We start from the raw sequence: 144,179 nt of genomic DNA on the forward strand, positions 1-144,179 counted from the left end.
TGGCGTATAGTACCTGAGGTGTTATTTCACTCCTGCAATCAAGCATACAATTGGGATCTTTGCTTCTTTGGGAAAAGTGCTTTAAAACACTGTTTTAATTATTTATATTTTAAATATTCATGCATATGTACAGTTTTTATCTGTAATATTATTTGTAATTAATAATTGAATGGGCATGAGACTGGGTTCTGCTTCCACAGCCTCAGGACTTGTGGGAAATAAGAGATGAATGCTGATGAGTTCATTCCTGAGGAAAATAATAAAGAAATAAATTGAACTGAACTGAATTGAAGCTAAATACTAAAACCAAAACTGGAAACAGGGTCTTACAGTATGCTTTACAAAAAAAAAAAAAATACAACTGTGATGATGATTTGTCTCTTTCAGATCAGCTCTTCCAAGAAGAAAGAACGTGTTACCACAGTTCTGCTATTTCGCTTTTAACATGAAGGCAAGTACTATAGAACATGGCTCCGGGTGTTTTGTAATAGGCGTTGATCTCTAATTCAAGTAATAAAATAACTGTTTTGCAACATTGTGGTTGAGAATTTAAGTGTATCACAATCAGATGATTCAAATGGTTCCTTCAGCAACAATATCTTGGCGTTTTTGCACATATGTAGTATTTTTATTGCTGTACAATATGTATCTATCTAATCTGGGTAAGATTTTCAAAAGCTCTCAGCATAAAACTCCGTAGTAACTAGTTTAGGGAATCTATTATCACAGTATCTGTTAACAGTGTATCAAGATTAATTGTTCACATGTACAATATAGGTGGAGTTATAGTTGCAATGAAGTTATAGTATAGGACAGCGGTTCTCAAACTTTAGCAATCCAAGGACCCCCATTTTGATTTTAAAATGTTCAGGGACCCCCGAACTCCCGTGCTCAGCCCCAGGCCCCACCCCCGCTCCACCCCTTCTCCCACAGCCCCACTCCCGCCCCAATTCTTCCCGCCCCACACTCACGCCATACCCCCTCCCTCCGTCACTCGCTCTCCCCCACCCTCACTCATTTTCACCAGGCTGGGGCAGAGGGTTGGGTTGCAGGAGGGGGTGCAGGCTCTTGGAGGGAATTTGGGTGCAAGAGGGTGTGTGGGGTTTGGGTGCAGGAGGAGGTTTGGGTGCACGACAGGGTGAGGGGTGCAGGCTCTGGGAGGGAATTTGGGTGCAGGAAAGGGTTGGGATGTGGGCTCTGGGCTGGAGTGCGGGAGAGGGTGAGGGGTGTGGGCTCCAGCTGGGTGGCGCTTACCTCGGGCGGCTGCTGAAAGCGACCAGCACATCTCTCTGGCAGTGGCTCCTAGGCGGGGGAAGAGGGAGATCACCATCTGCCCCTGCCACAGGCACTGCCCCTGCAGTTCCCATTGGTTGCAGTTCCCAGACAATGGGACCTAGGGAGTAGGCGCGTGGGGCCAGGACAGTGCACAGAGACCCGCTGGCATCCCCCTAGGGGCCGCTGGGACATGCCGGCCACTTCTGGGAGTGGTACGGAGCCTGGGCAGATAAGCCTGCCTTAGCCCCACTAAGCCGACAGACTCTCAGCACCTAAAATCTCCCAGTTTGGCTTCAGTAGCCTCTGAGAGATACAGGGAGGGGAAGGAGTTGATCAGTGGGGCCCGCAGACCCCCTTGAGTACCCTTGGGGACTCCCAGAGGTCCACGGACTCCAGTTTGAGAAACGCTGGCATAGGATGCATAGGGCTTAATTCTGTGCAGAAAGTTCCTTTTTAAAGTTCAAGTTCATTGACCTTTCAACCACCTAGCAAACAAACAGGTTAGTTCACTGGCACACCTGGGAACTGAGCAAGACTGCATACACATCCCTCTGTTCTCTATTGAAGGCTTCTACTTTGCCATTGCCTTCTGTTGTAAAGCTGCAATTTACATAGATGGATCTTACCCTGGGGGTTGAAGAAGTAATAAGGTCCACCAGTGCAAATCACAGCATTCCCAGTCTACCCATGGGGTTTGCACTGGTATGTCTATATCAAGGATCAAACTTTAATTGCTAGTATCAGGGCAAATTCTCAGTGCAGAGAAGGCCTAGATAAAAAGCTTCTCTCTTTTTGATTGTGTGCCTATCACTTAGAAAGGCAAGTCATACTTCTTGCCCATCGTTCTAATCTTTTTACCAAGATATTTCTGTGTCTGTCTTAAATACCTCTCTTAAAGCCTTGATCTGCAGTGGTGAGCAGTGATGTGTGAATGACACTGTAATTATTAGATAACCCAAGGCTATTAATTTAACATGTTGAAATCTCACCTCAGGACCAAAACCTATTGTTTCCTTTCCTGCAATTTCTCAAGGTTACAGCATCCCACTGTGAGGTCTTGACAGAATTAGCATGTGATCTGTGGCTCAGTCTTTAGAAAATATCTAGCACAATCAGATTCCTGCGTGCAGCACAGTGTATTATGCTCTTGCCTCCTTGTAATATCATTCATTATTTCATTTGTCCTTCCTAGGATTCTCAGGGTTATGATGTTAAAGCTTAATGAAGCATTTATTCTCAATCATCAAGAAGCTATTTAAGAATGCCATCATTCAAATATGCTTTGCAGATCACTTAATATTATTCAATCTTCTCCTTGAGGAAGAGTCCCTAGGAAAGATGGTCAAGTGTCTGATGGCTTGAACATTGTATGATCAAGATTCAATATAAAATCAGAATCTGAAAGCAAATATTTAACAATTCTGTGACACTCTGCACCCCATAGTCACCAGGGTGATATAATTCTATGTTTTGTACAAAGTATGCCTTGTGAGATATCATTCTAAAAGTCTTAATCTCTTAAACATTAATATCTTGTTAAGTTGAATGTGCTATCATCGTATATGACATTTTGTTATGTATGTGCCACTGAAACATGGTGTGAGGTAGGGAACACCCACAAGCAGCCTTTCAAGTACAACAATAAAAACAATGCTGATGGCTCACTGAGGAGAATACACAAACTCACAAGGATTACCCCAGGAACCACAAACAATGGAAACTTCTCAGTGAGAGCACAAGGATTTCCCCAAGAACTATGTACAATGGAAACCTCTCGGAGATGGTGCATATCCAAGGGAGATTGTTTGACTCGAATCAAAGCAAAAGATCTTTCCAGCAAGTTGGAAAAAGATATAAAAGGGGGGAGATACATCATGAGTGGGCCTCACGCCCCACACAAGAGACCACCTGGAAACACCTGAGGAACAAGACTGAATTGGGGAAAGTGCTGTTCCCAGACAGGAAAAATGGAAGCCTGTGTGCATATGAATCCTTGGTGGACTGCTTGTACTATCTAAGAGGGTGAGACACTGCTTGATTCAAATCCTATTTAGTATATTAGGCTTAAATTGAGTTTTTGTTTATTTGCTAGGTAATCTACTTTGGTCTGTTTGCTATCACTTATAATAAATTAAAATCTATCTTTCTGTAGTTAATAAATCTATTTTATATTTTTTACCTGAAACAGTGTAGGGTTTGAGTGAAGTACTTGGGGGAAAAATCTCAGCTCAGGAACAAGAGTTGCTACATGTCCACTTTCTTTTGTAGAAGTGGCGGACTGGGTAATAATTCATATATACTGGTCAGGTTTTTGAGCAGGGCAGGACAGTACAGCTCCAGGTCCTAGACTGGGGAGCTGAGGGTATTTTGGCTGGAGCCTCTCCGCGATTGGTTCATGAAGTGGCTGGCAGAGCATTTATGTATACAGCTGGATGTGCCCCCTACCTGTGGATGTTTGTGTGAGGGCAAGCTTGGAGGGCTTTGCAGCTTGTCACAGTGTGAGAGGGAACCGAGATTGGTAAGACAGAAGGCTCAACAGTACCCCAGTTCCAGGTTGTACCCGGGGAAGGGCCTGTCACAAAGTCAGTAGGGCATTCTTGAGGGAATTACTGTACACAAAGCTCTAAATAATAAATCACTATTTAGCTACAGGTATATGAACACATCGATGTGGTTTGCATGGGATTTTCAAAAGCACTCTGCATAGGCCTAACTATCTCCTTTTCCTGGAGACAGGAAAGCTGGGCACAGTTTAAGCTCCTGTGAAAACCTAACCTCTAGAGTGTAAAGTCTTTGGGGAAGGTCACTTCTCTTTGCACATGCCAGTAAATCTCCATGCACAGTATGCAGAAGTTCATCTGAGGATCTCACAGTGCTTTGCTAAGATTAAGCCTTAACCCTTTGTCCTAAACTGACTAACATGTGTTAGTATGTCCAATATACTCAGAAGCAAATAGTACAAATATTGGTATCAACTCAGAGCAGGCTGCCTAAATATTACAGCCACATTTAGTAAGCAAGTGACAGAGCTTCATGTCCATGTGGGAATGTGCTGAACATTATGCAGTACTTGAACTGCAAGAGGAGTTGACAGTATCCATCAAATAATAATGGTACAGGTTTGGGCTGACTTCTTCAGCCTTTTTCCTCCACTTTTTTCTCCCCCCTAACAGCAGTGATGGCTATGGGAACAACAGGCTGACTCCTACAGAAAAGCTTAGAATAATCTATATAACCTATTGGGAAAACAACCAAATAAGCATCACCCCATTCATTCTCATGTGTTGTTATATTCCTTTCATTGCTGTACCCCTTTCACATCTCTCTAGTTGCAGATCTTTAGATTTTGAAATGCCTAGCACAGTGTGGATGCTACTGGAAAGAAACATCAATAAGGACACTGTTCAATTGATCAGAAGGCTGTGCAGGGAGACATAGCAAAACACACAACCAAGTCAAATAAAAAGGGGACCCACTTATGAAAAACCTGGAGAGAGAATGAAGGTTTTTTTCCAACCACTGGATATTGGCATTTGTATACTGTTGTGTATCTAGACTATAGATAAATATGACAGCAGTGTGAATTAGGCAAATTATGTACATTTTACAAATGGATTAACTGAGGAACACAGTTGTTAAGGACACACAAAGGAGTAGAGCTGTGAACAGAAAGCAGGATTTTTTATTTCTAATCCACTAATCTAACTCCTTAACATAGTTGTTTTTAAAAAATGTGAAGAAGTATTGTCATGTTACTTCTATCTTCCTGGAAAGGTCCGTCTTTTATACATACACACATATTTGAGACTTTTTTTGAGTCCATATAATTCATGTAATACATTGATGGAGATCAAATGTTTTAGATGATTCCTCCTATGCTTTTTTATTTACATACCCTTTTGGAACACTTGGAAGTTAATACATTTATCACTTTGTTTGTTCCATAATTGACTAAGTAACAAAACACAGATGTTACTAGTATTGCTGCCATTTTGGATAGTCTGAAGGTTCATGGAAAATCTGCTTAAGGAAAATATAGAGTTTTGTTTGTTTTTAAGGAAACCATTCTCCACGCATGTGCTGTTATCTGTAATTTTAAGTTAACTTATTTCAAAGTTTTTCTGCAGTTACAAAGCTAAGGCATCAGCTGTTGTAAGTCAACATAGCTCCATTAACTTCAGAGGAGCCGTAGCGGTTTATACCAGCTGAGGATCTGGTTCATTAATTATGTAACTGTAGAGGCATTAATATGTACAGTATGTAGAAGAAGTGTTATAAAGATTAATCAAAATTGTGGAAAATGCGCCTCCACTCTTAAATTTTAATTCAGATCCAAATTTTGCAACTTCTCTACTTCTATTCTGGATTGAACCAAAAACCTAGTTCCACTCCTGAATAGATTGCTCTCTGTTATAAATATTTCAGTTTCTGAAATGATATCTTAAACCAAATTCTGTCCTCATTTAGCACATACAAATCCCTCTGAAGTCACTGGGAGCTGTACATGTAAATGTAAGGCCCTATAACATCCAGAATTTATAGAAAATTGCATTTGAGTGTTTTATCTTGAACATTTTACTGGTAAATTCCAACTATTTTTGGCAATATGGAAACATTGTTTATTCCCATGAACCATTCCCCCTACCATCATGAAGTCCTGGTAAATCTTACCTACAAACACTATTTACTTCTTACCTGGAAACAGAAATTTGTTGTGAAGCATTAATGTAATATCGTCTTCTTGTGGGCCCTGCCTTATACACTAGCTTTCCTACACCACCTGATCAAACTATTGAAGATTATCAAAAGGATTGCTGTAAAGCTGACTAACAAGTGTGAAAGAAGAAATTGCAAGTGCGTTAGGGTTGTTATATCCCAATCTGGAGCCTGAGAGTCACCACCCCTCCGCAAAAATAAGAGATTATGTTCTGCTAGTTTTAGACATTTACCTTATTTCAGAAACCAATGGATCACTCTTTTAATAATAGGAGAGAAGTGTAATTTGGGGCCGGATTAACAGCAGTCTCTCCTCATATGTAACAATGGATTTGTTTTCCATCACTGCAGAGATTGAGAATAAAATAAAAACACTACACACTAAATCGAAAGGCAAACTTAAAAAATAATGCTAACCAAATTACACATTTGTCAAATAGATGACTAAAGACCACAGCAGGAAATTGGCAGGAACTGGAAAACTTTTTTTAAAATAAAATAATCCTTTGCTTCAAATAGGAGAGTGCATCCTTTAAAATGAGCCTTTACCCTCAGACACACACTACCAAGAAGTGGCCACGGTTATTGGCTAATGGATAAGTTGAAATAATCAATTCTTGACAGTTGCTACTGTGAACTGTTGCTGAATCTTATTCAAACATTAGAAAAAAAATCATTGTGTCTATTGCGCCCTTTGACTCTGGTAAGTAGAACTCACTGTATGAGATGGTGAATGTGTGGATATTTTCACTTTATTTTAATTGGACTAGCAGTTTCCACAATATATTATACGATGCAGCTAATGTCAGTTTCATTTCACTTCCTCTTAGCGTACATGGCCTAGGGGAGGAGTAGCACTTTATTCTATATGTTTGCTTGCATTATCCCACATTTCAGATGATAGACAAACAAAAGTTTTCTGTTGACCTATGGGTAAGGTTATTTTCCCCCTAAAGATTACAGTGACCTCCCTCTTCCATTTGAAGAATCCAAGAATCTTTGTTGTATAGATATACTTAGACATAACTGTCCAACTGCATTGATTTAATACATGCAATCTGCCAACAAACATGAGCAAAACATCCTTATAACCACTAATAAAACAACCTTTCCATTTAGATTAGTTTATACAACTTCACATTTCAACAAAAGTAAATGAACTGTTACTTGTGTGAAATATATTTAAAAACATTCAGGTTGTCATTTAGTTGCTCTTTTTTTTTTTAATTCCAATTTACAATACAAACTACAAACAATGATGGTAATGTAAGATGACAGCATTTCCTTTGAGGAGTTGCCTCTGAGACTATTATTTTGCTATTCAGTGTAACATTGATAACATTAATGTGGCATTTGCATTTTATTTCGATGGTTGCTCTATTGTTAAACTTTAGTTAATTAACTCTTAAAGTGTGACCATAACATCATTTGCAGTCCTCCTGCATTAACTCAAAAGTCAGAGTAATACATTAGTGCAGTACACAAGAAATTCATGGAAGTAACAAAAGATCTACTGCCAATCTACCTTAGATAAAAGACACTGAAAACAAAGGGCCAAACTCTGAGGAAATATCGACACTCCCATTCAAAACACAGGCCTGGTCTACACTGGAGGGGGCGGGGGAGGAAATCGAACTAAGTTACACAACTTCCGCTACGTGAATAACGTAGCTGAGGTCGACATACTTAGATCGACTTACCATGGTGTCTTCACCTCGGTGAGTCAACTGCTGCTGTTCCCCCGTAGATTCTGCCTGCACCTCTCACCGAGCTGGAGTACAGGAGTACCGCTGATCCGACCGGTAGTGAAGACATACCCTCTTAAGCACATACTTAAATTTAACTAGCAGTTCACGTTCCAATCTTCTTTATACATTATCATTTTAGTTTGTATTGTTTAGTTTGTATTTGTAGTACACTCCAATGGGACCTAAATACCTGCTCAAATAGATGCTTAATAAAGAACATCCAGCTTTCATACAGCTCAAGAGATTTTCTGGAGAGTGATGAACTTAAGCATGTGCCTAAGAAGGACCACAGTGCTGGGCCATAGCCTTGATAGAAAAATCTTTCTAGTAATCAACCAACCTTCCTTCCCCCGCCCCTTCCTCTCACCTTCTCATCGTCCATATCAGGAAAGCACTCTTCAAATTGTGACATTACGTAAGACTGAGGGCTTTGGAGGTCTATTTAGATTACATCACATGTATGCAGGTTTGTGTGATATTGTGAAGGTCATTAGGGAAACTGTTCATGTAGGATTTTTCCTTTTAGTTTAGCAAAATCATCATGTATTCGTCTACCTTGTAGATGTAAACACATTTAGATAAAGCCGTCCCCCCAAATTAATATTAAAATGAATTTTATAAAAGCAACTCACTATACATAGTCACACTCCTCTCCTCAGAAGAGCAAACAGAAACCCGGCCTTTTGTTCTAGCTGTTTTGCAGTGATTAAATACCTGTGAAAGCCATGTAAAGTCTTAAGTGTTGATACTGCTAAGACTTTTAGCACATGCCATATTATTGTGTTTAAAATAAAAACAAAAAACTCAATGTTGCAGGGCATGGTTTAATCTTTAATTGTCTATTTTAATATTTTTTTAAAGTCAGCCTAATTAAGAGGCCACACATTTCAAATAAAAAAATGTTGAGTGATCAAATTGAATGAAGTCCTCTTACCCTGTTGATTCAGTCCATGTGGTTCCACACTCTTGACAAAACAAAAGTTGTCATGAATATTTTTTTTAATCATACTGGTATGCTGAGGACTACTACGCAACCTAATTATAATAACATCAGGATACAAAGAAACTCCATTTGGAAGAGAAGTAGAATGAAAGCCCTGAATTATTTTCGAACAATGCAGCATGCCAGCTGCAGTTCTAATTATAATGTACCTCTGCTTTAAGAGAAGTTGTTCTCTGAAGAAGAAAAAAGAGTGAGTGAGGATTCCATTGAATATTAAAACAATTATATAGTAGAGTTACATCCTCTTTTCATGGATATTTTATTGTTTCCATAGATTTCATTGGTGAGACAAGTTTAGAATGACATTTGTCATATGTCTAATAGAGTGTTTTAATTTTTATGTCTCCATGTTACATCTAAGTCTCCAGGACAAGTTCATCCCTGGTGTAATTCCACTTGCTTCAATGAAATTACAACACAGATGAACCTGGCTGTCTGTGTGTGAGGTTCTCTCTTGGTGACTGAATGAACTCAAACAGTAATTTAGGTGACAGAGCCAATTTAAGTGTATATTATGTAAGTGCCAGACAATCTCCACATCTCTGTAGGCAGATACCTGGGGGTTATATGAACACTGGGGAGGGGAAGGAAGAGATATGAATACATACACTAAAAGAAGTTACATTTAAGTTGTTTTAGGCACAAAAAACGGGTATTTAGTCAAATACTGAAGCAATTTTAACAATCTGAACAGGCCATATGGGCTATAGCTCCCATACCACGAGCAAATAAAAGTCTTAGCTGCATTAAATTCAACTAAGAATAATGCAGGGGTTGAATTGGTGGGAATAAAGTAGTAGTACTTTCACAAGCACCACCTACAAGAAAAGACTTGGCCACTTGAGACACTAAAATGATGTATCAATCACAAAACATTGGGCAGATGTTAAAAATATAATCATGCATGCTTTACTGGTATTCTCAGGCTTGGCAGTCATTCCGTGGCCATTAAACTAATAGCAAAAGGGGAAGATAAAAAAAAGCACTGGTTTAGCACAAAATTGAGATGTTGAGAAGAAAGTTAAATCAAGGAACCAAAGGACACGAAGAGAAGAAATTTTTAAATTACCTAGATACCAATGCTAGGTGTCTGGGTAACAGATTGGAATTGGTTTCAGAGTGGTAGCCGTGTTAGTCTGTATTAACAAAAAGAACAAGGAGTACTTGTGGCACATTAGAGACTAACAAATTTATTTGAGCATAAGCTTTCATGGGCTAAAACCCACTTCATGGGATGCATGCAGTGGAAAATACTGTAGGAAGATATATATACACAGAGGACATGAAAAAATGTGTGTTGCCATACTAACTATAATAAGAGTAATCAATTAAGGTGGGCTATAATCAGCAGGAGAAAAAAAACTTTTGAAGTGATAATCAGGATGGCCCATTTCCAACAGTTGACAAGAAGGTGAGAGTAACAGTAGGGGGAAAAAATTAGCATGGGGAAATAGGTTTTACTTTGTGTAATGACCCATCCACTCCCACTCTTTATTCAAGCCTAATTTAATGGTGTCCAGTTTGCAAATTAATTCCAATTCTGCAGTTTTTCATTGGAGTTTGGTTTTGAATTGCTCAATCTAGCTGGTATAACTGAAAGCCAGCTGGATGATTCACATGACTGGAATGTTAAAAGTCAGTGTTTATAATCTATTTAGGGTGGGCAAAAGGGGAGGGAGAGTGACATTATGTCAAAAGTGGCACAGTGGTTTGAGCATTGGCCTGCTAAACCCAGGGTTGTGAGTTCAATCCTTGAGAGGGCCATTTAGGGATCTGGGGCAAAAATCTGTCTGGGGATTGGTCTTGCTTTGAGCAGGGCATTGGACTAGATGATCTCCTGAGGTCTCTTCCAACCCTGATATTCTATGATTCTATAGTGTATATACTACCTCTTTCCAAGTCACTGATAATGCAAAAGAAAATGGTCTTGAATGCTTATGGATCAATGTTCTAACAGATAAAGCAAAAATGGGGTACCAGTTGAAGTCTGCTACAGACCACAAGTCAACAAGGGAACAGAATGATCATCTCCTTATGCCTATATCTACAATGTATGAGGGAGAAAAGCAACTTTTTCATGGGGTGGTCTATTTGAGTGACATATGCTGGCGGTCTCATTCTGCAAGTAACAATGCATCCTTGGAATTTCTTAACATTAGAGATAACTGTCCTAACTCAAGAAATGTTTCATCCAACACAGAAGAATACTATATTAGACCTCTTCTTGGCAGAGGAACTGTTCACAGAACTAAAAATAATGGTAACTTTGGTAAAAGTGATTATGACTTGATCACATTGCACATTATCAAACATAATAAAGTTCGGACCAGTGATATATATACTTAGTATTTGAATAGAGCCAAGCATATAAACTTGGAGGAAGAATTTAACCAGAAAAATGTGAATGATAATTGGGAATTTTTTAAGAACACTTTACTAGATGTCCAAAAACCACAATCCAAGAAACCACTTACCAAGGAAGAAAGCCATATTGGTTAAAAAAAAAAAAAAAGAGCTGAGTTAGCAGGAAAGTGAATGCAGCTATAAACAATATATAATAAAGTGAAAGAAAGGGGAAGTGTAACCAGGCGCAGACTCAGCCGGCGGCGCCTCCTGCTGGTCTCCCGGGGAATTAGCGTTCCAGCCATTGGAGCGCCCTCTGCAGGCCAATGTCCCACTGTTTCTGGCCCCCGTGTCCCTCCTGGACCCCAGTACCCCTGGGGTGCTGCCCCCTGGCAGTAACCCCACAGTCTCAGTGGGTCTCCCCTCCCCAGGGAACCTCCACCCCCCTATCCCCACCTTGCCTCAGTCTTGGCTACTGCCAGTCCCCATCTAGCCCCCACTCACCCGGGCAGACTGCAGTCTGATTGCCACTCATCACTGGCAAGGAGGGTTTGGACCTGCTGTCTCTGTCTACCTGTGGACTGCCCCTTTGCAACCTCAGTACCTTTTGGGCCTTTAGCACAGCCTGCAGACTGGGGCTTTCCAGGCCGGAGCTCCCCAGCTTTTCTGGCCTTTCCCCAGCCCTGCTCCAATCTAGGTACTCTGCTCAGGTCCATGCAGCCAGGTCCTTCTCCCTCTGAAGAAAGAGAGAGACTCTTTTCCTCCTGGCCCATGGCCCACTTATAAGGGCCAGCTGGGCCCTGATTGGGGTGTGGCCACAGCTGAGGCTGCTTCCCCAATCAGCCTGGGAACTGCTTGCTCCCAGCCACCGCCCTCTCCTGGGCTGTTTTAAGCCCTTTAAGGCTGGAGCCGGTGACCACCCCGCTACAGGAAGTCAATAATAGTGAATATAATTCAGAAGCTAGGAATTGTAGAAAATAGACAAGGGAAGCAAAAGGAACAATCAGTTGCACACATACAAAATGGGAAATGACTGCCTAGGAAAGAGTACTGCAGAAAAGGATCTGGGGGTCATAGTGGATCACAAGCTAAATATGAGTCAACAGTGTAACGCTGTTACAAAAAAAACAAACATCATTATGGGATGTATTAGCAGGAGTATTGTAAGCAAGACATGAGAAGTAATTCTTCCACTCTACTTCACGCTGATTAGGCCTCAACTGGAGTACTGTGTCCAGTTCTGGGTGCCACATTTCAGGAAGGATGCGTACAAATTGGAGAGAGTCCAGAGAAGAGCAACAAAAATGATTAAAGGTCTAAAAAACATGACCTATGAGGGAAGATTGAAAAAATTGGGTTTGTTTAGTCTGGAGAAGAGAAGACTGAGAGGGGACATGATAACAGTTTTCAAATACATAAAAGGTTGTTACAAGGAGAAGGGAGAAAAATTGTTCTTCTTAACCTCTGAAGATAGGACAAGCAGCAATAGGCTTAAATTGCAGCAAGGGAGGTTTAGGTTGGACATTAGGAAAAACTTCTTGACTGTCAGAGTGATTAAGCACTGGAATAAATTGCCTAGGAAGTTTGTGGAATCTCCATCATTTGGGATTTTTAAGACCAGGTTGGACAAACACCTGTCAGGAATGGTCTAGATAATACTTAGTCCTGCCTCAAGTGCAGGGGACTGGACTAGATCACCTCTCGAGGTCCCTTCCAGTTCTATGATTCTATTAAAGAACACAAGGACATATCTATGGCCAATTGAGTTAAAGACAGTAAGAAGGAGTTTTAAACAGTATATTAAGAACAAACAGAATCTTAACAATGATATTGGTCCATTACTAGATGAAAATGGTAGAAATGTCAATAATGCAGAAAACTATTCAATAAGTATTTCTGTTCTGTATTTGGAGGGAAAACAGATTATGTAGTCATATCATACTGTAACACTCCTACTCCACTAGTATCTCAGAAGGATGTTAAACAGCAGCTACTAAAGTTAGATATTTTTAAAATCAGCAGGTCTGAAATCAGCATCCAAGAATTTTAAGAGAGCTGGCTGAGGAGTTCTGTGGACCATTAATATGGATTTTCAGTAAGTCCTGGAACACTGTGGAAGTTCCAGAAGAATGGAAGAAAGCTAAAGTTGTGCCAATATTTAAAAAGGGTAAACTGGATGACCCAGGTAATTATAGGACTTTCAGTCTAACATCAATCCCAGGCAAGATAATGGAGCATCTGATACAAGACTTGATTAATCAAGAATTAAAGGGGGATAACATAATATCAATCAACATGCATTTATGGAAGGTAGATCCTGTCAGAGTTGCTTGATTTTTTAAAAACAAGACTATAAGTTTGGTTGATATAACATACTTGGCTTCAGTAAGGCATTTGACTTGGTATCACACAACATTTTGATTTAAAAACTAGAACAATAACATTAACATAGTGGTATGTAGTGTTGTAGCCATGTCGGTCCCAGGATACTAGTGAGACAAGGTGGGTGAGGTAATATCTTTTATTGGACCAACCTCTGTCGGTGAGAGAGACACAAGCTTTTGAGCTTACACAAAGCTCTTCTTGTGTGTTGTGGCCTGAAGAAGAGCTCTCTGTAAACGTGAAAGTCTAAGGCTAGGTGTACACTACCCGCCTGAATCAGCAGGTAGAAATCGATCTCTCGGGGATCGAATTATCGCGTCTCGTCGGGACGCGACAATTGATCCCCAAATCGACGCGCTTACTCCACCAGCGGAGGTAGGAGTAAGCGCCGTCGATGGGGAGCCGCGGAGGTCAATTTTGCCGCCGTCCTCACAGCAGGGTAAGTCGGCTCCGATACGTCGAATTCAGCTACGCTATTTGAATAGCTGAATTTGCGTATCTTAAATCGACCCCTCCCCCCCCGTAGTGAAGACCTGCCCTGACTCTCTCACACAGAGCTCTTCTTCGGATCTGGGCTAGAACCCTCAGACCAAAACACACAAGAGCCTTGTGTAAGCTCAGAAGCTTGTCTCTCACCTACAGTAGTCAGCCCAATAAAATCTATTATCTCACCCACCTTGTCTTTCTAATATTAAGATGGCATACATTAAATGGTCTAAAAGCTGGCTAACCAATAGGTCTCAAAATGTAATTGTAAACAGAGAAATCACCAACTAATGTTTCCAGTGGGATCCCACAGGGACTGGTTCTTGGACCTAGGCTGTTTGACACTTATCAAGGACCTAGAAGAGAGAATAAAATCATCACTGATAAAGTCTGGAGATGACACAAAAATTAGGGAAGTGATAAATAATGAAGAGAACAGGGCCTGAGATCTGAATCACTGGGTAAGCTGAGCATAAGCAAACAAGATGCATTTAAATACAGATAAATGTAAACATATACATTTAGGAACAAAGAATCTAGGCTATACTTACTATCCTGGGAAGATAGTGGCTCTGAAAAATAATCAGCTGAACATGAACTTTGAGTGTGATGCTGTTACCAAAAGAGCTAATGTGATCCATGGATCCCTAAAAAGGGGGAATCTCAGGTAGGTGTGATTGCTACTAGAATGCTTATCTAGTTCTGGTGCCCACAATTCCAGAAGGATGTTAATAAATTGGAGAGGGTTCAGAGAAGAGACATGGGAATGATTAAAGGGTGATAAAACAAGTCCTATAGACTCAAAGAGCTCAATCTATTTAGCTTAACAAAGAGAAGGTTAAGGAGATGACTTAATTCCAGTCTATAAGTACTTACATGGGGCACAAATATTTGATAATAGGCCCTTCAGTCTAGCAGAAACAAGTATAATATGATCCAGTGGCTAGAAGTTGAAATTAGACAAATTCAGACTGGAAATAAGGCATAAATGTTTATAGTGCGAGCATAACTAATCATTGGAACAATTTACCAAAGGTTTGGTGAATTCTCCTCACCAGCAATTTTTTAATCAAGACTGGATATTTTTGTGTAAGATCTGCTGTGGAAATCATTTTGGGGAAGTTCCATGGCCTGTGTTATTACAGGAGATCAGACTAGATGTTCACAATGGTCCCTTCTGGCCTTGGTATCTATGAATGTGTGCCAGATGTATTGTGGGTCAGATCGGAATAAAGGCACAGACCTGCATCTAGAGCCCCATCACCCAGTCTCTTGCAAGGACATCAAAATCTAAGCTTTCATTTTGAACAAAAATTATATTTCTAGCCATTTTGGTCACAAAGAAAAGCTTGAAAATGTGAATTGAGTGTAACCACTGCAGTGGCATATGGCTGAGTCTGCAAACAGCCCCCAGCAAGAAGAGCAGCAGTATCCAAAAGAATCAGAGAAGAAGCTGATCCTGCTCCCCCCACTGCATTGCAATAGGCCAGGCCCCCACTGCTTGGCACATGGAGAGAAGTTGAGTGGGTTAGACTGGTTGGAGTTGGGCTTGGATGTTGCACTGGACTCCGCAGGATTGGCTCCCCTTTCATGGGGCATAGATGATCCTCTGGGCTCCAGTCCTCCCTTTTGGCCTTTTGACTCCAAAATTCAAGAAGAATTCTTCATTGAGAAGAAAAAAAATTCTGGTACTCTCCCATTGCACCAAAAATTCTGGTACTCTCCCATTCACAGTAGATTATGCAGATTTTCCTCCTTAACATGCTTTGATCAGCAGTGAACCAGAAAGCAATGTAGACCTTTAAGCAATGATTGGCCATCTAAGTTAGCACCCCAGCAAGATGAATGGGACAATGTACTCCTCTCAGAACTGTTGTTTCAGGCTGTCTACAGAGGGAGACACATCACTAACAGTCAATTCACATCTCATTTTTTTTTCACAGACAGAAACTGATATTTTTAAAATGAACACTGAAATTTTCAAGAACAAGATAGCAGCCTTCAGAAAAGTGCCAGGTCACTGATCCACTGCATCTCCACATAATTCTAGCCCAGATTTTTATAGACTCTAGACACCTCTATGAATTACAAAATGTCTTTAAAATAAGTGCCTATTTGTGTTTTTCTTATGCATTGCAACCATCTAATGGACCTGCCCTATAAAGAGCCAAAGATCGTTAAAGCTTAATAATTGCTTTCCAAACACTTGCAAGAGTCTCCGGCCAGGTCTACACAACAGACCTACATCAGTATAACTATGTCACACAGGGAGTGACACCCTGGAGTGACACAGTTATACCAAACCAACCCCCATGTAGACAGTGCTATGTTGACAGGAGAGCTTGTCCCATCGACTTAACTACTGTCTGTTGGGGAGGTGGATTAATTACACCACCAGGAGAAGCTTTCTGGTCGATGGAGGAGCGTCTTCACTCAAGCGCGACAGCAGTGCAGTTGCATCAGTGCAGCGTTAAGTGTAGACTTGCCAGAAGTAAAACTAAAAGATACCCTCAAAAAACACATTTACACTCAGAACACCACTACCATTCAAATAATTAAAGAAATGAGTATGACATTTTATGAGAGCTGAATATGATTCAGTGGATGTATGGAAGAGGTCATATTTACACTGGCAATGCCTTTATGTATTAGTATATATTTGTCACGCATGTACAATGCAATGAGCCAAAGATAGTTCTGTCCCCAAGAAGTCATCCAAGTTTCAGAAGCTGGATTGCATGAGTTCACTCGATTTTTTTTTTTTTTTAGTATAATTAGCCAAATTCAACATGTTAGCATGTGGTTCTGCCAGTAAATGGGTGATGCTGATACAGTTTAAAACAAACAGATTTTGCTGGAATTCCACAATTGGACACCACTACTAGAGCCGACTCATGATAAATATCAACTCATCTCACGCCCTTCTCTGCATGGAGGATCCCAGCCATCCCTACAGAATGTAAAGCTCATCCGCTCCTCAAAAATGTTTCCTTATTTTCTATACTTATTCATGAAGTGCACTTCTCGCTGTAATATCTCATCATACTAGCACATACATGGGAAGCTAGTATATTTTTACATTTTCAAACGAGCAATGCGTGTGTTTTGCACCCACAAAACTGCATGCAAACACATATGCAGAAATTGCTGAACGAGATTATTTAGCTTGTGTTCAGCAGATGATCACTGTGGGCCCCTCTGGCCTTAAAATCTAAGGATCTAGGGAAAGGTATCAGAATGCACAATTCAACTAGACTTTCAGTGTATAAATAAATGTGCGTGCACAGTTTGTGAGAAGCCAGAAGAAATTTTTTCTTAGGAGTGTAGTTGGATTCCCTAACTCCTTTAACTATCCCAGTAGTGTGTATGTATATATACACTATAAATAATTATCCCTATAATGTTTTACTGTTTGACAATTCTACAACTATAAATGCCACTCAACTCATCATATTGTGAGAGGGTCAGAGATATTTTAAAACAGGAGCAGAGAACAGGAAGCAGATTCTTATTATCATAGAGCCTAGGAGTCCCAGTCGTGGACCCAGGACCTCATTATGCTGGTGCTAAAACTTAGACTGTAACTTTTTGCCATTATAATGAAAATTTGGAACTCTTAACAATATTTTATAAGACCAAAACCCCTACTTTTCAAGATCCTAAAAACCTAATATTAAATCCTGTAACAATATGTTGCATTTCTTTCCTCCCCTCCTCTCCCCTCCCCTCCCCCAATATATTCAGCCATGACAATTGATTTTTGGATTAGAAATCACTCATCTCCAAAAGTATGCATCTCAGCTTTGTAACTATCTATTACTATTCTTCAGGTAGGGAAAGGAAAGGAACCAGAACTTTCCAAGCTTTGTAAAACAAAAGGCAAAACAGCTATGAAACACTGCATCCACGCTGACAAATTTGTGCAAGGTGAAAAAACAGATGTTTCTCAAATTTATTTCCTGTTTCCTTGTGACAATGAGGTAACCCTCAATGCTGGAATCAGATTTGCAACCCAGATGGCCCATCACCATTGGAATCATGGCTGAGAGCCCACTTCAGACAAAAACATTAAAATATATGGTGGTTTCATTACTTTACTACAGATCTTATTACATGCAAGCCTAATGCCTCGGTTCAGAAAAAAGTTTTTTTTTTTTTTTTTTAAAGCCACTACTCACAACATATGCTGGGTTATGGCTGGAGTTCAGGCAAGAACAGACTGTAGTTAGCTCAGTAATAAAAAACAAACACAGAGGCAGGGGAAAATATGTTTAAAAAAAACAGATTGGCTGATCACATGCTCAGCACAGGCAACTACATAGTGCCTTATTCAATAAAAAACGTAAAGGGCCCTCTATTGCTGCACTTGCACATCAGCAACAAAATGTCATGTCACACTTTGATTGTCCTTTGCTCTTAGAAATTCCCTTCCACCACAAACATAGGCAACGAGGGGAATGTCTCAACCAGAATGAGACAACACGGTATGAAGCAAAGAACTGGAAAGCCAGTAGTACCCCCAGTTCCAGTCCAAGCCGAGCTACTGACTCACTGTGGAATTTTGATCAAGTAACCATTCTTTGCACCTCTGTTTATTAAGCTATAAAACTAGGAAAGACAGAGTCTCACCATTAAACACACACACACAGAGATGAGGGATCTTGCCTGAGGTCTCCCTGCTAAATAAATCACAAGACAAATGTTTAATGGACTAGTGGAAGAGATCTGTTAGTTCATCTATCTTAACTTTATGCCATTGTAAGATTGTTCTCTTAAAATAGCTGCAGATACTTTCGTTCACTCTTTTGAAAAACAAGACACTTTTTGAACCCTGCTTATATGTTTTTTTACACTTTATAAGGCTGGTACCCAAGATTTTTTAAAAAAACAAGTGCCTATGACTACAGTATCTCCCCAGCATGGAAACTCAATTGTGGCTTCACCTTCCTTCTCTGGTGATTTTCCCCATGGTAGCTCCGCAGTCTCCCCTGTTGATTTGGCGATTGAGCTTCCTGCAAAACCCAAAGGATTTTCTTTCAAATCCAAAGGAAACAGCTCCTCCTCCAAGCCCTCTCCTGGGGATCTAACTCCATAGTCCTTTATGCCCCACGTGGCTGGCTCAACTTAACCCCTCCCGGTGGCACAGCCAAGATAAGATGTAGGAGAGTCTGATCCCTCCATCAGTTCTAGGTTCCAGAGACCCCACATGGTGAAGCAGAGAGTCCCCTTCATTTAAAACTCCATTTCAAGTTTCCCCATCCAAAGTTTTGAATGGGACTAATTCTGATACACCTTTCATTGTACAGCGAACCTAAAATAAGTCAGGATTTGAAGTCTTATCTCTAGAGAGGCTCAAAAAATTCCCAACAAAACTTTTTTTTTCCCCGGTCAAAAAATGCCAGGATCACAACCAGAGAGAGACCCTCCCCCCTCCCTCCCCCCTCAGAATAACCAATAGCCTAGTTGTTGGGAATCCAGGTTCAAATGCCTACTCTACCTGATTGAACCCGAGTCTCCCACGTTCCAGACAAGTGCTCTAACCACTGGGCTATTGATTATGTTGGGAGTGGGTCTCTTTCTCTCCCTCCCTGTCAATGAGAGCAAAAACCTTGAAATGTTTGTGAAATGGAATTCTTGTTTTCCAGGCAGCCCCAATTCTCTCAGGCCATTCCACAGCTAGAGTGCTGAGCCCTATGGGGAAGCTGGTGATGACTCATTTCATTTGGTTTAAAGCTTCTGCTTCTATCCCAGCCACAAAGTACTGGACTTTAAAGCAATGACAGTTCTATACACAGAAAAGCTGTCACTGGGATGGAACTGAATCTTAACTGTCTTGGGCCTAAGACCAGTGTAATTTGGAGATTCCAATTTTGGGTATTAAAGAGAACATTTCTCTGTCAAGCTGTTTGGAGCTACTCTGGGGTTTGGAATGATGGAATAAATCATAGGTGTGATAGAATAATGGGCAGAAGACAGGCCAGACAGTCAAAAGTGCCAGACAAAATAAAATTCGTCACATGGTTTTCACCTTCACAGTTATGATGTATGTAAATTAAATCTGGGAGGGAAACTGTTTATCCATCCCAGGAAAACATCTGAGATTTCAAAAAGTGTTCTTGGCCTGATTCAGGATATTGTCAAAATCTTGAAAGATTTTGCAAAACAGAACCAAAAAGATTCAGTTTGGTCAATCAAAACATTTTGTTTCAATTTTGAAGTTTCTGATTTTGATATTTGTAATATGTTTAATTCACACACAACATTACTTTTCATTTTGAAACTGAGAAAATGGACTGGTTTATTTTTAAAGGTATCAAAACAGGATGTTTTGACAATTTTTTCAGTTACATTTTTTGCTAATACCAACCTTTCCCATTAACAGTTTCAGTTTCAATTACTCTACATTTTTGGCAATGGGACTGGTTTGCTGAAAAATTCCCAAGCAGCTGTAATATAGGTTAGTCACAGACTCACCATCCTGGAGCATCTCCTCATGGCACAACCAATTATTGGAGCCCTGCTGCCTCCTCCAGACTTCAATGGTCTGTGTGGGGACTTGACTATCCAGCCAGGTGTAGCAGAGTCCCACACCTTCCAGCCCAACTCAAGAGTCAGCAGAATGAAAACTATTCCACCCTCCTTGAGCTCAGTGCTCTGAGGACACTTCATCCCTCTCGTGGGCTCAGGAGAGTTCTCTCTGTTACAGAGGGCTGTCTCCCAGGGATTTCTCCCTGGAGGTGGCTTGGCTCCACCTCAGCTGCTGACCCTCAGGCCTTCTTCCCTAAAATCTCTTCTCCCAGGCCTGCTTGGAGAGTCTCCTTGCAGCTGCCCTCTCCCTTTAGGGGCAGTTCCAAGCTCCTTCCTGCAGGCCCATCTCTAATACCTTTCCCAGAGGGAAAGAACTCTTGACTGCATCTCTCCTGAGACTCCCTGCCTAGCAGTCCTTCCTTTATAGAAACTATCTAGCTGGTTCTAATCTTAAATTACCTATCTCCCTCCAGGTGCCATAGAATGGGCTAATTGTGCTCGGTCTCCACTTAACCATGTCACTGACAGTGAGGTATACACCCTATCACAAGACACAGACACATCACAGTAATTACTAGTGATGTTATCTACCTTGTCCGTATGAATAAATTTATATTGTCCTTTTTTAAAAAAAAATCCTCATTGTATTTAGGGCACAGACCCTCTCCAGTGGAATGATCTCAATCGCACACTATATAACTTCCACTGTGTAAAGAACTGTACAAGCAGACATGAAAATACAATCCCTACCCCAAAGAATTGCCATCCCAGGGTGTTCCTATGAGAGCATATCAAAGGGTTGCTCACTGTCCACTGTGGGAAGTCTTGCATTGCAGTTGTTCAAGATGTAGCATACCTGTTTATAAGGTAGAGAGTCCTTCAGTCTCTGTGGTTTATCAATGTGACATCTTCCATGAGTATCAACATACACACCACCATAACCCCTGTCCACAATGGAACACAACACCAGACAGAGTTCCTACCTCACTACCTACAACTATGTGGAAAACAAGACAAAAAAAGTCAAGCATTATTTTGCTGTATTAACCGGAATTGTTCTTGACAACCAATTTTGAATACAGTTTTAGCTAGCACATGAACATTCTGTATTTGGAGGCAATATGTATATATTCATTGATTTATTAGATTTTGAAATCAGTTTATTAGTACCTATATAATTCAAAAGACAAAATACATTTTAAATAATAGTTAAAATTAATCTTATAGCAGGTGCCATTAGACAACGAAATCAAGTATTTACTGTAGAATATAACTTTATTGCTATATTTCTAGACAGTGATTACTATTCACAAGTCAACATTACCACCAGTTTCCACATAATGATATCTAAGGTGCAATTCTTCCATAGGTATAGAAGAGGCAATAACCGTGTTCTCCTGGATATCAAATGCTGTAATTTGCTAGATGCTGACTTTTGCAATGGTAACCACCTTACTCAGAACAAAAAATACAGTGCAAATACTGTACTATGGTTAATTTCACTTTCACAGCCAACAGATGTTGATTTTTTTAAAGGCACCCTGTATAAAGGATAGAAGGAACACTAGGCCTCAGTGCCACTGAAAAACACACACTTAGAGATACAGGGTTAAATAAACAATTCCAGACAGAATTAAAGTTGTTATTTTTGTCTCGCTTTTCAGTTTTAATTCTGAGATTAGATGAGTGACTTCTATGTAAAACTACAACTGAAATGAGATTTGTCACCACTAACTTTTTCTCCCAGAATATTTCTCTTCCATTACTGCTGACCAATACATCTAGTGCAGTGTCCTGTTGTCACAGCCACAGGCTGTTTCACACAGCATCTTTTTAAAAATGAAGCTAACCAGTGTCCCTTTTCATGACATCTCATGGGATTAGAGAGATTTGATGTTCTTTTTCCACTCTGTATGCAGTTACACACACCTCTAGTAGCGCCGCCGTTCTCCAGATACATGAGTAGAATTGTTTTGTTTTTATAAAAACAGGATTAACATGGACACTGCCAAATACCACAAGATTTTTCTCCGCTAAAGTTTCCTCTCCTCCTTTTGGATTAGGCTTCCAAATTTGTAGAGAAGACCCATCTAATTATAAATCAAAGGTAATTACCATTTAATTGAAGCAATAGTTCCTGAAGATTATTACTATGTACTGTATTTTATCATGTACTGTAATGGAACAGACTCTTCCCCAGGTACAGAGGCATAGCTTCTAATGAATGACAATGTTATCTTCTATAACTGGTCACCATCCATTGGGAATAACTCTTGGACGTAACGTTTCATGGAGGGGCGTAGAAAGAGGAAGAGACCTTACTTCCGTTAATATCAAGACAAATCATAAAGCAAACACCTTAATCTTTCTAAACCTATTCCCGTGATTATAAAATAAGCGTAAGATTGTAAAATTTGAGAGCAAGTTTATGTTTACTTAGGGCAAAATCTCAATGGATTACAGCATCAGGCACGGTATAGTCTTGATGCAAAAGTTGTGAGGTATAATAATTAAATTCTGTAGTGCACGACCCTTCCTCAGCAGCTGGGGAATCCTATGTGGCCATGAGCCATGAAGCTGCTCTATGAGGATCCAAAATGAAGCTTTCCATCAGTACAGAAGAGACCAAGTGCAATTGGTGGCAAAGAGGGTCCTCTCTGTCTACTACAAATAGTTCTCCCCCCACCCACACACCCTCCATTCCCCTGCCTTGTTCTCCCTCCTTGATATAGCAGTGCCCAGGGTTATCCAAGAGACAGAAACTTGGTTGCATCTTTTCTTTACCCACTTTACCCACTTCAGCAGGTCCGTGGATCCTATACTCAATATTGGCCCAACTGGTATACAGACCTCATACAGTACACAAGACTAACAGGTTAATTTAGTCCATTTTCCCCTATGAAATAAATGGACAGGATTTTGAGCCATAGCTTATAAACAGTTTTAGTTTAAAAAGTAAAATTTGACTTGCCAATTACAATAGGAAGTTTGGAAAATAACCATTTTAAACATTTGAGGGAATCACAATGATTTTCTAGTTTTTTTTAAAATATGTGCTTAAAATAGGCACATACATAATTGTCCTAAATTAGTAGGCAATGTCATGGTATATTGAGTAATTTTAAAATATATTTATAAAATTCCTTTGGAGCCACTTTCATTACAAATCAAAGAATATATAAATTCTACATACATTGACGTAATGGCTCTACAGAAATTTGTCAAATACAGTGGATGTGGAGTCCATTCACATTCCCACTGAAATCAAGGTCAAGATTCCATTGACTTCAAAGGGAATAGGATTGGGCCCATGTTATTTGACAAATGACAGATATTCTGGGGGAGGAATTTTCAAAAGTCCTCAATATTGACCTAATTCTACTACCATTAAAGTCACATTCCCATTGACTTCACTAAGAGCAGAGTTAGGTCAATGCTGAACTTTTTTTTTTACAGAAATCCCACCCTAGATGTATTTATCTGATAGACTCACATACAAATATAAATAAAAGCCCTGACTATCTATCTTTACAATGAACCACACTTAGTCGGCAAGAACTGCTGTAGCTTGGTCTACACTGATGCTTTTATTTTTGCTACCCTTAGTGCTACACCAGTGTTGGGGGAAATGCTGAAAATTCCCAGTGAGCTGTTATTGGTTTCTTGGATTCCATTGATTATTTTGACCCTCACCATCGGGCAAAGATTTTGTGAATACCTAATACAGATATTGCTTCTCTGTCTTTAAATGAAACTACTCAACCACTTTCTACAGTTATTGTTTCTTTTGAAAGAGTTATTGATCAGGAAAGATTGAGGAAGACAGCATGGAAAAAATGTAATATTCTTTACAATGAGCTAAAGGTATATATTTTCCCTGATGTGGCCAAGGACAGAAAGCTTATTGAAAGAAAATTACTCTGTCTGTGAAGATGTTGTCTCTCTGAGTTCTAATCTTGACTATTTCCTGTAAAACTGCAATTGTGTGGAAGGAGGAAAAAAAACACATCGTTTTTATTATGACCAAGTGGAGGTCTTGTTGACCTCATAAACTCATAGTAAATCATCTGAAAGAATGACTTACCATTTCACATATTTATTTTCCAAAATCTATGTTGTCTAGTTTGTTAATTTTTGGTTACAGCTGTTTGTTGCTTCCTAAAATAATTGAATTCTGCCTTGGGAACAAAATAGCAAGTTTAATATTGCTTATATTTACTACTACTACTACTACGACGTTTTATTTTATTTTTTGAAAGACACCCACTCCCCTCTCTTTCCCGCTCCTCTCCTTTTCCACTCCCCAGTGATAATGGTATCCTGAATGTAATAGAGAATTCTTCTCTTTTGTGAACAGAAATTTTAGGTTGGATGTGATTACATATATGGAATTTTTTTTGTCCTGAATGCCTTTTATTTTTCTTATGCCTTTTTCTTATTAAAGATGGATTAAAAGTTTCACAAATTTCAAAGATGTTGGCACCATCATTTTTTAAGTGTGTGTAACATATTGTAGCCATTCTAATCACTCTCAACTCACTGCCCAAGCCCTGATCCCAGAAGTCTAAAGCATGATACCTCTGCTCCTCCACTGGAAAACCATTAGCTTTGATTCTCGTGTCTGACTCGTTAAGGACATTATCCTCATTACACTTTTTCAGAAATAGGTAAGGTGGTTACCAAGACTTTACTATTTGCAACAGTTTAACAATGAATGTCAGCCAGTTACAATCGGCAGGTCTCATCCCAAACATCTGTAGGCAGTTAGGCATCACAAGAAAACTGACAACATTATCTAGAAAAAAAAGTCTTGACAGCCCTATCAATCTTCTATAATATATTGCAATCACACCTGAAGAGGAACAAATTGAGAAGATTGGTCCTGGACAATTTCTCCTTTTCTCCCAAGCTCCAGAAACCCTCTTCTTCAAAGTGCCCCACAAGGCATTTTCATGATGGAAATTGTTCACACAAGTGCTCATCATAACTTATTGATTATAACTGAGCAAGCATGAAAAATGCTTGCTTGTGAAACTGCATTGATCCAGGCTAGATAAAAAACAATGAGTTTTTTAATCTGATTTTCTATTTAAATTAAATACATTCTTCTTTGTAAAAATAAACCTGATTGAAATTCAGTTTGAAATTATGACAACCTATGTTAAGACCTAAGTAACTATAATCAAAATCATTTAATAAAGAATATGCTGCCTCAGTGAGTCCTCCTCACATTTTAATAAGTTATAATTTAAAAAGCAACACCATTTATACAGACTTGGGGGAAAACATGTCTAAAATTTTAAGTCAACTCACATTTTAGGAGTATGTCACTATATCATTTACTGCATCTAGTATCTCCATTTTCAGTCTTTACAATCAAGCAAATGGTGGTATTTACATGTTTCCCAACTGAACGTACTTACATTTGTTGTGCAAGCTTATCTTAGTTACTTTGGGATTTCAGTGAAGCAAGCACGTGCACAGAATATTTTCTTCATTTGGACTAGTTCATTCAAAGAGAAAGAGAAACCAACTGAGAGTTGAAAAAGCAGGAAAGCTTTTTTTCCTTCTTCCAATCTATGCATAAGAACCTGGTGGGAGAGGATAAGATCTACTAATTCTAAAACTTGGAAAGATGTGGGGCCAGGTTTTCAAAGACATTTAGGCAGCTAAGATACAGATAGATGCCTAATGAGATTTTCAAAGCACCTAACTCTGCTGATTTCACTAGGAGTTAGGCACCCAAACTGCTTAGGAGCTCTTGGCAATCTCACTAGGCACCTAACTACCTTTGAAAAACTGGTCCATGGTGATCAGAAACAATCAATACATTGACTGTAGTTCACACATCCTTTGTTTAATAAACCAATTTGTTTTAAATGCAAAACAATTTTGATAGTTATATTTTTCTTATGTATCCAGCACTTTTAACTTATTCAATTATTAAAAAGCAAACTATGCTAAAATGCTGTTTTGTACTTTTAACTCAATTACAATTTCTAACCCTCAAATGCAGTTTGACACAAATCCAGAGTAAAAAATTATCTAGCAAATAAAAAATGCAACCTTTTTCAAACTCAATGAAAGTAAAAATTAAGAATCTGAAAAAAATGTGTTAAGATGTACATTGTGTGTGTATGTGTGATATATCCTCCTGGCTAGCAAAAATTAGTACCAGACAGCCTATAGGTTATTTTTGTTTGCAAAGCATTCTAATGGTTACCAACCAATGAGAATGGATCTTCCATTAGGAAAATAACTAAGTGATTAAAATCTATTATTTAAATCAAGGTTTCCTGCAGGCTTTGCATTGAACAAAATGCAGATTGTGGTAACATAAATTATCATGAGAATGACGTGAAAGTACTGCTGGGAAAGAGAAGGCAAAACTAAAAATTCACAAAGTGAAGATGATTGTCAGTGTAGGGAATTATTAAATGAGACTTGGTTTAAACATGTCTCTGTCTCACTATCTGTTAGAATCTATAGCTGTTTGCTCCAACTCCCTTCTACTCTTTCCCTCACAGAGTTTTCACTTCAGCCTCAGGCTCCCTGCCAACCATGCTCCCCCTCTTCTCCACTCTTCTTCTTTCCCATCCCCTGAACCTCACTTCTCCTTTCCATTGTCTTAGCTATTTCCCTCCCAACAAACGCCACCCACATTTTAAAATAAATCATGGCATAACTAACAACAGTTGCAAACCAGCACATTTGTTAACTCCACTTATGTGTTACATCCCTTTCCCCCATAACCTTTTGTCTTCTATTTAGATAGTGAACTCTTTACAGCAAGGATTGTTTTACTCTGTGTTTGCACAGAGACTAGCACAATTGGTTCCTGGTCTGGATACTAGGGGAATAAAACAAAATAAAATAAATAATAATAATAATAATGCAGCTTTTTACCCTTTAGGAAGGGATATAAAAAAAAGAAACTATGGAAAATTGTGTAAATCACAAATAATTAACACCAGATACCATCTTGACTCTTTGCACTTTCACAAGAATGCATGTTAGAAACATTCAAGATTGACATTTGCATTTTTTTCCCAGTATTGACTCCTTGACTTTACATTACTGTTGCTTTGAAGTGTCTGGAAACATAACTGAAGTTAGCAGTTATGATGAATGGAAAACTGTTTCCTTTACTAGGAGGTAGGCAGATACACAGCAAAGAAAAGGACACAAAGGATTGATTAAAATAGAAAGCAGGTTCATTTCCTCTTCTGAAAGAATTATTTGAATTACATTTGATTAATTTTCTTGTGGATTTCACAAAATGTTTCTAATAACATTTGTGTTATCCCCCATGAATTTACCCAGCTCTAGAAGCTTAAGCAGCAATAGACTGAGCACTTCTGAGTTTGATCCTACAAATTATCACAAACCATGATTTCTGTCTTTATTCACAATAAGTACAATATCTATTTTCCAGTTTGATAATGTTGTTCATCCTTTGAGTGCGAAGATGACAATGACATCACTGATTCGTTTGGTTTCTGTGAACACATGAGTGGCTGATCAGGCCAATTTGAACTTTGAATGGTCTGTGGCCATAATGCAAGCGAGCATGCTACCATGGAACTGACAAACCATTGCGATGAATTTCTCTGGGCAACCAAATTTTGCCATGATCTTCCAAAGGACCTCCCAACTGACTGTATCAAATGCTTTTTTCTGGTCAATGAAAGTTCATATACAGGTTGGAGTTCTGTTCCTGGCATTTCTCCTGAAGTTGATGAGCTGCAAACACCATGTCTATGGTCCCATGTCCTTTCCTGAAGCCACACTGACTCTCAAGCAGGAGTCCTTGTTCAATGTGTGGCACAGGGTGATTCAGCAGAATTCTGGTGAGAATTTCGCCAGCTATTGATAACAAGGAGATACCCCGATAGTTGTTGCAGAATTATCTGTTACCTTTCCACTTGTACAAGTGGACAATGGATGCATTCTTGTACTCTTGGGGTATAGTTCCTTGTGTCCACATTGACTGGAAAAATTCAGTTAGATAACACTTGTTCAGGGATAATACCAAACTATAAAGTGACTTAAGGCATATTGTTCACATATAGTTTCACATTTGGTTTTGAAACCAGAAAGCACTGGTGTGAATAAACATTTTTCCTTTCTCAAAATGAAAAGCACAATCAAATCAGTTCAGAGGCAAGCAATTCTAACAACCATAGTTTGATAGTTTAGAACACTGAGGTCTATTTTCATGTAGCACTGAAGTGTTAAGAAGTTAAATTTGGAATTGGGTTAACACTTCTAGAGTACCAGAGTGGTAGCCATGTTAGTCTGGATCTGCAAAAAGCAACAAAGAGTCCTATGGCACCTTATAGACTAACAGAAGTATTGGAGCATAAGCTTTTGTGGGTGAATACCCACTTCGTCAGATGCTTGTGGTGGAAATTTCCAGAGGCAGGTATAAATATGCAGGCCAGAATCAGTCTGGAGATAACAAGGTCAGTTCAATCAGGGAGGATGAGGCCCTCTTCTAGCAGTTGAGGTGTGAAAACCAAGAAACTGCTTTTGTAGTTGGCTAGCCATTCACAGTCTTTGTTTAATCCTGAGCTGATAGTGTCAAATTTGCAAATGAACTGAAGTTCAGCAGTTTCTCATTGGAGTCTGGTCCTGAAGTTTTTTTGCTGCAGGATGGCTACCTTTAAATCTGCTATTGTGTGTCCAGGGAGGTCGAAGTGTTCTCCTACAGGTTTTGTATATTGCCATTCCTAATATCTGACTTGTGTCCATTAATCCTTTTACGTAGGGATTGTCCAGTTTGGCCGATGTACATAGCAGAGGGGCATTGCTGGCACACGATGGCATATATTACATTGGTGGACATGCAGGTGAATGAACCGGTGATGTTGTGGCTGACCTGGTTAGGTCCTGTGATGGTGTCGCTGGTGTAAATATGTGGGCAGAGTTGGCATCGAGGTTTGTTGCATGGATTGGTTCCTGAGTTAGAGTTACTATGGTGCGGTGTGTGGTTTGTGAGAATATGCTTAAGGTTGGTGAGTTGTCTGTGAGCGAGGACTGGCCTGCCTCCCAAGGCCTGTGAAAGCGAGGGGTCGTTGTCCAGGATGGGTTGTAGATCACTGATGATACGTTGGAGAGGTAGGTTTTAGCTGAGGACTGTAGGTGATGGCCAGTGGAGTTCTGTTGGTTTCTTTCTTGGGCTTGTCTTGCAGCAAGAAGCTTCTGGGTACACGTCTGGCTCTGTTGGTTTGTTTCCTTATTTCCTCGTGCGGGTATTGTAGTTCTGAGAAAGCTTCTAGAGTACATTTGCCTTTAGAATGAGAGCAAGCAAGCAAGCACACAAATTCTCATGTTGCAATTCTTTGCAAGACTACACTAGCCGAGAGAGGGGCGTTCAGTGGGAATGCTCCCTCCTCCTTCCTGATTTCCCAGAAGGACACAGGCATAGACTGAGGAGGGTATGACCACCTCTCTTTCCTCTGAAAACATCATTAGAACCTCCTTCATCTCTTTGAATTCGCAATGCGCCAAAACATGGAAATAACGTCTAAACCAAAATAACTTTGTATATTTGAATGCAGTGGCTGAATTGGATTATGCTAACTATCATAACATAAGCACAGGAAATACAGCAACATAGAGTTCCCAAATTGACAGACCATTCTTTATTTGAGTTGAGGCCAGTAATTGATTTCAAATGTACACTCCATTAGATGAATTTTACACACTATACTAAAAAAATAAAATAATTAAATCCTGCATTGTGTAACAGCTAAGTAATGCATGGACCGCACTTCTCAACATTACAGTGACTGTTATTGTATTATGTTAATTACAAGGACAGCCTGATCCTTCATACCACATGCGCACATTTTTGTATTTCCATTAGGGATCAATACACCAGTATTGACAGAGTCAGAACACCTTTCCCCAATGTCTTGCCTGAAACCTGAACTCAAGCCCAGGTTTTCAGTGTTCAAGAAGATTTTTGTTACTCATTCCACATTTCTTTCTCCCTTCTCCCTTTGCACTCCTCTGCATTTACAGATCTGGCCCAACTTGAAGCAAGATTACTGGGATATCTCATGAGATTTCTACTCCACTTTTGGGTGCTTACTTAAATAGACCATGAAAACTGAACCTTTTAAGGGTCACCTCCAGTTCATGTCTGTAATTCAAGGCACATCAACACATATCACATCAGCACAGTCTGCACAGAGGGTTAGGTCAGCTTAACTATGTATTCAGGGGTGTGGCTTTTTCAGTCGAATCCAATATACTTTGTTGACTATGAAAGAGTCCACCCATATATATTATTTCCTTTGTTATTTCCTTTATTGTTTGCTGTGCATTATCACTCTATTGTCATTCTGTTCATTTAGGTGATGTTGGTTTAAACTAGTTGAAAAATTTTGAGATGGATAAAAATCTTTCAGCAAAATGTTAATCAAAAAACAAGACAACTGGAAACAAAAAACTAAAGCAATATTTTTGCCACTTACATTTTTCAACCAGTACTAGCTCTGAATATCTATGAAGGAAAAGGTAGTTTAAAGTACAATCACTAGAGGCCCTCTTGATGTATTTGCCATATGCCCATTACTCTCAGTGGGAGGGAATGTGCATGCATCAGTAGTAAACTGAGGTGAGTAGTTGTGGTTAGTGACGGGTGAACCGCCAAAAGTTTGGTTTTGTCTACATAAGCACTAAAGTTCAGATCCTTTTTCAAAACTTATCTGAAACTCCAGAGCCTATGAAGCTGAGCACACAGATTTTTCCAGCCTTTCCTGGTTTTGGCACAACAATTGCAGAGAATTTCTTGCAATGTTCAATCACTACTGCTTTGGTCCAGTATGAAACTCGGAACACGAAATGAAGCTATCTTTAAAAAAAAAAAAAAAAAAAAGACATTTTCCCAAAGTGTTTTTATTTAAAGAGTGAGGGGAGATTGGTTTAAGCTCTTATTTAATATCAAATAGTTCACTCTTCCTTAAATATGGATTTTTTAAAAAATCTTGTTCTTAAAACCATTTTAATCTAAATGTGATTGGATGCAGTGGGAGAAGGAAGTTCTGTGAGTTTTGTGTAGGTGGGAAAAGTTAAGATTCAGTTCTATGCAGATCCTTAATCAAGAGGCAAGTGGACATGCTTTAAACTGCGATTGGTCAACCTTTGTCACATAAAACACAGCCTCCAACATAATGTTGGCCATAATGTTGCTTTATTTTGCATTCATGCTGACTTTTCCCATTACTTTAAAAGTGTCCTTAAACCATAGAAAGACAAAATGTAAATTTATCAGGTAACATAATCAGATTATAGAAAATTTATTTAAAATGACACTTATATTCGAGCAATATATTTTAATATCATTACCATTATACTCTCACCATGGTCCTATTATAGAGTTACTCATAACTTTACTATAGTAATGTTTTATTAACTTGTGTAATTCTCACCTCTTTTCTTTTTCCTCTCTGGTGTGACAAGAACAAAATGCATAATTCCCAGTATGCAATCCAATAAACCTTTTGATAGGTCAGTAAAAAGATAAGGATGCCCTTGCTTAACCTCTTGTCTGCTGTTTCCACCCGCAGCCCATTGGGGGATGGAAAAATGCTGTTTTCTTGTAGCATTGGCACTTCATTGCTCATGTGCCCAATACATGAAGTATCAGGTTTGTGTGTTACATATATCATGGGTGTTGTATGTTAAAGAAAGTTTCTGAATTTTAACTATGCTAAATTACATCTAAGAAGTTTTGGGAGGGGTGTTGATTGTTTTGGTTTTGGTTTAGAAAAGCCTAATCCTTACAGAGCAGTTTAAGCAGCAATTTGTTATTATTTCCTTTTTTCATAGCAGAGTCCGATTTATTACAAGATTACTGTGCATTTAAGACTTTTCAGCCTGCTCTGTAACACTACATTATCCTTTCTAAGCTTTCAAGTGAATTTTCTACTAATCATTAGCAGCAATGGTTGTGTATCCTGCTAAATTACATTTATAGGCAGGCTGCGCCGGAAAGGTCAAACCAGGTTTTCCTTCTGTTTTGTTTTTTTAACCCCCATCTAATAGCTCTATAGAGAAAGTGGTTCTAACTCTGATCTTTCTTCCCTGACATCTCTATATGTTATAAATCCAGGAGGAACCTATGTTGCTCTCCAGAACAGGTGTTTAAAATGTGTGTTTTAAACCTAACAGCAGTAACCTCCTACTGTAGCACTTATTTGCTGCATCATTGATGCTAATTTCTCTGTGACAACTAGAAAACCTTGTCTTCTGTAATCTTCTGGTTTGTTCTATGAAGTTGGCCTATGACTCATAAAACTGAATAAACATTTATGTTAACTATTACATGTTACTTGCCAAGAGCCACTAACAGCATTGGAGATAGCATTCCACAGGGTAGGCCATCTATCTTTATTTGCTTGAAATATTTTATCAGCAAAAAGTTCACTATAAGCACAACATCTCATTTTTCAGAGCATCCCAGTGGGCATGAAGAAAACCATAAGTGACATGCCATAAGATTAATGGACTATCAAGATTCAAAAGAACAAGAACAATCAGAGTCCTTCAGGATACAGACCAGGTCAATGAATTTTGAGAACGTTCTTATAATGCACTCTTGAATTTCACTGTAAATAGATGGCAACATTTTTGTGGGGCTGTGTAGTGAGTCGGTGTGGCTCCCCTCCTGCCCAGAAGAGGGAGCCCACGTGCCGGCACCAGAGTGGGTGGGACCACCACCGCCTGTCCCCGCCCCCCGGAAGTCAAGGGGCGGGACAGGAAGTATAAAGGCCGGCCGCCAGAGCTCAGTTGGCGGCCAGCCACCACAGGGAGCAGACGTGCGGCCGGGAGCTCCCGGCCAGGAGACCGTCGGAGACCCTAGCTGGCCTGAGCTACCCCGGGCCCGCTACGAGGAGGAGCCGCCGGAGCCCGTTCACGCCCGCCACTGGGAGAACCCCTGGGAACCGAACCCCGCTAACCCTGAGGGTGAGACTGGACCCGAACCCCTCAGCCCCTGCTGCTATCCAGAGGAGCCGCCTGAGGACCATTGGCCGGACTTCCCGGCAGAGCTACCAGACTTGCCGCCGAGCCCGGGCAGAGAGGAGCCCATGCAGGTGGACTGGCCCGATCCCGGCGCAACGACCGAGGTAGGCTGTGAGGGGGATCACGGAAGTAGCCCGGGGGTAGCCGACCCCGGTCCGGCTGCAACTGAGTGTGAGCCTATGTCAGTGTGTTGCGGTCTGGATACCCCACTGACCAGCAGCGGCAGCAACCGCTGTTAGGGCCCCGGGCTGGAACGCAGTGGAGTGGGTGGGCCTGCGTTCCCCCCTGCCACCCTCCGTACGGGTGGCAGGCTTCCCCCTCACCCAACGCTCGGCTACAGAAGCCTGGGCCTTGAACTATTTGCCTGCTCAGCCCCTGCAACAAGGGCCTGAGCCTAACTGTGTTTGCCCCGCCCTGATCCAGGGCCTGGGCTCTGAACTATTTGCTCGCTCAGCTCCCTGCAACAAGGGCCTGAGCTTAACTGTGTTTGCCCCGCCCTGATCCAGGGCCTGGCCTCTGAACTATTTGCTCGCTCAGCCCCTGCAAACAAGGGCCTGAGCTTAACTGTGTTTGCCCCGCCCTGATCCAGGGCCTGGGCTTTGAACTGTTTGCTCGCTCAGCCCCTGCAACAAGGGCCTGAGCCTAACAGTGTTTGCCCCGCCCTGATCCAGGGCCTGGGCTTGGAACTATTTGCTCGCTCAGCCCCTGCAACCAGGGCCTGAGCTAACTGTGTTTGCCCCGCCCTGATCCAGGGCCCGGGCTTTGAACTATTCACTCGCTCAGCTCCCTGCAAACAAGGGCCTGAGCTAACTGTGTTTGCCCCGCCCTGATCCAGGGCCTGGGCTCTGAACTGTCTGCTCGCTCAGCCCCTGCAACCAAGGGCCTGAGCCTAACTGTGTTTGCCCCGCCCTGATCCAGGGCCTGGGCTTTGAACTCTTTGCTCGCTCAGCCCCTGCAAACAAGGGCCTGAGCCTAACTGTGTTTGCCCCGCCCGGATCCAGGGCCTGGGCTCTGAACTATTTGCTCGCTCAGCCCCTGCAGTAAAGGGCCTGAACTTTAACTGTGGTTGCTCCGACTCTGCACTAAAGAGCCGGAGTTCCGGGACTAACTGACTACTTGTTCCCACAGTAGTGAGTCGGTGTGGCTCCCCTCCTGTCCGGAAGGGTCGAGCCCCGGCTAGGACCTACTACATTTGGCGCCCAACGTGGGGCACGAGCCCCTGCCCCTGTGAGAAGGGGCTAGAGGGGGAGTGGCCGTTGCCCCCCCCCGTTCTAAGGATGGATATGGAGCGGCTGTTTCAGCTGCTCACGGAGAGCCAGGAGCGACAGCAGACGGCCCAGCTGCAGCAGCAACAGCAACAGCAGGCCGCTCAGCTCGCGCAGCAACAGCAGCGAGATGCCGCCCAACTCCAGTTGCAGCAGGAGCAGCACACCGCCCAGCTCGAGCAACAGCAACAGCTGGTGCGGCAGTTGGGAGTCCAGCTGCAGCAGTTGCTGGTCACGCTCCCTCGCCCCGCACCGGGGCCGGCAGGGGAGGCTGCGGAGATGCCGCGGTTAGCTGCCCCCCTTCGCTTGACTAAGATGAGCCCAGACGACGACCCGGAGGCATTCCTGGTCACGTTCGAGCGGGAAGCCCTCGTCGCCGGGTGGCCCAGGGACCAGTGGGCTACCCTCTTAGCCCCCCACCTGACGGGGGCGGCCCAGGTGGCCTATCGGGGATTGGCGGCTGAGGAAGCACGGGACTACGACCTGATGAAGGCCGCGATATTGGACGCCCTCGACGTCAGTCCCGAGACTTTCCGACAAAGGTTTCGGGGCCAGACTTACCCCACCGGGGCCCGACCGCGGGTAGTGGCCCAAACTTTAAAAGAGGCTTGCCGACGGTGGCTACAGCCCGGCACCCGGACGGCGGAGGAGGTAACCGAGCAGGTGGTGTTGGAACAGTTCGTGCACACCCTACCCTCCCGAGGGCGCGCCTGGGTGCTTCGCCACCGGCCGACGACGCTGGCCCAGGCAGTGTCGCTAATGGAGGACTTCCTAGCCGCCGAAGATGCGGTAGGACCCACCTTCCGCCGCCCCGGGCCCGAACCAGCCCGCGGCGAAAAGAAAGGGGAACCCCTGAGCGGACCACGACCCCCCGCACCGAGGCCCGAACCCCGCCGCGAGACCCGGACCCGGCACGCGGACCCGGCTCCTCGGACCGGACCAGTGGCCCCGGGCCAGGGGCCCCCAAGGGCTCGACGAAGCCCCCCCCGGAGCCCAAGCCGGGAAGGCCCCCGGAGCAGACGACCTGAACTTGGACCCTGCTTCAGTTGTGGGAAGATGGGACACCTCCGGCGAGACTGTCCGGAGATGGATTGCAGCTATGGGCAAGTGTGGGCGGGCCACACTCGAGCCAGGCCAGCCATGAACCCCAAGCTGACCGTCCCGGCGGCCGTCGGAGGACGGACTACGCGGGCCTTGATCGACTCGGGTTGTGGCCAGACGTTGGTCCGTAAGGACCTGGTACCGCCGGGTGATAACCGCCTCGGATGTATTCATCTACAATGCATCCATGGGGATGTCCGACCATACCCCAGCGCCCGGGTCCCCCTAACCATCGCGGGGATCACCCGACACCTGGTGGTTGGGGTAGCTCCCCATCTTGCATACCCTGTGATCCTCGGTCGGGACTGGCCGGCCTTTGAGGAAGTCCTACGGTCCACGCCGGCCCTGGAGGCTGATCGGTTGGGGTCCTCCTCCGAGACCCCCGAGCAGGGTCCAGCGACCGAGATAGACAACACGGACGCAGCGGGACCGCCGCCGGAGCCGGCCCCTCAGCCCCGCTTCGATACCGATTTCTGTCGGGACCAGCGAGAGGATCCCACCCTTAGCCGCTTCTACGAGCAGCTCGCGGCAGTAGACGGGAAGGTTGTGGACCCCCAGCGGGCCACCCTGTGGCCCCATTTTGAGCTACGCCGGGACCGGCTCTACCGCCTGGACCGTGACCCCCGCACCCAGGAACCACAAACCCAACTGTTAGTGCCCCTGTGTCACCGGCGGGCGGTAATGAAGTTGGCCCACGATGTGCCAGCCGCCGGGCACCTGGGGCGAGAGAAGACCCTCGCTCGAATCCTGGCGCGCTTCTTTTGGCCAGGAATCTCTCAGGAGGTGAAAGAATATTGCGCCTCCTGCCCAGAGTGTCAGAGGGTCGCCCCGCCCGGGATCCCCAAGGCACCCCTGGTCCCCATGCCAGTGATGGAGACGCCCTTTGAACGGGTCGCCATGGACCTCGTGGGCCCCCTCCCGAAAAGTGCCGCGGGGTTTCAATACATCCTGGTCTTGGTGGACTATGCCTCTCGGTTCCCCGAAGCCATCCCCCTGCGAAGTATTACCGCCCGGTCTATCGCGGGGGAATTGCTGAAAATCTTCGCCCGAGTAGGATTGCCTAGAGAGATACTGACCGACCAAGGAACGAACTTCACGTCCCAATTGTTGCGACAGGTCTGTGCCCTCTTAGGCATCAAACAACTCCGGACGTCCGTGTACCACCCGCAGATGGACGGGTTGGTGGAGCGGTTTAACCGCACTTTGAAAAGCATGTTGCGGAAATTCCCCGCAGAGGACCTCCGCCACTGGGACCAATTCCTTCCACCCTTGCTGCTAGCCATCCGAGAAGTCCCGCAGACCTCAACAAAATTTTCCCCTTTCGAGCTGCTGTACGGACGCAGACCGCGGGGCCTCTTAGACCTGATGAGAGAGACCTGGGAACAGTCAGCGTCCCCAGCCCAGGGCCTCCTGAAATATGTCATCCAGTTACAGGAGTACCTTGCCCAGGCCGGAGCCCTGGCCCGCGAAAATTTAAAGACGGCGCAGGAACGGCAGAAACGGACCTACGATCAGGGAGCCCAAGTCCGGGAGTTCCAACCAGGAGACCGTGTCCTACTCCTCCTCCCGTCTAGTGAGTCAAAATTGTTAGCCCGGTGGCAGGGACCTTACGAAGTCGTGCGTAAGGTCGGTCCCGTCACCTACGAGGTGCGGCAACCGGACAAGCGGAAGGAAACCCAGCGGTATCACGTCAACCTGCTGAAACGGTGGCAGGACCGGGAGGGCCTCTTAATCAACCCATGCCCGCCCGAGCCGGAATTGGGACCCCAGGTACCCTCGACGGATGACCCCCCGGCACCCCAATTAGGACAATCGCTCACGGAAGAGCAATGTAAACAGACTAACTGCCTGCTGCAAACCTTCAAGCGAACCTTCACGGCCGTACCGGGCCACACGTCCCTGGTCAAACACTCCATCCAGACCGAGCCGGGAAAGGTGGTTCGAGAGACGACCCGGCCCCTGCCCTATCGGATGCGGGGTGCGGTCGAGGAGGAAGTAAGAGCCATGCTGGCTCTGGGCGTCATCGAACCGTCCCAGAGCGAGTGGCGTAGTCCGGTGGTCCTGGTGCCCAAGCCGGACGGTACCCGCCGCTTCTGCATCGACTTTCGGAGGGTAAACGCCATCTCGCGCTTCGATGCCTACCCGATGCCCCGTGTAGACGAGTTACTGGGCCGCCTGGGGGAGGCCCAGTATATCACCACCTTAGATCTTAGCAAAGGATACTGGCAGATCCCCCTCGAGGAGACCTCAAAAGAGAAGACCGCCTTTGCCACTCCAACGGGGCTGTACCAATTCACACGGATGCCATTCGGTCTCCATGGAGCCCCAGCCACCTTCCAGCGGCTGATGGACCAACTTCTGCAGCCCCATCAGGACTATGCGGCGGCGTACATAGACGACGTGGTCATCTATAGCCGCAGCTGGGAGGATCATCTGCCCCGGGTTGCGGCGGTCCTAAGGTCCCTACGACAGGCGGGCCTGACCGCCAACCCCAAAAAGTGCCGGATTGCCTGGCAAGAGACCAACTATCTCGGCTATACCGTCGGGGGCGGGCAGGTCAAGCCCCTCGTCGGGAAAGTCCAGGCCCTCCTGGACTGTCCCACCCCATCAACCAAACGGCACGTTCGGCAGTTCCTGGGCCTCGTTGGGTATTACAGACGGTTCATCCCCCAGTTCGCGACCATCGCAGCACCCTTAACTGGGCTTCTGACGAAGGACAGCCCCCGGCAGGTACGATGGTCCCCCGAATGTGAAGCGGCCTTCCGGACACTGCAGAAGTGCCTCTGCCAGGAGCCGGTTCTCTATAGCCCAGACTTTAAACGCCCATTCATCCTGCAGACCGACGCCTCCGGCGTAGGATTAGGGGCAGTCCTGTCCCAAGAAGTGGAGGGAAAGGACCACCCCGTAGTATATCTCAGCCGGAAGCTGTTCCCCCGGGAGAGGAATTACGCCGTGGTGGAAAAAGAGGCCCTCGCGGTGAAGTGGGCCTGCGATGCCCTGCGCTTCTACCTCCTCGGGGCCCCGTTCACCCTCGTCACAGACCACGCCCCCCTCCGGTGGCTAATGCGGATGAAAGATAATAATGCCCGCATTATGCGGTGGTACCTCGCCTTACAACCCTACGCATTTACGGTCCAGCATCGAGCAGGTAAGGACCATACGAATGCGGACTTCCTATCCCGCATGGGGGAGATGGCAGGACCTGGCCCCGACAGGCGGGAGCCAGTCTTAAGGGGGGGGGTGTGTAGTGAGTCGGTGTGGCTCCCCTCCTGCCCAGAAGAGGGAGCCCACGTGCCGGCACCAGAGTGGGTGGGACCACCACCGCCTGTCCCCGCCCCCCGGAAGTCAAGGGGCGGGACAGGAAGTATAAAGGCCGGCCGCCAGAGCTCAGTTGGCGGCCAGCCACCACAGGGAGCAGACGTGCGGCCGGGAGCTCCCGGCCAGGAGACCGTCGGAGACCCTAGCTGGCCTGAGCTACCCCGGGCCCGCTACGAGGAGGAGCCGCCGGAGCCCGTTCACGCCCGCCACTGGGAGAACCCCTGGGAACCGAACCCCGCTAACCCTGAGGGTGAGACTGGACCCGAACCCCTCAGCCCCTGCTGCTATCCAGAGGAGCCGCCTGAGGACCATTGGCCGGACTTCCCGGCAGAGCTACCAGACTTGCCGCCGAGCCCGGGCAGAGAGGAGCCCATGCAGGTGGACTGGCCCGATCCCGGCGCAACGACCGAGGTAGGCTGTGAGGGGGATCACGGAAGTAGCCCGGGGGTAGCCGACCCCGGTCCGGCTGCAACTGAGTGTGAGCCTATGTCAGTGTGTTGCGGTCTGGATACCCCACTGACCAGCAGCGGCAGCAACCGCTGTTAGGGCCCCGGGCTGGAACGCAGTGGAGTGGGTGGGCCTGCGTTCCCCCCTGCCACCCTCCGTACGGGTGGCAGGCTTCCCCCTCACCCAACGCTCGGCTACAGAAGCCTGGGCCTTGAACTATTTGCCTGCTCAGCCCCTGCAACAAGGGCCTGAGCCTAACTGTGTTTGCCCCGCCCTGATCCAGGGCCTGGGCTCTGAACTATTTGCTCGCTCAGCTCCCTGCAACAAGGGCCTGAGCTTAACTGTGTTTGCCCCGCCCTGATCCAGGGCCTGGCCTCTGAACTATTTGCTCGCTCAGCCCCTGCAAACAAGGGCCTGAGCTTAACTGTGTTTGCCCCGCCCTGATCCAGGGCCTGGGCTTTGAACTGTTTGCTCGCTCAGCCCCTGCAACAAGGGCCTGAGCCTAACAGTGTTTGCCCCGCCCTGATCCAGGGCCTGGGCTTGGAACTATTTGCTCGCTCAGCCCCTGCAACCAGGGCCTGAGCTAACTGTGTTTGCCCCGCCCTGATCCAGGGCCCGGGCTTTGAACTATTCACTCGCTCAGCTCCCTGCAAACAAGGGCCTGAGCTAACTGTGTTTGCCCCGCCCTGATCCAGGGCCTGGGCTCTGAACTGTCTGCTCGCTCAGCCCCTGCAACCAAGGGCCTGAGCCTAACTGTGTTTGCCCCGCCCTGATCCAGGGCCTGGGCTTTGAACTCTTTGCTCGCTCAGCCCCTGCAAACAAGGGCCTGAGCCTAACTGTGTTTGCCCCGCCCGGATCCAGGGCCTGGGCTCTGAACTATTTGCTCGCTCAGCCCCTGCAGTAAAGGGCCTGAACTTTAACTGTGGTTGCTCCGACTCTGCACTAAAGAGCCGGAGTTCCGGGACTAACTGACTACTTGTTCCCACAGTAGTGAGTCGGTGTGGCTCCCCTCCTGTCCGGAAGGGTCGAGCCCCGGCTAGGACCTACTACAGGCTGATATGTTGCTGAACTGTTTTAGGCTGGATTGGATCAAAGCTCCAACCAATGACTTAGCTTCTGCAACAGATAATTTGCTAGGACCTACTACAGGCTGATATGTTGCTGAACTGTTTTAGGCTGGATTGGATCAAAGCTCCAACCAATGACTTAGCTTCTGCAACAGATAATTTAACATAGTTTTGTATGTGTAACTATACACAAGAATGTTCAGGTTGCAAAGTGAAGCCCACAAAAGTTAGGAAAATACAGGAAAAAAATCTGTTTTTTCATGGGACCCCTGCCTTGTTCAATGCACAGAATGGACCAACTCTAGGGACAAATCAGGGCTGTTCAATGAAGGAGACTGTAGGTGCCCTGTCTCATTTGTTGCAGAAGTGAGAAGGTGTGTGGTGAATTAGGAAGCAGATTGCAGAAGAAGAAGGACTAACTCATGGTTAAGGCAACTGAATGCTATCCTGGAGAACTGGATTGTATCCCTACCTCTGCCACAGATTTTCCACATGACGTTGGGCAAGTTACTTAAAGCTTTTCACAACTGCCCATTGACTGTGTTCATTTTTGACTGCCCATCTTAAGATCGTGGCATCTGCAGAAGTACTGAGCCCTCAGAGCTTCAACTAAAGTCAATGAGAGCTGAGCTTTGAACATGTGGAGAGCTATACAATGCTAAGTACACTGGAAATCAGGTTCTAGGCATCTCAAATTGGACACCCAAAATTAGTGTACTTTTTGACTCCATTTCCCATATGTACAATGGTGATAATAATGCCACCACACCTCACAGAGACTTATTAGATTCACTAATATTTGTAAAGCAGCCAGATACTATAGTGATGAACACTATAGAAAAGCCCATGAGGAAATGAATACTTTTGTATCCAGAGAAGGGTCTGAATAACATTCACTAAATAAGGCCAATGGTCACTCACTGAATGAGGAAGATAAAACAAAATATTGAATAGCTGCTCATTCAGTGATCATCATCCAGTCTGTTCACTGAATGAGGTAGCAGAGGGCTGTAAAATATAGTATGTGATCATATAATTAAAGACTATGCCATAAGGCATATGCACACAGGGTGTGTGTGGGGGGACAAATTAAGGTTGCACAAGTACCCTTAGTTCTGGCATTTCCTCACTTTTGAGTGTTTGACTTTGCAACCCCAGTGTTTGGACGCATGCACATGTGTGTATGTACTTTCCTAGGTTTGTGTAACAAACAAATAAAACCACAGAAGTTATATCATATGATATACGGTATCATTGAAACCAACACGGTAAATCAGCAGGGTTGGGAACCTTTGGATCCACTGCACAGACTTCTGCCTTTGGAGCTAACAGAGCAACTGACAGCTGAAGCAGATTATCATTCTCTGTGTGGGCCATCACTAGAGGGGAATGGGGACACTTAGCCAGTGGGGTTCACAAATATTTGCTGAGTGCAGAAGAATAGTGAGACGAGGGAATCTCAGGTTCCATTCTCGGCTGTGGAAGGGAGACACAGACCTGTCTGCCTATTTCCCCATAGACTGTCGGTTGTATCACTTTTTCAGATCACCTGAAGCCCATTTAGAATCGGCTGAGACTAGTTTAAATGGAAGCCCCTTCAGAGAGGCTGGCTGGTAGGAACTGGGAGTAAGTAGGTGTGTTGTGGGAAGACTGGAAGAAAGAAGGTGTGCAGTAAAAGAGCTGGGAGTGGTCAGGTACCTAGGAGGGGCTGTTTGGGGAAGTAGCCCAGGGAAGAGCTATAGCTCCAGTAGTATAGGAAAACTACCTATTGCTGCTGTCAGTTAGGGTCCCTGGGCTGGAACCTGGAGAAGAGGGTGGGCCTGGGTTCCTCCCAACCCCCTCTCCCCCAACTTCTATACAAATACTCCCTGAGAAGGAAGCTAGGGACTAAAGAGGGTTCTTACACCAAACCTGTTTACTGGCTGATGATGAAAGTGGATCAGTAAGCTGTAACTTTTGCCTCTAGGAGGGGAGAGAGGCTACACTGAGGCAAACCCTAACCCAAGGCAAAGCCGGTGCTCTGTCACAGTATCCAATCAATGCCTTCACTGTTGTGTTATGCGGGGGTTTTGGCTAATTTCCTGGGATAATTGTTACAAAACACCATAGAGAAAGGCAGAGAAGCTGCATCTCACAGAAGCTTTGGAATAGTGATTTCAGTGCATTGTCTAGCCCTGAAAAGTGTGAGGGCAAAGAAAGAGAACTTTAGAAAGAAACAATAGTAAGGAGTCATCTTTGGTAAGGCTGTTCCACACCTGTAACTTGGCAAATATTGATATCTTATCTTGAGGCCAGCTATCTGAGTGACAAGAAATTAGAAAAGCAATCAGTTTAGCTTTGTACCTAATTTGCTGCAGAACAAATAACCTCATATACTGAACTCTAAAAGGTGCTCTCCTTGTATTATTTGCTCTCAGCAGAGCTACAACAGTATAATGTAGGAAATGAAGTAAGCAATCATAGGCTTCAAGTGCATATCCAGAAAATGATTGATTGATTTCAGTCACCAGTAGAACTTTTATAAGTGACTACAGTTACAAGACATGAATAAAGAACATGTAATTCGCCTATATGTGAAGACCACAAAGTGCTCTAATGATGTTTGGCTCATTTGATTTGATAGCAAAAGAAGTGGAAGCATGCAAAAATCACAAGGAATTCAAATCGAAAGAGTATTAACCTAGAATGCCTTTTCTGGGAATATCTGCAGTCTCCCAGCCTGATGCACCACTCAAGGCTTTTAATTTAGCTGACTGGGTAAGTTGTGGGGAAAACTGTTGTGGTCTAGACATTCCCAGTGCAGAAGACGGTATTGCGTGTTCTCAAAGAGTACCTAGAATCCATTCAGAAGAGATCTTTCAGTTGTGTAAATACATGAGCTGCCACTAGTGCACAGTACTTCCTATAAAATCAATTCGAAAGAATCAACTCAGAGTTTTTCCCCCATGACTAAGAAGATGATGGAGAGGGATCAAAACTCCACAAACCTAGCAAAGACCTATGTGACAAGGTAGAACCAAGAGGAACAATGACAACACCATCATTCACAAGTCACAAAGTTCTTTCCATATATATTTTACTCTCTATTTTGTTCAACAGCCTGAGACCTACTGGTTTTGGCTCTCCCATAATTACCCTCCATTGCTGAAAAGGAGTGTTTCCATACAAAATGCAGTTTTTGACCATCAAATAGTTGCTTTCTGCTATTGGGAAGTAGTAAAAATAGTTGGAGAAGAGACAAATTTTGTTTCACCTTAGGGGCCAAATGTCCAAAATGACCTCTAAATTTACACCCACAAAATTACAGGCACGCATTTTCTGTCTATATCCAAAGGCAGCAATATGTAACTGTGTGACAGCACGGTGTCCTGTCCCCATCCTTCGATGCCCCAGAAATTGCTCAGACCCACTTTCTTCTAGTATTCAGTCTGTATTTTATTTCAAATCCTTCCACCAACATCAGTACAGAACATCACTGTTTTCAGTCCCTACATTTTTCAGTCTCTCTTTACCAGGGCCATAAAAGGGAAAGAGATCACCGCATTTTGGGAGCTCTTTCAGCCTGGGTTCAGCTAGCCAGTCCTCCTCCCTTTGTAACAATTCCTTCCTCACTTTTATCAGATTAGCCAGCTGAGGGCAAATTAGTTCCTTACCTCCCTACTGTCTCTTTCTGATTAGCTAATTGCTCAATCAGCCATCACTGGGGAAACTAACTGAGGCTACAGTGATCAGAGTACTGACCCACTTATCAGGCCTCAGCACTCTGTCACAAACTACCTATCTTATATACTCAGCCAAGGTGTCATTGGTCCCACAGGATCAGTGCTATGCCCCAGCTTTTAAACAGTCCTTGGGAGGTACCCCTTCAGTGTGCCATGCCCCCAAGGGCTTCAACTCTTCCACAAGGGTAAGCCATGTGGCCTTAATGCCTCCAAGACTGAGCCTCTGGCTCCAACACTCTTGTTTCACTCCCTGAACTGTGCTGAGTAAGTCCAACTAAGCTAGACTCCTGTTTAGAGAGTTTTCCCCTCTGTAGGATCAATGCACCTTAGAGAGTATTTGCAGTGGCACCAGAGAAACCTATTCAAAGCAGAGTAAGGGTTACTAGTCAACTGGAACAGAGCATCAAAAGTCCTTTGGGTATCAATGAGAAGCAAAGGTTAAAGCACAGTCCATGGTGGCCAACATCAGAGTTCCCTTGAGCCATGCTGCTGTAGGAACCATCTTGGTTTCCTTTTTCTTTGTCTTAGGCCTGGTCTACAGGAGAAAATTAGGCTAACCCAGCTATGTCGCTAAGGGATATAAAAAATCCACACACCCCAAGTGATGTCATTAAGCCAACCTAACCCCGATGTAGACAGACAGCTAAGTTGACAGGAGAATTCCTCCATCGATCTAGCTACTGTGTCTCATAGAAGTGGATTACCTAAACTTATGGGAGAAGCCCTCTGGTCAGCATATGTAGTTTCTATACTAAAGTGCTATAGCAGCACAGTTTCAAGTGTACACAAGCTATTAGCTACAGGAGAACCCTGTATCTCTTTCTGGGCCCAGTTCTTCTTACTACCTCCTGCCATCGCCTCCATTGTCTTCCTTCTGAGTTCACCTATGCTTCACCCAGCCAAGGTGGGAGCCCCCTGTTGGAAAGTGCCAATTGTTCAGTTCTTGGGGTTTCCACTGGCTCTGTAGGGTCTTCCATTGATGCGGGTTGGTCCAAGTCAGTTCTTAACAACCGTTTCTCCCCAGATAGTTATATGACAAAACACCTCATGTGTTCTGTTCTTTATACTCAGTGCATAGCAATTCCAAACACATGCGGAAACCAAGGCACATATTAGAATAAAAAATATCAAAATTCCCACATTCACCACGCAAAGTCACAGGTGCATGCATAAATATGTTTTATAGCGATGTCTGGGGAGAAATGTGGGAAAATAGCAAGAATTTTCCCCAAAAATGTTCCACCTTCCCTTTATTTCCCCCTCCCCCCTTCAAGCTTTGAAAAATTTCAATAAGCTCAATGGCTAGTACAGGAACAGGGAAAACTTTTCATAAAAAAAATTGGGAAAATTTTTCCTATGTTCATTTGAATTTTATATGTCAAAATTTGAAAAATGTTTGGCGAAAGGAATTTGGCTGAGGAAATGGACCTGCCTTCAGTTTTGTATATGCAAGTTCTGATGCCATTTTCACACAGCTTTAAATTTAGGTAAATTTTCTTCTCTGCCTGACAGTTTACATCTAGTGAAAAGAGAACAGAGGCTGGCTTCAGATCTCAGATAGGCATTTGGGGCTTTGGTTGTTTATTGGTACTATTTGAACCACTCGAGTCTATAAACTGGGGTTAGTCATCATGCATTGCATTGTGGTATTTGGAACTTTTCATACTAGTCTCAGCCAGAATAAGGAAGCATAAAGGGGCACAAAATGCAAGATTATAGTGGAAACTAGTTGGCTGAACATGTTTAAATAAGCAAAAAAGTACTGCACTGTGGTGTCTAACAACTTAAATTCCTCAAGAGGAAGAACATACATGGAGAGTGATGCAGTCCCCATTTATTTTCTGGCAGAGAAAGTTTCTCATGAACCTTTTGGCCATTGGAAAAAAAAATTGGAATCTTCATTGAGAACCCCAGCCTTGCAGAAAAATTCTGCCAGTCCATGACTGTGTGTTTCCAAAGAGTAAGAGAATATTCACCTATCAATTGCCATAAAAGATCACTGGGAGAATTGAGGTTTCAGGGCTCACAAGTACAATACAACAAATCTGAACTTAGCCTTCAGAATACGAGTCCCTCTGCAATTCAGAGTGCTTTGAGCAGGGATGCAATAAAGGGCTATAGACAGAGATGATTTAAAGTTCCCTCTGAAAGGAACAGTTACAAGTGAAATAGTCTGAGGCCATAAAAATAGCTAGTATTCTAGACAACAAACCCACTTTCAGATGGAGGAAGTGGAACCTCTGGCAGTTACTGATACATGTCATTGTCAGCTTCTTTGAGGTTTGCATAGGCAAGAATGCAACAATCCTCTACAAGTAAACAGTTCCTTGAAAAATTCACCTCCTCTTTCCCCTTTATTTTCTGTATTCTTGAAGGCAGAATGGCTTGAATTTAACACATAGGGAGGAGAGCTATAATCTGATATTATCTTCGCTGTTGAACTGATCTTTTCCCTCAGTTTTGTATAGTAAGGAAGATGTGGTCTTCTGGAAGGAAAATACAGTTCCTCATCTGAACACTCACCTCAGACCAGCTCTCTCCTGAGCACAGTTTCTCTTCTACTATTTAGAGAAACCCAATTATTTTTCAAACATATCCATTCGTGTATAACAATGGAATGTTAAGCCTACTCTATTACCAATTCTAATTAGTTTTCACCCTGTATATAAAGGTCTTAGAATTTAATGTTCTTTCAACATTTTCTCTATCAATTAGGATGATTCTAAACACTGAAATACATATATAGATACAGTAGCCTCCAACTCAGTAAGGGGAACTGGGATAGCAGACAGGCTAGAGTAGTTGGGAAGGTTTAAAATTAGCTTCTAAAGGGAAGATTCTTAAGGGGTTAAGCCCAATACATATGCTTAGTCATAACACAAACTCAAGGCCCCACAATTGCCCCTGTAATCACAAATCTTTAGTTAAAAATATATATCCTGGTTAAGTTTGGAGGTGAAGGCAGCAATAAAATAAAAAATATATATATAACCAATGGAAAAGTGGGGAAGCTCACAGCAATAAGTACAAATCTGTACAAGTTAGGAAGTGCAGAAAGACAATTGATAAGGGCAGCTAAAGGTACTAATGAAAAAAAAATCAATGGCCAGTAGAGTTAAGCACAACCAGAAAGAATTCCTTAAATATATAAGAAACAAAGGAAATCCTAGCAATGCTATAGATACAATACTAGATAAGGATGGCAAAATTGTTAGTCATGATGTAGAAAAGGCAGAAGCATTCAATAAATATTCCTGTTCTGTATTTGGAGAGAACCCAAATAATGTATTTATTTCTTACAGTAACAATGAAATACTTTCTATTCCATCAGTAACTAGGGAGAATGTTCAAGAGCAACTATTAAAAATAAACATTTTTACATCTGCAGGACTGGATAACTTGCACCTAAGAATGTTTTAAAAATTGGCCTATGAGCTCTCTGAACCGTTTATGATGATTTTTAACGAATCTTGGAACACTGGAGAAATTCCAGAGGACTGTAAAAAATACAGATGTCATAATATTTTAAAGGGGTAATTGGGATAATTCAAGTAACTACAGGCCAGTCAGTCAGATACTGATCCCAGGCAAAACTGGTACATAATGATAGGAACAGGTCAGTTATACAGGCCAACCTAGATTTCTTAGTAAAGTTGGCTTATCTGAACAGTATGCATTTTAATGCAGTCAAATGCAAGACCACATATCTAGATACAAAGAATGTAAGTCACACTTATAGGATGGGGGACTGTATTCTGGAATAAAGTGACACAGAAAAGAACTTATGGGTAAGGCTAGGATTTATTCAGGGATATTTTTGTTAAGTCATGGACAGGTGAGGGGCAATAAATAAAAATTTACTGTCTGTGACCTGTCCATGACTTTTACCAAAAATACCCCTGATTAAATCTCTACTTCTGGTCCCCTGCTGCTTCAGGGGACCCCAGCTGGGGGGGCCCTGCTCCAATACTGGGGGTTGACCGCCCCCCAGCTGCTGCTCCTGGGGACCGCTCTCCAGATGCCTGTGGGTGCCCCGGGGGCTGTTACTCCAGCCATCCTGGGAACGCTGCTGCTCGGGCCATTCCCAGGCACCCCCAGGACCGCTGCTTGGGCCCTCCCCGGAGCCACACCAGCGGATGTTCCAGCAGTCCTCGGAGCCAGCTGCCTGGAGCCACCCAAGCAGCAGCCAGTGTGACTGGCTCTGGGACAGGCCCCCGGGACCGCAGCTTTGGTGCTCCCCGGGACCGCTGCTCAGGCAGTCTGCAGGACCAGCCACACCAGCTGCTGCTCGGCCGGTCCCTGGAGCTAGCTGGTCCCAGGTCCTGGGTCACTCCCGCAGTGGCTGGTGTAGCTGGCTGTGGGGTGGCCCAGAAGTCTGCCACACCAGCCACTGTGGAAGTCACAAGGTCGCAGAAAGTCACAGAATCTGACTTCTATGACTTCCGTGAAAGAATTGCAGATTTCCTTATGGGGCATGGTAGATAACCAACTGAATATGAGCTCCCAGTGTGATACTGTAGCCAAGATGACAAATGAGATTCTCTTAGATGTATAAACAGGGGACTATCAAGTAGGAGTAGGGAGGTAGTACTATTAATCTATATAAAGCATTAATGAGAACATTACGGCAATACTGTATCCCATTCTGGTGTCCACAGTTCAGGTTAGGTGAAGTGGTCAGACTAGATCATAATGGTCCCGTCTGGCCTTAAAATCTATGCAATATTTAGTAGTATGTACCATGCATGTCAGAAAAATAAGACCAGGGTGTACCCTTACTGTTCAGCTATGGTATACTGCCTTTTAGAATGGCACAGTCTAGGTGGGTAACCACAGACAGAACACTTCACAGCCTGCAGCTCATTTCAGACACACTGCATAATCCTGCAGACCTGCTTTACATTCTGTAGTAATAATTTAAAAAAAGAAGTTGAATGTATCTTTTAAAATATATAGAGATAATATTTTATTTATTATATATAAATAAATAAATAAATGTAGTGATCATAAAAGCTGCCAGAGTAACCACCCTGTACACTGAATTCCTCTGTTTATACACAGCAGCGTATAGCAACAGCAGTAAAAGTTTCCCTCAGTGAGCTGCAGGGCTGAACTAAAGGTACCTTCTAATCCTGTCCAACCTATGACTCAGATACCTGACTATCCAGTAGGAACAGGACTGAAATGAAACTCTTCTCATATAGGTCAACAAACAGCTACTGGAACAGTAACTTTTGGTCACTATAAACATGGTGACATGTAGCAGAAGGCTCTGTAGCCCATTGCCAGCACAAGTGATCCAGTTTCCCATTTCCATTTCATAGCACTTGCTCCAAGTTAACAGAAAACTATACTGATTTTGCTCAACTCAGAAGCCTGTAGCGCGTAAAGCTGATGCTAATTTAATGTTTATCTATTTCTCAGTTTATTCAGCTGAGAGGTAAGCCTTATCTTTTGAAATTTCAACGTGCTGTGTCCAAAAAGCCTGGGTGCAGCTTCCCTATATATAAATACAATAATCAATCAAGATTAGTTACAAAAAAATTCCTTTGGAAAATGTAGATTTGGCAAAATCAAAAAGTTCCATGGGAAGTGATGAGCTTACCAAAACTTCCAATGGAAACCAGGCAGGCAGGCACTCTGGCCAGCTGGCTTTGTGCCAGCCTGCCTAGTTCCTCAGACTGGCTGCCTGAATGGCTTCCCAGGTCCTCAGATGGCCATCTGAGGAGCTACTGGGACCCCCAGCTGGTGGGCCAGGCAGCCCGGGATGTTTTGGTGTTTACATAATGAAATATTTCAGAATTTCAAACCTGTGGAAAATGTCATGCCTTTTTTTTTTTTTTTACTTTGTGTACTAATTTGGGGTGAAAAAACTCAAAATCTTGAAATTTTTCATGGGATGGACATTCTGTTTCCCATTCACTTCTAGCTCTATTCAATCAATCAATGGTACCATCGCTCTTTACAGAGCATGCTGTAAAGGCTGCTGAGCCCAAGGTGCGAGTGACAGTCCTGTCCATAGGAAGGGCACCCATGCACTAGCAATGCTCTGAATCAGAGCAGATTTTGTCCTCCTCTGATGCCCTTGATCCAGTTTGCCTCGCAATACCTCACTCTATCTACAAGCTGACTCCACCAACCAAAGCAGCATTCTACACTCCTTTCCCAACCATCCATAGAGATTCCAAAGGACATGAAGTCATCTTTACAAGCATCCCGAAATCTGCAGCAGTCTGTCTCTCCTTCTAGACCCTTTGCAAGCTTCGGAGTACAGCACACTCTTCAGGATCCTGTAATCTGGCATTCGCTTGACATGTCCATGAGTCTTTTGTTACTAATCAATGTTCCTATGAATGACATACCAGCACGATTTAATACTTCCACATTTGTCACCCTGTCTCACCATCTTAGTCAAAGAATTTTGTGCAAGCATCTGATATGAAAGCTGCTTAGTCTTTTGATATGCTTAACATAAGTCGTGCATGTTTCTGAGCCATATAGAAGAGTGGATAAAACACGTGTCTCAAATACAGATTTTCACTTTATTTGACAATTTGTTACGGTTTCAGCCTCTGTCTTGCAAAAGACCAATGATCCTGACAGCTTTGCCAATTCTTCTTGTGAGCTCAGCATCAAGATCTACATTGCTGGTAACAGTAGAGCCAAGCTAGTAAAATTGGTCAACAACATCCAGATTAATACCATCTAATGTGATACCTGGAATTGGTTCTAAAGAGCCTTGGTGCATGGTAACAGCTTATTGCTAGCCCAAAGATTTTGCATGAATCAGAGAACTTGGATATAAGAAGTTGTAAGGGCATCAACGCTGAGAGCCACAAGGGCTGCATCATCTGCAAACAACAGGTCCCTTCTGATGATCTCCTTCACCTTCGTCTTAGTTCTGAACCTTGCAATATTAAACTAGTAGCATATCCAGGACCAGACGCTTGGGTGGGCAACAACAGGTGTGGGGAAGGTGTGGCAGGAAGGATTTGGCCACCTCCCCTCATCCTCTTCAGCTGGCCTTGTTCCACCCGCCCAGTGCCCCTGCCAGGGAGCGGGGTCAAGGGCTCGCCCTGTTCCACCTGCACAGCGCCCCTTCCGGGAATTGGGGTCGAGGGCTTGCCCTGTTCCACCCGCCCAGCGCCCCTGATCGGGAGTGGGGTCAGAGGTTCACCCCACTCCACCCACCTGGCACTCCAGCCAGGGAACGCAGTCGGGGTGCAGGGGCTTGCCCGCTCCCCAGCTGGAATACCAGGCAGGCGAGCAGAGCAGGGCGAGCTCTGGACCCCACTGCCTAGCTGGAGCATGGGGCTGGCGGGCAGAGTGGGGCAAGCATTAGGGCTGGAGCAGGGCCGGTGCTAGGGGGGCGGGCCTGGATGCTATCCTTGGCTACACTCCTGTATTAAACCAACCTCCATCATGTCTAATGCTAAGACAGACACCCTTGGAACATCATGGAATATATGTTGAAGCAGGAATGAGAAGTAAATATTAAACAATGTAGGAGCCAGTATGTAACCCTGCTTCACTCCATTGTTAAACAAGTCAAACTCCTGATTTTTGTACATTACAGTTGTCTTTATGCCATCGTATAAGGAGTTCACAAAGTTTAGCAATATAGGTGGATAACCAATCTTCTTCAGAACAATGTAGAGCCCTGACCAACTAACTGTGTCAAAGGCTTTTGTTAAATCTTTAAAAGCCACATATAGTGGAATACGCTTCTTTCTGCACTTTTCCTGCAGTTGTCCTACAGAGAAGACCATGTCTATGGTGGAGCATCCCTAGCGGAAGCCACACTGGCTGTCAGAATAGATTCTCTCTGCTAAATTTTGAAGTCTAGGTAAAAGGATACAGCTTAAGATTTTTCCCACGATGTAAAGAAGTGATATACCTCGGTAGTTATTACAATCACTTCTGTCTCCTTTGCTTTTATAGAGTTGGATAAAACGAGGATCCTTAAATCTTGCAAAACAGTGTCTTCCTTCCAACAGAGTAGGAATACCTCATGCAAGTCTTTGTTTGCACATTTGTAGATTTCAGCAGGTAAACAGTCAGATCCTGACATTTTGTGGTTGGGAATCTTTTTGATGTTTTGTTCAACTTCCTCTAGTGTAGGTTCGGCATCCAACAAAGTCATAACTTCAAACCCAGGCAATTCATCTAGCACATGTTAGTCTACTACAGACTAAATCAATCCACCTCTCCAGTTGTTTCCCTTTATCAGTTATGATATTGCCATCCACATCTTTCACTGGAGTTGTCTTATTCTTGTTGGCCCAATGGCCTTTCTAATGCCCTCATACAACCATCCAGTGTCACCTGTGTCAGCCACCTGTTGGATGCTGTCGCAGAGACCCAGCCAAAATTCTTGAGCATACCTCCTGGAAGCTATTTGAACAAATTTACAAGCTTCTCTTAAGTTGTTGAGCAAATCAGTAGTGGGAGTAGACCTGTAGATGATCAGAGCAGATCTTTTCTTCTCAATGAGTAGCAGCAATATCTCCAAATGGTCTACGAACCAGTCAACATTTTTCTTAGTACTCTTTCCAAACCTCTTGATTGCTGCATTGTATATACTTGTCTTCAGGATGTCACATGCATCTGAAGCAGTTTCCTTCATTCTGGCTGTCTTTGCTGCTTCTTCATTAAAAAGCCATTTCTTGACAGTATCATTGACTTGGCACAAGTCAATACAAGGCTGTATGGCAGTTTTACTATGGTGGATCTTCTTAGCTTGAAATTTCACTTTGCAAGAGACAAGAGAGTGATCTGTCTCACATTCTGCACTTTGAAGAATCGTGTACACAAGATATCTTTCAAATATGTATATCTTGCCAGTACCAAGTCCAGCTGATGCCAGTACTTGCATCTTGGGTGTCTCCATGATGTTCTTCTTCCAATGTTACCAGCAAAGAAGGTGTTGGTCACCGATAAGCCTTGATTGGCACAGAGCTTGAGAAGTCTCTGACCATTGTCATGTGTACGTCCAATGCCATGACTACCCAGAATCACAGGCCAGACCTCAACATTGGATCCAACTCTTGCATTGAAGTCTCCAAAGACTAAGATGGGTTACTTCCATGGAATCCAGCCAATCAGTTTTTCTAGCCTGCAAAGTTGGAGCATAGACACAGATGAGGTTGATGAATCCCTTCTGTAGGCTATGTCTACAATTGCTCTTTTGTCAGTAAAACTTTGTCAGTCAGCAGTGTGGAAAAAAAATACACCTCTGGCCAATGTAAATTACACCAACAGAAGTGTTGGTTTGGACAGCACTATGTTGGCGGGAGATACTCTCCTGCTGACGTAGCTACTGCCACTCATTGGGGGTTGTTTAATTATGCCGACACAAGAGTCTTTTCTGTCGGCATAGAGAGGCTACACAGGAGACCTTATGGGGCACAGCTGCATCAGTACAGCTGTACCGCTGTACGGTCTCTAGTGTAGACATAGCCTAACTCAAAGTGTCATGACATGTATGGATATTGCAATCAGAGCATCACATAAGGACATAAGTTCATTTCTGATATCTCTGATATTAGAGAGCTCCATTGATGTCTGTATAAACTAGTCATTTGTTTATCACCCCAAAATCCTTGCAGGTTTTCTAGATCAGGTTTTCTATCTTTGGAGGGTGTACAAATGAGATGGGTAGGGGGCTTTCACAAGAACATGGATAGATACAGAAAGGAGTGACACAAAGCCTCCTGCTGAACCCAAATGTTACAATTTTCATTTAAACCCTGTTCAATGATAAATCACATGCAGTCAAAAATCTTTATAAATTACATACCTGTGAAGACTCCTAGGCTCAAATTACTGATGCTAAAGTCAGCATTAATGTAAGATTAAATATTTGGCACCTGATCTTGTGCTAGAAGTATCCTTCTATGTGAGTTGATAGTGCCCTTAATTTAGATTCCCCATCACTTCCTATGATAAGAAAATTTCCCATTTTCACTTACTTACAATTCTGCAAGCCTTTAACTGTTTGGGCTGAAATTTTCCATACCACACATCTGTTGTGGACTGATTTATTTATTGATGTAATTAGGTTTTTTTGTTTTGTTTTGTTTTTTTTAAGTTTCAGCAAAAAATGGTTCAGCTATTTCTCAGAGTTTGCCAACATTGCAACCGGGGGGGGTGGGGGGTGGGAGGGGTGGTCTTACTGCAGCTCGAGAAAACATATCTGAGCTAGCTTTAGTCTAGTTAACTTGGATACCAGGATAGTGAAGCCACTTCTAAGGCCTTGTCTACACTACGAGAGTAGTTCGATTTTACTTAAATCGAATTTTTGGAATCGATATTGCAAAGTCGAACGTGTGTGTCCACACTAAGGACAGTAATTCGACTTTGTGAGTCCACACTAACGGGGAAAGCGTCGACATTGGAAGCTGTGCACTGTGGGCAGCTATCCCACAGTTCCCGGAGTCCCCGCTGCCCATTGGAATTCTGGGTGGAGCCGCAAATGCCTTCTGGGTAAAAAAAATGTGTCCAGGGTGCTTTTGGGTAACTGTCGTCATCCGTCCATCACTCCCGCCCTCCCTCCCTGAAAGCGCCGGCGGGAAATCAGTTCGCGCACTTTTCTAGTCAGTGACAGCGCGGACGCCACAGCACTGCGAGCATGGAGCACACTGCGACCATCGCTGCAGTTGTGGCCGCTCTCAACGCCTCGCAGCTTATCATACACCTTTCCCTGAGGCAGATGCAGATAAGTCAGGCGAGGAGGCTACGTCACCGCGGTGATGGCCTGAAGTCTGAGAGTAGCACAGACCTCTCAGAAAGCAGGGGACCCAGCGCCGAGGACATCACGGTCGCAATGGGTCATGTTGATGCCGTGGAACGGCGATTCTGGGCACGGGAAACAAGCACTGAGTGGTGGGACTGCATAGTGCTGCAGGTCTGGGATGAATCCCAGTGGCTGCGAAACTTTCGCATGCGGAAGGGAACTTTCCTGGAACTTTGTGAGTTGCTGTCCCCTGCCCTGAAGCGCAATGACACCCGGATGCGAGTAGCCCTGACTGTCCAGAAGCGAGTGGCCATAGCCCTCTGGAAGCTTGCAACGCCAGACAGCTACCGGTCAGTCGCGAACCAGTTTGGGGTGGGCAAATCTACTGTGGGGGTTGTTGTGATGCAAGTAGCCAAGGCAATCGTTGATGTACTGCTGCCAAAGGTAGTGACCCTGGGAAACGTGGAGGCGATCATAGATGGCTTCGCAGCGATGGGATTCCCAAACTGCGGTGGGGCCATAGATGGAACTCACATCCCTATCCTGGCACCGGACCACCAGGCCAGCCAGTACATTAACAGAAAGGGCTACTTTTCCATGGTGCTGCAAGCACTGGTGGACCACAGGGGACGTTTTACCAACATCTACATCGGATGGCCGGGCAAGGTTCATGACGCTCGTGTTTTCAGGAACTCTGGTCTGTTTAGACGGCTGCAGCAAGGTATTTACTTCCCGGACCACAAAATAACTGTTGGGGATGTGGAGATGCCTATAGTCATCCTCGGGGACCCAGCCTACCCGCTAATGCCCTGGCTCATGAAGCCCTATACTGGCGCCCTGGACAGTGAAAAAGAACTCTTCAACTACCGGCTGAGCAAGTGCAGAATGGTGGTGGAGTGTGCTTTTGGCCGTCTCAAGGGGAGATGGAGAAGCTTGCTGACTCGCTGTGATCTCAGCGAAACCAATATCCCCATTGTTATAGCAGCTTGCTGTGTGCTCCACAATCTCTGTGAGAGCAAGGGGGAGACCTTTATGGCGGGTGGGAGGTTGAGGAAAATAGCCTGGCTTCTGATTACGCACAGCCAGACAGCCGGGCGATTAGAAGAGACCAGCGGGACGCGCTGTGCATCCGGGAGGCTTTGAAAGCTAGGTTCCTGAGTGAGCAGGGTAACCTGTGACTGTAAAGTTTGTGTACAGAGAAGCCGAACCTGCCCCCGTTTCTTTACCCAGTTAATGTTGACTATCCTCTCCAGTTACATACCCCCTTCTCCCCCCCTTCCAACACACGTTTCGAAATAAAATCAGTTCTACTTTGTTAATGAACACCGTTTTCTTTACTACTGTTTTCGCGGGAATTTTTTAAAACTGGGACGCGGATTGTGGTGCGGAGCGGGTGTAGTGTAGTGACGCAAAGAAAGCTTCTAAACTCAAGGATTGACAGGCTCCGCTGTGGTGGGCTGGTTCTTTCAACGGAGCCTGTCACCCCTCCTGATCGGGACTGTGTGTATGGGGGGGCTATGTGACTTTGTGGCAGGGGGAGGACGGTTACAGATCTCCTGCTGTGTGGCTCTGTGATCCTGCATAAGGACCGCCACTTAAGATCTGTAACTGCCCTCCCCCGCCACAAAGTCACAGAGCAACCCACCCCCCACTACAGAACATGAAAACCACCTCCCAGACTGACCAGGGCAACTAGTCACTGCACTGTGTATGTGCCCTGCTGCTGTACCTGCCCCCGCCTATGTACCCTGCCAAAGGTGACTGTCCTGTCCAATTACCATCCCCCTTTCCCCCCCTCCTCCAAAAGAACATGATGGAAACATTAGTTAACAGAAACATATTTTTTATTATCAACTACACATGGAACTGGGAGGTGAAACTTGGACGGGGGCTTGTGTCAGGTGGGAAGGAAAGAACTTGTCAAATTTTGGGGAATGAGAGCCTTCTGCTACTAGAGCTCTCTGCAGGGGTGGAGTGAGAGTTTGCGTGGACTCTGCCGCCTCTCCTTCTGTGCACTTTGGGTGAGGGGGGTATGGGACTTGGTGGCGGGGGAGGGCGGTTAGAGATGGACTGCAGTGGGGCTCTGTCCTCCTGCCTCCGTTCCTGCAGAACATCCACAAGGCGCCGGAGCGTGTCCGTTTGCTCCCTCAGTAGTCCAAGCAGGGTTTGAGTCGCCTGCTGGTCTTCCTGCCACCACCTCTCCTCCCGATCCATGTTTGCTTGCTGCATTTGGGACAAGTTCTCCCGCCACTGGGTCTGCTGTGCTGCCTGGGCTCGGGAGCAGGCCATAAGCTCTGAGAACATGTCCTCCCGTGTCCTCTTCTTCCTATGCCTAATCCTCGCTAGCCTCTGGGAGTGTGATGCCAGGCTAGGTTGTGAGACAGTCGCAGATGGGGCTGTGGGAATGGGAAAAAGGGAGTGAATTCCTCAGAAAGATAAATGTAGTTGTGAACAAAGAACATAGTCTTTCTCTGTGAACAAGACCATGCACAGCACCTATCACATGCGCACTCAGCACAAGGTCGAATTCTCGGCCTTCGCATTCAGTGCCTGGGGTCTTGCACAGCACATTTGAGAACCGTGTCAGGACAACGGAATTTCTGTTGCAGGCAGACATGGTAAGCCATAGACTCGTGGCAGCTTAAAACTTTAATATTAGCAATGGCCTCATTTCACATTGAAATCAATGTCGGTCCCTGCTGCCAGCAATCCGGCAAGCAGGAACTCTGCTCCTGTCCCACACCCTCGCGGCTGTCCCCGGGAACGATCCCTTTCGGCTGCCCCTCTCCCGCCTCCACCGCGTGGCTGCAAACCAGCGGTTACAGTTCTGTAAAGGAACGGTAAAGCAGTCCCAACACTAACATTCCCCTACCTCATTCAAAGCAGGTCACCATGAGCGACATCACCCTCATGAGGATCTCTGACAGCGAGAAAGAGAGAATGCTCCGGGAAAGCCTCCAAAGACCAGGGCCGTATGCCGCCCTGCTGTGCAGAGCAATGATTCCCGAGTACTTGCTTGTCTTGTGGCGCGGCAACGTGTTGTACCACGGAGGACCCAATAAGGCCGCTCTCCCCAGGAACCTAATGCAACGGATTTCCAATTACCTCCAGGAGAGCTTCCTCGAGATGTCACAGGAGGATTTCTGCTCCATCCCCGGACATATAGACCGCATTTTACTCTAGCTGCTGTAGCAGTGACTAAACAGTAGAGCGGCTTGGGCAGGACAATCATGCAAAACTGGACATTGCTAGATTTTTTTTTCAATAGTTGCACTGCCCATGACTGAACCGTTAAGCGCCTAGGGCAAACTAATCATGAGAAACCCATTTTTTTAATTGTTAATATTCCTGTTCTGTTAAAAATAAATGTTTAGATGTTTACAACACTTACTGGCTGATCCTTCCCCAGATTCTGTGTCCGGGGTAACGGCTGGGGACGGTTGGTAGGGGATCTCTGTAAGGGTGATGAAGAGATCCTGGCTGTCGGGGAAATCAGCGTTGTGAGTGCTGTCGACTGCCTCGTCCACCTCTTCTCCTTCCTCATCTTCCCCGTCCGCTAACATGTCCGAGGATCCGGCCGTGGACAATATCCCATCCTCAGAGTCCACGGTCACTGGTGGGGTAGTGGTGGCGGCCGCACCTAGGATGGAATGCAGTGCCTCGTAGAAACGGGATGTCTGGGGATGGGATCCGGAGCGTCCGTTTGCCTCTTTGGTCTTCTGGTAGCCTTGTCTCAGCTCCTTGATTTTCACGCGGCACTGCGTTGCATCCCGGCTGTATCCTCTCTCTGACATGTCTTTAGAGATCTTCTCGTAGATCTTTGCATTCCGTTTCTTGGAGCGCAGCTCGGAAAGCACGGACTCATCGCCCCACACAGCGATGAGATCCAAGACTTCCCGATCAGTCCATGCTGGGGCCCTCTTTCTATTCTGAGATTGCACGGCCATCACTGCTGGAGAGCTCTGCATCATTGCCAGTGCTGCTGAGCTCGCCACAATGTCCAGACAGGAAATGAGATTCAAACTGGCCAGACAGGAAAAGGAATTCAAATTCAAATTTTCCCGGGGCTTTTCCTGTGTGGCTGTTCAGAGCATCCGAGCTCGTACTGCTGTCCAGAGCGTCAACAGAGTGGTGCACTGTGGGATAGCTCCCGGAGCTATTAGCGTCGATTTCCATCCACACCTAGCCTAATTCGACATGGCCATGTCGAATTTAGCGCTACTCCCCTCGTCGGGGAGGAGTACAGAAGTCGAATTAAAGAGACCTCTATATCGAACTAAATACCTTCGCGGTGTGGACGGGTGCAGGGTTAATTCGATGTAACGGCGCTAACTTCGACATAAACGCCTAGTGTAGACCAGGCCTAAGAAGTTAATAAAAATACTGGAGTGTGATCATCCTACTGCCAAGTCTCTGATGCAACTAGGGGCTTGTCTATGTGAACCATCAGACCACAACAAGCTGGGGTGTGAATCTACCCTGCACCAGCCTAACTGTTCATGTGCAAACATCTTTTTAGAACTCTTTGAGTTAGTCCTCTTTGAAACAGGACTAGCTGAAAGTGCATTAATCAACTGTTAACATGCATCAGCAGGGTGTGTATGGACAGTTAGACTGCAGCAGGCTAGCACAAGGTAGATTCACACCCCAGCTTGCTGCAGTCTAATTGGCCATATAGACAAGCCTTGAGAGAGAAAACAAGTTTGTAATGACCAACTTCTGAATTTCTTTTTCCCTACAAAAAGATGTTAGGTAGAACTCATTGGAATGCAGAATTACCACTCTGCAGGAAATTCCAACATTTTTAATTTTTTTACTTCCAAAATTGGAATAGAAAATTGAAATTTCCCATGGAAAAAAAATTCTGAAATTTCCTTTTGAAAATATAAAAACCAGAATGTGATATAGTCAAAATGAAATCATTTTGACCAAAGTTTAAACAAAGTCTTTCAACCTTATCAACTCAACTTTTATGTTACAATATATTATAATGCCTGGGAATCTGCCCAGCCCTGGGAGGCTGCTCACCTACCAGGTGGGTAGCTGAGGAGCCCACAAACTGGACAACCTGGCTTCCTGCCAGCCTGTCCACCAGCTGGTGGGAGGCTTGGCAGGAAACCAGGAAGAGAGACATACCAGCTCGCACCGTGGTTTCTGTTGAAACATTGGACAGAATCAACACATTCCCATGGAAGTTTTTGATTTTGTTGAATCAGCATTTTCTGACAAAACAGTTCTGTCAGAAAATCTGCAGCCAGCTCTAGCAGCTTTATCTTAGGCTTTAGTTCCTCCTGTGCCTCACACATTGGTCAGTCCAATTCCTCCATCGATTACAGTTGCTCACTAGTTGTGGTACTTCTGTCACCATCTTCTGCCAATTCTTCCTCGGCCTTCCTCATTTCCTCTTTCCTCCCTCAGGTACCCAAATCAATGCTTGCTTAGCATATCTTCCACCTTGCATACAGTTTACATGTCACAACCACCTGCACCTTTTTTCTTTGATGATATTTTCTAACATGTCCTCCTTGGCCATTTGTGACAGGCAACCTCCAATCTCTTTTTGTTAGCCGATCTAGTGCCGGATAGAATTATAATTACAGGCATATTATACCTCAAGATTTATTAAGATGAATTTTCTTTTTTCTACCTTTTACACTGTGATATCATTCTACTCACTTTCTTTCATGAAGTTAATCTAACTTTATTCTGGAAGCCAGGTTCCCCTTGAACTCTCTTCATCAAGGTCCCGTGTGCTTAAAGAATGTCTGTCATTTAAGTGCTTCACTTGTCAGGCAGCTAATTACATTAAAGGTCTTTTTAGTACTCTGGAGTATATAGCTCTGTGGCGTGAATAAAGAGGCTTAAAATGCTTTTAGTTCCACTCCATCACTGGAAGTTCTATACATATGAATAGTGCATATTTAAAAAAAATACACTTAAGAAGCAGGAGATTTAATATTTTAAACATATCATGCATTAAAATCAGTTGTCTCACCTCCTTTTATGCTCCAGACTGGAGATGGGCATCACCCACAAAATCTGATTTTTTTTTTTTTTTTTTTTTTTTACTTTTTAGAGCTTGGATCCAGAGTTCTCCTTCAGTCCATTATAGACATAGGAGCCAGCTTGAAATTTGGGTTCTGAAGTGGTGTTATTTGTTTCAGATTATACAACAACAATGTCTGGAGATGCTCAGATTTTGGGATATGCTGAGATCTGTTTCTACTCCAGATCCTAAGTACAATGCTACTGAGTATATGCCGTAGGCAACAAAAAGAAAAGAAATCCAACAGAGGTGGTATTCTTTCTTCTTCATTGTTGTTACAACACAAAAAGTGTGCATGCTGTTTAACTGAGAGCCTGAGTGGGCCCCAGGTAGCTCTGAGAGCAGGCTGTGCATATGGAGGCTTATGGATATGCTTGCAATCCAACCAATTTGCACATAGCCTCTTGCAGTGCACACATCTGCACATGCTCAGCCATTGCCTTTGAAAATCCTGTGTGTATCTATCTCCCCACTTACACCCTGGAATAAATGCTTAAACAATTACTGGAACCCATACATGCACACACAAATGCTTCTGAAAAGTTAGGCCTGAATGTATAGAAAAACTCACTACTACCTTGAACGTTGAAAGGCAAAATCTCATGTTAAACTCAGATTCCTATTTCCTTCACAAAAGGTCTAGCATTACTTTGGCAACAACTATTGATCGCTCTTTTCTTACCATTTATCCTACTGGAGAACAAAGTTGCTCATATCTTCTGTGTCTGAATGTTTCCCTCCTACTTACCTCCCTGGTTTCTTAGGACATAGCATCCTCTTTTTCCTGTAAGTGGCTACTACTATTTTAAGACATCTCTTCCAGGACTAGTACTTTGGATTAACCAGGATTAGCATGTTCAAGTGAAACTGGAGTAGACACCCTTATTCAAAGGGTAGTTCTCTGTGTTTCACTAAATATCCTGCAGGCCGTTCCAGGCAGCCGGAGTCACTATAGAATCTTGCCTTTGGCAATGTGCTATCACATAAGCACTGGGCTGCCATGTGTTTAAACAACTACCTCAAAAGTCAGTAGGAAATTAGAGAAACAGGTGATCCATGAAAAGCAGGGAATTTTAGACTGCCTACAGGCCTGCAAATAGCAGGTGTTTTATTACTTCCATCTGTTTAGTAAGGAGACTTCATGATAGAAGCAGCAACCATGTAAGTGAAAGCTTTTATTCTGAAATTAGGATAATCTTTTACTCCTTGACTAAGATATGTTTATGGAAATCAGTCTGGTCAATTGGTTGTTCTCATTAAGAATCTGAACAGAGAACAAACTCACTATTAACTTCCCAGTCCATACCAAAATACAAACTGATTAACATAAATAGGCATTGAGTGCTTTACTAAACAAGAATCTATCCAGCCTGCATATCTATTCATCCTTTTCCACGCTGATGCCAAACAGTTCTGGGGGAGCTGGTCTCATCCGCTATTTACTCAAGTCTTCACATTCTCCTCAGTTCTTGAGCAAATTTCACATGTGTTACTGCACAGCTGCAGAAACCTGCCAGCAAGAACAACACTATTTAGGTTCATTGGTTTAATGACAGTTACACTAAAAGGCGGTAAAGAGGCCTATTTTCAAAATGTCGCTTTTTGCCTTCACCTTTATCTTTTGACAGTTTGAATTTGATCCTTAAAAAAAAAAAAAAAAAAAAAAAGAAGGTTGCTTGTCTTTTCTTCAGTTGCCATTTCATTTAATCCTGTCAACACCACCTCTTACAGAAATGAGCTCTTCTACCTCAGTTACACTTAACTGATCACTAGCAAGCAGCTGCTATGCTAGTCTATTTGTTAGCTCTGGGTGAATAACAAAATATATATTCTTGATTTTACCATATTCATTGCATAAATGTGTTGAATTATTAGAACATCTCCATAAAAGGGTGAACAGCTTTGCTTTGTTTTTTAAATTTATTTTATAGATTTATTTTCCAAATCTCATGACATTATCAAATCAATTATTTGACAATATTAATTGGCCAATTCTAGTACATGACAATATAGTTAATTAAAATGATTATCCTGATTTTCTTTGAAACACAGGCTATGATTACTGTAGTTGAGTATATGCTATTGTTCACTGCATATATAGAATAAAATACAGAATTACTGCATATATAGAATAAAATACAGAATTACGTTCATGACTTTAATTATATTGTATTTTGATGTGTTAACGCTAGGACTACTTCCCAAAAGATCCCATAGTGTACTGCTAATCTCCATACTTAAAATTGAAACTAGTGTTTTATTGTAAGCCTAATATTGACCACTTCCTAGTTTTGCCAAAACTAAACCAATCCACCTCAAATTTTAAATATTTTCTGAGGAGTTGAAGCAAATGAACTAAGTATTTAAGAGGTATAAGGGTTTAAAAAAATAGGCTCTCACTTCTTGAACTTTTACAAACTTTTGACTCAAAAACTTCAAAAAGGCATGATCTAGAAACCCTAAGTTTTAATTCACTGGATTTAGCAAGGATGGTTGATTTTGACTTGGTTTTGGGAGGGTTGGGTAGCAGTGGGGCTGTTGACAGAATTTAGTAGTTAAACATTGTTTACGTGTATGTTGGGCAGCAAGGGATCTTTAATGCCCTATGTCCCTGATGTGGAGTATAGAAATGATCTATGACCTTGATGCAGTAGGCCAAAATAGGAGAAGCATTTGGAAGTGAACTTGGAGAGAGAGACGCCTACATAGATTCAAACTGGTGACCTACAAGTGAAAGGCTCTATACCTTATTAGCTATATCTAAGGTATTCAGTCCCCCCAATAAGTGCTAGTATTACTGAAGAAGGCTTGCATTCTTGAAAGATGAGTTTATTAAATCATGATCTGACCATTTTGAAGTCTACAAAGGCAGGGCCATCCACTATCTAGACACAGAAAAAAAGCCTCAAAATGTATCACATTCAGTCTCCTGTAAACATTCTCCACAAGTAAATGTCCTAATATGTTCCTAAAGGACAGTTCCCATTAACCAAAATACAAACAAGTAAAAGAAATATTAACACAACCTCCACATTCTCTTCTAATTATGTTTTACACCAGAAAGTATTTCCAACAATTATTGCAGGACCTTCATGTTAATTAAGAGGGGATCCTACACTACATACAAAAATGCTGGGCACTTGCTCCTTTATTTAATTGCATTACAACAGGATGGAGGACTCCACTAACTACCCAGGAAGTATGGGGTGGTGGAGCTTGGCTCCATAATACTCTGAGTAGCCTAGTTAACCTCTTGATGACCATTTTACTAGAGTTGAGTTAGGGTCAAGGCCGGGGCCAGCAAAGCCATGGCTAGACTTTGGTTTGGGGCCTGAAAGGCTCACCAGGCTAGGCCTGGGGCTGCATTTCTTATACCCAAGATGTCAACCCATGACATGGGAGACCCACAGTCAAATCCCTCTTCTCTCTGATGTAGAGCAAGTTCTTTAACTCAGGTCTTCCACCTCTCAAGTTAGTGCCCAAACTACTGGGATATGGTCTCAATATCATCTGTTGTAGTTATTCTACTTTTTATTAAATACTTAAATAGTCATTGGAGAAGGGACTGGAATTCAGGTCTCTCAGGTAAGTGTTGTAATTACTGGGCTATAGAGTTTCTTTCACTGTGGCCCAAAATGAATCAAACAGGCAATATGAACTGCTACCTGCTTATTCTTTTTTCGTATAGAAAAGAATGTTTGAAAAGGTTGTTTCTTTACTACTTCTTCGTTTAAACTAGTTAATTTCTATTGCCTTAAGTGGTATGATGGGATAACTTTCTCAATAACTATGGGGCAAGAAGGTTTCTGGTTCCTTTAATTGAAGAAGAGATTTCTGTATAAAAATGCTTACACTAAAGTCTGAGCCTTTTTTGAAGGCTATTTTTAGCTGCTAGGTTAATGGAAATGGCTTGCTGTGGTCACATGTCTTATTTCTAATGGCAAATAAATGTCAAAGCAAATCATACTTGTTGCTAAACTGGAAGATTTATTCCACAAATACAGCAGCATAAAACCAACAATCATTAACAGATGGGTGATGAAAATATGTGCTGTAAAACTGTTAAGTAGTGTTGAACAGAAGGTTTTGGCTGGACCAATTTTGGCTTAGTTTTGCTGCCAGCAATTACAGTACATACCTTAAATGCTCACAAAATACGTATGATGACAATATCCTCCCATCTCCTTCCATCTATTATTTAAATTCCCATGTCTCATTTTGGGGAAAATTTGGAACTCCAAGTAGTTTAAAAAGTGACTGTAGTAATCCCAGAGATGTTTTTATTTTCTTTCAAATTCATTATAGTCTCTATGCTTCAGTAAAGTGATTTATAATATAAAATCCAAAAAAGCAGCTTCTGCCTTAATGGATTGATTCCCAGGCATCCTGTTTGGTAATGACCTTCAAACACCTGGCTTCCACCAGCCTAGAAAGTATGGAGTGGTGAAGCACTCAGCCTCCTAGCAGGGGAGAGTTGATTCTTAGTGCATCTCCTGCTGGGCATTCCAAATCCAATCCTCAATAGCACACCCTGCCCTCTTTATCAGATCCAGAAGAAACATGCATGGTGGAAGCTGTTGCTGTAGAATTGTGTGTTAAGAAAGAGGGGAAAGCGTGTGTTGGAGGAAGGGATGAACGGAGAGACAGTCCTAGAATGAAGAGGCAGACAAAGGAGGATCCCATACACAAGAGAGGAGCGGGGGTGGGGGGGCAGGAGAGGGGGAAGGAGAGGAGGTGGGAGAGAGAATTGAGAAGTTTTATATTTGTGAACCTGTTTATAAATAATGTAATATGAAATGTTTGTAACTTGACTCTCACGAATGGTTTCCAAAAGCATGGATTATAATCCTAATAGTTTGAGATTGTTGCTTAGTATACTAAAACAGGATCATTTCACTATCACCTTATCCTCTTCCTCTCTTATTCCCCTCCCCTCACTGTATCTCAACATACACTAAGACTGTAAACTCTACAGGGCAGGGACAAACTTTTTGTGTGTGCAGAACCTAGCACCAAGTATGCTTGGCCCCTACCTGAATACAAATAAATTAAATTATACATTAAAATAGTCTAAATACCAATCAACCTCTCCTCCCCTGATATTCATCAATACCACTGATATTCATTTGACAAGATAGCAGGCTCAAGCATGAAGTCCAGGAAGCTGCCCTCAAGAGATGTGTGATGCTGTATGCTCTCAACAGCTGCTACCCACCCAGTACTTGAACTAGGTTACAGGTGGGAATGTCATAGTCACACTTCTCACAGCTGCCAGTTTTAAAAAAAAAAAAAAACATGTTCAGGGAAAAATTGACACTTCCTCTTGTTTCTTCGCCCACCCCCATTCCCGCAACTCAAGCACTTGGACCGGCCAGACTGGTTGTTAGCTTAACAGGGCACCAAGTCACAGAAGGCCTATATTCTATTCTTACCCTTCTTGGCAAGGAAAACTGTTTCCTCACAAAGGGTGGATTTGCTGACGTAAAGTGGTCAGCAGTTTAGGCTCACTGCTTCAGGACTCACCCCTAAAAGAAAAGAGCAAGTGAGCTAAAAACCTGGCACTACTCCGCAAATTCACATCTGCTGTATGGAATTGTTCTCACATTAATCTCTGAAGAATAATCCGATCCAGTTTGCTTGTTATAAGATGACATAAATGTGTGTTGTATTTAGCTTGGCCCAAGCATGAATTTTTTGGCAATTCAGACCTAATACATCATCTCTGCAGAGCATCTTCCAATAAATTTTTCCCATGGCACCAACACTGGCCCTTGGGAGACCTATAGGAATTGCAAAAGAGATTGTGAGATGGGATGTATGGTGTGAGGCACAGAAGTGGTCTCTGGAATGTTATCCCCAGGAGCTCTAAAAACAGCTGGAAGTTGTGTTATAGCCCCAGCTGGGAAGTCATGTTTGTTTAGCACATAAAGCATTACATTATCTTGGATGGTGACTGCATCAGCAAAAAATAATAATAATAATCGTTACATACCATAAAGTGATTGGTTTTAATAATGGATATAATAAGAAAGCAACACAAATATGCACATACACATATGTCTTACGATACACACATCCAGCTGTCTAGCAAATTACAATTTTAGTTTAAAAAAAATCATGTTCAAGATTTTCTCTGTTCGTTTTTCTACTATCAAATTCTCCAAGAGCAACAATGACAGACAAGTGAGAAAAAGGAAAATAGCTTCAATAGAACATACGAATGGCCATTCAGGGTCAAACCAATGGTCCATCAAGCCCAGGATCCTGTCTTACAACTGTGGCCAACAGAATGCTTCAGAAGGAATGAACAGAACAGGGCAATTATCAAGTGATCCATCCCCTGTCTCCAAACTCAGCATCTGGCAGTCAAAGTTTAGGGACACCCAGAGCAAGTGGTTGACTCCCTGAGCATCTTGGCTAATAGCCATTGATGGACCGATCCTCCGTGACCTTTTTTTTTTTTAACCAATTTATACTTTTGGCCTTCACAGCATCCCCTGGTAACAAGTTCCACAGGCTGATGGCGTGTTGTGTTGTGTGAAGAAGTACTTCCTTTTGTTTGTTTTAAACCTACTGCCTATTAATTTCATCTTTTTAATCTCTCATCACATGGAAACTGTTCCATAAGCCTAATAATTTTTGTTGCCCTTCTCTGTACCTTTTCCATTTCTAATATATCTTTTTTGAGATGGGGCAACAAGAACAAACCAGCTTGATTCTCCTCTCACTTACATGAGGGCAAATAAAAACAATTCTATTGAAGCCAATGGTGTAAAATTATTGAGAGTGAAGATTCAGGCCCAGTGAATTGTAAAGAACTATAATCTAAAAGCTGCCCTTTTGGCTCACTGAACTAATATTCTTGTCTGTTGGACTACCGGTGAACACTCACTGATTCAATCAAACCCTGACACTGTTAGGTGTGGGTCAGCGCATTGTCAGCCTTTCATGTAGAGTAGAGGGAAATCATAAAATGTGATTTAAAATATCATCCTGGGAATGTTTAATTACTTTTTTAAAGAATTTAAGAAAAAATACATAAAAGGCAATTTATAAACAGTGCTGGGAGGAAAGAATTGCTATATTTGCTAATAGCAATACCTAGCTAAAGGAAATATAAACTGGTATAGGGGCATTAGGAAATAGGCGAAATATAGGGGAAACCATTAAGGCTCATGGAGTGCATGCCAGTAGCCAAACATAGCAGTGTGAAGGAAAATAATGTATTGTTTTTTGAACTCCATGCAGAGAAGGAGGGAGCCCATAAACCCTCCTTGCACAATAGCCTTTTTGTTCACCATCATCACTCATCAGCTGCTCTGCCAGGTATCATGTTTTCCTTCTTTGCGAGGCATGTGGCACGGTACTTCTGAATGGCTGGAGCATGTTGATTCTGGAGTGGGTGGCACAATAGTTGCTGAGTGTTAACTGTGGCAGACAGACAAAACCGTTTCCAACACGCTGAAAGGCTCTTCAGTATAGAAAATTGATCATTTGAAAGGTGCTCTCCCCCTCACTTTCCTTCTCCTTCGCAGGTTACTGCCAAAAGATTTTAAATAGAATTCCTGAGCTTTTTCTCCCCATTTAATGGCACATTGGGTCTTGAAAGCTTATCCCAGACACTTTATCTGACAGTATGGGCTATTTTATATTTCAGCCAGCTTCGGTAAACAACCCAACTCCTAGTGGTGAAAACCAGAAGAAAATGTAGAAAAAGCACAAAAGCAAGCTGTATGTAGTGTCAAGGTGAAGTCAAAGTTTGCTGCACATGTTCTTAATGGTCTCTAGCATAGGCTTCATATTGCTAACCTAGTTAAATTAATTGAGCACAGGCAGAAATGTTTATTGTCATGAATATTTGTACTAATATAAAGTTTGAAAGGCATTGGAAAGAAGTGAACAACACACAAAAAAAGGGTTAAGAGATTTGGCATAGATTAAATCAGTTTCTGGGATACAAATAGGACCTTTTTCTAGTATTTGTGGTCAGTGCAGAGAACTATTAAAAGCACATCCTTCTTTCTCCTTCTGAATTATTCAGGCTAGTCTTTGATTCTCATATTGCTAGTAAACCTGTTGCCTGTTAGTATCGCCATTCACAATTTGTTGCTCTGAATTCTGGATGAACATTTTCCCCAATCACCCACATTCCCATCACACAACCAAGAAGTTTCTCAAAAAACGGAGTAGAAGAGAATCCAGAATAATAATGCTAGTTCGATGAATAGTGCCAGTTCATTGCTGCAATGTTTTAAGATTACAGATTAGATTTGTGTGGGATAGAAAAACATGACAGAAGCATGTGAAATTCAGCTGTTACCATTTGCACATCCCTTTGCCTTAGTTTCACTTTGCAGTGGTTTTGACCCCTAAAATTTTGCTTTTAATTTGGGGGTTCATATAAATACCCTGCATTTTAACACAGAACTGGTGAGAGAGAGGGAGCAAGCCTAGGTTCCTCAAAAGGTTTGCGACTCTTATGAAAAAAGATAGACTGAATTTTGAGTTTGCAGCAAATTCCAAATGCAGGTGAATTTTTCTATTGCTTTTAAAGTTTCATAATTACAATTTGTACAACTCTAGTGTGACATTGCACTCCATATGCTTTATGGAAATATGCTTATGAATATAACAACTGAAATATGCTTTATGCTAAATACCCTTGTATGGTGTCATTAGAAAGCTTGTAATCCACTAAGTGTCTTCATCCTATTTGTTTGCATGTATTATTTCTATATCTGGAGTTAGGAGAATAAGATATAAACTTGTATCACTGATGTAAACCTATTAAGTGGAGGCCATTAAGGGTGCTCCAGAAACAATCAGTTGTAAATGGCCTTAGTTACTTGAAAGCCTTCCTGTGTACGTACGGGCCAGCCCCTGGGGAATGGAGACTAGGGGTCTTACAGTGACATGTGACCGTGTCACCTGATAATGAAGTCCATCTTAAGTCTGGTACTTTTCCATTTAGAAGGAGGAGTGAGGACCCGAGAGACAAAAGATTCCCGCCTTGTGCCAAAGCTATAAAAGGGGGTGAAGCAGGACAAAGGAGGCTGCTGGTCATGAGAAAACCCCTGCTTACCACCTGAGATGTCTGCTGGAACTAACAAGGACTATACCAGGAGAAAGGATTGGGCCCAGAATAGAAAGGAGTCTAGTCTGTGAAAGAAGCTTATTGGAACATCTCTAAGGGTGAGATATTATCTGTAAACAGTTTCTTAATGTATTAGGCTTAGACTTGCATGTTTTTGCTTTATTTTGCTTGGTGACTTACTTTGTTCAGTCTGTTATTACATGAAACCACTTAAATCCTACTTTTTATACTTAATAAAATCACTTGTGTTTACTAATAAACCCAGAGTAAGTGATTGATACCTAGGAGGACAAACAGCTGTGCATATCTCTCTCAGTGTTATAGAGGGTGGACAATTTATGAATTTACCCTGTATAAGCTTTATACAGAGTAAAACTGATTTATTTGGGGTTTGGATCCCATTGGGAACTGGGTGTCTAGGTGCTAGAAACAGATAACCCGCTGAGCCATTTTCAATTAAGATTGCAGCTTTGGGGGCGTGGACCAGACTCTGGGTCTTTGTTGCAGCAGGCTAGCATGTCTGACTCAACAATGCAGGGTGCTGGAGTCCCAAGCTGGCAGGGAAAACGGGCTCAGAGGTAATTTCAGCACGTCAGGTGGCAGTCCCAAGGGGGTCTCTGTGACTGACTCCGTCACATCTAGAATTAATCTTAAATTCTAAATAATAAAATTGGATTAGTTTCAACACAAAGTAACAGGTGGCTGAGTACTGCCAACAGGTGTTGATAAAGGTTTCAAATTTTGAAAGGTGGTTCAGTTCAACCATGTTCATGCTGTTTGAGACATAGTGTTAAGATTCCTACATGAAACTAAGCTTCTGATTTCCTTACTTTTAAGTTTTTATTAAATTTTGACTGTAATATTCATTTAACCTTTTAAAAAAGTTACATATATTCACAACTGTAACTCTGTCTTAGCATCTTTGGGGGTGAGGGAAGACGTGCAGGAGAGGGAGAGAGACTGGGGAGTGGATAGTGAACCAAATTCTGCACAGGATATGTGTTAGAGAGAAATATGACCTGGTTATGGTAGTGCTCTTTGCCTAACAGACCTTCCACTAGGAGTCTCTGTAGAAAAGCTTTCATTACCTAAGTTCTGTCACTCTTCATAAAGCTCTTGAGTGCTATCCGGATAGAATACATCCTCATCAGTATCAACTGAGAAGTCCTGAGCAATTCTGATGTACAAAATTCTTTTAACATCCCTAACACAAGCTACAGTTTCAGTTAAAATATTGTTTGCCCTTTAAAACCCATTCTGTACTAGTCATGTGTATAGCACCAAATCACCATAATATTTCATTACAAGTGTACAACAGATGTTAGCATCTGTCTCCCTCCCAGTCATGCTCCCTTTGGGTATGTCTACAGTGCAATAATAAAAAACCCACAGCTAGCCTGGGTCAGTGGACTCAGACTTGTGGGGCTTGGGCTTAGGGACTATAAAATTTCAGAGCAGATGCTTGGGTTCAGGGTGGAGCCTGGGCTCTGAGACCCCATGGGTGGGGAAAATATTTTATAGCCCTGCAGCGCAAGCCCTGTGAGCCCAAGTCTGCTGCTGCAGGTATTTTAACTGCAGTGTAGATGTACCCTGAAGGACTCAGTGCTGTGGGGTTTTTTATCACATTGTAGACATACCCAAAGTGAGTACTATCTAACTTCTTTTAACAATGCCTTGATGTCCCCTCTTGAAGCACCAAAAGAAGCCATTCTTTCTCTTCACGAGCAGAGTTTCATATCTCTTGCCCCATTTACCTTTGCTCTCGGCCCCCTCCCTGCCTCTCTTCAGGTCTTCTTGTCAAATCATCAGATTTCTGGTTCCTCCCTGTCTCAGTCTGTTAGCAGTAACTGTGTGTCACTTCCCCTCTGCGGCTAGAAAAGGAGATGGTATGGAACCTAGCAGCTTGGCACAGACAGCATACAAAATAGGAAGGAGTCATACTGGTGAATGCCAATTCCTTTCAGAAGTCCTGATCCAACTGCAGACCTTTCTTTTAACCTTCTGTAAGTCACTATAAGGTGAAGCCTGTTTCTTAAGAATACTATTAATCATCAAATGCTATGGGAGCCCACCTAAGCTAGCTTCAGTCATAAACAGAAGTATATTCCTTTGAAGTTCTACATGAGCTCATCAAAACATAGGATAATCAATGCAAGTGGGGGGCTGGCAGCAGCTTTTGCACAAGACTATGGGCTAATTAGTTTCAGGCATTATCGGCACATTCCTCTCTAAAAACAAATTTATTTGGACATAGACATTTGCTAGAACATGTATTTGTCTTCTTAGATGTACAATTAGAATGCAGGTTTCAGAGTAGCAGCCGTGTTAGTCTGTATCCGCAAAAAGAACAGGAGTACTTGTGGCACCTTAGAGACTAACAAATTTATTAGAGCATAAGCTTTCATGGGCTACAGCCCTCTTCTTCAGATGCATAGAATGGAACATATATTGAGGAGATATATATACACACATACAGAGAGCATGAAAAGGTGGGAGTTGTCTTACCAACTCTGAGAGGCTAATTAAGTAAGAGGAAAAAAACTTTTGAAGTGATAATCAAGATAGCCCAGTACAGACAGTTTGATAAGAAGTGTGAGAATATTTACATGGGGAGATAGATTCAATGTTTGTAATGGCTCAGCCATTCCCAGTCTCTATTCAAGCCCACGAAAGCTTATGGGCAAATAAATTTGTTAGTCTCTAAGGTGCCACAAGTACTCCTGTTCTTTTTAATTAGAATGCAGTTGTCTGGACACATGATTTTTGCATGTCTTTCAGCAGACTCAGAGATCCAAGTGAAAAATCCTAAACCAGGGACATAATGTTAATTTGTGATACACTCCGATTGACTTGGGGTACAAAGAAAATGCCTATAGGGTATAAAGAAAATCAGTCGTGTGGCAGATATAATATGGCTAATTTAATTTATTAAGCAATACAAGTGTATAATTCAGTATAAGAAAATACTCTTAATATTACTGAGCTGTTTCAAAACACTAAATATAAGAGACCACCATGTATGAAAATTGCTTATACAAATAGAAGACGGGATTGGAGGATTTTGTGGCATGCCTCAGTGAAAGGCACATTATAATCAAGTGTATTTACTGAAACATTCCAGAGCCTAGGTGGAATGTCACAGCTGACAAGCCAGCTTGGGCTATGCCTCTTACTTCATTGAGTGGCATACCTCAAATATACCGTGAAATACTGCAACCCTTAACCAAAAAATAATAAAAATAAAAAGCACCCTGGATGCACTCCTCCCTGCTACCACACCGGCACTGGTTGGAATGAGGGGATCTTATCAGGAAAGCAGGGTAGATGAAACCTTCCAGTTTCATTATGAAATGGCCTAATTTGAAGCAAACCGAAAACTCTTAGGGAAGAACAATTTACAATTGACTTTAATGAGGCCAGAGGTTCACCCATGGGGCACTACCTTTGCATAATAAGCTGCAACTTCTGGGTTACCAAAGGAGTCTGAACCAACAGCAGCAGGTTTAGCACAGCTCAACCTACTACACTGGCCTATTGTGGGTCAGTCTCTCTTTTAGCTAAAACTACCAGCCAATTCTGCCACCTCACAGGTGAGTTCCCTAACCACTGGCTATGGGATATTCTGATGTGAGTCTCTCTTGTTAAACCATTACATTTTAACAATTAGTATTAATTAGGCCAGAGAAAGTGAGAATCACAGTATAGTCAAGTGATTAGGGCACAGACCTGAGAGAAGGTTCCTGGCTGTGAATCACGAGCAGAAACGGGCTGAATTTTGTGAGAGGCGTGCGGCTTAGGACACACTCCTCTTGTTGACATCTCCCATGGTTTAATTTAGCGTAGCTTGCACCATACTAAGGTGCCTCTCTCCCCCACTCATTTCATATACGGTCACTTCCTACTAATACGAGCTAAGCAGCCCGTATAACCAGATGAGGTATGGTTAGACTAGGGGCTGTGATTCTTTTAACTCAAGGTAGTTGATTGCCAATTACCTCAAGTGAATTAACACAATTGTAAATGCAAGTCTAGGGACACACACAGATATCGGATCCACGTCTCATCCTAGGGTAAAATAAACAGTTGTGGAACAAGTACTGTGAGGCCAGGTCTACACTGTAAACTTATATCGGTATAACTACATCACTCAGGGGTATGAAAAATCCACATCCCTGAATGACACAGTTATACCAACCTCAGTCATGGTGTAGACAGACTATGTTGACAGGAGAGCTTCTCCCGTCAACAAAGCTACCATCTCATGGAGGTGGATTAACTAGGCCAACGATAGAAGCTCTTCCATCGGGGTAGTAGCGTCTTCACTGAAGGGCTACAGCAGCACAGCTACACTGCTGCAGAATTTTAAGTGTAGTCCTGCTCTGAGTGTCTAGACAAGCATTTACAATCGCATTAGTTAGCTCCTGTTCACTGATTGGCAATTAATGCACGTTTTAAAACAGAACCACAAACTAATTTAGAGCCACTGCTAAAAAGTTTTGTTGTTTGTTTGTTTGTTTTTTAACCTCAAGGTAACTAATGAGATCCTGAGGTAAAAAACACTCTGAAGACCAGGCACTATAGGTTTACCATGAGGTAAACTCGCTAAGGTCAACCTTGGGCAGAGGTTTACCTCATGATAAACCTAAAGGTCCAAATCCTTAAAAGTATTTATGCACCTAATGTCCATTAAAATTAATGAGAATTAGGTGCCTCAATACCTTCACAGATCTGAGGCACAGTGCCTTGTCTTCACTGTGTTTTTTTACCTCCGCATAGCTTGTGTGTGTCCACTACACTAAAGTAAAAAAGACAATTTTTTTGCACTGAAGACAAGCCCTTAACAGACACATGGAGGCAATATTCAGGTCTCCAGAATTTCAATGTTCTCCAGAGTTTGCCCTGCCTGAAATGATGGTAAAACTATAGCTAGTGACAACTATGCCCCTCCCTCCTATGAGAAATGCTGGGGAATTATACATCATTTTAATTGAATTTTATGTGTGTGTCTTACCATGATGTGTGATGGCTTTCGGTGCTGCTCCAAAGGACTTCTGAACTGATTAAAATAAAGCCCATTGATAAAAGGCATCATCTTTTTACCTTGAATTAAAACAGCCCTGAAAGAATAGAAAGTGCATTTTTTCTTAAATCATGGCCAGACAATAACATGCTCTTTCATTTTCCTTTCAAGGCCCTTCCACCTCTGTGGGGCACACACATGGCCACAGGAGCCTGGGGAAGTGGACCCTCCAAATACAGGGTAGGAGAAAGAGCCAGAGACTTGTTGATAGGAAATTTCTCAATAAAACCAAGCAGTAGAGTGAATACTTGAACATAAGGATGCAAGAAAGATGGGGAAAAGGGGGGGGAAGAGAGAGAGAGAGAGAGGCTGCACAGTACAACACATGCATCCTCTTCTGTTTTCCCTTTCTTCTGCCCATGAAGGGAACATAGTCTCTCAGTGCCTGATACAAAGCCCACCACGAGGCATAATTTATTCATGTGCACATATGAGACTCCGTAGAACCCTCACGGTAAAAATCATTCTCACAATTCCCACCACAAAACATAGAAAGGTGCAACAGATTTCCGATTCTCTTCTGCAGGAACACCATCTGAACTCACCACCATGAGTTCACAAGCAACTTGGTGCCCTTGTTCCAAGGTCCCACTCTCCAGACCATCCACCCAAGAGTGACCAGTCTTATAACTCTTCTGCACAAAACACAGTCTAAGAACGCAGGCCTTTTCAGCCTCCAGGCACTGATTCTCTAGCTCAGGAAGGTCAGCAGGAGAGCTCCTCTGCAGGCCAATTCCTCCCTTTTACCAGAGACGGCATGCAGAACATTTCATTCTCTACAGACTGTCTCTCCCAGGCAGTTCTCACCTGTCCCTTTCCTTGATCCTCCAGTCTGTGCTCTCAGACAATTCTGAGTCACCAGGGCTCCCTCCCCACATGGGCCCTAAGCTCCCTCTTAAAGGGCTAGTGTCACTCTCTGACAATATGGAATTGTATTTGTTTAAAAAAAATTAGAAACTAGAAATTAAGAAAAAATGAATGTAATTGATTTTGCTTTGAAGGCCAAATCCTTCCTCCTGTCGCACACCTGTAGATTGCCCTCCTGTTTCAGTGAAACCAGTGTGGTTCCACTGAGTGGGTGCGCAGGATTTGCAAAGAGTATGGACAGCCTTCCTCCATGGAGATTTTCTGTTCATCTGTGCACAGTGGGGATGGGGATAAGTCAACCTACCTCTCCACACTAGCTTTATCCCCCTGCCTAGAGTATGACAAGATGGCCATGTAGGCTACTGAGGCTGGAGCAGCAGGGCATGCTCCAGGCCTTGGACAAAAAAAAGTTCCTTCCCACTGCCCCCTGGAGCTACACATTCATATGAGTTACAGTGATGATGTTAGGCAGATGAAACCAGATAAGGCATTGATCTTTCAGGAGTTACATGCATGCAATAGACCAACAAGCCAAAACAATATCTGATTGCTTGTCTCTGGAACCATCTGTCTAACATCATTACCGTAACTGGCATGAATGTGTGAATCCATAGGGTACTGGGAAGAAATGCCCTACATCCCGACTTCAATCCTCCCCTTAGTTACATGGATCATTTTTTTTTAATGAAGTGAATGGGAAATGGACCCATTTAACTGTGAGAACAAGATTCTATATTTGGAAAAGTTCTCCCCTGGTCCACAGAGATTTCTGAGCTTCAAAGGGGGTGCAGGCAGGTAGAAGGCAGCCAGGGATTGGGAAGGCTAGGGGGTATATAGACTTAAGTAACAACAGAGCTGGATATGGTCTTGGTATGTTACTTTGCATGGCAAAACTCAGAGCTAACCAATGCTATTTGTACAGAAAATCCTAAAAGGATTTAAACCACGGGGCATCAACAAGGTCAAATACTTATTCTCACAATTCCCACAATTATTTGTTCAAGAAATTAAATTCTAATACTATATTGGTGCTGCAGTGTGATAACTAGTATAGCAGCTGCTATTTTGTTAAGAATGTTAATACAAAGGCAGAATGTTTGCGTACCCAAATTTTTAAATATTTTCTTTATGCAAGTCAAACAAGCCAGATTCATATGCATGTTGGTACTTTTTGTTCCATTGCCTGCACTTCCACTTCTATAATTTTTTTTTACAAGTTTGATTAACTTTCCCAGATACTGTACATAATGACAACATACTACCTTATTTACAAAGAAAAAATCCAGTTCAGGAAAAATCCTTCCTCTAAATTACGTTGTTAAATGTAATGCAAAGAACACTAAGCCCCATCGTTTGTTTTTCTGAATTTTGCATAATGATCAGATTTATATGCATGCTGTTTCAATCTTTGTGTAATTAGAAAAAATATGTACACAGGATTATACGTGTTTACTTTTCAGTTAAGCACATTAATACATCCAAGTAATTTATATAAAATGAATTATGCATTTCAAAATTGTTAATTAGCAAAAGGAATTATGTAATTTCATTATTTTACTCTACAAGAAGAGTCTACTGAGATGAAAAGCAATTTATGGAGTTTTCTGCTATAAACTATAGGGCTCCAATTCTGCAAACATTATACTACCAGGTATAGTGCTGTGGAAATAAAACAAAAGTCAATGTACTATGTATGTCAATGCAGTGACAGGACAAATGCTATCCATATGCTAGAGCAATGAAGTAATTATTTATTATTTGTGCACAAATGTGAATGGTGCTTTGCAGACAAAATTAACAAGATAGGCCCTTGCCTGAAGAATCTACAAAAAGGTCCAGTACTGCATCATGTTCAGAGTCCACAATGAGCCTATTCAGCAACTTCTGAGATTAGGTTTTAACACATGGTAGCATGGAAAGGACAATGGTTACATTGTAAGGTCAGGAAATACATGTCACATGCACATCTTGTTGGTTCCTTTTTTAATAATAATTTGTAGAGCTAGTCAGGAATTTTCTAGCAAAATGTTTGACAAAGAAACTGTGGCTTCCACAAAATGGAAATTTTCCATGGTAATTTAACATTTTCACCAGTTTTTTTGGATTTTCCGTTGAGGGAAAAAAACAAAATATTTTCAGTCAGGTCAACCTGAATTAACACACCAAATCTTAACATTTTTTTGTAGGGCAGCTGGATTTTTGTGTGGGTCTGCCTGCACCACCACAGTGACTCGTGGGAACCGCAGTCAGGTAACTCATGCCCCCATTCAGCCCTGATGGGCTGGGCTCTCCTGCTAGACTACATCTCCCAGGAGGCATTGCGAACTGCCCTCTGGCTGAACTGCTTCAGTTCAACATGCGCATGAGGAAACATGAGAATTTAGTTCATCACAGTATGTCTACACATAAGGACCTGTCCTATTTTAAATTTATGTTCTATTTAAAAAGTTAGATAAAAGTAAATCAAATGTCAAAAGGTTGAGAGATTTCATTTCTCATTGTTCCCCCATTCCACTCCACTGTGATCTAAGTATGTATTAAAGAAATGCAGCATTAAATGTCACATTAAGTTTGAGATTTAATCCCACAAAAGTTTATGGAAAACAGATGATGTAGTCATATCATCTGATGGTGATAAAACTCTTTCCATTCCATTAGTATCTCAGGAGGATGTTAAACAGCAGCTACTAAAATTAGATATTTTTAAATGATCAACATCACAGTACCAGGCAATTCCATGATCCCTCAAGGGCACCAACTCTAGGCTACTGGAATCTCAACCACCACCGAGTCTCTTCTCTAGAGACCCATGTGTCTCTCTCTCCTGACCAATGTTTTTCCAGGCTGCACAGTTCCCTGCTTACACTGTGATATCTCCTGCAAGCCAGACTGCCTACAGAGGCCAGCACCTGCACTTTGCTCTCTTTGAAGGTTATGGACAGATGTAATGGCCGGCAGGTACAAGTTACCACACAGACCTTTATAAACAACCTGATTTATTCTTAAGAAGAAAGAACTACAGAGAAAATATATGTAACAACAAAAATATTCCTATAAATGTGCTAAGAGTTTAACAGATTATACTCATCGGTCCTATGGAGCCCTCAGAAGGCCCTGAGTCAGTTTAAACTCAGACTATTTATCCAAAAGTCCTCTCTTTGTCTGTTAGTCTCTGGAAAATCCAGTTTGACCAGTAAATGTGACCCTCTCGAGGTAGTGGTACCCCTCTAGAGCTGTTACAATCTGAGTGAATTTGGCTAATCACCCCCACTGTTCTTAATTCCTGGAGGAGCTGTGATCACCCTCCACCATGGAATTATATACCATCTCTGGTCCACAATGATATATGAATTTAATACAGTAAGATCTCCCAAAGATATTGCAGGAATTTGCCATGTCTATCACAATAAAGTTCAGATAATTTGCATCCAAGAGTTTTAAATGACTTGGCAGAGGAGCTCACTGCACAGTTAGGTTGATTTTCAATGAGTCTTGGAACACTGGGGAAGTTCCAGGAGACTGGAAGAAACCTAATGTTGTGCCAATATTTTAAAAAGATAAATGGGATGACCTGGGTAATCATAGGCCTTTCAGCCTGACATCGATACTGGACAAGATAATGCTAAGGCTGATATGGGACTTGGTTAATAAAGAATAAGAGGAGGTTAATATAATTAATGCTGATCAATGTGTGTGTATGGAAAATAGATCCTGTCAAATTAACTTTATCTTTTTTTGATGAGATTACAAAACTGATTGATAAGGGTAATGATGTTCATGTAATAGACTTCTGTAAGGCATTTGACTTGGTACCCTATGACATTTTTATTAAAAAACTAGAATTAACCTGATACACATTAAATGAATTATATATTGGCTAACTGATGGGTTTCAAAATGTAATCGTAAATAGGGAATCATCATCAAAAAGATATGTTTCTAGTGGGATCCCACAGGGATTGGTTCTTGGACCTGTGCTATTTGACCTTTTTATGACCTGTAAGAAAACATAAAATCATCACTGATAAAGTTTGCAGATGACACAAAAATTGAGGGAGTGGTAAATAATGAAGAGGACAAGCACTAATACACAGGAATCTGGATCACTTAGTAAGCTGGTCACAAACAATAAATGTTTTAATATGACTGATTATAAATGTATAAATTAAGGAACAAAGAACATAGGCCATACTTTCAGGATGGAGGGGGCCGGGGGGAGACCCTATACTGGGAAATAGAGACACTGAAAAATATTTGGAGGTCATGGTGGATAATCAGCTGAATATGAGCTCCCAGTGTGACACTGTGGCCAAAAGGGCTAGTGCAATCCTTAGATGCATAAAGAGACAAATCTCTTTATGTAGATAAGCATAGAGAGGTTATTTTACCTCTGTATCTGCTATTTGGTGCAACTGCTGCTGGAGTATTGTGTCCAGTTCTGGTGCCCACTGTTCAAGAAGGATTTTGATAAATCAGAGTTCAGAGGAGAGCCAAGAGAATGAGTAAAGGATTAGAGAAAATGCCTTATTGTGATTGAGATCGTTGAGTCTATCAATTTATCTTAACAAAGAAACGGTTAATGGGTAACTTGATTACAGTCTGTAAGTACCTATAGTAAGGCATAAATATTTGATAATGAGTTATTCAGTCTAGCAGAGAAAGGTACAACCTCCGATGGCTTGAAGTTGAAACTAGACAAATTCAGATAGGAAATAAGATATACATTTTTAACAGTGAGAGTAATTAATGATTGGAATAATTTAGCAAGGATTGTGGTGGATTCTCCATCACTGACCATCTTTAAACCAGGATTGGATGCTTTTCAAAAGACTGAATGTAGGAATTATTTTGAAAATATTCTACGGCTTTGTTATACACAACGTCAGACCTGATGATCAGAATGGTACTTTCTGGCCTTGGAATTTATGAATCTATGGAAAGTTGGTACATCCAGAGTTCAGACTTCTACTCTTACAATCATGTACATATACATTTTCATAGTCTCAGTTTTATTCCAAGGTAAGTGTCAGAAGTCTCTTCACTTGAGACTTTTCAAAGCAGACAGGACAAGACACAAGGGTTTTCAAAATTTCTCCCTATTGGCCTAACCTGGCTCCTGCGGAGCTGAATGGGACTATTGATCTGGTTGAGATTTTTCATTATCAGGCCTTCAGAGTGGATCTATTCTACAGTTATGGAAAATGGACAAAAAACCTTCAACAAGTTATAACAGGGATGAATTTGGACCATTCACCATAGTGTTAGCCATAGAAGGGTTTGATTTATGAGGGCTAATACATTAAAAAAGTCATAACTTACAATAGTTTGTAAACATAATGTCCGCTTGGAAGGATTGTCTTTCAGATCTCATCCCCTGGTGACACTATAAATCTGTTGCAGTGAGAACACATTTAAAATATACCTGCCTTGTCAAAAGTATGGATGCACTGGTACCACTATAGATGTACTATACATGAATATAAAAACTTGGGAGAAAATCCTGGCCCTTTTGAAGTCAATGGCAAACCTCCAAGTGATTTCAACACATCTAAGATTTTACCCCTGAAATCCTAATATTTATTCAACCAGCTGACCAACAGGGTTACTTAGGGTATGTCTACACTACGAAATTAGGTCGAATTTATAGAAGCCGGTTTTATAGAAATCGTTTTTATACAGTCGATTGTGTGTGTCCCCACATAAAATGCTCTAAGTGCATTAAGTCGGCGGACTGCGTCCACAGTACCAAGGCTAGCGTCGACTTCCAGAGTGTTGCACTGTGGGTAGCTATCCCACAGTTCCCGCAGTCTCCACCGCCCATTGGAATTCTGGGTTGAGATCCCAATGCCTGATGATGCAAAAACAGTGTCATGGGGGGTTCTGGGTACATGTCGTCAGACCCCTCCCCCTCAGTCAGAGCAATGGCAGACAATCGATTCGCGCCTTTTTACCTGGGTTACCTGTGCAGACGACGTACCATGGCAAGCATGGAGCCCACTCAGCTCAGCTCACCGTCACCATATGTCATCTGGGTGCCGGCAGAAGTGGTACTGCATTGCTACACAGCAGCAGCTAATTGCCTTTTGGCAGTAGACGGTGCAGTATGACTGGTAGCCATCATTGGCTATCTGGGTGCTGGCAGACGTGGGGCTGCATTGCTATGCAGCAACAGCTCCTTGCCTTTTGGCAGTAGATGGTGTATTACGACTGGTATTCATCATCGTCGTATTCCTCAGCGAGTTCGGTCAGAGGCACCTGGGCAGACATTTTTTGTCTCCTGGAGACTCAGTCCTGCCGGCAGTCCTATTGAACCATCTTGACGATGATAGCTAGCAATCGTAATGCAGCATCTTCTGCCAAGCACCCAGAAGATGATGATGGCTATCAGTCATGCTGCACCATCTGCTACCAGCCTAAGATGTAAAAGATAGATGGACCAGATTTGTTCTGTATTCATTTGCTTCCCCCTCCCTCCATGAAATCAATGGCCTGCTAAACCCAGGGTTTTGAGTTCAATCTTTGGGAGGGACATTCTGTGTGACAGTTGTTTGTGTTTCTCCCTGATGCACAGCCACCTTTCTTGATTTTAATTCCCTGTAAGCCATGTCGTCACTCGCCGCTCCCTCCCTCTTTCAGACAATAGTTTCGGGCCTTTTTTCAGCCCAGACGCCATAGCACTGGGATCATGGAGCCCGCTCAGATCACCACGGCAATTATGAGCACTATGAACACCACGCGCATTGTCCTGGAGTATATGCAGAGCCAGAACATGCCGAAGCAAAACCAGGTGAGGAGGCGATTGCAGCGTGGCGACGAGAGTGATGAAGAAATTGACATGGACATAGACCTCTCACTAAGTACAGGGCCCAGCAGTGTGTAAACCATGGTGTTACTGGGGCAGGTTCATGCCATGGAACGCCAATTCTGGGCCCAGGAAACAAGCACAGACTGGTAGGACCGCATTGCGTTGCAGGTGTGGGATGATTCCCAGCGGCTGCGAAACTTTCGCATGCGTAAGGGCACTTTCATGGAACTTTGTGACTTGCTTTCCCCTGCCCTGAAGCGCCAGAATACCAGGATGAGAGCAGCCCCCATAGTTGAGAAGCGAGTGGCGATAGCCCTGTGGAAACTTGCAACGCCAGACAGCTACCAGTCAGTCGGGAATCAATTTGGAGTGGGCAAATCTACTGTGGGGGCTGCTGTGATCCAAGTAGCCAACACAATCAAAGACTTGCTGATATCAAGGGTAGTGACTCTGGGAAACATGCAGGTCATAGTGGATGGCTTTGCTGCAATGGGATTCCCAAACTGTGGTGGGGTGATAGACGGAACCCATATCCCTATCTTGTCACCAGAGCACCAAGCCACTGAGTTCATAAACCGCGAGGGGTACTTTTCAATTCTGCTGCAAGCCCTGGTGGATCACAAGGGACGTTTCCCTAATATCAACGTGGGATGGCTGGGAAAGGTACATGATGCTCGCGTCTTCAGGAACTCTTGTTTGTTTCAAAAGCTGGAGGAAGGGACTTTCTTCCCGGACCAGAAAATAACCGTTGGGGATGTTGAAATGCCTATAGTTATCCTTGGGGACCCAGCCTACCCCTTAATGCCATGGCTCATGAAGCTGTACACAGGCAGCCTGGACAGTAGTCAGGACCTGTTCAACTATAGTCTGAGCAAGTGCAGAATGGTGGTAGAATGTGCATTTGGATGTTTAAAAGCACGCTGGCACAGTTTACTGACTCGGATAGACCTCAGTGAAACCAATATTCCCATTGTTATTACTGCTTGCTGTGCGCTCCACAATATCTGTGAGAGTAAGGGGGAGACATTTATGGTGGAGTGGGAGGTTGAGGCAAATCGCCTGGCCACTGATTATGCACAGCCAGACACCAGGGCGGTTAGAAGAGTACAGCCGGGCACAGTGCGCCTCAGAGAAGCTTTGAGAACCAGTTTTGTGACTGGCTAGGCTACGGTGTGAAACTCCTTGATGAACCCTCCCCTCTCCCGGTTCACTCTACTTCCCTGTAAGCTAACCACCCTCCCCTCCCCGCTTCGAGCACCGCTTGCAGAGGCAATAAAATCATTGTTACTTCACGTTCATGCATTCTTTATTAATTCATCACACAACTAGGGTGATAATTGCCAAGGTAGCCCGGGAGGGGTGGGAGGTAGAGGGAAGCGCCGGGTGGGGTGGGGGAGGCGGGAAGGACAAGGACACACTGCAGTTTAAAACTTTAAAACTTTAACTCTTATTGAAGGCCAGCCTTCTGATGCTTGGGCAATCATCTGGGGTGGAGTGGCTGGGTGGCCGGAGGCCCCCCCACCGCGTTCTTGGGCGTCTGGGTGAGGAGGCTATGGAACTTGGGGAGGAGGGCTGTTGGTTACACAGGGGCTGTAGCAGCGGTCTCTGCTCCTGCTGCCTTTCCTGCAGCTCAACCATACGCTGGAGCATATCAGTTTGATGCTCCAGCAGCCGGAACATTGACTCTTGCCTTCTGTCAGCAAGCTGACGCCACCTATCCTCTTCAGCCCGCCACTTGCTCTCTTCAGCCCGCGACCTCTCCTCTCGTTCATATTGTGCTTTTTTGCAACTCTGACATTGACTGCCTCCACGCATTCTGCTGTGCTCTGTCAGCGTGGGAGGACATCTGGAGCTCCGAGAACATATCATCCCACGTCTGCCGTTTTCTCCTTCTAATCTTCACTAGCCTCTGCAAAGGAGAAACATTTGCAGCTGGTGGAGGAGAAGAGAGAGGTGGTTAGAAAAGACACATTTTAGAGAACAATGGATACACTCTTTCACGTTAAATTTTGCTGTTCACATTACACAGCACATGTGCTTTCGTTACAAGGTCGCATTTTTCCTCTTATATTGAGGGCCTGCCGGTTTGGTGTGAGAGATCACTCACGCAGTGCCAGGCAACAGAATTTGGCTTGCAGGCAACCATGGTAAGCCACAGTCTTTTGGCTTTTTTCACCTTCATAACATATGGGAATGGTTTCAAACAGCAGAGCCCTCATTTCCAATACCAAGCACCCGTTGGGTTGGCCATTTAAAATGGGTTTGCAATGTAAAAGGAGGGGCTGGGGTTTCCGGGTTAACATGCAGCACAAACCCAACTACCCCCCCACACACACACACACACACAATTCTTTGGGATGATCACTTCACCCCTCCCCCCACCGCGTGGCTAACAGTGGGGAACATTTCTGTTCAGCCAAGCACGAACGGGCACCTCTGAATGTCCCCTTAATAAAATCACCCCATTTCAACCAGGTGACCGTGAATGATATCACTCTCCTGAGGATAACAAAGAGAGAAAAGGAATGGATGTTGTCTGCATGCCAGCAAACACCGGGACCATACGCTGCCATGCTTTGTTATACAATGATTCCAGACTACGTGCTACTGGCCTGGCGTGGTACAGTGTCCTACCATGGCGGACGGGATAAGGCAGCCCTCCCCAGAAACCTTTTGCAAAGGCTTTGGGAGTACGTCAAGGAGAGCTTTCTGGAGATGTCCCTGGAGGATTTCCGCTCCATTCCCATACACGTTAACAGACTTTTCCAGTAGCTGTACTGGCTGCAATTGCCAGGGCAAATTAATCATTAAACACGCTTGCTTTTAAACCATGTGTAATATTTACAAAGGTACACTCACCAGAGGTCCCTTGTGTGCCCTCAGGGTCTGGGAGCATGCCTTGCGTGAGTTCGGGGGTTATTGGTTCCAGGTCCAGGGTGATAAACATATCCTGGCTGTTGGGGAAACCGGTTTCTCCGCTTCCTTGCTGTGAGCTATCTTCATTGTCTTCATCATCATCTTCCTCGTCCCCCAAACCCACTTCCGTGTTGCATGATTCTCCATTTATGGAGTCAAAGCACAGGATTGGGGTAGTGATGGCTGCACCCCCTAGCATGGCATGCAGCTCCGCGTAGAAGCGGCATGTCTGCGGCTCTGTCCCGGACCTTCCATTTGCCTCTCTGACTTTGTGGTAGGCTTGCCTTAGCTCCTTAATTTTCACGCGGCACTGCTGTGCGTCCCTGTTATGGCCTCTGTCCTTCATGGCCTTTGAGACATTTTCTAATATTTTGCCATTTTGTTTACTGCAACGGAGTTCAGCTAGCTCTGATTCGTCTCCCCATATGGCAAGCAGATCCTGTACCTCCCATTCGGTCCATGCTGGAGCTCTTTTGAGATCCTGGGACTCCATCATGGTTACCTGTGCTGATGAGCTCTGCGTGGTCACCTGTGCTCTCCCCGCTGGGCAAACAGGAAATGAAATTCAAAAGTTCGCGGGGCTTTTCCTGTCTACCTGGTCAGTGCATCTGAGTTGAGAGTGCTGTCCAGAGCGGTCACAATGAATCACTGTGGGATAGCTCCCGGAGGCCAATAACATCAAATTCCGTCCACACTACCCCAAATCCGACCCAGAAAGGCCGATTTCAGCACTAATCCCCTCGTTGGAAGTGGAGTAAAGAAACCGGTTTAAAGGGCCCTTTAAGTCAAAACAAAAGGGCTTTGTTGTGTGGATGTGTCCAGGCTTAATTCAATTTAACGCTGCTAAATTCGACCTAAACTCGTAGTGTAGACCAGGCCTTATACTGTATGCATTTACATCACAGGGCCACTGCTTACTACTTGACTCTCCATTCCTTGAATTAATACTCCTTGCCTCAGCTTTTTCGCAGACCATTCATAGCCAAGCAGAGTCACTGCCTTAGTATAACTTTACTGTTACACATTTAAGAAATTATATTAATCCAAAGTCTTGAGTGGCTAGGCAAATAAAGCTGTTTCACCTTGGAATTTCTGTGTATGTTCACAGTCAGAATGAGGCCCTATGAAGTGAATGTGGTTGTCTGAGCTGTTTCACTACTGAACATTTCACATTACAAAAATCTCACACTTAGAACACAGTAATTGTCAGCCTCAGTCTCCAGAGGGGCTTGGGACTGAGCTAGCAGGGAGACGTAATAACCTGTCATTATACATACCACTAGCACAAGGTTCTTGGTTTCTTTTCTCTGATAAAAAACAAGCATGTTGTTTCCTCCATGTGCTTTTGGGGATTCATTAGTTCCTTTTATCATCTGCCTGCGAATGACCTCGATCTCCATTTCACTCTTGTAAGATGGCCCTCTCCGCACATATATACAATAATAAAGAACCCAGTAAGTTATTTTGGTGATGAAAAGCGTATTTGTCCCTTTAGATATGCATGCACATATTTCACCCTCTAATACACCACATTCTGGTCACATTTTGTCTACTATAAAAAAAAAGTAGAGGAAAGTCAAGTTACATTGTAACTGGGAACCCAAAGGCTATATTTGAAAATGAGAGATGGGAGCTAGGGAGAGTGTGATATAAGGGAAACAATATTGTATGGCCTGTTTAATGGGGCATTACACATACTTAGTCCTTTTTTCCTTTTCACAAATGGTATTTTTGTTAAACAAGGACTAAAAAGATACCACATTTAGAGATGGAAGATAGCTGGGGTGAGTAATGCAGCCATAACCTGCTGTGCTGACATTCAGGAGCTGCTGTGTGAGTGCAGAAAAATACCAGCTGAAAAGAATTCAAGGAAGTCAGTTATCATGAATATAGAGAAATGGGAAAATGCTAAAAATGAGGCATTCAGCTTCACAATCGGATTTTATAGCAATTTCTCTTCCATTAGATTATCCAGGGAGCAAATCTACTTCCCCACCCCTTGCAGGGCACAGAGTTCCACAGCAACAGAACCAGCCTAGTTCCAATGTGCAAAGAGTACCATGGGTGAGATAGATGCAGGTGGGAAAGGTGGGGGTCTATGAGGTAGTTATCCCCTGTACAGAACTCAGCTACATGGAGACCCTATGCGTGACAGCATACAGGGCACAGCTGTGAGCAGAACATAGTGGACCAAGGAAAGGGATACTGGAGTGCAAGGAAACATTGTTGCACCAATCCTACCAATCTTAGAAAAAAGGGTGCATAACAAGTCGTGCAACATACTCCTGCCATTGGTCTACAGTAGCCACCAGAGAGCAGCTTTGCAGCTATTCTACAGCTGATTAGGATTTTCCCCAAGGCTACAGATTTGGACCTAAATGACTCTTCAATTTCTCATCACCGCAAGGAGGAACCAGTAAGACCAGGGGGATCAGGAGGGGACTGTATCCACCTGACATGATTTTGTGGGACCTGAAGAAAAAAATTGTGCGTTTATTTGGAATGTACATCTTACAGTCTTAGCATAGTTAATAGGACATTCATTCAACCCATCTCTCAAGTAAAGGAAATTTGCACTTTTATTTTCAGCAATTGTTCAGAATTTCCTGAATTTTGTTGGCCTAGGTCCACTCTTTGAATGGGTTTGGGGTTTTTTAGTACTTTAGTAATAAACAGTCAAGTGAGTTAGCAGTATGTTGGAAGAGAAATCTAATCAGTCTCATAGAAAACAGCTACAATAGCTATGTGTACAATGAACAGGACTAGCTCTACCAAGCCATCAATAGAGATAGCAAATACAATAAATATGTTGGCCTGGGTGAATACAGCCTGGTAGGTGGATGGATATTTGCCAGTCTGTATATGGGACCAGACTCATCACAACCACTCCTAAGAATGTATAATACATAACTATCCAGAATTACCAGACATGTCTTGAATTCTCCACAATTGCTTCAGCTCCGCAGTATCTGACTTCATAGCAACATTTGTTAGCTAAACAAAAAGCCCCATATGAATCTAGAAACAATTACTGTTCAACTTCATGAAGGGAAATAATCTGCCATGTTTTTATTTTTTCTCCAGACAAATGGAAGCATGGTTTCTCCCCAACTTCACCTGCGAGGAGACTGTTTTCATACATCTGAGGATCTGTGACAAGTGGTTTACTTTAAAAAAAACCTTCAACTATTCCTCACCCCATTTCATGATCTGAGAATAAAGGGCTCTTAGGGAGGATCTTACATAGCAGAGAACGGGGTTTCTTGTCAAAACACTTCTTTGGTTAGGGATCCTTGAAATTGAATTTAGGAATGGAGGAAACAGTTTTCCCCTCTTCCATTAGCCATTGTGGAGGCAGGCTAACATCTAACTCCTTCTGTTCACTGGGAATGGGGTGTTTGTAAGCTGTAAAAATAATATTTAACTATCCTCTTTCTTTTTTTCCTATACATTGCTGCAGAAATGGTCTTTTCTCCTACTACAGAGTTAACTGGATATCTAAGGATTGCTGCTGTTGAGCTAAACTCAGGAGGAGAGGCTAGTGCCTTCCACTAAAAGGGAAAGCGTTACCTTTGTTTTTGACCCTTCGTATTGCCAACTCTCATGATATTTAGTGCTTTTCCTCAGAGCTCTTACTGCTGGAGTTATGGGAATACATGAGAATCTCAGCTTTCATTTTGTTTTTAAAGTACATTTCTATCCTTTATGTTTGTGCAGAAAAGCTTGAAAACCAGGAGCCAAGTTTAACATTAAAAAAAAACAGAAGATTAATAAAACAAGATTTTTTTAAATTTCATTATTTTTAAACAAGTCTTATTTTGGGGGAAGGGGAACTAGAGTCACGATTTTTGAATACTTAGGGTTGGCAAAACTGCTTTTGCAACCCATGGATATAGATATTACCTTATCTGTTAGGGAAACAAACCACTGTCTTTACTCCCACTCCCTCAGTGTATTAGTTGATCACAGGATAACTAAGAGTCACCAATATGATTCGGCCATGAAAAAGGCTAATGCAATCCTAGGATGCATCAGGCAAGGTATGTCCAGTAGAGCTAGGGAAGAGTTAGTACCATTATACCAGGCACTCGTGAGACATCACTTGGTCTTGCATATTTAAAAAAGATGAACTCAAACTGGAACAGATGTAGAAAAGGGCTAATAGGATGATTAGAGGAATGGAAAACCTTGCTTATGAGAGGAGACTCAAAGAGGTTGGCTTGTTTAGCCTAACCAAAAGAAGATATGAGGGGAGATATGATTGCTCTCTACAAATAAATCAGAGGGATAAATACCAGGGAGGGAGAGGAGTTATTTAAGTTAAGTGCCAATGTTGACACAAGAGCAAATGGATATAAACAGACCATCTACAAGTTTCAGCTTGGAAATTAGATGAAAGTTTCTAACCATCAGAGGAGTGAAGTTCTGGAACAGCCTTCCAAGGGAAGCAGTGGCAGCAAAAATCCTAACTGGCTTCAAGACTGAACTTGATAAGTTATGAAGGGGAGGCTATGATGAAACTGCTTACGATGGCATATAGCCAATCTGTGACTGCTAGTAGCAAATATGCCCAATGGCCGGTGATGGGTCACTAAATGGGAAGGGCTTTGAGGTTACTAAAGATAATTCATTCCCGGGTGTATGGCTGGTGGGTCTTGCCCACATGGTCCAACTTACCACCATATTTGGGGTCGGGAATGAATTTTTCTCCAGTTCAAATTGGCAGAGACTGTGGTGGAGGGGTTGGGGAGGGGTTCGCTTGCCTCTGTAGCATGGGGCATGGGTCATTTGCCGTTTAAAAATAGTGTGTATGGTGGATTGTTTGTAATGTGAAGTCTTTAAATCATGATTTGAGGATTTCAGTACCTCAGTTGGAGGTTATGGGTCTATTGTGGGGAGTGGGTGGGCAAAGTTCTGTGGCCTGCGATGTGCAGGAGGTCAGACAAGATTATCATGCTGGTTCCTTCTGGCCTTAACATCTATCACAGGCTGGATCTGTTAGGTATTCATTACTCCCCTCATGATGCCTACGATCGAGGCACCAATAGCCAATCAAAGGGAACTGAAACAGTCTGGGTAAATTCTGATGTATAAGAGATTGCAGCAGTAGCCTGGAGTTCACATCAGGTAGGACTGTAGCTATTAATGGATGCACTTCAAGTTTAAATTCTAATAATTTCCCCCAAAACATTTTCAAAGTGTCCTGTTACAACATATTGTTACTTTCCTGAGCAGTTCAACCTTCTCTTCTGGCCCCTCCCTTCTCATGAGGCTTTAGCCTCACCTCCTTGTGGCAACTCTTTGAAGGCAGGAATTCCCATTTACCTTTCATATATAATAGCCCAACTATTGACACACCAAGACTGTTCCTCTTTCCTTCAACTGGCAGATTCACTTCACATGCACCAGTAGTTGGCGGAGAAGCAGTATGCCTCTTGAACTTCTAGAGAGACAAGTGGGTGACCTGATATCTTTTACTGGTGACCTGAGGAAGAGCTCTATGTAAGCTCAAAAACATCTCTCTCTCATCAATAAAAGATATTACTTCACCAACCTTGTCTCTCTAATATCCTGGAATCGACATGGCTATAACAACACTGCATACAGTATCTTGAACTTCTAGTCTGTACAGGACTATGGGGCATTACAGGCAGAACCCCAGCAAGGCACAGCAGGTGGACAGAAGGTTCCAATAAAACCTCAAAAGCTGAACTCCTAATTCTGAATTTTGGAATCTATATTTTATCTATTTTTTCTTTTATTAATAAGAGTTTTGTTTTATGCCTTGCATCTACCATTGCTCCGAGTCTTTTCTTTGCAAGACTGTCCCCATCACTCAGCTAGTGATAGTATCTAACCTCATCCATCCTTAATTATTCATGGTTATTTTCAATGAAGTATTTTTAAGGGTATGAAATACATCTCGGGCTAAGGAATTCTATCGTCATTTTCACCTGGGTGTGCTGCTTTCACCATAAAACCTGATCACCTGATTATGACCTTCATAGTGAGGTCAAGTATCAGGGGGTAGCCGTGTTAGTCTGTATCTACAGAAACAACAAAGAGTCTGGTGGCACCTTAAAGACTAACAGATTTATTTGGGCATAAGCTTTCGTGAGTAAAAACCTCACTTCTTCGGATGCATTTTCTATAGTGAGGTCAATGTAGCTCCACTCATAAAGCCGAAGGACAGCTCAGATACCATAATAAGAGAACAAATACAATACACATAAAAACCACAAGAGCAAAATACTTCCATTGTACTTACAAATTGTTCCATCAACTGCCTGCACTGCAGCTAAGTTGGAAACAGCTAAACAGACAGGCTGCTGAATGAAGATTTATTGACATTCACTATTAATTGTGCCCGAATAACTCCATTTAGTTTATAAGTCCATATGCTCTTGTGTGCCCCTAAAAGCTTCTGCACACAATGATCATTTGTTTTAGATACAGATTAGTCTATGGTGGTCAGTTTCAGATAAAAGTAATACAAGCCAATTTAATAGCAATATTAGGAGTGAAGAATTTCTCAGCATAAAGAAAAACATGTGGATTAGACCAAAGCTGTTTCCCAGTGCAAAAAACTGGCTGTTAGCATTGCTTTTCTTAGTCTAGTTTTCATTACTAAAACAATAATAATAAAGAACCTTCTTTGGCCATCTGGCTTTTGTTGCTGTTTGTTTGTTTTGTTTGGGGGGGGGGATTGTTTCTTAAATCATTAAACTGAAAATCCCACACCAAGTTATAATACAAACCTGCATCTTAAGGTAGGTAGGCAAAGTATGGTAGAAAGCAGGTTCTTAATATGATTCAAAAAGATCTGATTTGAGGCATTCAGTATAACAATAGAGGCTCTCAAGTCTGAAGAAGAGGAGCATGTAGTTAGAGATCATTTTAATATAAAACAACGTGGACAACATTTATATCCATTGTCTAAGAAATTCCAAGATTTTATAATAATTATTGTATTAAATTGTTCTCAAAAGCTATGCCTGCTCATTTTTTGATGTAAAATCCCTTTGGGACAGGAGAAAGAGAGGTATTGATTAGAAACCTGCATACAACCTATACACTTTCTAAATAGGTGGTATTACAACTCTAGCTGTCCTCACCTTGAGGTGCTTTCTTGCTATATTTTTCCCAGTTCTCTTAACATGCATTTGTAAGATTAATTCAGATTTCTAATATAACATATTTTTGTAAACAATATCAATTTTTTTAAAGAAAACGTATCTGTTATAGGGTAACCATTTCATGTAACCCTCGGGTCATCAAACACCACTCTTGACTAAATTGCTCAAACCAACAGAGCCTATTACATCCTACTGATGCGCCTTCACTCTGATCTGCAACAGCCCCTGCTATTGGCCGTTGGTCTCTCTTGAGCAGAGATTGCTGTAACTGTGCCCAACTGTGTCACATTGGGTGCTTGTTTTCCTGGTCGTATCACAAATCTAGATTCCTCTAGAAAGTTTTCCTGAAGAACTAACTGACTGAGTGTTCCTCTGGTCAGGGCACTAGTCTGGGAGTTGGGAGACTGGCTCAATCCATTGCCCTGCCACAGGCTTTTTGTATAAATTTGGGCAAGTCACCCACACCCAGATTCCCAAAGGTATTTAGGCTCCTAACTCTCTCTGAAACCAATGGGAGTTAGGTGCCTGTAAAGATCTAGGCCTTAGTCTATCTGCACCTGTAAAATGGGAATAATAGCACTTCCCTACTTCAAAAGGGTGTTCTAAGGATAAATCCATTAAAGATTGCAAAGTGCTTGGATGGTATGGTGATGTGGGCCCTGCACATACCTAAAATGGATTGTGGCTCTCAGTGATGGCAAAAATAACATTGTGGGGTTCTGTATTTGTGGTGTCTCAATTAGTTTCATATCAGATAGGGACTGTTTGCAAGCAAACATAAGATTTTTCTAATTACCAGCCCTGCAAACTCAATGGGAGTTTGGAGAGCCAAGGCAGATTCTTTCCTTCTCATGTACCATCCTTAGTGCTAAGAGTTCCAAAGCCCAAATTATGCTGTCAGTGACACTTGTGCACCCTCCTTCAGTGAGTTTTACAGATATAAACAGGTATAAACAACTATTAGTGATGCACAAGGGAAGTAACAGAGTCATAAGAACAGCCACTCTGGGTCAGACCAAAGGTCCATCTAGCCCGGTATCCTGTCTTACAACAGTGGCCAATGCCAGCTGCTTCAGAGAGAATGAACAGAACAGGTAATCAAGTGATCCATTCCCTGTTGCCCATTCCCAGCATCTGGCAAACAGAGGCTAGGGACACCATCCCTACCCATCCTGGCTAATAGCCATTGATGGACCTATCCTCCATTAATTTATCTAGTTCTTTTTTGAATCCTGTTATAGTCTGGGCCTTCACAACATCCTCTGGCAAAGAGTTCCACAGGTTGACTGCGTGTTGTGTGAAGAAATACTTCCTTTTATTTGTTTTAAATCTGCTGCCTATTAATTTTCATTTGGTGAGCCTAGTTCTTGTGTTATGAGAAGGAGTAAATAACACTTCCTTATTTACTTTCTCCACACCAATCATGATTTTATAGATTTCTATCATATGCCCCCCCCCTTAGCCATCTCTTTTCCAAGCTGAGAATGGAAAATTCAAGCTGAAATGGGGCGACCACATCTGCACGCAGTATTCGAGATGTGGGTATAACCTGGATTTATATAGAGGCAATATGATATTTTCTGTCTTATTATCTATTCTTTTATTAATGATTCCCAACAGTCTGTTAGCTTTTTTGACTGCTGCTGCACATTGAGTGGATGTTTTCAGGGAACTATCCACAATGACTCCAAGATCTCTTTCTCATCCCGCTCATTTCCCCTTAGCTAGATCTGCTGGGCCAACAGAAGTATAAAGTAGTAAAGACTAATGAAAAACAGGTCACATTCTGCTTGTTGCAGCAGCCCCCACACAATACTATCAGTGTAACAAATATACAACAGAATGACCGGTCACACTGTTAGGGCTATACTGTAGCTTTTAAACCATGAGTCACAGTGCAGGGAGTTTTCAGGGCTGACTCACCCAGATTACCTCATGGACTCCTAAAGCAATACATGTTCCGGGGCAACTCCATCACCACTTCATTGGGTGCAGTGTGCATTCCCCTCCCCACTGTCCAGGCCTACTACCCTCTCCCTGCCACTTCACATCCTCTTATAGTTAAATAGTACCACTAGTGGTATTAGGATTGTGTCTGTACTTTCTTCCCACAAAGAGAAGTAGCCTCACAAACCTTTGCCTACCTGCATAGGGCTGGAGACAGTGGAGCCATTACAGTTCATGGTAAAAGTTACAGCACCTTTTAGCATCATACATTTCCTAAGTGCTCTATTTTCATATTCAGAATACCCGACTTAATTTCCAAGAGCAACAATTCACTCCCAATCCAGACTATGAGCAGAGAACACTGCTAGAAGCATCTCCTTGTAAAACAATGTCTTGTATGTATGTATATATGTATTCATCTAGCTATCGGTCTCAGATATTTCCAGCTATGGGCCCTCAGCTATGGGCCCTCCTCAGTCTGACATAACAAAGATCACAATGCTCAAAGCTTATTGTTCTTAATAGATATTTCTACAGCATACACCATGACACCACCAAGGATGGTTTGGCTTTTAAATAATACATTGGAACAGGTCCCATTAAATCAGTAATTTTTTCAAGTCCCTCAATTCACAAGTAGATGAGTTGATTCATTTATTTCTCAGTCCTTTGATTAGAAGGAGTGGTAATCAGCCACTCTTGATTACTTATAGTAGGGGTTGGCAACGTTTGGCACGTGGCTCACCAGGGTAAGCACCCTGGCAGGTCAGGCCAGTTTATTTACCTGCTGACGCATCAGGTTCGGCCGATCGCAACCCCCACTGGCTGCGGTTCGCCGTCCTGGGCCAATGGGGGCGGCGGAAAGCCGCGGCCAGCACATTCCTCGCCCGCGCCGCTTCTCGCCGCCCCCATTGGCCCGGGACAGCGAACCGCGGCCAGTGGGGGCTGAGATCGGCCGAACCTGCCAGGTCAGCAGGTAAATAAACTGGCCCGGCCCGCCAGGGTGCTTACCCTGGCCAGCCGCATGCCAAACGTTGCCGACCCCTGACTTATAGTTACACGGTTCACCATCTTAAACTGGGGCTCCACCAGGACACACTGTGATCTCAGTCAGTTAAAAAGTTCTCTAGAACTTACTTATATTTTCTGCTTCAGTCACCAACTCTGATATTGTATTGCTAGCTTGATTCTGTAGTCTGATACTAATATAATGATAAACTTCTGCCTTAATTGTACTACAATGGTCCTGTCACCCACAATCTGAATGCTTTTGAATCAGCTTGCATTGCAAGTTACCATATGCTCTGCCTCCAGTTTTAGTATCCTGTGCAGTCTTGAAAAACTTATTTTCAATATCATCATTCAAATAATTTAGATATAAAAGTGGGTCATATCAAGGTTCAGTTTTAAGACTTAAAATTGAGTTTTTGGGATACACTATTTAAACAAAAATCTTTCCAATTTGAATCTTTTCACCAATCGTTCCCCTTTGTATTCAGCTTCTAAGACAGATATCTCTATTTTATTCCCTCTTGCTAGATTTTTTTACCTTAGCCATTAATCTCAGATGTGGTATACTGTTAACTGTTTTTTGAGACTAAGGAAACTATACCCATTGAACTTCCCTTAATTCTCTCTCCCTTTTGTTCTCTCTATTCTCAGATCCCCTTTCAGACAAAGCACAGCTTTCAATGCCAAGATGTGAAAAGTGGTCATTGTTTGTAGCAAAACTGTGCTACACTAAAAGTGATTTTATAGTTTTACCTAATAGAAACAACTGTGGAAAGTGACTGAACACTTCCCATTTCATTTCAGTGCAAACTCAGCTCCATACCCAATCATCTCTTTTTATAGCCAACAAACAAGTTTCTATAGGACCGCAGTGCTGATATAGCTTCTTAGAATTTCCTCTGTCCCTGAAAATTAGAGGACTGTTTTGTTTATCCTACAGATGCATCTGGTTGGAATCTGACTGAATGTTTATAGTTCATTCTTAACCCTATGATGACTTTCAGCATTCTGACAAATGTTCTGCTTCAGCAATATACAGGTCTTGAACAAGACCTTGAATCTGAACTTTCTGGTAATTTGAATGCTCTTTTAATTAACTAAATTAAGTAAAAAAGAAAAAAGAACACTGTATCCGCTGGCAGAGTAGAGTGATGTATTTCATCCTCAAGAAAAAGGCTCCCAAAGGTTCAAATTTTGTTACATCTGATTATGAAAATACCAACTCTACTTAATATAGCTTTGCATCAAAACACAGCTCATCCTGCAGAAATAAAAAGTGCTTCTCTCTCACAGACAGCATTTTACTGATGTCATATATTCATAAATAAATTCACTGTGCATCAAAATACCTCAAATATTTGGGGATCTGTGATAAAACCTTCATTCATACTGTGACTACCCAGATGCTAGCTTTTTCTATATGTTTTAAATCAACTCCATTTGACTACTCCATTTGACTACTGAGTTGATCATCAAATCAAAATGATTTGGGAGTCTTCTTCAACCAAGGAAGTTTAATGTATAAATGAGTGATTATCCCAGGTCTGTTTTTTATAATCTCAAAAAGGGGTCAAAGTGTCATTGCTGTTGTACAGTTCCCAGGCAAAAAAATGTTCAATAAGCTGGAGTTAAAGTTGACCAGATGTACCACTAACCCTATTGGAATGTGCCTTTAAAGAACATCACAGTTTAAAAAAAAAAAAAAAAAAAAACTTTGAGGTCTGGAAGTCCAAAGTTAAGCTTCCACTTAAAAAAAATGGAAATATGGAAATACACGTGTAAAGCCACGTGACCTCCACTCTGCTCCTACAACACTGCTTCAAAGAAAGCTGAACACTGGGTGACAAGCCTTTCTTCACACAATGTACATCATGGAGTCAGTAATTTGAGGAGTATTGTCTTTAACTATGAGACATAGCATAGACATGTTGGGGCAGATCCTCAGCAAGTATAAGTTGGCATAGCTTTATTGACTCCAAGGGCTCTGTTGATTCCAATAGAGCTACATCAGTTCACACCTGCTAAGGATTTGCCCAGTAAAAAAAATTTAAGTGACTCGATATAAAACCCATCATATCTGTAAATTAGCTAAACTGAACTCCTCCAAACTTTCCAGAAAATATAGGCTGTGTCTTGGTAAAGTTAGTGACCAGGCCAGTCCTCATTACTTATTGTGTCTCTCTCACCTATAAAGCTTTCAAAGTAATAAGTTTTTTAGATCAAAATAGTAAGTGTAGTTTAAGTTTACAACAGGTTTGAATTTGACCGTAGTGGATAGAGCTTTTGTTTCTGTATCAAACTTTTACTGTTATTTGTGTCAGTCATGTGTTTTCTCAACTGTACATTCTTTTTAACAGTACCCAGTAAGATTTCTACAGTCTCAGGACAAATAAAGAGCTCAGTCCTCCATCTCTTATCATATCATCATGATTTATCCTTATTTACACTAGGGTAACACCACTGATTTCTCCAGTGTAACTGACATCAATCTGCTATTCTACCATACCTGAGGTAGTCAGCTGAGAGTCAGTTATGCTACCTGAAATTTTCTGAAGTAGTGGCCAGGAAAGGGATTCATTGCCTTAGCTCTGAAAGCACTTTCTTCAGAACAAAGTCATCTTATATGTATCAGTGGAGTTATTCCAGATTTACACCATTGTAAATAAGATTAGTATCTGGGTCTGTGTTTGTTGGTTGTACTATATGTAAAATCTGGGTTAATGTAGGCCAGTTCAGAACCCAATCATGAACAGCTCTAATGGTATTGCAATTTTTAAAGCATTGAATGAAAAATTCTTATTGGGATGCTACCATTCATTCTAGCTGTATGCTATACCAAGTGCTGCTTGTATTTCTGCTGGTTGTTCCCATTGACTTCAATGGGAATTGCTAATGCATATCAGAAGACTAAATTTGGCACTAAGTGCTCTTATAATTCAGACTGACCATCCTCCAGGTTAGTGATGGGTGACATGTAAAGGAGAAAAAAAGATTAACGTCAATTCTGAGGCAACCCCAAAACTTGATGATTATCTAAAGCTTATTTAAAAAAGGGACCAACTGTTCTTAGGACTCAGTCTTCAGCCGTGACAGAGCAAGACTCAATGCAGATAAGGTCAGGGGAGGTGAAGGTGGCTCTAGGATGTAAAAAAGTAAATTGTGTTTTAAGAAAAAAAATCAGGTGGTGACTCTATGACCTATGTGATCTCAAACATTATGTGGAAAGTGCAGCTTCTTAGTACTGTATTTACCAGTCCCAAATGCAGTATGCATAGTACTGTTCTAAATCAATGTGCATCAAATCTCAGTTAAATCTCATAATGATGTCTTTGATGTGATATGGGGGATGGAAGTCTCTGACCTCATAGACAGATAGCCATGAATGTGTTATTGAACACAAGACAAACCACATAAGGGTCTGACTTAAAATTGAATGTTCCTGTTTTAGTGGGGGTTTTGTGCAACTGCTCTTCTGGGATATGAAAGATTAACAAAAAGTTCTTCTGACATGATCCCTTGAAGGTCCAGCAATAGACATGGGGCCATATTTTTTTCTCAACATTTGTCTAAGACTCCCATTGGGTTGAGTGCACAATATGACCCTGTTAATGTTCAGATAATGCACACTCTTTTAGAAGGGTTTCTGGGGACTTTAATTGTGGGCTGTAATTTTCATTGCTAAACTACTGTGTTATGCGAATTTGTAGGGGAACTCCAGCACATTTAGTATAACAACACTACAAAGCTTGTCTCTGGTCAGAATATGGACAAGGTCATTATCCTTAAAGATTCTTCAAAGAGAGAAGAAGAATTTGAATGAATATATTATATTCCTAAATATATTTTATCTGCTTTCAGTGGAAAAAATTGAAAAGTGAGATCTATCTAATATTTGCAAGCCTATATTTGGTGTCTTTTTTGCCCCAATGTCCATTTTAGGTGCATAAATGCCAGACTGAGCACAAAATGTGGGATCTGGTTGCCTAGTTTAGTTACCAGGTGGGTGAGGAAAGTCCTTTCAGTTACTAACATTTAACAATTGAGTCTTCTCCATGTGCAAATCTTAATTCTCCTTATAGGACTTAATCCTGCAAGATGATGAGTAGTCTGGCAAGTATCCAGGAAACATTTATATGTATGCTTAACTTTTAAGCATGAGGTAGTTCTATTGAATGTACAGGAAAGGCATCATTCTGTTACACTAGTGTAAATCCGGAGTAACCTTGTGTTTGCACTGCTGTAATTGAGATTACGATCTGGCCCAGAAAGTGAAAGAGTGAGGGCAGCTGCAGCAATTATGTTCTCAAAATGAGCTCTAACAAATGTGTTTTTTGTTTCTCAGGTGATCAGAAAACTCTCACTCTTAAAATGCAGTCATTCATTTCCTCTGGCAGACTTTATTTCTGTGATGTATCCCACTAGTGAACTGCTATATAAAACCTCGTATTAGGCCAGATACCTTTCTATATGGCCTAATACGTATAATGTAGATAGTTTAAGTTAATGGTAATTATTCAAACTTGGATAGGTTCTTTAGTGTTCAGATGGCATCTCAAAAGACTTACATCTGCCTATTTGTGCTTTTGCTCAGTTTCTATGATATCTTTGCAGATGGCTGCAAAAAATAAATGCTATTTGGCAAGACATGGAGTACAATAATTTGCATGTTTATTTTATTCTACTTTGAAAAGAGAAGCCAAGTGTTTCTAAGCATGTTTTAAAATTGTGCTCTAATCTGTGAATAATTTGTCATTGTTAGTATGAAGGTTTTTTTAATGTATCAGTAAGAAATTCTAATCAGCTGTAGTTGCAGGGGTGGCTGATTCTTATTTCATTTACTTTGGTGTAATTACAAATTATCTCTAATGGAGTTACACCAATGTCAAGTTAGTTCGAGATCAGAATCAGGCCTAGGAGTCCTAATTTGATTTCTCTCTGAGCTGTAAAAAAAAAAAATTAATGGCAACATTGTAACTGCAACACTTGCTGACAATTTTAGTCTTTTAAAAATGAAGCTAACCATGATGTTATTGGAATGGATGTGGAGGTGCTATATAATAATTTTATTAACATAATATGTAACCTAGTCAGTGAGGTCAAGTTACTGAATGTTGGGTTACATAAGACTTTCCTGTGTGAATGCATTGATCTATAGGGTCCTGTGGGGAAAACAAACAGGAAGGCAACCCAGTGGCATCCCAGATGAGAACATCCAGGTACACATGTGAACAACAATGGGGCAAGCTCTTAGTTTCAGGGATCTTGTATCCTATCTCCAACAAGTTGCAAACCTTGTTTTGTCAAAGCTAGGAGCCAGGCAATCAAAAGAACAACAAACAGTTAAAAAAAAAAAAACCTTTCTTGGGAGAAGAAGGGGGATAAGTTATCAGAAGCTAGCAAGGGAGCTAGGTGGATACAGGGAGAGACTGGGCTGAGAGAGTGTGCAGGAGTTGAACATTTCAAGGTCTGGGGAATGATAAGCCTTAGGGAACATAACATCAGGCATACACACAGTTTGTTTTATTGTTTTAAGACCTGTTGTCTTTTAAATGCTTTTGTTCTAAATAAATATTACTTTGCTTTTAGGAGGCGGTTTAGTCACTGGCTTCCACTATCATTGTTCCTGGAGAGAACAGAATGGCAGGCCCCAGCCATAAGTCAGACCTGCTGAGGTAAATTATGGTTGATTGTAGAGGATGTAGCAATGGGCCAGTCTGAGAGTTGGAGAATTTCATAATTCTATCTTGAGCCAGATTACTGCTTGAGGCCTGAAACCTGAGAGGAGGGGTGCTCTTGAAGAGATGGGGAGGGGTCAGAGATGAAATTAGCCTGGTAACAGTGTAACTGTCAGTTACACACTAGGGAAGTTTGGTGTAGATCTTAGACTGGAGAGAGAGGTTAGATTCAGTGAATGTAGTACAAGGAGATGTAAAGGACATCTAAATGGGCCTGCAGGGCCTCCTGAGACTCAGGAAGGATTCACTCCTCAGAGGCCAGGTGCTAATATAGCTGTTTGCCTAACCTCCTGGTTTCTGTTATGAGAAAGCAACTTTAATAATTGCTGGGGACCTCTACAGAAGACCTGCTGGCGGAGGCTCCTAAACTGGTGTATAGCCAGCCCACAACTCCACAGCCACTCCTATCCCTTTTTGAGGGCAACCCTGGCCCTCTTCAGGCTCCCCAGCAGAAGGGAGCTTGTGGCAACTCTGTGGCCCTTTAGCCTATCCTAATGGATTTTTTTATCTCAGGGACTTTGCCCCAGGGTTACAGTTTTATTTAGAATCTATGGGTGTTGCAGATTCATGGGGACTGCTACACCACATTCACACAAAACCAAAGGCTTTCAGTTGACTATAATCAGAGTGAGGAAAGTTACCATTAGCTTAAATATGTATATGTATTTGGCATTGTATTGACAGCTTCAGGATCGTAGTAGGTAGAGTTGGAAAACAGCCATTTGATTGTTAAGCAGACTCTCTCAAGGACAGGATAGGGTCTCCCAACAGATTTTTACTGATTCTCTTTCACTCCTACCCATAGGCACACTGTCAAAGCTCCAGAACTAAAATAACTATCTCTGTGCCCGAGGAGAACAGAATACAAGAACTTTTGTTACAGGAGTGCCTTCTATGAAAGCGAGATCTCTGTAGATGGTGCTCAAGCATTGTTCCTGGGTTTTTCAGGACCAATAAAATTTGTTGTGCACTGCAAACTCAGTGCAGTTTTTTTGCATGAAGCTCTTAACTTCCAGAATCTGTTAATTCTACTCTGAAGGTTAGCAGAGGGGTTGCCACACAGGAATGTGATGTATTCCCTCCCCTAAGGACAAGGGTCTCACTCCAAATCACAACTAGCCTTTGCCTGCCCACAAGTGAGTCTGGGTTCCAAATTATCAAGTTTGAGTCCCAGGTAATAGATATGTGCCCAAGCTGCATAGTTCAGATCTGGAGCCAAACTTGCTCAAAGTTTGAAGGGGGTAGGTGGGAAAGTTCAGGGATGTTCAGATTTGGGATTCTGATTTGGCTGTCTCTGACATATACATTCAGGAACCCTTAAAAATTCCCCGTATCCTTTAGTGATTTTCCTGCTCTCCAGTCCATATCTGAGGAATAACACCAAGTACCTCTAAAAACAAACTCTCTCTCTACAGGATAGATGGGATTTTAAGACTTCAGGACTGTAATTATGCTACTACAAGCCTGCAAGGATGACCCAGGTGCCAGAATTTTTTCCAAACTAGCTCAGTCAATATCTTTTTGTTCTGTTTCTCTGTGTTTTACTTGACACCTGGGCTTTAATTCGAAGAGTGTTAATTATTTCAAACCGACCTTCTGGGTGTGGCAGCCCTGTTTCCCTCACCCGTGCAGACACGCATTGTCTACACCCCTGATTTTGGAACTGAGTTCTGCAGTAATAGCCTCCTACTAACTTACCCAGGATGACTTTGCTGATTATCCATGACAGATTTGTTTGCCAATGCATCGTGTTTAACAGCAAACTTCCATCTCAATGTTATTGAAAGGCTTTGTTAAAGGACAGCAGTGTATGTGTCTGAGGGAAGGAGGGGAGTGATTTGGGTCAGGAAGAGCTTGTCAAGCTTTAGTTCTTGAGCAGATACTTGTCCTGAATATAAATAGTGTTGTCATTATCCACGAAAATGGAAGATCCAGTTATCTCCATACTAATGACCCACATGCCTTACAGTTTTTTATTATGGCTGCTTCTGCAGTGAATTTTCACTGCATTCCCTGATACTTTTTGTTGTCTATGACACTTATTGCCCTAAGAGCTCATGTGTATCCTCCTCTGTTAGGATGGTAATGTCATAGTACAAAGCTCAAGGAGCCAGAGAACCCTGAGGAGTCAGACCTCAAAGGCTTTGTCAAAAAGAATTTTTTCCCTCTCAGACTATTCTCCTGATAATATATACTGAAATTAAAAGAAGCAGCTGCTGTAGGCATTGGTGGAAAGACCCTGTGTGCCAGGGAAGAACTCCTTTTAAGTAAGGGCATGTCATCTGCACTGTCTTTAAAAATGAAAGAGAGAGATGAGTGCTTCACAGCTCTGTGCCACTTGAGATGACTTGACATGAGCTGGTTTTGTAGTGTAAAATCTCCTTTAGCTGACTTCAAAGCTAGCACACATGCATTAGAAATTCTGCAGACATCCTGGGTAAATGTTTCAGAGACTATTTCGATGGATTCAGAATAAAAAGTCAACTTGGAGCGAATACTAATGACATGACGAATGGGAGAAAAGTTATGCAGGAGAGTACAGATGTAATCTGGCTACCGCCAGACTGGGCTTTAGTTAAAACACACAACATGGCAGCAGCCAAATAAAAAGCTGTCAGCTACTTGCAGTTCAGATTAATGATGGCCGCTTGAGCGCTTCAGACATGTTGGTGGGCGTTACCAATTAGTTGGGCATATTCTAGTGATTGAAACAAGAGGCATACTGAAATGATCTCTCTCACTGGAATTCCCACTCTTCAAATTCTGTTTTGTCAGGATAAATGGAGTTCATTGATACTTCCATAGACACTATAAAGGGGCTGATCCAAAGGCCACTGAAGTCACTAGGGGTCTTTCCATTGGCCTCAGTGGGCTTTGGATCAGGCCCCAAGGAAGACAAAGTGTAGCCCAAAGGAAACATAAGAAGATGACAGTTGGCCCAGCTTCTCTCATGCTAACTTTCAACTGAGCAAGCTGCTTAATGTTGGCCTTAATTAACTCTAGACCTGTGAGCACTTTATTGCTTAATTCTGAAACAGTGTCTGATCCTGTTCTGATATTTTAAAAATAAATTCAATCAATTTTGGGCAAAGTTGGCAGTGGTGGGGGAGGGAGGTTAGAGGAACTATGGTCATTAATAAATGATAATATGTTGCACTAATATATTAGCAGTATTAAGGTGTCAACGTTGGAAATGTAGCCATTTTAAATATTTTAAAAGTGTGAAAAACAATTTAACTTGCTTGTTTTTTCTAGTCCCTCCCCTCAGTTTGGGCCTTACTGAGTGTTTTAGAGAGATGCAAGTCTTCAGGCTTGTTTTAATGCTCACAAAGATTTGCACCCTGATTATGTAAGCAGGTGTTTTTCCCAGGACAGTATTTTGATTCAGTAACCAAGGTGCTTGGATCTAACAACCCACTCCCTCATAAAGACCTGAGCCAGCTGCCATTTAACTGTACTCTCTGTTTATTTGGTATATGATCCCAGCTAAAAATATATTGAACAACCAGCAGTTCAATTCCTGGATGACTTTGTGTTCTAGAAAACTGGAGTGCTACATACTCTTTCATAGCAATGGATCCACCAATGGGATTTAATATTTTCCCCTGTTTGGCTCACACACTGGAGAAAATAGGCTGCTGTATATAAAACTAAACTATTTATAAACTTGCCAGTTTCACCTAACTTCATGTATTTAGCTTATCTTAGTATACGCAGCATTCCTTTGCTCTTCCCTATATTTACCATAGGGAATACCTCAGATTCTAAGGATACTAAATTAATTATCCAAGGAGTTGAACAGCACAGCTAGCAAGTTTTGAAGGGCCTCAAATGTGGATGAAAAGTGAAATCTAGTGTGGAGAGACCAGTCTGAATTAATTAGTGTTGGCATGATTTAGGTAAGTTTTTAGCACCAAAAGTTTAGGGCCAAATTGTTCCTGGTAGATACTGTCCCATGTAGGGGTTTATATGGAGATGCACCTTGCCATTGGGAGATGGGGTATTATACCTCAAGACCTATGCTGTTCAACATATACATTAATAATCTGTAAAAGGAGATGAACAAAGTGGCAAAGTTTGCAGACAATACAAAATTATTCAAGATAGTTACGTCCAATGCAGACTGCAAGTTACAGAGGGATCTCTTGTGACTGGGTAACAAAACTGCAGATGAAATTCACCATTGCTAAATGAAAAGTAATGCACATGGGGAAAAAATTATCCCAGATCTATAGAAAATGATGGGGTCTAAATTAGCTGCTGTTATCCAAGAAAGAGATTTTAGCATCACTGTGGATAAAGGGCAACAAAGATGATCAAAAGGTATGGAATGTCTTCCATACAAGGGGAGATTAAAATGATTAGGGCTGTTCATCTTAGAAAAAAAGACAATTAAGGGGGTATACATTAGAGATCCTATAAAATCATGAATTGATGCAACCCCATGCTCAGGATGACCCTAAACCTCTGACTGACAAAAAGGGAAGGCAGGGTGGACCTCTCTAAAATTGCCCTGTTCTGTACACTTTCTCTGAGACTCAGGTACTGGCCACTGTCAGAGACAGGATAGTGGGCAAGGTGGACCATGGTCTGACCCAGTACGGCAGCTCTTATGTTCTTAAGTCATAACTACTCCTTGAACTCTATGAAATGAGCATAGGATGTTCCCCAGGGTTCATGACCTGTTGGGAGGGTTGATGTGGAAGGGGTGCAGGGCCATTTCCCTGCCTTCCCTACCAGCTTTGGGGTATCCTAGCAGGTGCATGGAAAAAGCAGTCTCCAGTCTCACCTGAGTGCTGGGAATGCAACTCTGTCTGGTTCATACAAAGTCTGTGCAAATGTTGGGAGACGCTTCCTTGCACATTCCCATCCCCATGCATCTGGATATGGATTAGTCACTATCTGGAGTATAGAGCAGGTACTTTGGCGTTAAAACAGTGAAAGCAAGCACCATTTCATTTTTCCTAAACAAAAGTTTTAATCCAAAAGTACTACTAATATATACAAAGCAATAAATGAAAATTATATTTCTTATTTTTATTTATTTCCATAATAACTAAAGCTTTTGATAGGTTTGATGTGCCTTAACACATTACTAACTGTATAATTACATCTTGACAGCATTACAATGATTAAATTAAAATAATATTATTAAATAATAAATTTAGCAGGAATTCAGCTAACCGGCCATTTACAAAGACTCCTCTCTTATCCTTCATCATTGTGGGAACCATATCCTCAGCTTTCTCCAAAAGCCCTTTTGCAGCGTGCCTGGAAAGTTACCAAATTTGTAAAATAATGGAACAAAATGGGTACAGGAAATGTAATTTGGCAAACTCTTTTACTTTAAACTCCTGGTCTTCAGCTTTATTAATTACCTAATTGTACTAGAGAAGGACCCCTATCATTCATTCTAGAGTGTTATCTAAAAATAAATAAATAAATGCTAGGAGCAGAAAAACAATGGTGCATATATGGAAATGAACTTTATGGTGTACAGTTATTCATGGGGTCTGATTCTAGTGTTACTTATGTCCTGTTCCAAAGACCACGGAAGTTGAAGGGAGTCTTTCCATTGACTCCAGTGGGAACTTCTTACATTGCCATAAGACAAGAGTAACTCCACTGAAATAAATGTATTCGTGCAGACATAAAAATGGCATAAGTGAGAGCAAAATCAGGTCTGTAGAATGTGTAAGTGGGAACATAGAATATAAATATACACGTCACTTGCTAAGCTGGGTGTAAGCAAACAATATGCATTTTAGCATGGCTAAATGTGAATGTATACATTTAGGAACAAAGAATGTAGGCCATGCTTACAGAATGGAGGACTCTGTCCTGGGAAGCAGTGACTCTGAAAAAGATTTGGGGGTTATGATAGATAATTAGCTACACATGAGCTCCCCATGCAATGCTGTGGCCAAAAGGGCTAAGGCAAACCTTGAGTGAATAAACAGGGGAATCTCAAGTAGGAGTACAGAGGTTATTTTGCTTTTATATTTGGCATTAATATGACTGCTGCTGGAATATTATGTCCAGATCTGTTGTCAACAATTCAAGAAGGATGTTGATAAATTGGAGAAAGTTTAGAGAAGAGCCATGAGAATGATTAAACTATTAGAAAACATGCCTTGTAGGATAGACTCAAAGAGTTCAATTTATTTAGCTTAACAGTCCGAATATCTACATGGGGAACAAATATTTAATTGTGGGCTCTTCAATCTAGCAGAGAAATGAATAATGTGAACCAATGACTGGAAGTTGAAGCTAGACAAATTCAGACTAGAAAAAAAGATGTAAATTTTAACCACTGAAGTAAGAGTAATTAACCACTGAAACTAGGGAACTGGTTATTTACAGTACGATAAGCAAACTTGGCATTTCTTGGCAGCTAGAAACACCACTATAGTGATTTATATGGAGAATGCTGAATATGAATGAAAAGCATTGGGTGGTTAGTATCAAAAACTGGCTTTTTTTTTTTTTTCTGAGAAATAGCCTGTCCAACAGTCACTGCAACTGAAAAAGACACCTCAGATGTATTTTCAGTATGGCTTTACTGTCAAATAAAAATAGAAGCCAAATTCTTTAACAGCCCTCCTCTCGTATATTATGAGAAATATCTTTAAAAAGACATAATCTCCAGTTTCATAAAGAAAGGGCTGTGTGAAATAGTGACTGCCTGGAGATTAAGGAAAAGACTAAAAAAAAAAAAACACACACACCTCTTCTACAGCATTTGGGTATGCTCTTCAAAATATTATCAGAATATTATTATTATAGATAGGGCTGATATAATCTATTATATAATAGATTATTATAATATATTAGAATATTTAATAATTATTAAAGTTGCCCAACACTTCTGTGACGTTCCCCTGGTGTTATCTGGACTGGTGATCTGCAAGGTCACTCCAATCCCTGACACTGAGATCCCTTACTCCTGGGCTGTTCACTCACAGCCTCTAGCATGTAAGCAGCTATGTAAGTGAGCACTTTTGGCCAGCCGCTGCTTGGATTGTGCAACTGAATGACACTAGCCAATATCTCCCATCCCAGACACAACCCTAGGAACCTCCTTCTTGCAGCGTCCAGTTATGCCTGCTGGACACTGCAAGCTAATATGAGTTCATCAGTTTAACAAAGAAATTGATTATATGCCAGGCTTGTCATCCCACGCTTCGAAACAAATGCACTGCTTCAGGTAGAATGACTAAACAAACAAATGAATTAACTACAAAGGTAGATTTTAAGTGATTATAAGTCAAAGCACAAGTAATCAGATTGGTCAAATGAAATAAAAGCAAAATGCATTCTAAGCTGATCTTAGCACTTTCAGTGCCCTTACAAACTTAGATACTTCTCATCACAGGCTGGCTGGTTGCCCTTCAGCCAGGCTCTCCCCTTTGATCAGCACTTCAGTCACTTGGTGGTGGTGTCTGTAGATGGAGTTTGGAGAGAGAGCATGACAAATTTCTCTTTCTTTTATCATGTCCTTTCTTCTCTCTTGGCTTTGCCCCCCCTTCAGAGTCAGGTGAGCATTACCTCATCGTAGTCCCAAACTGACAGAGAGAAGGGGGGGGTGACTCACTCCAGAGTCCAACAGATCCTTTGTTGCTGCCTAGACCAGTGTCCTTTGTTCCTGTGAGCCTGGACTGGGTTCGTCCCGTACATGCCCTGATAAGGTGTGAACCGTCCCTCTGCTACTGGAGAGTTCTGCTTGGATCTCTGCTCCTCGAGAGTTTTTGCCTGGGCTTGTTTTAAGACAGGAGGACACATTTTCAGCCTCATAATTATATACATGAAATTACAACCTATAACATTACTATGACGACAATGCTCAGTGCATCATGAGCCTTCCAAACATGACAAACTTTGCATTGGATACCACACAATCATATTATAAGGATGAACATAGGGGTGCAGGGTGTTCCTCTGAGGTACAGAGCGTCACAACTTCCCACTATAAGACTCTGTTTTCAGTTGCTTGTAACTTTGCCAATGTTTAACAGTTTTGGCTGGAACTTTCCATGCCAGGTGTTTGCCTCAGGTTGAAATCATTTTGGAAAATTTCAGCCACAATAGTTCTTCTGTTTCCAGAAATTTGGCTATGGAAAGATGTTATTTTGCCCATGTTAAAGTGGTTTTTTTTAGACCTTTAATTCATCAATTTTAGAACCCTCATGCTTTGGAGTAGGGATTTGATATCGGGCAGGGAGTAGCCTTGTATTAAGGATGTGCCTTTTACTGTTCCTGTGAAAATCCATGCACATTCAGCTAAGCCTTTGGAAAATTGCAGTTTCTCTTGCTCTGTAGAGATTTGCTAGAGCTTGACAGCTTTGAAGATTCTGTCCTCATTGAGCATGTTTCAGCCACTCACAGCTCCTAGTGCTGACCAGACTGTGCCTGTGCCACCCCCACGGAGCTACTGAGCATCTTCTATAGCAGGACGTTTGGGGGCTCAGAAGGTCTTTCCCTTTAATAACTGTTCTGGGCTAGACAGGGCTGGGCACCAGAACTGAGATCCTGTCTGTCCTGTGCTCCCATTGACAACCTCCCATCCCTGCTGGTGAGCAGGCATCATAGAGGAGGAAGCCATCTGATTGAAATGAAAGATAAAAGCCAGACCAGAGTAGAGGGAACATAGATTAAAACAAGGAGTCTGGTGAGACTGGGCCTGGAAGGGGGGAGAGGAACTGTGACTGGGAGTTGGAATGGGAGCCTGGACTGCACTGGACAAGGAGCTGAGGACAGAAGGGAGACTGGGGGCAGAGGAGAGGCTGGGACTGGGTGGACAAGGAGATTTGGACTGGAAACTATGGATGGGGGAGACTGAAAGTGAGAGTTAATGAGGGAAGTTGGGGGAAGGAGAACTAGGAGTCAATTTTTCCAGGGGAGACACTGAGATCAGCTGGGGATAGAACAGGGCAAGATTGAGATTAGCTAGGCAAGGAGACTGGGACTATGAAATAGAGAAGAACAGGGACAGGTGGTGGAGAACTGGGAATGATGGGGCAAAGGCACTGAGACAAGGAGCCAGGGAGTGAGTGAGAAGGACTGAGGTAGGATGAAGAGCTTGGGGAACAGAACTGGAATGGAAGCAAGTGTGGGGAAAGGGAGAGGCAGAACAGACAAGGATCCAGCATGGGGGAACTGGGACTGGCTGGGCAAGGAGACTGCAGCTGGGATAAGAAGTTTGAGGAGCAGAGTCTGGGACTGAATAGGCAAGGAGAATTGGACTTGGACAAGGAGCCAGGGATGGTGAAGAATCAGAACTGGGAGAGGGACAGATTGGAAGAGAAGAGCAGAAAGGGTGAAACTTGGGGCAAACAGGCAGAAGAGTCTGTGACCACTAGAGCATGCACTCCTCCAGAGCCTGGACTGGAACCGAAGATTCCTGTGTCTCAACGTTCTTCTGGTGAGAGCAAATATCTGTGAAATCCTTTGGCAAAGCAGCCCATCCCTCTCTAGTTCTGGTTCACCTAGAGGATGATACCTACTGCTGCTATAAGTAACTCTGTTAGGTCAAGTGGCAGAGGACTGTGTGGTGAATCTAAAGGTTCCAGCTCTGCTGATGAACCATGTGGGTGTCAATATGATGCCATATGATGGATTTTCTGTTTTTTAAACCTACGAAAATATACACACAAACCTGTGGTAAAAAAACATTATTAAGGTTGCAAAAATCAATCTCTTAAAAGTTAGGAAATACCAGAATTAAGGTTGTCTATGTAACCTTAATTTGGTGCCCTTGTGCAGTATGATACTGTTTTTAACTTCGTGGTCATACTATTTTTCCACTGGACCCCTGCCTCAGTCAGTGCACAGGACAGATGGTACTCACTTAATGAGCTGTGGGAGGAGCGTATAATTAGGTGATTCTTTATTATTTGCTTTAAGCAAATGGTCTTCTGCATAGTATGCACACCTTGATGGCAGAATTTCATCTTTGTCACGGCAGTGTGAGCACTGTTGGAACATTAGAATACATGGTATTTCAGAAGCCTGCAAATGGGACTTTGCTGAGGTTGATATGAATCATGTTCATAATGACTCTTCAGTATTTCTTTCCAGTAATTAGCTTATCTCTCCTCTGTTTGAGAATTTATTTGCTTGATATAACTAAAATGCCAAGAGATGCCTATGGGAGAGCTTAAGGCTTTTCATATATAAAGAAGTGCCTTCAAACTAAATTACATCAAACAATTAAAAACTACACATCTGTCTGTAGTTCCTTTTAACCCATTTATCTGCAGGCACTGAACAAGAGGATAAAAGTATAAAATCAGCACCAATAGCATGGTATTTCTACTATATTCTGCTAGATCAAACTGGTAAGACTTTAAGCCTGGATTTTAAGACTGAAATCATTCCAGAGTGCACATTTTAAACATTATCTCTGATTGAGGAAAAGGTACAGGACAATACCTCCAATCCACATGGGTTGATTTTGCAGCACAGGGTATGAAAAGAGGAGGTATGATTCATCACTTCTGTACTCTCAATCTGCATCGATTGAAATGTAAGACACTGTCATTTTCATCAGGTAGTTTTTAAACTCACCTTGCACACATCTAGATGGCTACTCAAGGTACAGGGCAAAGGGGAATCCGGAACAGGGTGTTTTTAACAAAGATAACTAATACAAGCACTGATTTATTCCTTGAAATTTTATAAACACATGAAGAGACTATTTTTCTTATTATCTGTTTACAAGAAAAACCTGATTAGGATCTAATCTAGCACCATTTCTAAAACAGCCATCACCATAGAATCTAAGTGATACGGACTTCAAAAGTTGGCTTTATTCTGTAGGTGGTATACAACATGAAGATCTTTGAGTCAAACATGAGCTAAGTGAAAACTGATTCCAGCAAGAACCCCAACCTCAACCACATAACAACAAGAGGCAATTGCAAAAGCCACTAACAAAAATTCCAGTGGACTTTCCCAAGGCTGCACATGCTGGAAATCAAAGAATACTTTCAAAGGCTGTCAGGTGAGTGGTATTAATGGAGCCCCCACACTGAACTTTATAAAAACAATTGCACTGGTTTTGTCAAGATAGGCAGCATCCAGGAGATGGGCTATTTCCCTCCCTAGTTGTTGCTATTCTGATGTCACACAACCTCTGGAGGGGTTGGCAAAAAAAATGGCACTTTCTATATCTACCACCAAAGTTATTCCATTAGACAGCCATCAGAAGGGGATTCTAAAATTGGCATATATTTGCATGTCACCTGCTCCTATTACTGTTTATTATGGAGCAACATAAAGTGACCACAGTGGGGCCAAGTTTCTGGCCAAGTCCCTACCCAACAGCCCTTACAATCTCTGAGTTAGGAAAGAGGAAGCTGAAGGCTAGACTATAACCTTGTGGATACTTTGATTAGCAATACATGCATCTTGAACGTTCTATCATTTCCCACCTTCTCCTCTTAAATATTGTTACAACAAGACTACAATGATTACACTGCTCCCAGAAAACTATTCTCATCTCCCCATGGCCCAAGGATCACAGAGAAAATCCTGGCCAAGTCACTAGTAGTTTTGACATTCAATGAGGCCAGGATTTCACCCCAGGAGTCCAACTTACCCAAACCTAGCTTTCCAGTGTAGCAAGATGATCACACCTCTGACTAGAACAAACAAAACCATCTATTTGTAATTCTCTCAATCTACTCTTAACCTTGAGAGACAAATGTCTCTTTGAGGCAAGGTCTCTGTGTTAGTGTGTGATTGACCTATCAGGACTCTCATTTGCTTCTCCATATGAGCGGTTATATTGTTTTGTTCAAATAGCTTTTAGCTGGAAAGGTCATTAAAAACCAGAAGCTTTCTGCTTTCCTGAAGTTAGTTTTACTTTGATCTCAGGATCCCAGCATTCCTTGTAATCCCACTAAAAATTAAATGATTGAAAGATAAATTAAATGCATGGTGTTAGGATATAGATATTCAGGCCTGTGTGCAAAGGCCTATACTTTAAGAGTTTAGGTGTATTCTTATAACTTAGCTAGTTATAGAGGTATAAAAGAAAGAATCAAAATCATTGTCTGCCGATGCAAGGGCCTTTTCTTACTGTGGTAATCTGAGGCCTTATTCTTAGACTAAGCCTTCGGCTAAGTAACAGAGGCAGCCATAAACTGGCAAGCGTATGGTCACATCCTTACATTCCAAACTAGTCATATTGAAATAAGGTACTATTGGGCTGTTAGGAATATCAGGACAGGATTGTATTCCTATCACCTCCAGAGAAAGGGAAGAGCCTAGAACAGGGGTAAGCAACCTATGGCTCGCGTGCCGATGGCGGCACGCGAGCTGATTTTCAGTGGCACTCACATTGCCCTGGTCCTGGCCACCAGTCCGGGGGGCTCTGCATTTTAATTGTAAATGAAGCTTCTTAAACATTTTAAAAACCTTATTTACTTTATATACAACAATAGTTTAGTTATATATTATAGACTTATAGAAAGAGACCTTCTAAAAATGTTAAAATGTATTACTGGCACGCGAAACCTTAAATTAGAGTGAATAAATGAAGACTCGGCACACCACTTCTGAAAGGTTGCCAACCCCAGCCTAGAAGATGTAAAAGGAAACTTTGATAGCATCCCGTCTGGCAAGAACTCACTTATCAATAGCTGGGATGTGAAATCCTCATTTTTGTATTGTTCTATCACTGTATTCTCCACTTCCCTATTGTTTGTCTGTATAATCTCTGTCTGGTTCTGTGATGGTTTCTGTCTACTGTATAATTAATTTTGTTGGGTGTAAACCAATTAAGGTGGTGGGATATAATTGGGGGCGGGGGGAATTGGAATCACGTTTCGCTAAGGGGAGGGGAAATGGGAACAGGCAAGGCTCTGTGGTGTCAGAGCTGGAAAGGGGGACACTGAGGAAGGAAACTGGATTCATGCTTGCTGGAAGTTCACCCCAATAAACATAGAATTGTTTGCACCTTCGGACTTCGGGTATTGTTGCTCTCTGTTCATGCGAGAAGGACCAGGGAAGTGAGATGGTGAAGAAATAAGCCCCCTAACACATGGTATTAAATTAACCTTTCCTTAGCCATCTTGTTTCATGACATTTATCTTTGTGTAAATACAGAGGTATATGTAAAATTCCAACGTATTGTAACTGGTGATGCTGAAAGTCTGGGATATTAAGATTGGAAAATGTTTCACTGCAGCTGTACTTCTAGTTTTAGTAACTTGATAGAAAATACCTTGACGTGTAACATGTATGCCCATAAATAATAAACCATATTAAAAATGTTTTAGCATAGTTTAGGTTTGTACACAGTGCATACCATGTATTGTACACTGATATTTGGATAGATGTAAAGACTGATTCTCATGCTGTCAAAGAGGACAGCTGTACAGACAGACTGATGGTTTAAAATGATAATTGAATTTACAGGAAGAGAAAGATATCAGCTGTTTCGATAGTTAAAATCTAATGTGGATAATAGAGACACTGCATGACTCTGAGGATTTATCACCTCTAGGTCTCTGATTCACACCCAGCTAAGGTCAATAGTAAGTTGCAATTGAAACACATTACTATCATAATGCCCAGTAGGAAGGTGTTCATAGTACAAAACCCACCATTATAATCAGTGCTATCCTTAAAACTTTTGTTGACAATATTAGTAGAGTAGGAAATGAGATACTTTCTGCATGGGCCATTGATACTGAAATACTCTAACATCTAGAGTTGGTTCCCATGGGTCGGGGTTCAGGTGGAGGCAGTTGGCTGTTGAGAAGAAGCTTATGAAATCATTAATCATTCTGTATCTGTTGTATGCTTCACTCTTCAGAGCCGAGAGCCAGGCACCTTTCACAAACCTAAGAGCTCCATCATTCACTTTGAAAAAGAACATCTAAGTTTCATTCAAGACTACTGCAACTCTATTTCTATTCTAGCGGTGATGGTCATTCTAGCCCTTTGAAGTTTAAACTCTCACCACTAACACCCTAACCTTCAGGACTAAAATTGCTGCTCAGGTATGTCTCTCCAAGGTCACAAACTTTGTGGGACTAATTCTGACTGATGTCCACCCTTTGACATCAATAACATGAGTCCAAATTTAGAGTGGTGTAAGAAGGACACGGCTTCCTTTCAAGGAAGACTTGCTGAGCTTTCCCATTTTGCTAAAATAGGTTATAACATCTCTATTTAAAACAAGATGGTTTGAGGAAGAAGAGAAGGGACAACATCACCTCACAGTTATCCTATTGTCTTGCTCTTTTCATATTTGTTAATGTTAGAGTGTCCAATTCCCTGAGTTTGGCCTCATTTTCATGCTCAAGTTTCCTTGTTAAAAGAGTACACAAGCAAATGAGAACCCATGCAGCATAGAAATATCTACAAAAATGTGCGCTTTCATCATCTCTACATCCCTACCTTTGAAAATGTAAGCTACCAGTGAAATGTACGTTTGGGGTTTCTCTCGGTAACCAAAGGGGATATAAATATTGAAATCATATCATATCACCATCTTTTACTTTCTATGCAAATTATAAATCCAATATTTTGTAAGTTGATTTAGCATGCAGCGTACATTAGTAGCAAGAATAACAAGGTTATTTTGTGGATGGGGAAGGGAAGAGATTAAATCAACTGCATTGTTTAATTACTCATAGAATCTAAGGAAATGAAAAGAAAAACTATCTTCACATTCAGTCAAAACTATATCTCCATGATACTATGTAATCACTTTGGTGTTAAACATATTAATGAAATATGGTAAGATGTCAAAACTAAACAATTCCTGACAGACATCAACAATGGATCTGTAACCTCCTTTCTAGAACAACAAAGCTACAATAGGACTGATGTTACATGGAAATTAAGGCACACTAAAACCAACCGTTGGGGGAAAGCTTTGAATGGCAGGTCAACAAACTGCTCCTTCAAAAATAAATCTTGTAAGGAAATAAAGTAGGCCCAGACTTCATTTGTCATTAAACTAAATATGTCGCCAGTTTTTAAATGATTCCCAAGGCAGAGCTAAATGAAGAGATGTTGATTTAATTAATTAAAAAAACAGTGGCAGTGCTGGAAAACTTGCCAGTCTTACCCGAGACAGGCAGCTATGGATACTCAGTATCTGCAGAATTGCCTTTTACTTGTTTTTTTCTCTACAGGAAATACCCTTAATATTTTTATTATTCAATGTAACTAACTACAGTTTGCATTTCATTATCTAAGGCAATTACCAAGGTTTAGTATAATCTAAAACGGACACCTCTAAAAGCTAGAACCTTCTGTGCATAGTTGGTAAAATTAATCTAGATGCAGAGGGTTCATAACAAAACAGGTCTGTATCATTTAGCCGTGATGTGAGGATACACCAGGTGAAGGGCAGGAGGAGAAACTGCCATGCAAGAAGACCTCTGAACCACTACATACTGCGGAGGCAGTCCCTGTGCCAGCTGACATGGAACCTGTAGCCCCACAACTCCTATTTAGAGGATGCATAAGGGCAGCATATTCAATAGGCTTGAACAGATGCTATGGATGGGGCTGTGTTACAGCTCCACATCCCGACAGTAAAGCAACACAGGGAGAAGGATGCATTCCATTCTCCCCCACACCCAAACACACACAGACTTGTAGTTCATCATACAAAGATGGATTACTCAGGCTTTGTTCAGAGAGTGTGAATTTCACCCTCTTTGTATGTTTGTATGCACTGATATGAGCAGTATAATATTATTGTGTGTCCCTTGTGTATTATTAGGTTGGGAAAGCTATACAAGCAAAGCTGAGAGGTTCTGACATCCCATGGGTGTACATAGAAACACTCCTATTACTAGCACTCAAAGTGCTGCAAACAACACAGAAAGGAAATTTGCTTAGAATTTAATTTTACAGACCTCTTACATTCCTCTCAAAAGTTGATAGCTTCACATGTGCATAAAAATAGCCCTCTGATCACTGAACATGCTTCAGTGCCATAGAAAAACATAAGCAGAGATGGGAGGACCTAACTCAAATCCTTTGAGCATTTCATGAGACTCTAGTTTTTCAAGTCTTTTAGAATAACATAAGCTTTATATTCATTAGAGAGCAGGGAACAAGAGACTCAGAGAGGTGAGGGAATCGCCTATAGAACACATGCAGCTCAATAACGGTAAGAGGTATGCTAGATCTATAATTTTCCTGTTTTAAAAATCTAAGAGCCAAATCCTGGTCCTCGATTCCATGGCAGAAAGATGCAAGGAGTCCTATACATTTTCAGCTTTTTTGTTCTCGTTTTCATCATTTTTAAGAGACCTAGTCTGAATACCGTGGTCCTAATTCACCCTTTGTAACTTTACTGGAGTTATGCTATAAAGGAATTTGACCAGGATTTTATGGGAAACAGTCTGTTTCATTTTATTATTTGTATTATCATAGTGCCAAGGACTCCCAGTCATGGCCAAGGATCTAGTACACGTAAATATTTTGATTTCTACAGAATGCTTTATAATTCTGATCTGGTAACTCCAACTTCAGACTGACAATCACTAATACCGGGGTGACAGCAAATACTTTCTATATCGTATTTTATATAATACTAATGACATTCAGAAATACCTGCCTACAATTAGAAAAAGTAGTATGAATTGGCTAAATTTGTTCTACATATAGTTGTCTTCCTTACTGACAGCTGACTTTGTTTTCTTTAATGTAATGCTTAATAATGTTGATATGTGAAAAATTATAAAGTAACCATTTTACTTCTATTCATACTTGTTAAGGGTACATTCAAAATAGATTTTATGAACACCCTTTTGGAAAAGTGATCTCCTTAGGGAGAAAAAAAATCATTTTTTCCGAGATATTGAAAATGAAAAAACAAAATAAATTCACAAATCTGTCAGTACAAGCACGAGAAAATTGCTCATTATCAGTCATGGGCGATGCTAACATTGTTTTAAATATTCATACACCTCATAATGCAGTCGTCTGGTTTTTTCCTTTGTCTGATTCACACATCATCATCTGACACATGGAGAAAGTGAATGTCAAACAGCGTCTGGGGCTCCTTTGTATATAACCAATTAGAGGGATCCACATTTAAGGCATTTTTCCCCAGGGTTCAGTGGAGAGTAATGGGGCGCAATAAACCAAGAGCCCCATCTCACTGTGCAGAACTGTTCAATCTTTACTGAGATTGAGCTTTGATTTATGAGCCAGTGACATATGGCTGAGTTTTCTGAGGGTCTGATAATTCCGACGATAATTGCTTATGTGTGAAACTGTGAATGATCAATAACATTATTGTGGAGTATGTGGGCAATGAGCATTCATGTTCACATGATTTACAGCTCTTGAAAACTGAATAGCGGAAACATACAGAGGTTGCTTAATAGTGTGGAAGATTTGAAAAAAAAAAAAAAAGATAAATGCATCACTAGTGTTTTTTTCCCTTTGGTGGTGTTTTTCCTTTAAAGCAAATTGGGGGGGGGTGGGTCACATGCAAATAGATTATTTTTGTGTTTATAGGTCAAGATGTTGGACAATATTGAAATGTCTAGCCTAAGACTAAGGACCCATCTTGTTCAGTTGCAGCAAGCCACAAGTTCACGGAAAGATCCTGAGCATTTTGAGTGAACTGGGAATACTTGTTCTTCTACACTAAACCAGGTGAAACTTAATCTGGGCTGGATCCAGTTTTTTTGCTGCCCCAAGCAGCGAAGAAAAACCCCATTGAGCTGCTGCCGAAGAGGAAGAGATGGAGTGAAGGATCCGCCACCAAATTGCTGCCAAAGACTAAAGCGGAGGGCTTGAGCCGCAGCTGAAGTGTCGCTGAAGATAACGGATGGACATGCCACCCCTTTCTATTGCCTGCCCCAGGCACCTGCTTCCTTCGCCCTGAACTTAGTGATTTAAAGCTTGTTTTGCTTTCAAACCCACTCCAACACTAAAACTTAAAGCAAATCTTGGGTCTCTAATGAACAGGCACCGAAAGCAAAGAAAGCAAAGAAAACGTTTCTGCAAACCCCTTGTGAAGTGAAATGGCCACATTTCCTACAGAGCTGGCTATAAACCATTGTTCACAGCCAGGTTAACTCATGCTGAAATGCATTAATGCCACCACATTATCAGGTAATAAGAGCCCATTAACCAAACACTCATTATTAATTCATTTCATATTTCTTGTAGTAGCACTGATCATCATGCATGTATTTAGTACAATCTTGCCAGCTGTTGGCAAATATAATATTCCATAAGAATACTGTTGAACTTCAGAAGTAATTAAGGTACTGATACCACAAGGAACTGATGAGCACAGTTTTCCAATTAGCTTTTTAAATTCATAAATTCTCATTCTCTACTTATTTTTGCCAGTGGTTCCTTTTTTCCCCCCCCAAACTCTCCATTACCTTCCATCCTTGAATAGCCGAATAGCCGATTCAAGCCGAGTATCCTGCCGCATAGCAAACATCTCATGTGGACAAATTCTAAATCTATGTGAACTACGCAGAAGAGAGTGTTGATAACTCTTGATTTTCAACCCATACTCTGCAAATGAAGAAAAAAATTGGGGAAATATTTCACTGACATTTTGAAAATTCAAAAAATGTTGATGCTCTCATAACCAACAGCCTGTTTCTTCCACACTGACTCAGAATGATGTCAATGGAATAACTCATGGAATAAAACACTGCTCCCTCTGGGCAAGGGTGGTAGAATAGAATCTGCTTGAGAACTAACCTATGTATCTATTTATCTACCTCATGAGTTCGTACTACCACCTATCACCGCAATATTTTATGTAAAAAGATCAGCAATAGTGAAGTCCCTAGTGGACTTTGTGGAGCATCTGACTTCTCCATCACAAAGCTCTTCTAAGACTCAGAGTACGGTTTGGGAGCAGGAGCTTTGTGGGAGTGGTTAATATTACTAATGTAATTCTTATGGTTTAAAAAAAGCTTCATCAAAGAGGAAGGTTTTGCAATGTTTTCTAAAGATTGTCACTCCTTGGACACCAAGGCAGGCAGGTGGCATTTCCACCATTGTTTCCCCCAGGTGTTCTAATAGGCCGGTATGATCCAGGTACCCTACGATGGCAACAGAGAGAGGGGTGCACAGTCCATACCCAAAGACTTGCCTGAAATGCCCAGGCAGGTATGTTCCTGAGATTGCCATCTTCACAGTATTTCTCTGAAGGGGGCCATGTGCAGTCTCTACCAAAAGCTAAGAACTCACTGGTTGTTGTGTGATGTATGCATGGAAAGTATTTTAAGAGTTATGTAACCCATAGAATATTGTGTTCCAAAGCTGCTGGAGGTGAAATTGGTCACCTGGTTGGGAGGGGGGGTGGGAGAAAGAGGTGATTCTCAGAGTTAACTCAATCGAACATGAGAAAAAAAATTATTGGAAATCCTGGGAAATGGGGGGGGTGCAAGCTCACCCATGTCTAAAGGCCCCTCCCCCAGCCTTGCAGGAGGGACCACTGGACCTGGGAACCATCTGAAGACAAGAGACAACTAACGATTAACAGGATCAGGAGTGAAGGTCACAGGTTCAAAACTAGGGATCCAGAGGGAGACACAGAGCAGAGAACCCCAGACAGTGCCCAAAGCTCCTCAAAGCTGGATAGGGAGCCAGCAGATGCCACCCAGAGGAACTCTGCCCAGATGCGTGAGACCAGGAAGGAGTGGAAATAGGCCCCACAGTCACAGAGCACCCCCTCCTCTAACATCCTCCTCCTGGTGTTGAAGATGGCCACTTTGGCCAGGGCCAGGAGGAGGTTGACCAGAAGGTCTCGTGACTTGGTGAGGCCGCAGACAGGATGTGCAAATATAAACAGGTGTGGAGAAAAATGCAGTCAGAATAGGGGCTGCAATCTGTTGCACTTGAGATAAGCATGCGACAGGTTCTCCCTCACGCCCCAAAAAGGGCAGGCATCGGGGATAGGGGTGAACCATGCCAGGTACATGCCTGTGCTCACAGCTCCATGGAGGAGCCATGGGGCCAGGGTGGAATAGAGGCTGGTCCACCAGGAACCAGCTGACAACACGGCCAACTGACAACCCGGCCAACATTTACAGTCTAGACAAGGCACAAGCTTGGGTCTTCTCAAAGCACAATAGTGCCCAAGAAGATGACCTTGAATAGGGGGAAACCATTAGGGACCACCTGACGTTAACAAAATGCCCTGGTTATGAAAAGGGACAAAAGATCTGGAATTGTATAATAGGAAAAAGAAGGGAACAAAATGATTTCATGAGACAGGCTGGCAGAGTGTTGCCTCTGTCAATGAAAAGTGGATCCCAGCTCTCTGGATACAACAAGCATTGTACATCCTGACTCCTGGCTGAGAAATACCTTATTAGCCAGAAAAGGAATTTGTTAATAAGGGTAGTATCTAAACTGCATTTTAATCCTTATATTTGCTCCGATTTGCATCTTTATCTTAGGCATTGTCAGACTTCCATGTGATTTGACTATAGACACAACAAAGTGCTGAATGCTAAGGAGAGTGTTTAACAGAGGTAAAGCTAGTGAACTGGGGGGTAATTCTTCCATGGAAACAGCGAATCTGTGTGCATTGTGAGTGTCCAGGAGTCAAGAGACTGGACACTTGAGTGTAACAAAGTGGGTGTACAAACAAATTGGAGGGCCCTGAGGCCAGCCTGGAACTTTGGGGTCTAACTGCTCCACAGATTTAGCCACAGGTTCTCTCTGCTCTACCCCAATGACTCATACAGGGAGCCTAAGGCCTGTGATGTGCATACCACCAGCCTGCAGAGGGAAAGAGCACAGCTTGCAGAACACAGAGTGGAGCGTTTGTGTTGCCAGCAGCTGGCAGTTTTGGGCGAGTTTCCCCTCAGTAGGCACAGACTTCACTCCCTTGTGCTATAAGCAGATGATAGCAATTCACCCTATGCCTCAAATGTGTCACAGTGGGCAGCTTTAAATTCCAGCAAATGCTCCACAGGACCATGAGCAAAGCTTGCTGATTCAGCACATCCCTAGCCACTCTCCCTACACATCTTGCAGAATAGTACCAATCACTCTGTAGCCCTTTATGCCCCCCACACTGCACCTCAGAAGCAGGGAGGTGGCAGCCCACCACAGCAGACTTTATACCACTGGGGGCTCTCTGCCTTCTGCTGGTGCAGATCCTGAACGAATTCGGCTCATGGTTACCCTATGGCAATTCTCTCACAATACACTGAGCACACATAGTGCTTTTTCAATGTCATGCCTCACATTCTTTGCAATCTCTTGTCACTGAAGAAAGAGTGGGCTACATTTTCTGCAGTAGTGACTTAACATCACGACCAGCCCCTTTACTTCTCATTAAACAAGCAGATGTACAGAGAATTGACACAAAAAGAACAGGAGTACTTGTGGCACCTTAGAGACTAACAAATTTATTAGAGTATAAGCTTTCGTGGGCTACAGCCCACTTCTTCGGATGCATATAGAGTGGAACATATATTGAGGAGATATATATACACAGAGAATTGACGCTACTTAGTTCAATGTACCTGATACATCAGACTCCAAGGTATCATAGTAGTAATATGAATGGGCTGATCCTGCCACCTTTGAATTCGATGGCAAAATATGCATTGAATTCAGTCTGAGCAAGAGTGGGATTAAGATCTCTCTTTTGTAGGAGTGATGAGGAGTAGGGACACACAATTAAACTGGCTTTTCTAAAGAATCTAGGGTTCATCATGCTGCACAAGAAATATTTTAGGTCATATATTACAATACTGGGTATTTTCTCCGCACTGTGTTTGAGAAAAACTGATCTTACTTTTATCTATCTAAAAGAGTAGCCATGGGACTTTTGCTCTGAAATAACCTCCCCCCGAGTCAGTGGGGTGGCTACACAACACATTTGAGAGGGAGATGGATGTTATAATGGTAGAAACTCGTCAATGTCACAGTTGTTCTGCCAATCCAAACCTCGCTGATAATGCATGAAATGAAGCTCCAGCCTCTTGATTACACTCTGCATGTTGCCTTCATGCAAGGCCAACTACCTTGCTCCCTTATCTCCACTGCTGTTTTGATTTGCATAGCTTTGATTTCATAGCAGAATCTGACTTGCAATGAAGACCTAAAGGAGACATTTTCTCATATTTTTGTAACTACAACAATTTATTCTATATTTTTCATTACAAGGTTGTAGTTCTATTCTGTTGCAGCCTACTTTGACTTCAGTGCTGACCACCCTCAGATAAAGCGTGCGGACACTCAGAGTCCCACCTTAGAGGCTATGTCTACACTATGAGCTAAGAGTGTGGTCAAGAAGAGGCAATAATATTATCTTAAAGCAGAAAAGAATCTAAACCTTATTCCTTGTGGGCAAGTTTGAAGAATTTGCAGTGAGGCTAGCATTCATTTCAGTTCAGTGTCCCTAGTCTTTCAAATTGCCTTTGGGACATCACAGCAAATGGTCCAGGAGCCCCAGCTACATGGTGCCACAATAATATAGGGGCTCCACTTCACTCCTACCTAGATGACCTATCAGGGCGCAGACTCAGGAGAGTTTACTTGTTGCATTGGATATCTGGATACATGCATTTCAATTTACCAGTAAAGATCACATATACCATTGAATTTTGCCTTTTTTTTTCCCCTTCATAGTGTTGCTATCCTGCACTGTACATCAAGATAGTAATGCTATGCAGGAATAGAAAACAGAACTGGCTTCCAAAAGGTATTTTATATGATATCCCAAGAGACACAGCATCTGAAAAATGCAGCTGGGTTCAGCAGCATGAGTACATGCCCACTTATATATTTTATGAAGGGCCAGATTTTCAAAACAACTGAGCTCCCATTTAGGCATGTAACTAAGGGCCAGATTTGCAAAAGTGCTCAGCACTCCCAGTGTGGCATTTATGGCCAGATTCTCAGAAAAACACATTGGGTGCTTAGTTCTTATGGAAGTGTGGCCATTAGTACCCAGAGTATTCTGGGCATTTTTTCACTCCCCCCCACACACATACACACACATGCCCCGAAGAGCTTAGAGTCTAAGTAGACACAACATGTTAAGAGAAGAGAAAGGGAGCAGAGGTAGGGAGTAAAAAGAACAATGGCTACCAAATCTAAGATCTTTTATTTCGGGGGGGGGGGGAGAGGGGGAAGTGTGGGAGAAAGAAACGGTGATGTGTGGAGGGAGGAAATGGATGTAAATAAAATGAAGAACAGGAAGAGAAATAGTCAGCAGGGGAGAAGGCATGAAGGATAAAGGGCTAGGAAAAGTGGCAGAAGAGAGAGTGAAGGAGAGAGAGGGGGACAGGGAAGGTGTTTATTCGAAGGGTGTAATATCTTTGGGGCTGGGAACATCTGTTTGTTCTGTGTATGTACGGCACCTAGCACAATGGGACGCTGGTTCATGACCAGCACTCCCACAAGACAGACAGACCGACCAATAAGCATGAGGCTTCAGCACGGGGAGAGTGGAGGTGTCAGGAAGAGGTTAGAACACTGTCCAGAGTTCAAGTTAGGATGTTGAAAAGTCCAGTGATGTCATAATGCTGTGAGGGGAGTGAAGATCTCAGTTACTGCCACTATTGCTATGGTGAGATCACAACCATGGGGGAATTGGGCTTTTAAAGGGAAATAATTCTCCTTCCCTTTTGTAATTTCTTCCTTCCAAACATAAATCACTTCAGAACTTCAGGGTGGGAAGGTTATCCATCTATCTTTTAATAACAACACTCTGCATCTGAACAATGTGCTGAGTGCAATCCCAATCACTCTAAAGGAGTGGAGGTTTCATGGGAGCCAGGCACACTGCATTTTCAAGTTAAAAAAAGAAAAAAGGGGGGGGGGCGGGGAAAAAGAGACTCACTACATTTAAAAGTCAGTTTTGTGCCACCTCCATTCTCTCAGCAATTTACATTGCACACGTGATCTAAATTCCATTAGTCTGAATGGGGACTTTTACTGAAAGAAAAATTGATGCTGTAGCAGCAGTGAAAGTATAACAAAAGGGAGGCTATTTTACAGCAATCACTAAGCTGCAATATTTCTCCTACTGAAGGCATAACTGCTGCAGTAAAGGACAGGACAGCCATGCATGTCTGTGTGTGCAGAGGACAGTGCCAGTCAGTCAGTTTCTAGATTAGGATAATTGTGCTTGTGCGCCAAAGTACTGACAGTATAAATAGAGAAGGAGAGACTAAGTAGACTGGGTATTACATGAAGTATGGGCAACATTCATTCTAGGCATGGCCCTACTGACATCAGTGGGATTACACGAGGGATGATTCTGGCCCTTGGTCCTCTCTAAGCTATTTCCACTCTTTTTTAATTGTTCAACTACTGCTTTATTTTTCCCTTGCTAAATCATGTACATACAGACACCAATATATGTTTCCCACAGAGTGAGGAACTTTTTGTAGTCTCCATCCATTCAGAAGGCTATATTCAACCCTCAGCTGCTGCAAAGAAACCCAGTCAATGTCCCATGTTTTGCAGACTCAGGAGAAGATCCCTGTTGCATATGACACCTTTCATAGTTACTAAAACTTACCCCGTTTTCACAGGTGGCCCACTCAACTGTCACATGTGGCAATCTGCCCTTTTGGATTAATGTCAATATCCCAGTAGGATCAGTTAGGCTGCAAATAACTGCTAACTAGGCAATTAGGCCTGAATTGCTCCTAAACAAAATCAACCCATTGGGAGAAGACACTGCGGACTTGAAAGACTGAAGGAGGAAGGAGACCCCAATACCAGGCAAGCAACCCCAAGCAACAGCAGGAGGATAATTGAAAACCATGGGTTACAATTTGGGGTAGAAATGGCCCAGCCACACATTTCATTGACTGAGGTGGGAATGATCCATCCTTAAGTGAGACTTTTTTAAAACCAAAAAAAATAAATAATGCAGCCAGCCCCTATCCCTTGCCTGTTGCTACAGACCAGTAAATGGTGTCTCACCAGCCCTCATCTTCAGTGACTTGTACAGTCCCATTGAGGAGATGGCAGCTGAAGGGAAGGACACACCAAGAAAAGGACTATTTCTACACATCCTGCCTATGGAGCAGGGTTGTTTCCGCACCATTGATATCCAGACAACATGGTTTTAGACAGGTTTCAGAGTAGCAGCTGTGTTAGTCTGTATCCGCAAAAAGAACAGGAGTACTTGTGGCACCTTAGAGACTAACAAATTTATTAGAGCATAAGCTTTCGTGGACTACAGCCCACTTCTTCGGATGCATACAGGCACTCTGTATGCATCCAAAGAAGTGGGCTGTAGTCCACGAAACTTATGCTCTAATACATTTGTTAGTCTCTAAGGTGCCACAAGTACTCCTGTTCTTTTTTCGTTGGAGTCTGTTTTTGAAGTTTTTCTGTTGTAATACAGCCATACCATCAGGAGCTCGTTCACCTGCACATCTACCAATGTGATATATGCCATCATGTGCCAGCAATGCCCCTCTGCCATGTACATTGGCCAAACCGGACAGTCTCTACGCAAAAGAATTAATGGACACAAATCTGACATCAGGAATCATAATACTCAAAATCCAGTGGGAGAACACTTTAACCTGTCTGGTCATTCAGTGACATACCTGCGGGTGGCTATATTACAACAGAAAAACTTCAAAAACAGACTCCAACGAGAGACTGCTGAGCTGGAATTGATATGCAAACTAGACACAATCAACAAAGGATTGAATAAGGACTGGGAATGGCTGAGCCATTACAAACATTGAATCTATCTCCCCTTGTAAGTATTCTCACACTTCTTATCAAACTGTCTGTACTGGGCTATCTTGATTATCACTTCAAAAGTTTTTTTCCCCTCTTACTTAATTGGCCTCTCAAAGTTGGTAAAGACAACTCCCACCTGTTTATGCTCTCTGTATGTGTGTGTGTATATATATATATCCTCAATATATGTTCCATTCTATATGCATCCGAAGAAGTGGGCTGTAGTCCACGAAAGCTTATGCTCTAATAAATTTGTTAGTCTCTAAGGTGCCACAAGTACTCTTGTTCTTTTCATTTGCTTTTTTTAGAATTTGCTTTCATCCAGGGGTCTATTAAGGTATAGGTCCGTGTGTAGGCCCTAGCTCCTGGAGTTATATGATTACATCAGAATCTCAGCTTTCATTTTCCAAAATAAATGAAGACCTGAAGAAGAGTTGTGGAGCTTAAAAGTTTGTCTCTCTAACAACAGAAGTTGGTCCAATAAATGATATTACCTCACCCACCCGCTCTCTTTCATTTAAAAAAAAAAAAGTAAGGTATGCTGGTTGCTAAGAAAAGCTTGAAAATGTAACTCAAGGATAACTAACACAGTAATGTCGTCCTGAGTCTGCAGAGAGCCTGAGTCAACAGTTCTGAGAGGTGTGAAATGTCCCATTCCTCTTCATTAACACCAAGACCCATTGCTTTGGGAGCCTTACCAACCAGCCTTCCTCACCCAAGGACTCATGTGGTTAGAAGAGAAGATAGCAGAGGGTCCGGCTTCCCACCCAAGCATATACACCCCAGCTACTGGAGTAAGTACTTGGGCACTCCCTTACTACCTCTCCTTCTTCCCCCAGGAGGTAAGGGTCCCCTTGCTGACACTCCTGCAGGGAGCATCATGCTGCTGTTTCTACCTTTTTGGAAGGGTAGGGAAGACCCCCTGCAAGTGCCACCCTAAGCAAGGGGGCAGGTCATAGTGCAAGGGTGGGGCCACAGAGCACTGCAGTGTGGTATTTCTAGGGTCCCAGACTAGCTTCACTCAGCCCTGGTCATGCCTCAGAAGGGTCACCAGTAAAAAGAGAAGGAAATTTCTTCTCCTGGCAGCCTCAGGGAAGTAGGATAGGATAGTAAGTAATGATGATAAACAATCCATATCACTGCTGTACTGCTTTAAAAATACCATCAGTCATTAAACCTACCTTGTCAGAGGAAGAGTTGCTAGCTATGTCCCTGTTTCTCCTTTGCTGCTGTTGAAGCATCCCCAGTCTCTTCTATCATTGTGCCTGGGGGACCTCAGAAACAGAAGGGGAGAAAAGTTAATAAGAGCAAGACCTAAAAGGAAATAAATCCCACAAAGGGAGGAAATGAATAAATGAGGAGGGTTCTGCTGGTAGGTGGCAATTACACCATAAAGTCCTTACAGCCTAGAGATAATGCTGCTCTGTGACTTCTGCAAATCTCTTGCTTTTCTAGGCAGTGCATTGCCACCTAGCAGCAGTTTGGGTAAGCAGCATGGTTATGACTTTAAAAATTCAAAATTTCTTGAAGTACAGAGTGGATTGCAGTAGTAATATGCAAGGGTAGAAAACCAGCTAGCAGCTTTCACAACCGTATGGACTTTATGCGAATACAATACAAGGCCCTGAAGCATTTGAGCAGCATGTCATTTGGACAAGGTGTGAAGGAGTTCACTCACCACTAGAGTTCCTCCTTCTGGGTAGGCATGGTGTAGCAGCTCTCTCCCCATCTGACACCCGCTGCCGACCATCACTCTGGTGGTCTCTCTTCCCATAACTCAGCCCTCCACCCAGCTCGCAATTTAAGTCCAACCTTTCCAGGTTACCAGAAAAGTGCAACAAAAAAAGTCCAAGACCTTTTATCAGATCTTTTGCCCCTAGTCTGAACCTCATAGTCCTCACACCCTTTTCTCAGGGCTCTTCACCATCTTTCTCCCTGCCCCCCCTGGGGCTTCATGCCACCTTCCCTAGTGGCTGGAAGGGGAACTCATGCCTTTCCACTACACCAAGTTCCAGCCCAGGGATAACCAGTAGCTAAGGTCTGCTCCTTCAAACTATTTGTTATGGCTTCTTCCTACCATGATCTCTTCTCAGGCCTTCTCCTCAGTAACCTCTCTAGGCTCACCCTTCTCTCAGGGCCAGGATTTTCAAGGCACTCCCTTGGAATCCCAAACAAAGTCCCAAACTAAAATATAAGCTTAAACACCCTGCTGGCCTTTTCAGGCTTTTTCCACTCTCTATCCCAGAGAGCTATAGCAGAGTTCCTGTCTCTTTTCCTACAACCCCAGGTTCCTTTCTTCATACTGACTTCCAGCTCTTCCTCAGCTGGGATTCATCAACAATTGGGACTGGCCCACCAGGTACCTTAATTGAACTCTCTAGCTCTACCCTTTTCAATGCTAGTGTGGGGGTATGTACCACATCACACAGGGTAACATTCAGTTTACAATGGTTTTGGCTTAGCAAAGGAGACCCACATAGAAATAAATTAGGGGCCATGTCTTGGAAACCTTTATTCACATGGGTACTCCTTAATTGTGTGAGCAGTCTGGCTGCAGTCAGGATTTGTAGGATGCTGACCATTTGGCTGGTGAAATCTGCCTTGGCGCAGCAGCACAGGTCAATTGGAGTGCCAGCTCCTCAGTCACAACTTGTTTTCAGCAGGGCACCCAAAAGCTGAGACTCACAAAATTACTGAGCCCTTCTGAATAGCTGACTACCTTGAGATAAGGGGAGATTTAGTACCATTATGCAGGATGCTTGTTTTAAACAAGAGCTCAATTAGAAAGCAGAGCCACAGCTGCTCTCAATCCCGTGAGGAGAACAATGACCTCTAGGGGTTTAAAACAAATCTTTGCTTTTTAGGCATTTCATTTAAGGAAATCTGAGATCTTTTTGCTGCACCCAGCAGCCAAGGGTTGTATATCTGGGTGTCCAATGCATCCAGCTGCAGGGGTCAGGGCCAGAAAACAGGTTAGCTGTTCTGAGAGATGAATGTGAGGCGCTAGATAATGAGGAAATTGATGTGTCATCAGGGATGGATCTAATGGGCAGCATACAGGCCTGCTGCTCATGGAAACAAAGGTTTGGTAGCACTTCTGGAGGTCTGGTTCTTTGATCTGAGTAACAGAGCCAGCTGAGGAGCAGCTGCTAGCAACAGACCTGGCTACTGCTACTCCTTCCCCACTCCCCTTCCTCCCACTAAGTCTTTGCCAAACCTTTTCCCACCAGCTTATCAACCCATCACTCCACTGCTCCTGGCTCCCATCAGTCCCAGCATAAGGGAGGAACAAAGCTTTCCCGGCTTTTCTCGGTCTCCTGCCAAATTACCGACGCAGATCGTGATCGCGGCTTTTTTGTTTGTTTGGCTGCTTGGGGCGGCCAAAACCCTGGAGCCGGCCCTGTGTAGAATGATTGGTGTATCCATCTATAAGCTGCCTTAAGCATATCATTTACCCCTTATTACTTCTATATTGCTGATGCTGAAATAATTAAAATACTGTATTATTTATTATTGAATTTTATTATACCTCTATAGCTAAAAAACAAAAAGCTCTTCCTGCAAAAGTAGTCAGTAGAACAGAACTAGGCTCCAGGGTGTGAGTACGTTCAGTAGAGTATAAGATCTGCAATGTTCTGTAAGTAATTTGATACTTCATAGCTACCAGCGCCAGCCTGAGAGCAATTGCTGTCCCAAGTGAGACTAGATTACATTGCCACACATGCAGCTAGTGACGAGAGAGGATTTTACTTCCATTCAAACTATGCCAATAAAAGCAAATACCCCCATGGTGCACTGGTAGCAGACATACTAGTAACTTGACTGATGTGTTAGCATAGGAAGCCAAAAAACGGGAATTCTGCCTCTGGGTGCTGAAATACCTACTCATTTAAAAAATGTCAGTAGTTTTTTTACATTTTAAAGGAAACTAAAGCAAGTACTTTTTTTCCAGCGAGACAAATGAAAGTATACCACATCTGCACCTCTGACTGCCCCATGAGGCCATTACTTATTATATGTACCCTTGGTCATCCCTGATAGCTATAGTGAATTCACTGAGAAATATTTAACATGCGCTTCAAACCTGCTTGTTGCACTGACATGCAAAAGACTTGAGGTTTATTTTGAGGCAGTGTGGAGGTGAGTAGCGATCAGGGATGGCAAAGTTCACAGGTACTATAAGTGCAATAAGATGCTTTCATTCTCTGTGAGGAATGTACCCATTGTCATGCTCCTATTTCCTTCCCACCCCTCACCCAATCCTTGGAGATGAAACAGGCTGTCCCAAATGAAAGGAAATAAACACATGGGGGAGTGTGAAGCTCTTTCAAAAGAGGAGTAAATCACCACTGCCAAAAAACGTAACTGCCGTGGGTTTTGTTTCTTTGTTTTTTTTTAAAACTCCACAAACATAAGAAAGGGGGGGAAGTATAAAATGGTTGATTTATTTATTTTATTTTATTTGTTTATTTGGTAATTATTTTTTAAAAGCATAGACTGATGGAAAATGTGCCTGCTTGAAACCACGCAGTGTTCGGACAAGCCCCTGAACCTCTCTTTATGCCTGTCAAATGAAACCCTACAGTTTCAGATGCGAGGTGAAGTGTGCAGTCACACTGGGGAAGTGATGTAACATGCACTGACAGTGGTTCTTCTCCTTATCTGTTCACCTTCTGAGGTCCTTTACTCTAACAGGGGAGAGGAAGAAGGGGATCCCCTTGGTGGGAAGGACATGGAGTAGTAGAGCATAGTGATGCTCTTTAAGGTATGATGAAAGATTTAGATTGCTAGATTAAAAAGAAAGATATTTTCATATCTCAGTGAGGTTAGACATTTCCCACTGCTGTCATAGTACATTGTATGATTAATTGATTCAAAAGCAACAGGTAATTTTGTGATACCTGTTTTCCTTATTCTTTTACCCCAGATGGAAAAAAAAAGGCTGAGCTGTATAAGGATGTACAGTCTCACATATATTATAAAAAGCTAATTTCTCATAATACTTGAGTCTTTAAATATAACCCTTAACCCTTTACAAACATTAAATTAAGCTTTCCAACACTTCTGTGTGATATTATTGTACACATTTTACAGGTATATAATTCAGACAAGGGGAACAAGTGACTGGTCTACAGCTAACCAAAATAAGTGGCAGCTCCAGGTGGCCTGATTCTCAGTCCTCAGCTCTGAATGACACATAATATCCTCTCACAAAAGAGCCCATCGATTCAAATGCAGAATGTCTATCATTTGTATTAAAGGAGAATCTCCATTATCATTGAGCAGTAGGGTTCACTGTGCACTTTGTTATATTTGAGGAATCTTGCATTAGGTCCCTGCAGTGACAGGTGTCTCACAGAGGGAGGAAAATTGAACCAATAACCACCCTGATCCCAGTAAATAGTGTGACTTTCTCACAGTAAATAGCCTTTGACTAAAGTGGGGGAATGCAGTGAATCACAGAAAAGAACCTTATATGAATCAAGAGCAATGAACTTGAACCACAGAAAAGTGTGAATGTAACTCTGAGATACAAAAATAGATTCTTTCCTCAAAGAACACTATAAAATTCAGTCTATAAAACCTGACCCCTCTAGTTAATTAGCACTCTGTGCAGTAGATTATGTGATATGTGATAGTTTGATTTTTGTGTTATGAACTATGGCCTAATAAGTCCAACCAATTAATCTGCACAGATTTCATGATTCCTTTTCTTATGCTTTCACAGTAAATCACTGGTTGGATTCTTTTTTTTTTTTTTTTGGTTTTTTTTAAGAGAGCGAGCCATGATTGCTTTTTGTCGCATTTCCAAATCCTCAGTCCTGTGTCTTAGAACATCAGGCAGTGGAACATTTCCAAAACTGCTAATGGTACATAATGGCCTGATCAGACCCCAACTATTGCCTTCCAGAGGAAATGATTCATTTATTAAGGTTGTAATTACAGGCAATGAAACAGCTGCTTATGGGCTCTTTCCCCAGGCCTCAACTACTTTCTAACATCTGTTCATGTGAGCGAGAGCAGGCCACTGACTCATTATGGAGAGACTATTAGCTTCCACATATATAATATTGCAACCACAGCTTCATTATAAGATCTGCTTCCACTCTGCCCCCCTTTAAAACTCCAATACAAAAATTCACATATTCAAGGTTGAGATTAACTTTTAGTCATACACGATGAAATTCATCTGTGTACAAAGGGCCAGCACAAGGCCTAGGGGGCAGATTTTCAAAGGCATTTATTTAGGTGCCTACTGGGATTTTTAAAAGTGCATATAGAGGGTCAGTGCCTAACTCTCATTGGAATCAATGCGTGTTAGGCACCTATCCTTCTTAGGACCTTTTGACAAACCCACTAGGCACCCAAATACTTTGGAAATCTGACCCAAAGCACCACTTACATCTCACTTAAGTTCCTGAGGAAAAGGAGCAAGTTGTTCTTTTAGAGTATGACAATTAAAAATGATTTCTGGTTGAACTGGTGAAAAGTATCTATCTTTTGCTTTCTCTATGGCTGGAAAATGGAATCAAAGCATACTTCATCACTCACCATGGCAATCACTTCCATAATTACCTGGCCCCAAGATCCCCCCTAAAATAATGAAAATCTAAATTAGAATTTTTTAAAACTGTGCAAGTGCAGCATTGGCTGTAGCCAATGGAGAACCAAAAAAAGCCAGCCAGCCAAGATGTTTGATGTCAACTATTGACATATATTCACTGACATAGTAGCTCCCCATGTCCCTAAGGGAGACTGAGGAAAGGGGAGCATGGTGCAACAGAGGGGAAGGAGGAGAATCTCCCCTCAAGCTTCCCAGACTGTACGGCAGAAGGTGGCAGTTCACACATATCTCCAAAGTTTCACAAAGGAGGGAAGTAGCTAACTTTAACTCTGACCCAAAGCACAAACCCATCACTCTTCAGCAAAGTACTTAAACATGTGCTTAACTTCAAGTGTGTGCTTAAGCGCCACTGAAGTGAAGGCAACTAAAGCACAACTTAAACTGTACAGAAGTGCATTCCTGAATTGGGCCCCTAGTACATATTTTGCATAGAAGTTGTAGGCATATTAGTAGTTTATAAACTGAAAGAGTTTACATTTTGGGGAGGTGATCAAATCTGGAATAAAGCAAAAATTCAACTACACTAAATTTTTGTGCAAGATTTCACACACAAAAACAGTGATTGTCTCATGGTTCACATACTTAGTGTCACCTTAGAGACTAACAAATTTATTTGGGCATCAGATACAACCGCATTTGCTCCGATCCCTCAGACAGGGCCGCCCAGAGGGGAGGGCAAGTGGGGCAATTTGCCCCAGGCCCTGGGACCCGCAGAGGCCCCCACGAGAATATAGTATTCTATAGTATTGCAACTTTTTTTTATGGAAGGGGCCCCCAAAATTGCTTTGCCCCAGACCCCCTGCATCCTCTGAGCGGCCCTGCCCTCAGACAAGGAAAAACACCTACAGGATCTCTATCAAGTGTTCTTAAAACTACAATACCCACCTGGTAAAGTGAAGAAACAGATTGACAGAGCCAGAGGGGTACCCAGAAGTCACTACTACAAGACAGGCCCGACAAAGAAAGTAACAGAACACCACTAGCCGTCACCTACAGCCCCCAACTAAAACCTCTCCAGTGCATCATCAAGGATCTACAACCTATCCTGAAGGACAATCCCTCACTCTCACAGACCTGGGGAGACAGGCCAGTCCTCACAGACAGCCCCCCAACCTGAAGCAAATACACACCAGCAACTACACACCACACAACAAAAACACCAACCCAGGAACCAAACCCTGCTACAAACCCCAGTGCCAACTCTGTCCACATATCTATTCAAGGGACACCATCATAGGACCTAACCACATCAGCCACACTATCAGGGGCTCGTTCACCTGCACATCTACCAATGTGATATATGTCATCATGTGCCAGCAATGCCCCTCTGCCATGTAAATTGGCCAAACCGGACAGTCTCTATGCAAAAGAATAAATGGACACAAATCTGACATCAGGAATCATAACATTCAAAAACCAGTAGGAGACCACTTCAATCTCTCTGGTCACTCAATAACGGACCTAAAAGTGGCAATTCTTCAACAACAAAAGCTTCAAAAATAGATTCCAATGTGAAGCTGCAGAACTGGAATTAATTTGCAAACTGGACACCATCAGATTAGGCCTCAATAAAGACTGGGAGTGGTTGGGTCATTACAGAACCTAAACCTAATTTTCCCAATACTAATTTCTCCCTACTGTTACTCACACCTTCTTGTCAACTGTCTGTAATGGGCCACTCTCATTACCACTTCAAAAGTTATTTTTCCTCCCTTGGTATCCTGCTGTTAATTGATTTGTCTCATTAGACTGACCTCACACTTGGTAAGGCAACCCCCATCCTTTCATGTATTTATACCTGCTCCTGTATTTTCCACACCATGCATCTGATGAAGTGGGTTCTAGCCCATGAAAGCTTATGCACAAATAAATGTGTTAGTCTCTAAAGTGCCACAAGGACTCCTCTTTGTTTTTGCTGTTATAGACTAACCTGGCTACCACTCTGATACTTAGTGTCATCATTCAAGTATGTGCACAAACCAGAGATCTTGTTTTAATGTTTAAATTCACCAAATGATCTTGTGTTAGGGAATAAACAACAATTAAAGGGGGTAAAAGTACCCTTCTGTAAAAATGTTACATTGTTTTCAATACCTCTGATGTTCACTGCCCTTATTTCTGGGCTCCAGCCAGGGAAGAGTTTGAGATCGTCAAATATCCCAGATAAGATACTCTAGAAAAAATATTAGTGGCTCCTCCTACAAGGAGTGACATGAATGTGTCTGCATTTCAGTGACGGGGAAATGTAGAAAAATCCATGCTGGACTGTGATATCTGTGTAGCTATTATGTAATAATCTGTAATAACTGTATGAGAACTGCATGGGTCAGTGAGGGAAGTCACTATATATTTGAATTTCCTGTATGACTGTAGCCACCTAACTTATGCTGGGGGCTGTGGGAAGAATAAACAGAGAAGCAACATCATAACTTCCTAGAAAAGAGTACACACTTGAAAGATAATGGGACAAGCTGTTAGCTTCAAGGATCCTGTCTCTTCTGTGGCCAAAGAGTTGCAAACCTTGTTTTTCCAAAGCCAGGGTTACCAGATCAAAGGGCTATAAACAGTTAAAAAGTGACTTGATTCCTGTGAAGGGAGAGCTGTCTAGGGACATAGGCTGACACAGACAGGCTCTGTGGGGGAGTTAGAAAGAACTTGGCTTTGCCAAGTAGAGGACAGAGACGTGGCACAACTCTTGTGAATTGTGAGAGACACAATTTCTAAGTAGAATTAAGCCTATTTCATGATCTCACGATTGCACTCCCAAATGTCAGGATTGTTTTTTCAGACGCAGCTAAGATCATAAGTCAGCTAGCCTCGGGCAGCCAGGGCTCCCACTGTCAGCCGGATATGGGACCTGAGAGCACCTTAAAGGCTCAGAAACTGGAAGGGAAATAAAGCAAACCCACATTTCATTTAAAAAAAAAATCCCTCATGATTTTTAAGCCAATCTCATGATTTTCGGGGGTCTCATGATTATCCAGTGGTGAGGGTTGGCAATATTGAGATATGTCATGGGCCTGACTGTTCTCTGCATTCCTTCTGAGGTTGCCTCTCTTTGAGGTTCACCAGCAGGAAATAGTCTCAGGACAGCATGGATGCAGTTATGTCTGGCCTTGGCAAAGCAGTACCAAGGGGGAAGGCTACTTACGTCTCACTCAGGGGCTCTAATCATTCAAAGTACTAATAATTCCCCTGGGAGATGGATAAGTATTATTTAGATAAGGAAACTAAGAGGTGAAGTGATTTGCCAAAGGTCACACAGCAAATCATTGGTAGAGCCAGGAACAGAAACCAGGAGTTCCGGACTCACGTCCCATGCTCATTCCTTCCGACCACTCTGCCATGAGCTGCCTCTGTGTAATTAATTACAAATCTGTAACTGAATTACAAGATGTGATGGGAATAGACTTCACTAATCTGATTTCTCATGCTTTAATAAGGCACGTTATTTAATAAAGAATTGGTAAACAAGAGTTTGGGCTTTTTTTTTTTTTTTTTAAACTGTACAGCCTCAGTCTAGTCTTTCCATGTGGCTGTTCTCAGCAGAAGGCTACCCCCAGAGTCTATGAAAGAAGATGCAGGGCTGTGCTAATACAGGGCCAGATTCTGCTACCTTTGCTCACAGCGAATAATATCCTACTCTGGGAGTAGTTCCACTGAAATCAATGGGACTACCTGTAGAAAAAGGTACTGTTCAATGAGAGCAAAGATGGTAGAATTTTGTCTACAAAGAAAAGAAATCACACCATCTGCCCTCCAGGTCATGTTAATAAAGACATGTAATATTCAGTACAATACCCAGCCTCTCTTAAGCATAAATATTCATCCACATCTAAAACAAAATTCTTATTCTGTTCATTCAAGGTAATTTGGAATTTGTATTGCTCCATTTATTGTATTGTGGCTCTGCGCTATGTCCTGCAATTAGCTGGTATCCCACAGCCACAAAAGCTCTTTGGAAACATGACAATGTCTAACCTTTCAAAATACATCTAATGCACATAACAGAAAAACAATCCTGGAATTAATGAAGCTGTAATAGGTGCAATGAAAGGAATGAATTGAATTATGATAACATTGTTAGCAATAATTGAACCAATGTTATAAAAATGAAAAGTTGGCCTGTGCTTTAATAGCATGGAGATTTGTGAAGCTATTGTTTTAGAACTCTTCTTTTAGGATTTTTGCTTTGTTGTATTGCGGCGAATTATAAAGCAGTACATAGGATTCAGAGGACTCTGCATTTCCTGATGTATCTTTGTCTTCCAGGAAAAACTAGTGGGGAGGATGAGAGAAGCAAGCAGGGAGGATGAGGTCATTAGAAGCTTGCACTGTGGGTGATTGCAACGGGCTCAGATAAGGGATTTAAAGTTTTCAGGCCTCTTTCCTTTAACTATGATGAGCACTTTTAAAAGATGACCCTTTTAACCATGATTGCAGTGAGCTGCATTTCCAGAAGAGACCAACACAGAAAATGACCAATGAAAATTAGTTAGCTACTTGCTTATACATTCTGAGTACAAATAAATGTGGAGGTGGCAATCTATCACCACATTGAATTAGTCATTGGGTTCATTAAACCCCACCCTCAACAAGTCAAACTTCTGGGATCTGTACTGTCCTGGGAATAGGACAGTGAGTTGTCAAATCTGTAATACACATTTTCTTTCTGTTAGAATTTTATATTGACTGGAGAGGGAATGCCGTGCTTGACTACATCCACAAAAGTGAAGATAACACTGGATAAATTACAGAGGTGTGTTGGTGCACTTGCAAAGGACAATGTGAGTAGCTAATCCCATCCATATGGTATCGTACCACTCAGAATGTACTAAATGCAAATGCATGCTGCTTTCATTATTTCCCTTCTGCAGTATTAATATTGAACTATAAGCTAAATTACACCTCTTGCCATAATATTGGCTTCTTTGGAACACCACATGAGAGATTAATAGGCAGTATTATGATAGCCTAATTGTCTTTGTCTGTGCTTGGTAGTTAAGTCCTCATTCCAGTTGATAATGCAGGATCATCCCTTAATGGCTTTCACATAGCTACGTATTTTTTCTACATTTATTTGTTTTAAGAAGGCATGCCAGGTTTAAAGTCCCACAAATTGCTACCAGGATGCCTACAAGGATTTTTAATCTTCTAATGAAGCTACATATCCAAACACTTAACAGTCTAGGAGAAGGCGTTCACATCCCAGCATACATACATCAGGATGCTCATCTTACTGTATAGAAATTATTGTCCACCATCACGCATTCATGTCCATAAGAAAGTGGAGTTTCCCGTGATGTTGTCTGGGATAATCCCTTCAGACAAGAACAAAGTTTCCTCAGAATCACTTGATGCCCATGCATTCAGCTGATTTACATCACAAGAAGAAAATGACACAAACTTGTGTCTTTCTAAAATAAATAAAAATCCTTGTCTTCCACACATCTTCTGAAAATTAGATACTATATGAATCATCATGTTCTGTACCTCATTTACTAAAGACATTACTGGACTGAGAAAATATCTGTAGTTTAATTCCACATTTTTCCTAATACAAGGCCCATATTGTTAAGATTTTTTATTTTACCTAAGGTTCTACAGCCTCAAGTATGGCCACAACTACAAATTAGAGAAATCAAGGAAACAGCCCTTTGCAGGTCAGTTTGCCAATTACTATAGTTTGCTTTCTGTCTGATGGACAAGGAGTCTGGTTTCAGTCTTCAGATTTTTGGTTTAGTTTGCTTCAGGTGCCAGAGATGTCCCATTTTAAAACATCTATTTAAACTAGAGTTCCCTGGGTATAAGTGATAACATACTTAAAATTTAATCAAAGCTAAGGAAAAATTGCCATTTGATACAGCAGCAAGGAACATCTATAATAATGGTCCCTTCGTAGAGTTTTAATCCCGGCATCCCTATGGCTACAACCCTCCACTCTTGCTTGGATTCGTTCTATGATGTTGGCATGGAGTTATTTCAAACCTCAACAATTGCACATTCCTTTTTGCAAACACTTGGAAAGTATACTAATTTTCTTGGCATACTCTATAATTTTCATTGCTACTAGAACTGGAGAAACTTTGAAGGAACCATATTCTATCAGAATATGTAATTTCACCAAAACTGAAACACTTCACAAAATTGGAAATTAGCTGGGATTTGGTTTTGGAAGAAAAATGGAAAAAAGTTCTGACAATGTTGAAAACATCCCGTTTTGCTATTTTCAGAATGAAACATTTCATTTTTTTCTTTCAAAGTCTTTTTATTCTGTGTTATAATATAATACAAAAATAAAAAAATGAAATCAATTTTTTTTTATTTTGCCAAAACTAAACATATCAATCACTTTCATAACAATTTTTTTCCAGAATTTTTCTTCATGGAGATTTTCTAAATGTTTGGTTTTCATTCCTAGTCATAACAAAGCCAAATTTCAAAAACTCAAAATCCTTTGAGAAATGGAGCTTCTGTCCTCCACACAACCCTAAATGCTACCAAAGATTTGTGAATACCTGGTTATCTGAGCACAAATATCTATGCAAAGTGTAAAGAGAAACACAGCAGTAATAATGTTCCCGACAGACTGGTCATTGTAAATATGTGAAAATTACAAGTTCTGTGCAATGAACTGAAACGTCTATAAAAGTGATCTTTTAAAGACCTTTCGATTAGTGCCAAGAATACTAAAGTACATGCATTTAAAGAGCACTATGACCAAAGTGTTTATTTCATTGGTGAAATATACACCACCCCCTATGGATATGCTGAACAATAATGAAATACAGAGGCCATGTACAGTACTCTTTTATTATACTATGCAGTACACTATTATGCTGAATATTGTCACCTGTTTTCCAGGATAGCTGGTATGCCAGGAGCTGCTCAGAGGGACAATAAAGTGCAGGTAAGAGACTGCAAAGAAAACAATCAAACTATTTTACTGTATTCCCAGAGCCAGGGGAAGTGATAATCACAAGGCAGGTCCAGGAGGATGGTCTTAAGGTACTCAGGAAATCAGGGTTCAGTTTCTGGCTCTGTCAGAGACTTCCTGTGGAACTTTGGACAAGTCACTTGGGGCCTAATCCAAAACCCACTGAAGTCAGTGGAAAGACTCCCTTTGACTTCAGTGGATTTTGGATTGGAATCATAATCTTTGTGATTCAGTTCCCCATCTGTAAAATGGTAAGAATCATATTATATGTCTTCTTTGGACTGTAATCTGTATCAGAGGAGTGATTTACTACCTTCTAAAGTACAAAATGAGAAATAAGGACTGCACAAGACTGATTCCTAAACAAAGTATATCAAAATAATTCTATTTCACAGTGCTCTTCCGAACAGCTTGGAAGAGTCTCCTAATCTTGTAAAATGATCACAGTTCTGCATTGCTGGATGCTAGACACTGCAGTGACACCAGCTGTATAAGCTCCCTCAAGAATTAACATCTGATAAATATAAACTATAAATGTATGAATCAATTCCATCCATCTCCCTAATAAAACAGACTGAACAATCCTCCTTTCCGGGCCTTGGTGCTTACGTAAGACTGCTTATTGTCCATATCCAGCATTGTTCTACAACCAGAAGCATTTCAAATTCAAGTAATACAATCGCCACCAAAAGGCTGGCTGTCATCCGTAAGCAATGTCTGCTTTCCTCAGATGGGCTGCATGCTTTTTCTAGGATTCCTCTAAGTAATAAATAGAAGAGTGATGTGTTTTAGGAATGAAACAAGTCACAACATTTAGATTTTCATACTTATGAAATGCAGCAAATCTGGATTCAGGGAAGCTTACCTTTTGCTTTCATAGAATCATAAAATATCAGGGTTGGAAGGGACCTCAGGAGCTCATCTAGTCCAACCCCCTGCTCAAAGCAGGACCAATCCCCAACTAAATCATCCCAGCCAGGGCTTTGTCAAGCCGGGCCTTAAAAACCTCTAAGGAAGGAGATTCCACCACCTCCCTAGGTAACCCATTCCAGTGCTTCACCACCCTCCTAGTGAAAAAGTTTTTCCTAATATCCAACCTAAACCTCCCCCACTGCAACTTGAGACTGTTAATCCTTGTTGTGATCTGAGAACCATCTAGATCTATCCTCTTTGGAACCCCCTTTCAGGTAGTTGAAAGCAGCTATCAAATCCCCCCTCATTCTTCTCTTCTGCAGACTAAATAATCCCAGTTTCCTCAGCCTCTCCTCATAAGTCATATTGGGTCCTTCCCATCATGTGGCCAAGGAAGGTAAGTCTCTTTCTTCCTCTCTTACATGGTCAAAAGAGGCCCAGGAATTCATTTCCTTTCACTTACTTCAATCGTATGAAATCATTCTCTTTGCTCCCATCCTTCATGATCTAACATAAACACAGCAACTCAATCTCCACTCTCATTGGGTCTTTTGAACTAGGCAGTACAGTGATTGGCAGAACTAGTGGAGCACACCATTAAATGTGTTTGAACTCTCAGCTCCTCCACCCCCAAAGAGGATTTTCCACCAGAAAATGCTTCCAGATAGTATTGGAAAGGGGTCACAAAGACATTCATGAAAAGATTGCCCAAATCCAGAATGACGCTCTCAAAGGATCAAAGATGTTGCTTCAGCCCCAAATACTGCAAATTTTGTAAAATTCAAGCTTCAGGCCTGCGCACATTCCCAGTATCTTTTAAACGGCACATTCAGTCAGAGAATTTGTGGCCAACAGTGTCTTGTGTCCTTCTGTTTGACACTCACAGTGGGCTTCAAATATATTTCTTTATCTTGGGTATTTATAAAGCAGCGGGCACCATAGTGGTTTGACTAGGATTTAGGGGCAGGGTGTGTGTGCATGTGTTCACGTGTACTTAGCTGTGAAAAGCCTATTGAGTGAGTTACACCATATGCCACACTACACACTTGTGTGCTTTTAATTTTAAATGGGTTCAGGTTATCAGATATGAGGCTGAAAATCACAAACAGCTGGTAGCCTACAAATGATAGTCTACTAGCTATTGTTGTTGGGTGGTGGGAGGTTAAATATACAGTAAAAACATTTTACATCACTGACAATTCTAGACACTCCGTTTTTCATAAAAATATAAAATGTTCATGTACCATTGTAAGCCTTCTGTATTTGCTCCATCCTATATCCCCCAGGTGCTGTAATCTGTTACACATCTAGGTTTTGCTTTGTGGACGTTTTCTGCTCTTAAACAGGAACTGTACTCGCTCTCAGCAGTAATAGTAAGAGGGAAGGTACACATTCTCCTCTTCAGAAGTATATTTACCTCTATGTTAAAATTGCAGAGAGGATAGCTCTTAAATAAGATCTAGGTTCTCTGGTGCCAAGCTGCTTAAAAAAAGCCTAGAAAAGAAGAGCAAAGGCTGCTATAGATCTTATCCATGGTTTGCAGAATCCATCACAAAGCGACTGTGCTCATAACCAATTTTCAAATTCAAATGGTGGTGGGCCATTCTTTTGGAATATGTTCCCTGTGGGGAATCTGAGATGAAATTCCCATCTTCCAGGAATGAAAGAGGCTGAGAGAGCTACAGAGGCAATGTGCTCCATTACTGTGGTTAGGGTGCACCTTGAATCTCTCTCAGGAGACACTCTTTGGGCGTGCCTACACTGCGGAAAAAAAAGAGGAGTATTATTGACATAATCCCAAATATTAGCTGAGTTACAGCTATAGCTCTAAATCAAAAGGTTCCTATGCTTATAAGCCACACCGAGGGTCCCCTGCTAAAAGTACACTTGTGCTCTATCAATTTTAGAAGCCAGTAATAATATTAATATTAATTATCCAAGTGGCTGAATGGATCTTCCCTTTACATCTTTTGGTTGACTGTCTGTCAAGAGAACAGGAGTACTTGTGGCATCTTAGAGATTAACAAATTTATTTGAGCATAAGCTTTTGTGGGCTAAAACCCAAGCAGTACTCCTGTTCTTTTTGAGGATACAGACTAACACGGCTGCTACTCTGAAACCTGTCTGTCAAGGACAACGAGAACTTCTTTTTACCAAGTTCTTGCTGCTGTCTGAAAAGGATACAGAAAAGATCCATTCATTC

The 144,179-nt window shown here is 42.4% G+C and overlaps 1 protein-coding gene across 1 annotated transcript; it reads right to left on the reverse strand.

The window, feature by feature from the left end:
* Positions 1–57,059: 57,059 nt before the first annotated feature.
* LOC128839805 (uncharacterized) lies at positions 57,060–58,835 on the reverse strand. The gene is made up of 2 exons (XM_054033086.1): positions 58,563–58,835; positions 57,060–57,567 (listed from the first exon to the last, which is right to left on the reverse strand). The coding sequence occupies exons 1-2, from the start codon at positions 58,732–58,734 to the stop codon at positions 57,092–57,094; spliced, it is 648 nt and encodes a 215-aa protein (XP_053889061.1). The 5' UTR covers positions 58,735–58,835; the 3' UTR covers positions 57,060–57,091.
* Between the last annotated feature and the right edge of the window lie 85,344 nt (positions 58,836–144,179).

This window comes from Malaclemys terrapin, chromosome 6 (assembly GCF_027887155.1).
Source record: "Malaclemys terrapin pileata isolate rMalTer1 chromosome 6, rMalTer1.hap1, whole genome shotgun sequence".
NCBI classification, from domain to species: domain Eukaryota; kingdom Metazoa; phylum Chordata; order Testudines; family Emydidae; genus Malaclemys; species Malaclemys terrapin.

What these genes read in the sequence shown, in the direction of transcription:
- LOC128839805 (XM_054033086.1), bottom strand. Translation starts at nt 58,734, where the DNA reads ATGTTAGCGGACGGGGAAGATGAGGAAGGAGAAGAGGTGGACGAGGCA. An exon ending in ATCTGGGGAAGGATCAGCCA is followed by an intron (nt 57,568 to 58,562) that starts GTAAGTGTTGTA and finishes CCATTCCCACAG; the next exon opens with CCCCATCTGCGACTGTCTCA.